A 144,179-nucleotide genomic window follows, 5' to 3' on the forward strand; every position below is an offset into this window, starting at 1 on the left:
TGTCCAAAAAAGATGGCTCTCTACGTCCTTGCATTGACTACCGCGGTCTTAATAAAATCACGGTAAAGAACCGCTACCCCCTACCCCTCATCTCTGAACTCTTTGATCGCCTCCAAGGTGCCCACATCTTTACCAAACTGGACTTAAGAGGTGCTTATAATCTCATCCGCATCAGAGAGGGGGATGAATGGAAAACAGCATTTAACACTAGAGATGGACACTTTGAGTATCTGGTCATGCCCTTTGGTCTGTGCAACGCCCCTGCCGTCTTCCAAGACTTTGTTAATGAAATTTTTTCGTGATCTCTTATACTCCTGTGTTGTTGTATATCTGGACGATATCCTGATTTTTTCTGCCAATCTAGAAGAACACCGCCAGCATGTCCGTATGGTTCTTCAAAGACTTCGTGACAATCAACTTTATGCCAAGATAGAGAAATGTCTGTTTGAATGCCAATCTCTTCCTTTCCTAGGATACTTGGTCTCTGGCCAGGGACTACAAATGGATCCAGACAAACTCTCTGCCGTCTTAGATTGGCCACGCCCCTCCGGACTCCGTGCTATCCAACGTTTTTTGGGGTTCGCCAATTATTACAGGCAATTTATTCCACATTTTTCTACCGTTGTGGCCCCTATCGTGGCTTTAACCAAAAAAAATGCCAATCCCAAGTCTTGGCCTCCTCAAGCGGAAGACGCCTTTAAACGGCTCAAGTCTGCCTTTTCTTCGGCTCCCGTGCTCTCCAGACCTGACCCATCTAAACCCTTCCTATTGGAGGTTGATGCCTCCTCTGTAGGAGCTGGAGCGGTCCTTCTACAAAAAAATTCTTCCGGGCATGCTGTTACTTGTGGTTTTTTTTCTAGGACCTTCTCTCCGGCGGAGAGGAACTACTCCATCGGGGATCGAGAGCTTCTAGCCATTAAATTAGCACTTGAGGAATGGAGGCATCTGCTGGAGGGATCAAAATTTCCAGTTATTATTTACACCGATCACAAGAACCTCTCCTATCTCCAGTCTGCCCAACGGCTGAATCCTCGCCAGGCCAGGTGGTCTCTGTTCTTTGCCCGATTTAATTTTGAAATTCACTTTCGGCCTGCCGATAAGAACATTAGGGCCGATGCTCTCTCTCGTTCCTCGGATGCCTCGGAAGTTGAACTCTCTCCGCAACACATCATTCCTCCTGACTGCCTGATTTCCACTTCTCCAGCCTCCATCAGGCAAACTCCTCCAGGAAAGACCTTCGTCTCTCCACGCCAACGCCTCGGAATCCTCAAATGGGGTCACTCCTCCCATCTCGCAGGTCATGCAGGCATCAAGAAATCTGTACAACTCATCTCTCGCTTCTATTGGTGGCCGACTCTGGAGACGGATGTCGTGGACTTTGTGCGAGCCTGCACTGTCTGTGCCCGGGATAAGACTCCTCGCCAGAAGCCCGCTGGTTTTCTTCATCCTCTGCCTGTCCCCGAACAGCCTTGGTCTCTGATTGGTATGGATTTTATTACAGACCTACCCCCATCCCGTGGCAACACTGTTGTTTGGGTGGTCGTTGATCGATTCTCCAAAATGGCACATTTCATCCCTCTTCCTGGTCTTCCTTCAGCGCCTCAGTTGGCTAAACAATTTTTTGTACACATTTTTCGTCTTCACGGGTTGCCCACACAGATAGTCTCGGATAGAGGCGTCCAATTCGTGTCAAAATTCTGGAGGGCTCTCTGTAAACAACTCAAGATTAAATTAAACTTTTCTTCTGCATATCATCCTCAATCCAATGGACAAGTAGAGAGAATTAACCAGGTCTTGGGTGATTATTTACGACATTTTGTTTCCTCCCGCCAGGATGATTGGGCAGATCTTCTACCATTGGCCGAATTCTCGTATAACTTTAAAGTCTCTGAATCTTCCTCCAAATCCCCATTTTTCGTGGTGTACGGCCGTCACCCTCTTCCCCCCCTCCCTACTCCCTTGCCCTCTGGTTTGCCCGCTGTAGATGAAGTGACTCGTGACCTTTCCACCATATGGAAAGAGACCCAAAATTCTCTTTTACAGGCTTCATCTCGCATGAAAAAGTTTGCCGATAAGAAAAGAAGAGCTCCCCCCATTTTTGCTCCCGGAGACAAGGTATGGCTCTCCGCTAAATATGTCCGCTTTCGTGTCCCCAGTTACAAACTGGGTCCACGCTATCTTGGTCCTTTCAAAGTCTTGTGCCAAATTAATCCTGTCTCTTACAAACTTCTTCTTCCTCCTTCTCTCCGTATTCCTAATGACTTTCATGTATCTCTTCTTAAACCACTCATCATCAACCGTTTCTCTCCCAAGTTAGTTTCTCCCACTCCTGTCTCCGGTTCTTCTGACGTCTTCTCTGTGAAAGAGATACTGGCCTCCAAGACGGTCAGAGGAAAAAGGTTCTTTTTGGTGGATTGGGAGGGCTGTGGACCTGAAGAGAGATCCTGGGAACCTGAGGACAACATCCTAGACAAAAGTCTGCTCCTCAGGTTCTCAGGCTCTAAGAAGAGGGGGAGACCCAAGGGGGGGGTACTGTTACGCCGAGCGCTCCGGGTCCCCGCTCCTCCCCGGAGCGCTCGCTTCTCTCTCGCTACCGCAGCGCTCCGGGCAGCTCCACTGACCCGGTGCGCTGCGATACCGTCTCCAGCCGGGATGCGATTCGCGATGCGGGTGGCGCCCGCTCGCGATGCGCATCCCGGCTCCCGTACCTGACTCGCTCTCCGTCTGTCCTGTCCCGGCGCGCGCGGCCCCGCTCCCTAGGGCGCGCGCGCGCCGGGTCTCTGCGATTTAAAGGGCCACTGCGCCGCTGATTGGCGCAGTGGTTCCAATTAGTGTATTCACCTGTGCACTCCCTATTTATACCTCACTTCCCCTTCACTCCCTTGCCGGATCTTGTTGCCATTGTGCCAGTGAAAGCGTTTCCTTGTGTGTTCCTAGCCTGTGTTCCAGACCTCCTGCCGTTGCCCCCGACTACGATCCTTGCTGCCTGCCCCGACCTTCTGCTACGTCCGACCTTGCTTCTGTCTACTCCCTTGTACCGCGCCTATCTTCAGCAGTCAGAGAGGTTGAGCCGTTGCTAGTGGATACGACCTGGTCACTACCGCCGCAGCAAGACCATCCCGCTTTGCGGCGGGCTCTGGTGAAAACCAGTAGTGACTTAGAACCGATCCACTAGCACGGTCCACGCCAATCCCTCTCTGGCACAGAGGATCCACTACCTGCCAGCCGGCATCGTGACACCCACAGTTACACTCTGCAGGTTATCCGCTCTTTTCTCCACCGCTCCGGACACCAGAAGAACGGCTGTGTGTCCTTCAGCTACTGGTAGAGAATTCTTTTTGTTGGGGCAAGTGGCACTCAGGTGCCCAATATTGTTGCATCTGCAACATCGGTGGGTGTCCCCCTGACCCAATGTGGCTCCTGTTGCTTTTGGGAATGATGGCAAGAATTTCCCGGCTGACCTGGTGGTGCTTTGTGGTTGTGTGGCTCCCCTCTAGGTACTTGCTCCAGCTTGTGCAGATCCACGCTTTGCTGCTGGCGCCCGGTTGTTGGCAAAGTCATCTCCTAGTTCTGCTGCTTCCATGGCTGTCTTGGGCTTGCGGTCCAAAATCCACTCTCTGGCTTCAAAGCTCCGTGTTTGGAGAAACTGATCCAGGATCATCAAGTCCTCCAGGGCCTCATAGGTGGTGACTTGTAGGCCCCCAGTCTATAGCCTGAATGCAGTCCTTAGCTGACCTCCATGTTGAGTGCAGCTTTCTGTGGCACTTTGTTGCAAAGTCCGAAACTTTTTCCGATAAGTCTCTGGAGTCAGATTAAAACTTTTGAGCCGGGCAGATTTTATTGCCTCATAGTCCTGGTCACTCTCAGAGGAAAGAGAAGCAAACATATCCAGAGCTTTCCCTCGCAACCATGGGGTTAGATATCATCCCCACTGTTCCTTAGGTAGATGGAACTGCCGGCAAACCTTTTCAAATCCCCTCAGGAACACATCCAGATCACCATCTTTCTCCAACATGGGGAAATGTTCCAAGCGGGGTTTGTGGTCTCCTTGATCCTGCACATCACTCCGTGTGGATGAAGCATCCCCTCTCAGCCTCAGAACCTCCAGTTCATGCCTCCGCTGGGCCTCTCTTTCTGCTGCCTCTCTCTCTGCAGCTCGTATCTGTGCCTCTCTCTCTCTGCAGTTTGGTACTGGAGAAGCAGTTGGAGTTTCCTATTGGCATCCACATTCCCAAGGTGTTGTAAGGCAGTCTGCATATAAGAGTCCAAGGCCTTATGTGGAGTACTGTCCTGATGGGGAGTAATGTTGTATTCCCCAGGAGATATCAGTCCTTGGATGGCAGTTCCAGCTGTAGGACTTTGTCTCATGTCACTCAGCTCTTCTGCACGGGCATCATACTCCACAAGATCAGCAATAAGTTGTTCCTTGTTCTTTCCTGCAGTAGGGATGTCCATTTCTTGGCCCATTAGCTCCAGTGCAGGCTTGGATTGCTTGCGATATGCCTCCATATTTCCGAGATGAGACAGAGGAGGTAAAACAGGAGATGGAGAGGACAGAACTGTCTTGCACTCTTTTTGAATGTCTTTTAAACCAGCACTGAGCTCTGTCTTTGGAATTTACACACAAGAATATTTATGCAATTTATTTTTAGTGCTAAGATTTCCCTACAGGTAAAATCCAGCAAGCACTAAAAATCTCTAAATATATCCCGCCGCTGCCACCAATTGTCACGATCACACCCTATCGGTCCAGCCAAGACATAAGAGAGATTGTGATGGTGCAAGGGTTAAAGCCACCAGACCTCTGGGTATCCACTACTAGTCCCAGCAAGTCACCAAATTAACCCTTAGATAAACATGTTTCCACCAGAGCTGCCTTCAGAAAGGTGAGCTCCTATATTTAGAGATCAAAGACCAGAACTGATTAATTAAACATTTAATCCGATAAAAGGTATCACAGTGCTATGCATATAAAAATACAGGAACAAATGACATACAGGTACAAAAATATATAAAAAAGTTTTGCAAGGCAAGTTCAGAAAACAAAAGATGAAGTTCTTACAGCATGATGATATAGCCGTCCTTGTCAGTGAGAGTCCATGAGAGTGCTGTTCTTAGGATGGTCTTGTCAGCTTGTGGCACAGCCTTGAACAACCAACTTTTAGTCTAGCATTGTTTAAATATCATATCTGTTTTCTTGGGAGGGAGACTCCATTCCCCCCTCCCCTCTGATCCCACCAGGGGGCCTTCTATCTTCCGGACCCCTTATATGTTTGATTATATGATGGGACCAGAGTGCAGACTTCAAAGGAGATCCAAACAGCCAGACCCCCAATAAAATGGAATACACAAACCCACAGTCTGAATGACCTCTAACCCCCAGGTCTTAGTTTATACACAGATACAATAAAAACACATGTATGTTTCCATAATCAGGCCTTGGACCTGACAACATGTCCCAAGCATAGCTTCCCTCTAATGCTTGGTTCCCAGAATGTTTCTTTTTTTTTATTTAAGTTTTTATTTGCAAAACAAAATAAACACATGCATTGAAAACAGGTAGAAATGGGTTGTGCTGAAACAGTAAGGCAATGGTATAAATTCAGTTTCCAAGCCAATAGTGTTAGACAAAATGTATGGGCTCATATGGAGAGCCTGGCCATACAGCTACAGTAGCGTGAAGAGGATGAGTAGGTAAGGACAATTTGGGTCAGCAACAAACAAATGTCCCAGGAAGTTCACGTAGCGGCCCAGACTTGGAACAAAGGCAGTACAGGCATGTGCCCATAGACAGCCAAATTGTGACACAGCAAGAAGAGAAGGGTGCCCATAGTGGGAATAACTGCATAGTTATCAGCTGATACTGTCATTGGGCATCTTCTGCTGACTAGTAATGGAGAACACAACAATTAAAAAGAAAAAAGAAGAAAGAACCTAGTGAGCAGGCAACTAAGGTGGAGCATTGGGAGTGGGAAGAGAGGTAAAAGAGGGAAAAAAAGGGGAAGGAAGAGTAGAGAGAGGGGAGAGATGTAGGAAGACGTTTACCAGAGAGAGTACTCACCATGGCAGGCGGCAGAGGTCAGGACTCCCAGGACACGTGGACGATGTTGGGCAGTTATCACATAGGAGGGGGGTGGGCAGTAAGGGGATTTAGAAAGTCAATGTGGGAACTGTGTACAGATTGGAGGAGATGAGTTAAGATCCGATCATGGGGAAGTGTCCATAGTTTCGTAGTCTCTTGAAGACACAAACGTGCTCTACTGGAGCCAGGTTGTGGTGTATTTCGCTAGGCGGTATGGCGAGTCCGCTGATAATTCCTCCATTCTGTGGAGACTAGTCACTTCCTGGAACCAGGAGGAGACGGAGGGTGGTGGGGAGGACTTCCACAATCTGGGATGTTTCTTTTTTTATCTTATTTCTGGTTAACAGCATGGCCCCCCTCTCATCCTTTGTCACCAACATGACTCCCTATCTCATCCTTGCTCTCCAGTATGGTTCCCTATCTTATTCCTGTGTCCTGCATGCTTTTCCATCTCATTTCTGGTCCCCAGCATAGATTTCCATCTAATTCCAGGTCTCCAGCATGTCTTCCCATCTTATTTCTAGGCCCCAGCATGGCTTCACATCTATTTTCTGGTCCCCAGCATAGCTTCCCATCTCCTTCCAATTCTCAATATAGCTCCCATCTCAGTTCTGGTCGCAAACATGGCTTCCAATCTCAATTAATTTCCCCATCATGGCATTATCTCTCATTCCTTGTCATCAGCATGGCTCCCACTATCAATCTTGGCTATCTCATTTAATTTCCAGTCCTCAGAATGGCTCCAGCACTCATTCCTGGTCTCCAACATGGCTCCTCCTCTCAACCCTGAACATCCCAGTTTCTGACAGCTTCACTGCCCCTGCATTTTATGAAATGACACTAGCTGGTGCTGGAAATGCTCTTCCTCCTGCTTTATCAGCTTTAATGATGCATCACAATTCTGGCAGCATATATCTCCTCTCTTTATGTTCCTTCCATGTCTCTTCCTCTTTCTTGTCACTGTTTAGCAATACAGCACAGTGAGGAACTGTATCCAGAATGATAAAGAGCAAATGTAAGTCCAATATGTGACCTTTACAAAATGATTAAAACTCAAAAAGTGATAAAAGTGGTCTTCGGCCAGATAATGGGGTGGTCTGCTTATAGAGGAGCAGTTTCCATAGACTATAAAAAGAGGTCTTCTCAAAAGGGTTGTGTAAAGTTTCTTTTGGCTGGTAAAGGGTGGTTTCATACTATGACTTGTATGCCAGTTTTTTGGAATAGTAAAATTGGAAATGTTTTTGCAAGCCTCATTTTGGGTTAAAATGTGAGACATTTAAGTTTTTTAGACATTTTTGCACCTCGTCCGACACGGGTATAGTCTTGGTATAAAAAGGTGTGGCTTAGTTAAAAAGAGCATGGCTTAAAGGGGTATTCTAGGATTTTTTTTTTCATTTGACTATGCTACAGGGGTTGTAAAGTTAGTGTAGTTCATAATATAGTGTCTGTACCTGTGTGTGATGGTTTTCTCACAATTCTTATGTGGTTTTCACTCCAATATTTATTTTTACCAGCATAAAAAATGACTGTTGTCTCAGATATTTCCCAGGTTGCAATGCGGCCGAGACCTGACTCACTAGTCAGCTGATGACAGGGAGCCTGTCTGCTTCAATTGGTGGAGGGATCGCTTGGTGGGAGAGAGATCAATCTGCAACTAATGCAACAGCTGTAGGCACCCTGATTGAAAACCACAGGTCTTTGAATGGATGCAGCTCATTTATGTTTCAATGGGGGGGGGGTGGCTGATGTGTGGGAGGGAGGAAAATGGAATTGTGAGATTTGTACTCAAAAAAAGAAATGTCAAACAGGAAATACTAGTTCACAAAAAGCTAGCCACGGTATTATGGTAATCTCACAACATAGCCATTTAGCCCCAAGACGAGCGCAGATCCTTCCTATGTATTTCCATTACTGCCTGCCAGGTACGTACTAAAATCACCTTATGGAGTATAACCCTTTAATACCCCCACAGGTCATTGAGGAACTTTTGTTAAAGTGGGATGTGAAAATGAAAAATTAGATTTTTATCCCCTTAAGGACACAGGGTTTTTCCGTTTTTGCATTTTCATTTTTTCCTCATCACCTTCTAAAAATTATAACGCTTTCAATTTTGCACATAAAATTCCATATGATGGCTTATTTCTTGCACCACCAATTCTACTTTGCAGTGACATTAGTCATTTCACCCAAAAATCCACGGCAAAACAGAAAAAAAATTCATTGTGCGACAAAATTGAAGAAAAAATTTCATTTTGTAACTTTTGGGGGCTTCCGTTTCTACGCAGTTTTTTCGGTAAAAATAACACCTTATCTTTATTCTGTAAGTCCATACGGTTAAAATGATATCCTACTTATATAGGTTGGATATTGTTGTACTTCGGAAAAAAATCATAACTACATGCAGGAAAATTTATAAGTAAAAAAATTCTCATCTTCTAACCCCTATAACTTTTTTATTTTTCTGCATACGGGGCGGTATGAGGGCTCATTTTTTGCACCGTGTTCTGACATTTTTATCGTTACCATTTTTGTATTGATTGGACTTTTTGATCACTTTTTATTAATTTTTTCATGATATAAAAAGGGACCAAAAATACGTTATTTTGGACTTTGGAAGGAGTTAACACTAAAATGCTGGTATTACACCAGACTTTTCATTTTTGCAAGGGGTAATAAGAGAAAATGCCCCTCAAAATGTGTAACCCCATTTCTCTCGAGTAAGGAAATACCCCATGTGTGGATGTAAAGTGTTCTGTGGGTGCACTAGAGGGCTCAGAAGGGAAGGAGCGACATTGGGCTTTTGGAGAGCGAATATTGCTGAAATGGTTTTTGGGGGCATGTCGCATTTAGGAAGCCCCCATGGTGCCTGAACAGCAAAAAAAACACATGCCATTCTGTTTGGGAAACTGCACTCCTCAAGGAACGTAACAAGGGGTATAGTGAGCCTTAACACCCCGCATGTGATTGACAAACTTTCATTAACCCCTTAAAGACCAAGGACGTACCGGTACGTCCTTGGTCCTGCTCTTCTGATATAACGCGGGGTTACACAGTAACCCCGCGTCATATCACGGCGGGCCCGGCGTCATAGTGAAGCCGGGACCCGCCTCTAATAGCGCGCAGCGCCGATCGCGGCGCCGCGCGCTATTAACCCTTTAGCCGCGCGCTCAGAGCTGAGCCGCGCGGCTAAAAGTGAAAGTGAAAGTTCCCGGCTAGCTCAGTCGGGCTGTTCGGGATAGCCGCGGCTAATTGCGGCATCCCGAACAGCTGACAGGACAGCAGGAGGGCCCCTTCCTGCCTCCTCACTGTCCGATCACCGAATGACTGCTCAGTGCCTGAGATCCAGGCATGAGCAGTCATGCGGCAGAATCGTTGATCACTGGTTTCTTATGAGAAACCAGTGATCAACATAGAAGATCAGTGTGTGCAGTGTTATAGGTCCCTATGGGACCTATAACACTGCAAAAAAAAAGTGAGAAAAAAAAGTGAATAAAGATCATTTAACTCCTCCCCTATTAAAAGTTTGAATCACCCCTCTTTTCCAATAATAAAAAAAACACAGTGTAAATAAAAATAAAAATAAACATATATGGTATCACCGCGTGCGGAAATGTCCAAATTATAAAAATATATCATTAATTAAACCGCTCGGTTAATGGCGTGCGCGCAAAAAAATTCCAAAGTCCAAAATAGTGCATTTTGGTCACTTTTTATATCATTTAAAAATGAATAAAAAGCGATCAATAAGTCATATCAATGCAAAAATGGCACCATTAAAAACTTCAGATCACGGCGCAAAAAATGAGCCCTCATACTGCCCCATACACGGAAAAATAAAAAAGTTATAGGGGTCAGAAGATGACAATTTTAAACGTATTAATTTTCCTTCATGTAGTTATGATTTTTTCCAGAAGTCCGACAAAATCAAACCTATATAAGTAGGGTATCATTTTAATCGTATGGACCTACAGAATAAATATCAGGTGTCATTTTTACAGAAAAATGTACTATGTAGAAACGGAAGCCCCCAAAATTTACAAAACAGCGGGGTTTTTTTTCAATTTTGTCGCACAATGATTTTTTTTCCCGCTTCACCGTAGATTTTTGGGCAAAATGACTGATGTCACTACAAAGTAGAATTGGTGGCGCAAAAAATAAGCCATCATATGGATTTTTAGGTGCAAATTTGAAAGAGTTATGATTTTTTAAAGGCAAGGAGCAAAAAACGAAAATGCAAAAGCGGAAAAACCCCCGGTCCTTAAGGGGTTAAAGTGGGATGTGGAAATGAAAAATTAGATTTTTTCAATAAAATGCTGGTGTTACCCCAGCATTTTTCATTTTCACAAGGGGTAATAGGAGAAAAAGCCCCCCAAAAATTGTAACCCCATTTCTTCTGAGTAAGGAAATACCCCATATGTGGATGTAAAGAGCTCTGCGAGCAGACTCAATGCTCAGAAGAGGAGGAGCGCCATTGAGCTTTTGGAGAGAGAATTTGGTTGGAATGGAAGTTGGGGGCCATGTGCGTTCACAAAATCCCCATGGTGCCAGAACAGTGGACCCCCCCCCCATGTGACCCCATTTTGGATACTACGCCCCTCACAGAATGTAATAAGGGGTGCAGTGAGTATTTACACCCCACTGGCCTTTGATAGATCTTTGGAACAGTGGGCTGTGCAAATGAAAAATAACATTTTTCATTTTTATGGACCAAAAAAATCTGTCAGAAACCTGTGGAGTGTAAATGCTCACTGTCATTGCACCCCTTATTACATTCCATGAGGGGTGTAGTTTCCGAAATGGGGTCACATGTCAGGGGGTCTACAGTTCTGGCACCATGAGGGCTTTGTAAATGCACATGGCCTTCAATTCCCGCCTAATTCTCTAATTCACTAATTTTGCTCCTTCTCTTCTGAGCATTGTAGTGCACCCGCAGAGCACTTTACATCCACATAAGGGGTATTTCTTTACTCAGATGAAAAAGCCCTCCAAAATTAGTAACCCCATTTCTTCTATTACCCCTTTTGAAAATGAAAAATTTGGGGCAACACCAACATTTCAGTGAAAAAAATCTAAATTTTCATTTTTACGCCAAAATTTAACGAAATTTCGTCAAAGACCTGTGGGGTGTTAAAGATCACTGCACCCCATGTTACATTCCTTGAGGGGTGAAGTTTCCAAAATGGGGTCACATGTGGATGTTTTTGTTTTTGCGTTCATGTCAGAACCGCTGTAACTATCAGCCACCCCTGTGCAAATCACCCATTTAGGCCTCAAATGTACATGGTGTGCTCTCACTCCTGAGCCTTGTGCACACGCAGAGCAGTTTACATCCACATATGGGGTATTTCCATATTCAGGAGAAATTGTGTTACAAATTTTGGGTGTCTTTTTCTCCTTTTACCTCTTGTGAAAATGAAAAGTATGGGGCAACACCAGCATGTTTGTGTAAAAAAATTTTTTTTTTTTACACTTACATGCTGGTGTAGCCCCTAACTTTTTCTTTTCATAAGGTGTAAAAGTAGAAAAAGCCCCCCAAAATTTGTAGCACAATTTTCTCCCGAGTACAGAAATACCCCATATGTGGCACTTAACTGTTTACTTGAAATATGACAGGGCTCCGAAGTGAGAGAGCACCATGCGCATTTGAGGCCTAAATTAGGGATTTACATAGAGGCAGACCTGGATGCAAGCATGGCATTTGCCTCCTACACCAAAAATATCCTACGGCAGTGTTTCCCAAACAGGGAGCCTCCAGCTGTTGCAAAACTCCAAGTATGCCAGGACAGTCACTGCTGGGAGTTGTTGTTTTGCAACAGCTGGAGGTTCCCTTTAGGAAACAGTGCCGTACAAGACGTTATTTATTTGGGGGGGGGGGGCGGCAGGCAGTGTAAGGGTGTAAAAGTAGTGTTTTACTCTTAATTTTGTGTTAGTGTAGTGTAGTGTTTCTAGGGTACATTCACACGCGAGGGGGTACACAGCGAACTAATTTCCCGCCCGGAGTTGAGCTGCGACAGAAAATGTGCCACTGCTCAAACTTGCAGAAGGAAACGCACTGTAAACCCCCGCCTGTGTGACTGTACCCCGTACATTCACATGGGGTGGGGAAGATGCCTCCAGCTGTTGCAAAACTACAGACCGTGCATTTTGGGAGTTTTAGTTTTGCCACAGCTATAGGCACACTGGTGAGGAAACATCGAGTTAGGTAACAGACTAACTCAGGGTTTCTCAACCTGTGTGCCTCCAGCTGTTGCAAAACTACAACTCCCAGCATGCACTGACAGCCAAAAGGCATGCTGGGAGTTTTCGTTATGCAACAACTGGAGAAGAAAAGTTTGGAGACCACTGTGTAGTGGTCTCCAAACTGTGGCCCTCCAGATGTTGCAAAACTATAACTTAAAAACTCACTGAAACACAATTCCTGTTAGTGTACAGAAGTGGGAATCATCGAAAAAAAAAAAAAAACACTAAGACTTAACCTTTAATTGTATCATTAAAAGAGGAGACAACTCCTCCAAACCATCAAAAATGAAGAAAAATGTTGTGACAACAAGGGCCCAATGGTGGTCCAGGTCATTATATATGATCATAGATAAAAAGTTATTAAATAATTACATTTCTCTACCAGTCATAGGGATGCTGTGGGAGTCAAGATAATCACAAATCTCCTCACTAAAGGTTGGGTGTAGGTAGAGAGAGAAGGGGGAGAGGTCCTACAGGGATGGTTGAGGCCCAATTGATGTAGATGGCCACTACTTAACACTCTCCCTATTAGTCCCTCTCTCTAAACCTACCCCTAGGCGGAGTTTACACCCTAATAAGGGCGGCCCCGCTCAAGAACCTAGTCTGCACTGAACCTGTATACCCTAAGATAAGAGAGATTAGGGAAAGAGGCTAACTGTCTCACTGGGGTACCCTGAATATCTAATTGGACAGGGAAGGATAACCCTGGCTCAATATATATGTTTAAGTAGGTGGGATTTGCCACTATAATCCCTTAAAGATAGGGGTACTGGCTTTGTACTTATAGGATATCACAGATCAGACTAGGTTCATGAGTATGGCCACATTGACAACGACGTACTTGTATCTCCATATAAGATAGGCATAGATGTCTACATGTATAGTATACACAGATAACCCTAAATCCCTATACGGTATGTCAACTACATATAGCACAGTTATCACATTGTTGTTGCAGACTGACTTGGATTCTGGGGCAGATAAATGCATACCTAGAGACCGCTGCTAAATAAAGTTACTTGACTGAAAAAATACACGTATCACAGATCCAATATAAGATATGGCAATAGCTATATGGAAATTGGCATCGAATGTAAAGAAGGCCTATACTTATCAATCACAGTGACTGGTTAGAGATGGTCCAACGCGTTTTATGCCCTCCCCTCCATGTGTGGATGTAAAGTGCTCTGCATGCGCACTACAATGCTCAGAAGAAAAGAAGCCACATTTGGCTATTTGAAAGCAAATTTTGCTGAAATGGTTTTTTGGGGACATGTCGCATTTATGAAGTTCCTATGGTGCCATAAGCCCATATATGAATGTAAAGTGCTCTGCAGGCGCACCACAATGCTCAGAAGAGGAGGGCCAATGGGCTTTTGGAGAAATAATTTGTTTGTAATGGAAATCAGGGGCCATGTGCATTTACAAATCCCCATGGTGCCAGAACAGTGGAACCCCCCCCCCCCCCCCCCCCCAACATGTGACCGTATTTCGGAAACATGGGGCACCCGCATAGCATTTTATGTCCACATATGGGGTATTTCCGTACTCAGGAGAAATTGCATTAACAATTTTGGGGATCTTTTTCTCCTTTTACCTCTTGTGAAAATTAAAAGTATCGGGCAACACCGGCATGTTAGTGTAAAAAATAAAAATTTTTACAATAACATGCTGGAGTAGACCCCAACTTTTCCTTTTCATAAGGGGTAAAAGGAGAAAAAGCCCTCCAAAATTTGTTAGGCATTTTTTCCCAAGTACAGAGATACCCCATATGTGGCCCTAAACTGTTGCCTTGAACTACGACAGGGCTCCGAAGTGAGAGAGCACCATGCGCATTTGAGGCCTAAATTAGACAAGGATGCAAGAATGACACTTGCCTCCGATACTAAAATTACCCTACGGCAGTGTTTCAAACCGGGTGCCTCCAGCTGTTGCAAAACTCCCAGCATGCCTGGACAGTCAATTGCTGTCCGGCAATACTGGGAGTTGTTGTTTTGCAACATCTGGCTCTGTTTTGGAAACAATGCAGTACAGATGTTTTTCATTCTTATTGGGGGGGTGAGGGGACTGTGTAGGGGTATATGTATATGAAGTGTTTTACTTTTTATTTTGTGTAGGTGTAGTGTAGTGTTTTTAGGGTACATTCACACAGGCAGGGGTTCACAGCGAATTTCCCGCTGGGAGTTTGAGCTTCAAACCACAAACCGCAAAACCACAAACCGCAAAACCACAACTCCCAGCATGCCCTTTGGCTGTCTGTGCATGCTGGGGGTTGTAGTTATGCAACAGCTGGAGGCACACTGGTTGCAAAACACTAAGAGTTTGTTACTTAACTCATTGTTTCACAACCAATGTGCCTCCAGCTGTTGCAAAACTACAACTCCCAGCATGTACGGTCTTTCAGTGCATGCTGGGAGTTGCAGTTTGCAACAGCTGGAGGCACACTGTTTGCCAAACACTGCGTTAGGTAACAAACTGTATTTCGCAACCAGTGTGCCTTCAGCTGTTGAAAAACTACAACTCTCAACATACACTTACAGCCGAAGGGCATGCTGGGACTTGTAGTTATGCAACAGCTGGAGGCCCACTACTGCAACTCCCAGCATGCCCTTTGGCTGTCAGTACATGCTGGGGGTTGTAGTTTTGCCACAGTTGGAGGCACACTTTTTCATAGAAAAAAATGTGCCTCCAGCTGTTGCATAACTACAACCCCCAGCATGCACAAACTACCAAAGGTCATGCTGGGAGTTGTTGTTGTGCCTTCTGCTGTTGCATAACAACAACTCCCAGCATGCCCTTTTGTGTATACTGAAAGTTTCTGCTAGACAACAGCAGGAGGCACGGCCTTACCTCCTGCTGCTGCTCTGCCAGATCCTGCCTGACGCTGCCGCTACCTGTACGCCCTGGGTCCTTAAGGGGTTAAGCTCTGGCTCCTCCCATTTCTCTCGATCACCTTTGAGATGTTTTTACACCTTGATTGGAGTCTCCTGTATTAAATGTAGATGATTGGACAAGATTTGGAAAGACACAGTCCTGTCTAACAGCTGACAATGTATATTTGAGCAAAAACCAAGGCATGAAGGGAGAGAACTGCCTAAAGAGCTCAGAGACAGGATTGTGTGGAGGCATAGATCTGGAGAAGGGTGCAAAACATTTCTGCCACGCTGAAAGGTCCCAAGATTACAGTGGCCTTAAATCTTAAATGGAAGAAGTTTGAAACAACCAACCTCTTCATGGAGCTGGCCACCACACCAAAATAAGTAATTGGGAAGAAGGGCCAAGAACCCAATGGTCACTCTGGCTGAGCTCCAAAGATCACGTGTGCAGATGGAAGAAACTTCCAAAAAGTCAACCATCACTGCAGCCTCCACCAATCTGGGCTTTATAATAGAGTGACCACAAAGAAGCCTCTCCTTAATAAAAGACACATGAAAGTCACCTGCAGTTTTTTTTTTTAAAGTCACCTCAAAGACATTCAGACTGTAAGAAACAAGATTCTGTGTTCTGAAGAAACCAAGATTGAACTTTCTGGCCTCAATATTAAGCATCATGTCTGGGGGAAACTGGCACTGCTTATCACCTGCCCAATACTGTCCCTACAGAGGGGGATATGGAGTATGCGGCGGAAATTCTGTTGCTGACCGCCCGCCCGCCCGCTCCCATTCAAACTGGCAGCAGAAAAAAAAAGCACTGTGAGTTCCCAATTCAATCCACTCATGTCAACGAGCCCTTAGAGTTAAAAGTGCAAGCAAAAAAAGTGGAGTGAAAAGTGCCACACATTATTTTTCAACATTTGCGGGCGGTCTGATGTTACAATTTTACAGTGAACTATTAAATGCTCTACACTGTGTTTTTCTATGTGGTATTTTAGTAGTATTTTGGGCTCAGTTGTGTTTTGTTCAAAATGCAGCATTCTCTGGGTATGATCTTTTTTCAGTCTTCGGTCTCTTTATATCGCAGGTTATGAATGTAACACAATAAAAAACACCCCACAACAATATAAAATGTTAAAAATCTTGCCTTTTAGCAAGAGAAAAAACATACAAAACAAAAAAAAAGTGTGAAGAAAACCTAAGAAAGAACATACGAGAAAAGTTGAAGTTTCCAGGGTATTTTTATGGCGAACAATATGTGGCCCCAAGATAAACCGAACACCGGCAGTGAGTCCAAACTGAGATCATTGTTTCATTCAGCTGCCAACACACTATTTTTGTACTTGGTCCCACAGACTCACATAACCACAGTGTTCCTGTGGGCTCCGCTACATGAAATAAATCGTAGCAGGGGATGTGGGATGACTGTTCTGTATTAGCCAGGTCACATCGTCTAATATAACACACCATAAACCTCCCTTGTCCTGTCGTGTGACTCTTTTATACATGCTAATGTAGCTTACAAAATGTTTTGTTTATTGCAAAAAATAAAAATAAAAAAAATCCATGCTGGATCTTTAAAGCCCTGCGAGACATATTTCATGCCGGGCAAAGGAGTGTTTTTAGTTTGCAAGAGCTTATTGTTTGTGCCACTGGTTAATGTCAGCGTGCATCTGTGCCTGTAAACAGAGGGCACATTTAGTTTTCTCCAACTCCCTAACTATTAACTTCCTATCCCAACAGCTGTGGTCAGAGTCGACTGTTTTCCCATGCCAGTTTGTGCTCTGCGGTAATGCATGCCAGATGAGGCTCATATTAAACAGTAATAATATAACCTCTGAAACCGCTCACTTATCCTGCCCGCTTGACTTTTTTTTTTCTTTTTTAAAGAAAAATAGTTTGATTTGAATATATTTTCTGTCTGCAAAGTCGAAAACCCTAATCTAAAGAACTTTAATCCCTCACTTCACATTTCCGTGCAGAATTTTAAATAAACCAGGTAGAGGTCATGTACAAGAGTTGTATTGTGCGAACGTCCATGGGGTTTCACCGAGCACCACGGCCTCAGATCCCGACTGTTTGACTCTTCCAGATTGCACTTTGTGCTTTCGGTGCTTGTGGCTTCAGGATTTTAGAATATTTACACTTTTTTTTAACCACTTGTGATCTCTTCAGAAGAAATCTCTAATGTCATTACAACCAAAGTTTGTGATGTCATATTTTTGAATTCCAACTAGAAGACAGCCGGATTACTGTAAGGCAACATAACTGAGCCATTTGGCCTACCAAAACAAAAGGGATACAAATGTGCAAAGCTATACTACTTATAGGTTTGTACTGAGCATGTGCAGTACTTATTTAATGTGTAACTCCAACTTTAAACAATGTTATTTTTTATGTCCAGTATTTTATGCTTTCAGAGTTTCAAGTCCCCTACTTGTCATACATAAGGTGGCCATACACATCAGGTAAAATCCCCATAGCAAAATTATCCTGCTCTGGCCAGACAGAAAGAAATTAAAAAAGAATGTCCTCTATGGTAAACAGCAGCTGATAATTACTGGAAGGATTAAGATTTTTATATAGAAGTCATTTAAAAATCTGTTTAACTTTCTAGCTCCAATTAATAAAAAAAAAAAAAAAAAATTCCACTGGGGTACCCCTTTAACTTCCAATTAAGACCCCATTCACATTATTAAGTTGTTCCATTAAAAGACCCGTTATGAACTTGCGTTAGAAAAGCCTTAAAAACAGATGTTAAACAGCCATTAAAAAATCCAATTAGTCTAAGGGATTTTTTTTTTTATTATCCGTTAAGACCCGTTATAGCCCTAGCCATGAATAACGGACGTTATTTGTGACGGAAGGAAAAACGGCACATGCACAATTTTTTTTCTTCCGTCAAGAATAATGGTGGAATAACGGGCATTAAAATTTTAACATTGACGTCTATAGCAAACGGATGAGCCTTTAATGTCATCGTTTGCAGCAGGTATAATATCCGTTTTTACTTCTGAGCATGCTCAGAAGAGGTGACATCAGCAGACTCCTGCAGTGCTGAGGGACTACTACTACTCCCATCAAAGACTTATTTCCATGATGGGAGTAGTAGTTCCCCAGCTGCGGGATTCTGCCGGTGGCTGTGGAGGCTACATTAGTGTACATTAGACTCTGTTCCATGATGGGGGCTGTAGTACAGGGGCTGAGGGATTTATTGCATCGGGTCTCACATCTGAGACCCTATGCGATCAGAAGTTATTAAAACAGGGGAGTGGGCGGCATTCTCCGCTCCCCTGTGATGTACTATATATTTTTACTTTCATTTTTAAATTCCCCACCAGGAGCCCTGAAGGGACAGTACGGAGGAGCCATTCAGGGCTCCCGGTGGGGTTTTTAAACACAGTGTGCCTAATTACTGTATAATCACATTCGCCCTTACTTAAGTATATTCATTTTATTCCCCCCATGTGTATATGTATGATTCCCCCCCTGCCTGCTGCCCGGTCATCTTCTAGCACTGTCACAGCGCACAGCAGGGACATGCCATTCCACTCCCTGCTGCTCATCTTCATATCTGACAGAGAGGAGCAGCGGAGAATGGAGGGACCTGTCTCCCCTGTGCGCTGTTATAGCGCTCCATACCCCCCTGCCGCCGGTACCTGACCTGTCCCCCCCTGTGCGCTGTTTCATTCCCCACCACCGCCTGACATGTCGCCACTGCTGCCCTGCTCCGAGCACAATCAGACCGCACAGCGGGGACATGTCAGTCTATTCCCCACTGCTCATCTTCGTCGGGTATGGAGATGAGCAGTGGGGAATAGACTGACATGTCCCCGCTGTGCGCTCTGACATGTCGGGAACTGGCGGCGGTGAATGAATGAGGTGAAGGAAACAGGGTGGACAGGTCCCTCCAATCCCGGCTGCTCATCTCTGTCAAGTATGGAGATGAGCAGCAGGGAATGGAATGGCATGTCCCTGCTGTGCACTGTGACAGCGCTAGAAGATGGCCGGGCAGCAAGCAGGGAGGGGGGAATCATACATATACACATGGTGGGAATAAAAATAATAAATTTAAGTCAGGGGGGATGTGATTAAACAGTTATTAGGCACACTGGGGGATATTTATCAAAGGATTTAGACTGGTTTTTCCCTGTCTATATTTGTCGCACAGAAAGTCGCAGCCTAAATATGTGCAACTTTTTTGCGACTTTTGCTTTAGAGGATTTTTAGAACATGATGCATTTTAGTCTATTTTAGACGGAAATGCATTGGTGCTGAATATATCAATAGCGACTTTTCAGCGACAAGTCGCATCGGCTGAAAGTATGCTGAAATGTCAGTCCATGTTGGAGCAGGTTTAAATATAGTCTAAAGCATAGATCCTGAAGTCTGTGCACAGAATTTATCAAGAGCTGTGCACCTTTTGATGAATTAGGCGCACAATAGAAGAGCCAAACATTAAGTAGTTTGGTCTATATTGATGCGGGACATAGACAGGTTTGATAAACATCCCCCACTGTATTTAAAAACCCAGCCGGGAGCCCTGAAAACCTCTCCTGCTCTGGACAGTTCCTAAAATGGACAGAGGTGTCAGCAGAGAGCACTGTGGAAATTCAAAAAGAAAATAACTTCCTGTGGATCATAATAGCAGCTGATAAGTACTGGAAGGATTAAGATTTTTTTTTATAGAAGTCAATTACAAATCGGTTTAACTTTCTGGCACCAGCTGATTAAAAAAATTAAATAAAAATTTCCAGTGGAGTACCCCTTTTTCTCTGGAGTTTTCTGTAATGCTGCCACTGCAGTTTTTGAGCCAAAGTCAAAAGTCTATTTAAAAGGAATGGAAATATAAAGGAAGGACTTCTACTTCTCCTTCTTACTGGATCCACTTCTGATTTCTGACTGCAGTGGCAGTTTTCCCAAAAAAATGCCAGAAAAAAAAAAATCTGTGTGGAAACCTAGCCTTATCCACTTTTCCAAGAATCCAGAATGGAAAATCTGCCTATTCGTACAGTAGTACATTTTCAACCCATTTGAAAGAGCATTGCATTATGGAATCAGGAAAAGCTGGGGGAACCTACACTATATGGAGAAAAGTCTTGGGTCCCACCTCTAAATCATTAAATTTAGGTGTGTCCCATTGCCCCAGGTGTATAAAATCCGGTGAACCAGAGAAGCCGTCTCACCTCCTTAGCTGTGGTGCTTGGATCCCCATCTGGTCCAGTGTCTCTGAAGAAATGGGTTAGAAACAACAATCGATCCAGCACTTTGTTTCCAAAAGCTGCTTTATTCCCACAAAAAGAGAATTCACAACACACTTGTATAATCCAGTGCTCAAAACGTGTTAACACAGCTTGACAAAGTGTGCAAGTGTATGAAATGCGTCCATGTACTGAGTGTGTTGGGCATTCACTTATTGTGGGAATAAAATCATCATAAGGCCATGTTCACACATCCGGAATTTTGCCGGCGATTACAGAGCAGCAGTCGCATTGTATTCAGTAGCATTCTACTGCACTGTGCACATGGCGGAATTTCCGCGCCAGATGTTTCTATCATGGAAATTCCTTTTTCAGTGTCAGCAGAAAGAATTAACCTGTTAATTCTTTCTGCAAACTCTGAGCAGAATGCATAGCTGTCTATGAGATGGCGCATTCCCGTGCAGTCTTAGCACCATAATATCATGCCAGCGCCCACAGTCTCCGGAATGTCTGCACAGATTTTCCGTGTGGACATTCCAGATGTGTGAACATAGCCTTAGGGGGAAAAAAAAGTGCTGGATCGATTGTTGCTTCTTACCCGTTGTATAAAATCCAGCCCCTGCCAATGCAGTCGCCTTTACAAACATATGTGAAAGAATGGGTCAGTCTAAAGGCATCACTAAATTCCAATGTTATTTATGTAACAACTAAGGCACAAAGTGGAGACCATGTAAAGTTACGGGGGGAGATTTATCAAAATCTGTCCAGAGGAAAAGTTGCCCAGTTGCCCATAGCAACCAATCAGATCACTTTCATTTTTAACAGTGATCTGATTGGTTGCTATGGCAACTGGGTAACTTTTCCTTTGCACAGGTTTTGATAAGTCTCCCCTACAGGGTGGGCTTGCTGAGCACCAAGACACATACTGCAAAATGCCTACGATAACTACAAAGCTCCAAACCTCATATGACGTTAAAATCAGCATAAAAACTGTGCCCTGCCAGGAGCTTTGTAGCATGGCTAAGCAGCCACGTGCCAACTTCCATTACCAAACACAATGAGTGGCGGTGGAGTGAACAGCGCCGGCCCTGGACTCTGGAGCAGAGGAAACACGTTCTGTGGAGTAGCAGATCAGCTTTCTCTATATGGCATCTGATGGATGAGTCTGGGTCAGGTAAATGCCAGGAGAATGTTACCTGCCTTACTGCATCATGCCAGCTGTGAAGTCTGGCGGAGAAGGGATAATGCTATAGGATTGTTTTTCAAGGGTCGGCCCCAGCCCTTTAGTCAAAGTGACTGCGCCACAGTGCACAAAGCAAGGTCCATAAAGATGTGGTTGGGTGAGTTTGGGGTGGAAGATTGTGGGGGAGATTTATTGAAACCTGTGTAGAGGAAGAGTGGTGCAGTTGCCCATAACAACCAATCAGATTGCTTCTTTCAATTTTTCTTGCCTTTTTAAAAATGAAAGATCTGATTGGTTGCTATTGGCAACTGCGCCACTCTTCTTTTACACAAGTTCTGATAAATCTCATTCCTTGACTGGCCGCACAACATCCTATCAACCCTATCCAACACCTTTTGGATGCAGTAGATAGGAGATTGTGAGCCAGAACATCTCATCTAACATTAACATCTGACCTCTTAAATGCTCTTCTGGGTGAATTGGGAAATATTCCCACAGACACCTCAAAAAGTCATGTAGAAAGTGTTCCAAGTAGAGTGGAAGCTGTTATAGCTGCAAAGGGGGAATGCGGGCCTCATATTAGTGCCTATGGCTTAAAGGGGTACTCCAGCGCTAAGACATCTTATCCCCTATCCAAAAGATAGGGGATAAGATGCCTGATCGCTGGGGTCCCGCCACTGGGGACCCTGTGATCTTCTACGCCGCACCCAGTTAGAATCAGTCCCCGCCCCCGTGTGACATCACGCTCCGCCCCCTCAATACAAGCCTATGGGAGGGGGCGTGTCAGCTGTCACGTCCATCCAATAGACTTGCGTTGAGGGGGCGGAGCCGTGACATCACTATGCTCTGCCCTCGTGGTCGAGATGGACTCAGCCTGAGGACCTCCAGCGGTTTTGGAAGCCGCTAAAGGTGGGTGCTGCATGGTACATCCCGGGGGTCCCCAGCGGCGGGGCCCCCGCGATCTGACATCTTATCCCCTATCCTTTGGATAGGGGATAAGATGTCTTAGCGCCGGAGTACCCCGTTAATAATGGGATGTCCTAACAGCTCCTTTAGATTTAATGTGTAGGTGTCCCAATACTTTCAGTTCTGGCATCAACAGTTAATTTAAATTAAATATACTGCTACAAATTAAAATTTTGTTGCGATGTGATTCGTATAGAGGAAAAAAGTAAATAAAAAAATAAAATGTTCGTAATATTATCATTTACCTTGTTCTACAGTTATAATAAAAAACAACGGACCAGCGAGCAGCGTTGCTATTACAGCTTTATTGCAGTGCGACATCCATTGTAATTCTTACTCAGTACCACAAGATGGCGCAGTGAAAAGTCCCGCAAGCAATATTGGATATATTGCATAGAAAAGAAAAACTAAAAACTGAGCTAATAGTGTGATGATCTAGTCCAGTGGTCTCCAACCTGCGGACCTCCAGATGTTGCAAAACTACAACTCCCAGCAAGCCCGGACAGCCAATGGCTGTCCGGGCATGCTGGGAGTTGTAGTTTTGCAACATCTGGAGGTCCGCAGGTTGGAGACCACTGGACTAGTCTTTAACTCTACTGTATGGTCCAGTTTTATTACACTTTAGTATTCTTCCTATTTTTCGAATAAAAACAGACTCCAAAGGTATATGAAAGCATAAAGCTAATCTAATAATACAAATGAGTACAGTCTTACAGAATTTATGTGAGGTTAAAATATTGTACTGCTCTTGACACAGAGGGATAACAAATCTGTACAATGACCTTAAACCAGCGGTCTTCAAACTGTGGCCCTCCAGATGTTGCAAAACTACAACTCCCAGCATGCCCGGACAGCCAACGGCTGTCCGGGCATGCTGGGAATTGTAGTTTTGCAACATCTGGAGGGCCACAGTTTGAAGACCATTGCCTTAAACTAATAATCATCAACCGGAGGCTCTCTAGCAGTTGCAAAACTACAACTCCCAGCATCTCCAGACAGCCGAGTGGTAGCTTGGCAACAGCTAGAGAGCCACAGGTTGATATAGCCAATGTAAACATATTTTCTCTTGTACTGTAAATAATAAAGGCTTAAAATGTAACCCGCTGTTTCCCAACCAGGGCGCCTCCAGTGATTTCGAAACTACAACTCCCAGCAGGCTTTCAGCTGTCCAGGCATGCTAGGTGTTGAAGTTTTACAACAGCTGGAGGCACCCTGGTTGGGAAACACTGCTGTAATCCATTACATTCCTTTTTGTACAAGCAGCTATAGCAAGACTTCAAAGCCATTAACTTGTTACAATATAATATTGTTGAAGAAAGATCCATCAATCTATAAAAACAGGATTATTTCTATATTTATACTAACCTAAAAAAATACAACTTTATCCCTTCATATGCCCAGTTCAACCTTCAATAAAAAAAATTAAAAAGAAAAGATGTGAAAAACAAAGAGCTCTCAATGCTAACAAATAACAAGCAAACTGTAAATGTCTACAATAGTCTTTGTAGTAGTTTAAAACAAAAGGTACAAAATTTTGAAACTCTGTTAAAAATGTGTATTTGGGGTTCAGAAAATAAAGGTTGTTAAAGGGGTACTCTGGTGAAAACCTTTTTCCTTTTAAATCAACTGGTGGCAGAAAGTTAAACATATTTGTAAATGACTTCTATTAAAAAATCTTAATCCTTCCAGTACTTATTAGCTGCTGAATGCTACAGAGGAAATTCCTTTCTTTTTGGAACACTGATGACATCACGAGCACAGTGCTCTCTGCTGACATCTCTGTCCATTTTAGCAACCATGCATAGCAGATGTATGCTAAGGGCAGCATGGTGGCTCAGTGGTTAGCAATGCTGCCTTGCAGTGCTGGGGATTTGGGTTCAAATCCCACTAAGGACAACAATAAATAAAGTGTTATTATAATAACATCAGCAGAGAGAACTGTGCTCGTGAGGTCATCAGAGAGCATTCCAAAAAGAAAAGAATTTCCTCTGTAGTATTCAGCAGCTAATAAGTACAGGAAGGATTAAGATTTTTTAATAGAAATAATTTACAAATATGTTTAAGGTTTTCACTGCAGTACCCCTTTAAAAGGGGTTATGCAGGATTAGAAAAAGAAGAAAAAATAGCTTTGTTTTTACTAATCCTGTATTAGAAAATGTATTTGTTAAATAAAAACTATACAACTTTTTAATGCACTTTATACATCAATGATTTATTGTTCTCAAGATCTCTGCTTGCTGTTATTAAATGGGAGTGATTATTTCAGGGAATCGGTTGTCTTGGTCATGTGATACAGGTTCTTGGCTCATTGCAGTGCAGATATTGAGGTATGTTCACACTGCGGAATTCCACGCAGTGAACGTTACCATCAGTGTGAATGGGTCTTCCGCGAGACCCGTTCACACTGTGGAATTTCAGTGGCGGACAATTCCGCTGCTGAAATTGTTCTGCGCAAAGAAAGAACATGTTCATTCTTTGCATGGAAGTCTGCGAGCACTACATAGCAGTCAATGGTGACGGCACAGTGCCGCGCAGTCCTACCGCCAAAGTATTTTCGGCAGCGGCCACCAGACGGAATCTCCGCTCGCTGAATTGAGCGAGCGGAGATTCCGCAGTGTGGTAATAAAGCGAGCACCAGTGTGTGCATCACATGACCAGGACTGACTCATTGACATAAATAAAGGTTCTAAATGAATGACAGCAAGCAGAGATCTTAAGAACTGCAAGAACCAGATAGATTAAGCATAAACTGAAATATTCACGCGCACAGAATCCGCTGCAGGTTTGAAGTTTTAAAATCCACAGTTGTGGATCCACAACTGCAGATATTAAAGGGGTACTTCTGCCCTAAGACCACTTATCCCCTATCCAAAGGATAGGGGATAAGATGTCTAATCACGAGGGTCCTGCTGCTGGGGACCCCCGCAATCTCTCATGCAGCAGCCACTTGTGTGAGCTGCAGGCCAGCGCTGGAGGCTCAGAGTCTGAAGCCTCACGACTACGGGGCCATAGTATCGTGATGTTACAACTCCGCCCCCCTGTGATGTCACGCTCCCTCAATGCAAGTCTATGGGAGGGGGCCTGCAACTCACACAGGTGGGTGCTGCATGAGAAATTGCGGGGGTCCCCAGTGGCGGGGGTACTCCACTGGAAAACATTATTTTTAAAATCAACTGGTGCCAGAAAGTTACAGATTTGTAAATTATAGAACACTATGAAGAGAAGGGAAACTGAGCACTCACAATATCTGTGTCCTTCGGGGCAGGCTCTCAGGGAAGGTCCCCTGTTGGGGTCTTCTGCAGGGAAGCAGTTTGTGGAATTGGGGGAGCTCAGACGCCCGGCCAGAGTCCATATCGCGGTAATGGGCACTGGTCGACCTGACGAAGCTCCCATTGGAGCGATATGGACCGTGGCCGGCGTCTGAGCTCCCCCAATTCCACCTACTGCTTCCCTGCAGAAGACCCCAACAGGGGACCTTCCCTGAGAGCCTGCCCTGAAGGACACAGATATTGTGAGCGCTCAGTTTCCCTTCTCTTCATAGTGTTCTATAATTTACAAATCTGTAAACTTTCTGGCACTAGTTGATTTAAAAAAATAAAATAAAAAATTCCAGTGGAGTACCCCTTTAAAGCCTCCTTGTAATACATGGACAGCCATTCATCTGCATGACCTTCAATGAACAATCTTATTTCCCCTGTAACATCCGTTGCAGGTAATGCCTGGCTGGCAGCAACTTACCCTGTTAAAAATCAGTTGTGTACCAGAGGGGTTCGGAGTAAGATTGGACAATCAGCTGACTGTCCCAGGCGCTACATTCCAGCCCCATATGCTAAAACTAATACCTATACAGGTCAAGACCTTCAGATGAGATTGATGTAATGTGTCATTTACATCATAAGTAATGAAAGGGGATACTTAAAGGGGTACTCCGCTGCTCAGTGTTTGGAACAAACTGATCCGAACGCTGGAGCCGGCGCCGGGAGCTCGTGACGTAATAGCCCCGCCCCCTCATGATGTCACGCCCTGCTCCCTCAATCCAAGTCTATGGGAAGGGGCGTGACGGCCGTCACGCCCCCTCCCATAGACTTACATTGGGGGGGCGGGTGTGTCGTCATGAGGGTGTGGGACTATGACGTCACGAGTTCCCGGCGCCGGCTCCAGCGTTCAGAACAGTTTGTTCCAAACTCTGAGCAGCGGAGTACCCCTTTACTAAAGTTGGGCCTTAGCAGAACATCTCTTTAACTGTGCAAAACAAGTATAAAAAAAACCACAAAAAAAAAACAAAACTATATTCTATTTAAACAGTGTATGAGAAGCCGGAACACCCTGTCTATAGCAAAATAAACCCTGTAAACATACATTTACAACTATATTATGTATAAAACTGTATAAGGGATCCCTCATTTCACTAAATACAATAGGGAGGTTTACTGAAGAGGTATTCTGGAGAAATATTTTTAATTGTGCTCAGGGTGTCAGGAACAAAACAAAACAAAAACTACTATTCCGTACCCACTGGTAACCCTTCCTATTCTCCATCCTGACACATAGGAAATGCCGGCTCAACCAACCAATCAATGGCCGAGGCCTGCAGGCTTTCCTATGTGTCGACAGTGGGGACCAGCACAGTTTAAAGCTAGAAATATTTCTCCGGAATAGTCCTTTAGTTCTACCTTAAATTCATGCAGTATAAAACTAGATGAAGGCAGAAGATGCGCCAATCTACTAAAGTAGCACATGCCATGTGATAGATTTGGCACATCTTGGTAGGTATGCAAGACCCTTTTTTCCTCTTCCTTAACCCACCTATTGGTTGGCTTATATAAGCGGTCTTTAAACTGTGGCCCTCCAGATGGCCAGATGGCCCGGCTGTCCGGGCATGATGGGAATTGTAGTTTTGCAACATCTGGAGGGCCACAGTTTGAAGACCACTGGCTTACATTACTCCAGTATTTTACACCAAAATAATGAAATACAACAATCATTTTGGTGCATTTAAAGTGTCATTTTAAAAAGATCTTGATATGTCCTACAGACATATTAAAAGTTTTTATTAGTCGGAGTCTGAGTGTTCAGAGTGTGCGCTTAGCACGTTCTCTCCCGTCTCTGTGCCAGAGAACTAAAATGGACTCATAATGTAAGTCTATGAGACCGTCCTGCTCATATATACACAGAGCAGGAAAAGAAGCGCACAGCAACGCATTTTTCTACCAGCTCTGTTAAAATGTTTTTACAATGACAGGTACACTTTATACCGTGTTTCTCCGAAAATAAGACCGGGTCTTATATTAATTTTAGTCCCAAAAAACACACTAGGGCTTATTTTCAGGGTAGGGATTATTTATTTATGGGGGGGCTGCAGTGTGTGGAGGATGGGGGCTGTAGCAGTGTGGAGGATGGGGGGCTCTGGGAGGATGAGGGGCTGTAGCAGCGGTCGAGTCTGCAGGCATTACTGGCAGCCGCGGTCCGGATCTGGACTGCGGTCCGGCAGTTGATTACCCCTGGCCTAGGTCTTAATTTCGGGGTAGGGCTTATATTGCAGCCCACCTTGATAATCCTGCCAGGGCTTACTTTCGGGGAAACACGGTACCTCAAAATGAGGTATAAAAAGTGTCTGCAGCAATCAATAAACTTGTCACATGGCATGTAAGGGTTCTGGTGCATCTGCCTAGTAAGTATCTGGTGTATACTGATGGGGGGAGGGGGGTTCTTCAGATGTAACATGTCAATGCCTGAAACCAAGAAAAAAACTAATCTAAATGTCTTGTGCTGTAAGACGTGAACACTTGAAGACAACATCTAAAACTTTCTTTCTTACAGTTACTGCAATAAAGGAAGTTTTCATGCCAAATCCAAACGCCTGATAAAAACTGCAGCAAAAATAATGGAGACATATCTTTGGTCCGTAAAGATTAAAAACATGGAAATGTGGAGTTCTACTCCCCACTGTCTGCAGCTTCAGTTCTGCGATGCCTCAAGGCACTCTCAGTCTCTGGTGTGCTTGGGGGTTGTGGAGAACTGTCCCGTTCTTCTTCATCTTCTAGGTCAGATTTCTCCACTGCCGAGTCCCCCTGAGAATCCTTGGCATCACTGTCAGAATTATCATCTTCGCTGTCCTCCGCTTTGTCATCTTCCTTGTCACCCTCATTGTCCTCTTCAATTACATCTTCATTGTCAAGCGTTTCCTTTAGTCCATCTGTAGAGTCCTTCTGATCGTTGTCTGAAATATCCGCATCATCCTTATTTATTTCTGCTTTAAAGAAAAATAAAGCTTATTATATAATAGCTATGAAATCTATGTCCAGTAGTATGGACACATTACAAATGAATAATTTCTATATTCTATAACCCCTTCCCCCAGAACTGATGGGAGAAAATGTAATTAATTGTTATAAATAGGACACAAGGCTTCATATCTTTCAGGCCATCTAACTATTTATTTCCATTAAATGGGCACTGTCACCAACTTTATTTTTTGATATGTTGTAGTACTTATGTACTACAACATATCTCTAATATACTTTTATTATTTATTTTTTCATTAAAAAAAAGTTTAATTTACATTTAAAAACCGGCTACTGAAAAAGGACTGATTTTGGAGTGGCAATCAGTCCTTTTTCAGTTAGGCTGCACTCGCTCCCTGCCTGTCAATCAGACAGGCGGGAGCGAGCGCATTGGCTCCCCGGCCACTGGCTGGGAGGCCACTCCTCACGCACATCGCCGCCGCTGCCGCCGCTGTCCCTGCACGCATGCTGCCGGACTCTGCAGTAACTGCAAGTGTAATGAGGGAACGGGGTATGCGGGGCGGGGTTGGGGGGGGGGAGGAGTGAACGGGCTAGTGCTGTAGCAGGGGGGGGGAAACGGGCTAGCAAAAAAAAAAAAAATAGGATGGTGGAAGCTACCCTTTAAGCTATTGTAGGTGGAATAGGACAAACCAAGTCTTAAAATGGTTATCTAGCCTCTAAAAATAACAATATGCTGCTGGGACAGGGGAAAATAGAAAAAAAAATACTTACCTAGTCCCGGTCCCCCAATCTTCCTTCTTTTTTCTGCTTTTGAGACAGGCACTTGGTGTAGACCGGCTGGCTAAGGCTGCATTCACACTTTGTTTTTACTTATGGGTGCCGGATCCAGCTGGGGGAGGGGCAAACTGGGCTCTCCCATACCCAAGTCGGACCAGCGCTGAACTCCATTTACTTTACATTTTTGACCCGTATCCAGTTTTGTGATCGGACCTAAAACCGTAGTATACTACGGTTTAAGGTCCGTACAGGAAACCGCATACGGGTCAAAAATGAGCCGACCGGAGTCGGCTCATTAAAGTAAATGGAGTCACGGGCTGATCCAGCTGGGGTACGGGAGAGCCCGGTATGCCCCTCCCCCAGCCGGATCCGGCACCCGTAATGTAAAAACGAAGTGTGAATGCAGCCTAAGCCAATCACTGGCCACAGCAGTGTCCTATCTTTGCAGGTCCTTCAATCAGCACTCATCTCAGAAGCAGGAAGAATATAGGAGGACTGGAGCTTCCTAATAGACTTCCTAATATGTAATGCCTTTGGGCTTAGGTGGGGCCATGACCAAGTAACCAGCAATTTTATCCCTTAGAACATACAGGCTGTCAATCAAATGCAGAAGGAGGAGACAAGCAGTTCTAGTGGATGGAAGTGATGGGCTCTTGTATGGGCATTTACTGCTCATCTGCATATATAAAAAAACTACAATTGCACAGCTCCCACATCTAAAGATATGCATATAAACATGCTTTTAACCTGTAACTGCTGCTGTGTTGGGTTACACTATGTAAAACAAATTAACAAATTCCCTTTAAAAGGGTACTCCACCGGCCAACGTTCGTAAGTAAAGGTTCACGCCCCTCCCATTGACTTGCATTGAGGGGGAGTGACCATGATGTCACAAGGGGCGTGGTCGACCCTCACAGCGCGAAAACAGCTTTCGGAAAATTTACTTCCGAACGCTGACCAGTGGAGTACCCCTTTAAAGGGGTTGTCAGGGACTCTCAAGAGTACCAAAGTTGGGAGCGCAATAACAAGGTTCCCCAACAATTAGCAAAACTAGGTTGAACTGCAGTGCACATCCTAGTATACAATCCCATGCCTTCATAGTCAATACATGGGCCAGTGGTACTCCAGCTAGCTCTGTGGGCCATTCGATCAGTTGTGGGCCATGCTGCTTAGTAAGGGTTCTAGGGGTTCGTCCTCCTAAAATCAATGGCCTATACAGTGATCCCTCAACCTACAATGGCCTCAACATACAATAGTTTCAACATATAATGGTCTTTTCTGGACCATTGTAAGTTGAATCCAGACTCAACATACAATGCTACGGACCATCCAGATCTGTGCAACGTGTCAATGGTCGGTTCTTCCGGCCAAATCAGAATGGACAATTTACTGGTAAAACATCTGTATTACTGAAGCGTATGCACTGACTGGTAGCGCCCCCTTCAGTAAAGGGAGTTATTACATGTTCTGTACACTTTACCTGTACCAGGGTTCTTACCTGCTCCTTTGGACACCAGGTAAGGGCGACTCCATGTTACTTTTTTAGGACACTGTGTGTACTGTACAGGACCCTGAAGAAGCTCCTGTCCTCTACATAGACCAGTGTTTCCCAACCAGGGTGCCCCCAGCTGTTGCAAAATTACAACTCCCAGCATGCCCGGACAGCCTTTGGCTTTTTATATGTAAGTATTTGCTTTATCTATATTAGTCATATACTTATTTTTCTTTAATCCTCACTTTTTCCTATTTTCTGGATGACATTTTGGTAGCTTCAGAACCAATTACCAGGTTTCCATAGAGTTCTGGTCTCAACATACAATGGTTTCAACATACAATGGTCATCCCAGAACCAATTAATAGTGTAACTTGAGGGACTGCTGTACTAAATATATACCCTACAACTTAAAACCACTTTAAATCAGCATATAAGGGCATCAAGTCCATAAGAATTGTCCTGTAGGCACAGTGACCCAGTTTAGGCATCAGATAGTGGTACAGTATATATGCAGAGCAGGCTCTAGCTCTACAGTCTGACTGAAGCTGCTCCACATATGGGATGTCCCCCACAAACGCAATCATCTTCACAGTAATGTACATATGAAACCCCTGACAGTCTGAAGAAGCGTTTGATGTTTATATCTACATATGGGATCTGTAGAGAGGTCAAAGAAACAGATCATTATTCTACCTCAAATAGAATAGTTATGAAGAGCATACAATCTAAGCTGAATTGTCATTCATTATCTACAGAACATACGGATAAGGATCAATGTTCTCCTCCAGATGATGAACAGCACTTGGCTGTAAAAGATACAACTTTTTTTGTAAGGACTCTAAAAGGAGATCTTCTATACAAAGAAGATGATGATAATCATCAGATGGGCATTATGGAAGCTTCACCAAACAAATGTGGCGTCACGGTTTACAGAAAGAAACCAATTTAACCAGGACAACAGACTATTACTACAAACAGCTTCAAGAGAGAAAATGTACAAAGAAAGTGAAGAACGTTAAAAATGGAAAAAAAAAAAACTAACTAAAGAGGTTTAAATAAATCCCAAGCTTTTAAGGTATCATGTTTTTGGCAGGCAGGAGAATACACATACCCTATTTGGAACAAACTGTTCTAAATGCTGGAGCCTGGAGCTCGTAACGTCATAGCCCCGCCCCTCATGGCGTCACTCCATCCCCCTTAATGCAAGTCTATGGGAGGGGGCTGTTCCAAACACTGAGCAGCGGAGTAACCCTTTAACTGACTGGTGGGGGTCCAACTGATCACGAGAAAGGAGCTCAATTGTCCTCTGTCCTCTGAATAGAGCAGCAGCACGCATGCTCGGCTACTATCCATTTACAGTCTATGAGACTTCCAAATTCAGTACTTGGCAGTATTTTGGAGTCCCATAGAAAGTGAATGGAGCAGTGGACCAGAATACAAGGGCAGCTCCGTTTGCTCGTTAGACAACTGATCTCACCAATGGTCGGATTCCAACTAATTGGCTAGGTCTTCACTATACTGTGGATATGCAAAAAGAAAATTACAAATTTACTTCTTGTTTGTGGCACATTAGTATATGTGAGGGGGGAACTTTTCTAGATGGGTGGCGACCATGGCAGCCATTTTGAAGTTGGCCATTTTGAATCCAACTTTTGTTTTTTCAATAGGAAGACACATTTTCATGTGACACATCAAACTCATTGGGAATTTCACAAGAAAAACAATGATGTGCTTGGTTTTAATGTAACTTTATTCCTTCATGAGTTATTTACAAGTTTCTCTTTGTTTACAGCCATTGACATGTCTTCGAGGTTAACACGTGAGGAGTGGATAGAAATTGTGTTGATGTCTGGTGAACGCAGTAACCGGGTCATTGCAGCAGATTTCAATGCAAGACACCCTACGAGACCACCCCTCTCCCATGCTACAGTTAGCAAACTGCTTGCTAAGTTTCGTGAAACTGGTTCAGTGTTGGATTTGCCAAAATGTGGATGCATGAAATATGTCACTAATGAAGAAACATCAGTGGCTGTCCTAGCTTCATTCAGCAAGAGCCCACAGCGTAGCACAGAGTGGCATTAGTCGTACATCCCTTCGGCGGATATTAGCCACTCACAAATGGCACCCTTACAAACTCCAACTACTGCAGCATCTCAACAAGGATGACCCAGATCGGCGCACTGAATTTGCAGAATGGGCAAAACAAAAATTGGAACAGGACCCTCAGTTTACGCATAAGATTTTGTTCAGTGATGAGGCAAACTTTTATGTGAATGGTGAAGTTAACAAACAAAACCACCGCTATTGGTCTGACACTAACCCACATTGGATAGATCCCTCCAAGACTGTTGGAACACAAAAATTGATGGTATGGTGTGGTATATGGGGTACAAAGATAGTGGGGCCTCAACCTCAAGGCCACTGGATATGCGGAATTGCTACATGATGATGTGTTTCCCTCTTTATGCACTGAAGCTGGCACGTTCCATGAGTTTTTCCAGCAAGATGTGCACCACAACATTATGGGTGTCAGGTCCGAGCATTCCTAGATGAACAGTTTCCTGGAAAGTGGATTGATCGTCGTGGGCCAGTTGAATGGACCCCAAGGTCTCCCGATCTGACCCCCTTAGACTTTTATCTTTGGGGTCATCTGAAGGCAATTGTCTATGCTGTGAAAATACGAGATGTGCAGTACCTGAAACTACGGATACTGGAAGCCTGTGCTAGCATTTCTCCTGCGGTGTTGCTATCAGTGTGTGAAGAGTGGGGGAAGAGGGTTGCATTGACAATCCAACACAATGGGCAGCACATTGAACACATGTTATAAGTGGTCAGAAACTTGTGAATAACTCATGAAAGAATGAAGTTACGTTAAAACCAAGCACATCATGGTTTTTCTTGTGAAATTCCCAAGAAGATTGATGTGTCACATGACCCTCTTCCTATTGAAAAAACAAAAGTTGGATTCAAAATGGCTGACTTCCAAATGGCCGCCATGGTCACCACCCATCTTGAAAAGTTTCCCCCCTCACATATACTAATGTGCCACAAACAGAAAGTTAATATCACCAACCATTCCCATTTTATTAACGTATATCCATATAAATGGCCCACCCTGTAGAAAGGAGTCCTTTACTCAGGATCCTCATCTCTTGGTCAAAGTGTGGCTACAAAGAGCGTCTATCCCTCTGGAGCACGTGTCTGGTATTAAACAAACAGCTCATTCATGTAAACAGGCACTGTATAATGCTTAATTCCCCCTTTCATAGCACTACAGGAAAAGCAAAAACTATGGGCCCATGCAAACTACGGAAATACCTTATTTAGAGCTGAATTCTGCTTGCAGCAGCCTCCCATTGTTTTCAATGGGATTTTGTTGCTCTGTGTACACTGTGAAACTTCAGCGGCTGACTTCTCTTCAAAAAAATTCTGGACCAAAAACATATCTACCCAAGTGTCCGCTCTGCTCAAGATGCAGAGTGCAGTGTATTAAGGTTAGTGCAGGTGATGATACTGTCAGATTCCCTTTAATGTCCACATGGACATAATAACTGATTCCACCGGCGCCTGCTGCACATGGAAGCTCTGCCAGGTTTCTCCACAGATCACTTGGGTTCCTAGTAAGCACTGTCCAAATCAGAGAACTCCTTTAAATAAATGCTAAAGAAAAGTCCCCTGCAGACATTAGAGGGGTTATCCAGGAATAGAAAAACAGAGCTAATTTCTTTCAAAAACCGCCCCCTGCCTGTCTCCATGTTGGGTGTGGTATTACAACTTTGCTCCATTCACTTCAATGGAATGGAGCTGCAGAACCACACAACGAACCCGGAGACAAACAGGGAATGGTCTTCGAAAGAAATTAGCTCTGCATTTCTATTTCTTGATAACCCCTTTATTATTTTATATAACAACCCTAATTTCTCTGGGTTTATCATTTCATGGAGACTTTCACCTGCATAGAGGGATTGTGTGAAGACTGTCGAAAAATCCAGTAACAACAATGCACTAAATGGTCTTATCAACCCATTTATTTGTCCCATTATGGCAAACGGAAGTCGGTACTGTGACGTCCAGCAATGCACTTGCAGGAGATGGGAGAGTATGCCTGGACAACTCTTTAACCATTTCTTAGCTAGATCTGTTTTGGGGAAAGTTTGATATATCTGGTGTGACTCACATTTCAAGTGATCACCAGCTTTTAAGACAAAGCAGACAGTCTGCCTACTTCATTTATGAAGTCTTTTCACTTTACGCTTTACATACTTACCAGATCTTACCACCTGACGCTTGGGTTTAGCTGGACAGAAGCAATCTGCTAGAAGCACCAGTATCTGCATAGGAAACACATCAGGGAACACATGTCAGTTGTTCTACAACATAAGAAAGCTGCAGCATGATAAGTCAGCTCAAACAAATCAGGAGGGAATGTCCAGCGTGGTATAAGGAATAAAATCTGGAGCTCTTTATTTTCGGATCACATGGATACACACAGGATCAAATACCAACGCGTTTTGGATCAAACTGGATCCTTAATCATGGCATGATTGGTGTTTGTTCCTGTGTGTATGTATCCATGTGATCCGAAAATAAAGAGCTCCTGATTTTATTCCTTATACCGCGCTGGACATTCCTTCCTTTTGTACCTATACTATTTGGCTTGGGAGCGCTGCCGGCCAGGCCGAGCGCAGGTGATTGGATTTAGCAGTGGTGAGCTGTCAGCCACCTTTCCTCCAGCTCAAACACATCAGCCAGCTGTCACCACCCGCAATCCCTCCTCCATAAAGGAGTACATGAACATCAATGAACATCAATAAAATGAAAATGTCAGGCTAAGCTGGCGAGAAGTCCTCAGCCTTATGTTTAAAAGCAGACTTGTATTATAACACGGAAATATTATTTGTGTGGACAAATGAAAAAGAAGACCACAATTTAGCAGATTTTGGAGGGTTTTGTTTTCGTGCTGTACACTTGATAAAAATGACAAGTTTTCTTTATTCTGTGGGTCAATATGATTAAAATGATACTTTTCTATTATTGTACTACTTAAAAAGAAAAAAAAAAATTTTTTTTTGTAAATACAAAATAAGTATGTTTAACCCCTTAAGGACCCGGGGTTTTTCCGTTTTTTTGCATTTTCGTTTTTTTCCTCCTTACCTTTAAAAAAATCATAACTCTTTCAATCTTTCACCTAAAAATCCATATGATGGCTTATTGTTTGCGCCACCAATTCTACTTTGTAATGACTAGAGATGAGCGAACTTACAGTAAATTTGATTAGTCACGAACTTCTCGGCTCGGCAGTTGATGACTTATCCTGCATATATTAGTTCAGCTTTCAGGTGCTCCGGTGGGCTGGAAAAGGTGGATACAGTCCAAGGAGACTCTTTCCTAGGAATGTATCCACCTTTTCCAGCCCACCGGAGCACCTGAAGGCTGAACTAATTTACGCAGGATAAGTAATCAACTGCCGAGCCGAGAAGTTTGTGACGAATCGAATTTACTCTAAGTTTGCTCATCTCTAGTAATGACGTCAGTCATTTTACCCAAAAATCTACGGCGAAACGGAAAAGAAAAATCAATGTGAGATAAAATTGAAAAAAAAAAACGCCATTTTGTAAATTTTGGGGGCTTCCGTTTCTGCACAGTACATTTTTCGGTAAAAATGACACCTTCTTTTTATTCTGTAGGTCCATACGATTAAAATGATACCCTACTTATATAGGTTTAATTTTGTCGGACTTCTGGAAAAAATCAAAACTACATGCAGGAAAATTTATACGTTTAAAATTGTCATCTTCTGACCCCTATAACTTTTTTATTTTTCCGCGTATGGGGCGGTATGAGGGCTCATTTTTTGCGCCGTGATCTGAAGATTTTAGCAGTACCATTTTTGCATTTGCACTATTTTGGACTTTGGAATTTTTTTGCGCGCACGCCATTGACCGTTCGGTTTAATTAATTATATAATTTTATAATATGTCCGCACGCGGCGATACCACATATGTTTATTTACACAGTTTTTTGGGGGGTTTTTTATGGGAAAAGGGGGGCGATTCAAACTTTTAATAGGGGAGGGGTTAAATGATCTTTATTCACTTTTTTTGCAGTGTTATAGCTCCCATAGGGACCTATAACACTGCACACACTGATCTTTCAAATTGATCACTGGTTTCTCATAGGAAACCAGTGATCGATGATTCTGCCGCTTGACTGCTCATGCCTGGATCTCAGGCACTGAGCAGTCATTCGGCGATCGGACAGCAAGGATGCAGGTAGGAGCCCTCCCGCTGTCCTGTAAGCTGTTCGGGATGCCGCGATTTCACCACGGCGATCCCGAACAGCTCCCTGAGCTAACCGGCATGGTTTCACTTTCATTTTAGACGCGGCGTTCAATGCCGTGGCCCCACGTTATAGATCGGGAGCAGACTCAGGGCGTACAGGTACGCCCTGGGTCCTTAACAGGTTAAAATTGCCATATTCTGACTATTCTGCCATATTCAGACTTTTTCATATAAAGTGATGTATGAGGGCTAATTTTTTGCGCTGTGATCTGTAGTTTTTATCAGTAACACTTTTGCATATATGTGACTTTTTAACCTCTTAAGGACTCAACCAATTTTATTTTAGCATTTTCATTATTTCCTCCTCGCCTTCTAAAAATCATAACTCTTTTATATTTTTATCCACAGATTAGTATGAGGGCTTGTTTTTTGTGCGACCAGTTGTCCTTTGAAATGACATCACTCATTTTACCATAAAAACAGCAATTTTGGAAGGTTTCGTTTAAACACTGTACAATTTACAATAAAAATGACATGTTTTCTTTATTCTGTGGGTCAATACGATTAAAATGATACCCATGATTACATTCTTTTCCATTATTGTACTGCTTTAAAAAAATCTCAAACTTTTTAACCAAATAAGTACATTTAAAATCCCTCTATTTTGACAACCTATACATTTTTCCATATAAGCAGCAGTATGAGGGCTCTTTTTTTGCATCATATGTTGTTTTTATTCATACCACATTTGCGTATATAAAAATAAATTTTTTATAACTTTTTTTGGAATATGATTTTTTTTTATGTTTACGCCGTTCACCGTATGGGATCATTAACATTATATTTTGATAGTTCGGACATTTACACATGCGGCGATACCAAACCCATAGGGGAATATCTATAGCATTCATTTGATTGCTAATACTGTTCAGTGCTATGCATAGGACATAGCACTGATCAGTATTATGGTGATCTTCTGCTCTGCTCGATCTCAAACCAGAGCAGAAGACCCCAGGAGACAGACGGAGGCAGGCAAGGGGTCCTCCATCCGCCATTATGGAAGATCGGATCCCTGATGCAGTGATCTGTATTGATCAAGGCATCTGAGGGGTTAATGGCAGACATAAGCGCAATCACTCATGTCCGCCATTACTGGCGGGTCCCTGGCTGCTGATATCATCAGGGACCTGCCGTGCATGACGCGAGCACCATCCCGATGCTCACGGTCATGTACAGGACGTAAAATGTACATCCTGGTGCGTTAAGTACCACCTCACCAGGACGTCCTGTGTCATTAAGGGGTTAATCAATTTTTACAAATTTTTTGGGAATGTGATATGACATAAAAGTAGCAATTTATTTTTATTTTTTTTTATGTTTACCCCGTTCACCGTACAGGAACGTTTACACACACGTGCCTATACCAAATAGGTTTGTTCATAATTTTCTTTTGCTTTTTGGAGTTAAATGGAAAAAAAGCCATTTATTTACATTTTTATTTATGTTTTTCTTCTAAGCTCAAGAGTTTTAGGGGGACATTTATCATTGGCTTTACACCACTTCAATGTTCTAAATGTCCCTGCAAATTTTGCGCAACTGCATTTTTAGCTGATTTTTTTTAGCAATTTTCGGCAAAATATCTTTCAAAGTTGTCTACGGTTTGGTGCACCGTTCCCCACTTTATGCAGTGGAGATGTATTTATTATTTGTGCAAATTAAATTTAGAAGTGTTTGGGGTTTTTTTGCGCAAATTTACACCATCTAATAAGACACCAATCTCTGCAGCTCACTGGTTTCTATAATTGAACAAAATTTATCAAATCTTGTGAGTCTTTTTTAGTAAATTTTGAGCAACTGTGCATACAATACACCAAGCAATAAGGGGTAAAACCTTACGCCATGGTTCTACCTTACACCAAGATTGATAAATTTCCCCTTTAGAGGCTGTGCTGAGCTGCAGAATGCATGCCTCCTCCCTCCCTGGAGGACATAAAGTATAGAACCCATTTGAGATACAGTATTTCCCTAAAAAAAAAAAAAAAAAATGTAATTTTGAGAGCGGAATCTAGAGTACACATTAAGTACACAGTTTTATATCTGAAGAGGTTTGTAACTCAACTTTAATAAATGGTGGTGACAACAAAAGAGCATACTTACCAAACCTAGTATGAGTCCGATCACCAAGGTGGCCACAATAAAGATGATGTATGAACCCCAAGCTGGAATTCCCAGAGGTCCTGTAAAGTAGTTGTGGGTTTGCTAAAATAGAAATGTAGAAGTTTAAAGTGATACAGTCACAACCAGATAAATATCCAAAAAACAATGTACATGTTGCCCAGACCCAAAAGTGGTAAAGTTATTGACTATGAACAGGATCTGTGGTATAGTGTCCACCCCACAGTAAGTGAGATACTAGATTCAGCCATCGGCTGTCCGGGCATGCTGGGAGTTGTAGTTTTGAAACATCTGGAGGTCCGCAGGTTGAAGACCACTGTTCAGACATTAACAGGTGGTGATGATGAAGGGGGTGGGGGGGTGGGATGATGACAGGCGGTGATGATGAAGGGCTGGGTGTGTGGGATGATGACAGGCAGTGATGAAGGGGGGGGATGATGACAGGCGGTGATGATGAAGGGGGGGATGCTGACAGGCGGTGATGCTGAAGGGGGGGGTGAGGGATGATGACAGGCAGTGATGATGAAGGGGGGGATGATGAAGGGGGGATGATGACAGGGTAATGATGAAGACGGGATGATGACAGGCAGTGATGAAGGGGGGATGATGACAGGGTGATGATGATGAGGGTGTTAATGACGGGGGTCTGGATGATTACAGGGGGGGATGATGTATTTCCCACCCTAGGCTTATAGTCGAGTCAATAACTTTTCCTGGGTTTTTGGGGTGAAATTAGGAGCCTCGGCTTATATTCTGGTCGGCTTATACTCAAGTATATACGGTACATCACTGATTTTGGTATAAACAGCCAGATCTGATGTTAATGGAGTTGTCCTGACCCTTCCCTGACAGTAGATGCTGCAGGGGGGGGGGGGTGTGGTTGAATAACCATCAGATATGTCCGATTTCACCATGCTGATTCATCATTTTAAAAGGCAGATAACCTGCTACAGGTGTCTGGCAGCAGCTCTGTCCCACTGAACCTGACAGAAGAACAATTTTTCTCAAAGCCTCTCAGCTGAGCAGCTTTAAGCTCTGGAAAAGACCATTATCCATCTTTTGACCTATCTGCACCACAATGATCACTGCAGACTAGGTAAGAGCATTGCTAAAAACATATCATTAGACAGGAAATGCACGTTTTTCCATCAACAGACCATTCAGTATGATGCAGCCAGTAAAAACTGTTTTCTGTACCCCTGCCAATGTAATAAATACATTTTAATAACTCTATAGACAAGCTTTCATAGTCTGGTTTGTTGAAGGACAGCCTGATGATGGAGGTTACGTATCATACAAAAAAAAGTTAACTTGTAAGTTTCTTTAATAAGTGCCCTGAGTCACTGCACCCACCCATGTGTTAAGAGCAAATCAATATATAACCGAAAGTTGTCTGACAACTAAAAGAAACAACAATCCGTGTCCTCCAGCAATTCAGTCTACTGGATGCACGGAGGTCAGCCTATGTTCACAGTCATTAGGGTGACAATCTGACACATACTTGTTTCCCAGCACTGAGAAGCAACATGTTACATGCGGCAAAGTCATCGGCCTGACAAGGTCACTATTAGGCAGAACACACAGCAGCCATGTGGCACTTGTAATCAAATGTCTCTAGTTACAGTCAACAGGATGGGATCTGCAGTATTCTCAATGTAAATGCCCAAGAAAAACATATAGTTGGCTTTTAACACAAACTATGCTGGCCATTTAGGATCTGTAAGTGTCTCATCTTCTCCACTGCAGGGAGGAGCAGTGTAAAACTACAAAATTCCACGTACAAAGTTTTATAAGGCACTATTGGGTCTATAAAAGAAACCAATTTCAACAAGCAGTACCATCTCACCCATTGATCAGTTTTGAGGGTCAGACTTACAGATGCTGCTTTTTCACAGGTGTAATATAAAGCGCACTTCAGTATCCATATTCCCACTGCATCGCGTAGACCCCCAAGCAGTTGACTGACCACCAGCCATAGGTAAATCTTAGGCGATCAATTCCCAATGGATATAGACATTGCAGTAGATGCTCCAAAGCACATGATAAGCGTTGTCTATATTATACTATTGTCATAAAATTTGAGGGTTTTTTCCCCCCAGTTTACTCTTCTTTTTTCTATTTCTTTTTTAACTGACTTTTTCTATAAAAAAAACTAAAATAATATCCAGGGGAAAAAAAAATATATATATATTTTTATTTTTATTTTTTTATTTTATTTATTTATTTATTTTTTTTTTTTTTGCACATGTTTCTCCTGTAAGTGGAGTTGCAAAGAGCAATGACAATGTAATAGTTGTCCAAATCAGGATTAGTGAGAACTAGCTCTGTCTAATGGCATTGATCATGTGATTGTCCAAACAAAAAGAACCAACTCAGCAATCAGCTGCAATTCTTGTTCCAAACTGCTGACAATGTTGAATAGCTTGGGGCAAGAAGACACATGATACCTTTCATATATCTGGATATATATCTATCCGTAACGTGGAATAAAGCTTTTATTCTACAATGTCAAGTGTCAAAAAGGCGTTCCGAAGTTCCCCCTTCCATCCCGGTCCCAGCTTGATCGACAGTCAGCTGAAAGCAAAGATCTGACTGTGTGATACACTCGACACTGTTGCACAAGAAAACCCCACAAGGTTAGTAGTAAAGTCGTGACCTAGCCTAGCATCACTGACCAGGCCTTATTCCATCTAGCTTACATCACTTGATCTACACTGAAAGTGATCTACAGAAAATGTCATAATTGAGTTTATACTGCAGTCTGTGGCCACAGGTCTAACGTCCATCCATACGACCCCTTGTGGCTTGGGGAATTGCCTGCTGCCAGGGTCATGCTGCTATGAGGTATGATCTTTGTAAGAATGTGTAGATAAGCTCTGCTGTCCAATATAACCACAGGTTCAGTGATGCAATTTTTGTCCTCTTTTACCCACCAGAATCTTGACTTTCTGTTTCCTCTAGACACAACGGCACTGGAACTAGTCATCAGCTGTTATAGCCCATCCGTGCTAAGTTGTATATTCGGACATGATAGTTGGAGCTACAGTGTTTTATTTGGCTGCAGTTTCTTGATCGTCTGAGCCCTTGAATTGTAAAGTCGTTTCCATCCACAGGATTCATTTTCAAAAGTTTGTCCTTGATTATACCATTCATTCATTACTATAATAATAATAATAATCCCTTATAGACCCAGGAAAATAAAAATGTTAGCATTTTCATGTTATTCCCTCTCCTAAGGCCCCATTCACACAAGTGGAATCTGGTGGAAAAATTCCGCTTGGAAATTTAGTTGCAGTAGACTGCCATTGTTTTCAATGGCATCCGCTCAGAAATGCATTGTCGTCTATGAAGGTGGTGAACTTCCGAGTGGATTGGCGCCTGCATAACTTTGTCCATGATGGTTTGTTTTTGTGGAACCAATAGTACTTTGTAATGACACTCTTTATTTCAATATATAATATATTGTGTATCAGAAAAAAAATGTTTATTTGTTTATGAGGTAATATTGACAATGATGTCTATTTGTCAGGTCGGTAAAATTACAACGATTCCTCATTTGTTTAGTTTTTTTGTAGGGCTGTACAATTTGGGGAAAACATGCAATTGCGACTATGGAGGTAAATATTTCTATTGCAATATAATAAACAAATGGTGAATTTCCCCCACTCTTCCCCTACACAGTTTTTGATAAATTTACCCCTTAGTGTATGTATATATATACATATATATACACATATATATATATACACATAATATATACACATATACACATGCTGGATCCATATACAATTTAAAACAGCACCTGTGAGAAAGGGGGAGGGGTGCACAGCTAAAGAGGGTGCCATTCCCCCTGTGTAGTAAATACAAGGAAAAAACCAATAGCCAGCAGAACAACCTACACCCGTGTATTAGGTTGTTGTGCTGGCTATTTTTCTTTTTGCTTGTATTTACTACACAGGGGGAATGGCACCCTCTTTAGCTGTGCACCCCTCCCCCTTTCTCACAGGTGGTGTTTTAAATTGTATATGGATCCAGCATGTCACCCAGTCAGAGGCTATATGCCCAGCAGAGGTGAGTTGGTATCTGAGCGTTAGGCTCAGAATTTGTGCTAGGGTCCCATCCTAAATGAGGCCACCTCCCCGTGATGGATGGGGGGGGACACGTTTTGATCAAAAAGTGCGCTAAGAGCCTCAATTTTTTGACCAATGTGTGCTGCTGCAATCCGTTTTTTTGTAAACTCCATATTATATATACACACATACACACACACATACACTTTAATAACTTGCCTATGATTGGCCCTTATTTTAGACCTGTACGTGAAATGAAATGGAAATGGCTTTGTACGAGAACAGTCTACTTATTATTTTCCTGAAAGTGTAGCCCAGGCTTTCTGGTAAGAGTCTCCATTTGCGGTGAACAAGATTTCAAGTCATCGTCTGCATCAGAACCAATAAAAGAAAGACAAAGGGAAAATCTAGTGTGATGTCTATCGGCCTGCACTCAAGAAACACTCTGTGAAAGGGCAATTTGGAAAACACTGAGGAAAGCCGAGCAATTTTCGAGAGCTTTGGTGACCGTATCATTGCTGTAATACAGAGAATATGCATTGTCTGCGAAGGTCACGCTCACACAGATAAAATATTGATTCTTTAGATACCCCGAGGACGATAGGCTGCAATGGCAATTTTGTTTTTTGTTATCTTTCCTTGTTTGTGAGATAGGCTGAAGCAAGCAAATAGTGTAGCTCCTGGGCTTAGCTCATACAATTAGGAAATCAATAGGATTGTATCCACAAAGTCTTTGCTATCAGGAGCCTGGTGGAAATTGACTGATGTGACAGCGCAGACTTCCCTCCTGCTATTATAGCTGTTGATTCTTTTTATACAGGTTTATTGCTCCTTTCTGAAGATTATTCTATTTTCTAGCTCATGTTCAAATACTCTGGCCTTTTGACTGCTAACATCATGATCTCCACCATTAAGAGCTATTCCATTAGGCCCTCAAAGACTGCAGCTTTTACCACCAAATTTCTATTTATTTCTATCTTTTTTAGTATTTTTATGCAATAGCAGAACTCTCTTTAATAAAAGCTAAGGTCTTTACTTATGCTTACTTTAATTACCCAGAAAATTAAAAGATTTGCATATTCATTTTCACTCCTGTTCTTGAAAGTCCCCATTCACACAATGAAATTTTCCAGCGGAATCCACCTGAAAAATTTCGCTTGGAAATTCCATTGTTTTCAATTAGATTCTGCTGCCCCCTGAAACGGTGGAAGGCTGAAACATCTGCCATGGAAATTCCAATTTCAGACTTTGCAGAAAGAACAGATTGTCATTGCCGACAATAAAGACGGCAAATTCCGAGTGGTCCGGCACCTATGGAATGTCATTCTGCCGTGGGGCCTAAGAGACAGAATTCTTATTTTTCCATTATTGTTTGTTTTCTGTAACACTGTTTTTCTGTAGTACTTTGTAATGACACTGTTAACTTTACCATAAAATATACTGTAAAACAGAAAAAAATTGTTTGTGAGGGAAAATTTACTAAACGGCAAAGTAGTCAATGATGTTTTTAGGCTAAGTTTCTACTTGGATTTTTTTGGGGAAAAACGCCAAGAAAAACGCCAATTCTGCCGCATGGCGTTTTTTCGGCCAAAAAATGCTGCGGCCAGAGGTTAGCTGTAAATCAATGAGAAATCACAAAATTATTTTTCCCACTTGGCATTTTTTTAATCCTTTTGGCATTTTTTCACTCTTTTTTGGCGTTTTTCAGCTGCCTTGCGGTTATGCAAAATTACAGCATGTTGAGCCACTGGCGCTTTTTTCCCTGAAATTGTGGCGTTTTTGGAAGTAAAAAAACGCCAAGAAAAACGCCATGTGGGTCTTAACTTTGGCATTTTTTCAGGCGTTTTTTATTCTCTTTTGGACTTTGGCGATTCAAAAAAAGTGATGGAGATACCTTTTTATTACAATTTCGTAGGGTACCATTAAAAAAAAAAAAAGAGACAGTAGTGATGGAAAAAATTGTATTTAACGAAATTTATCTTTTTTATAACAAAATTTTTATTAAACAGGCATCAATTTATGTGGGCGGGTGGGGACCTAAAAATGTAGCCGACAATAATAAAAATGTAGTGTGTGTGTTTTTCACTTTTTATTCTTTATTTTTTAGGTGGTACTACTACTCCCAGCATGGAACACACACTGCTCCATGATGGGAGTAGTAGTATCTGTACTAATTGACAGATCGCCCCGGGTCTGTTGTGATCCTCCTGTATAATGTATAGATGCGGCTGGCCGCTCTTCTATGGTCCCCTGCACTATATATTATATTATATTATATTATATATATATATATATAAATATATATATACACATACACACACACACACACACACACACATACACACACCTATTCATATTTCCCGCAGAGAGCTGTGATTGGCCAGATGGTTCCAGCCAATCACAACTCTCTCTGGGAAATACGAATAGGTGTATATATAAGTCAGTGCAGGGGACCATAGAAGAGCAGCCGCATCTATACATTATACAGGACGATCACAGCGGGTGTCCGGGTGTCAGAGGTGACATAAACTGTGATCTTTCCAGAGTGTGCTCCATGATGGGAGTAGTAGTACCTCCAGTCAAGGAAAGATCACAGCGAGTGTCACTCCTGACATCCGCTGTGATCGTCCTTTATTGCAGAGATGCGGAGCGGCTCTATACAGCGCTCACATCTCTGCACTATACTCCGGCCAGTGATATGAATAGAACATCACTTATTCATATTTCCCTCTAAGAGCTGTGATTGGCTGCAACCATCCGGCCAATCCCCACTTTGGACGGAAAATATGAATGAGTGATATTCTATTCACATCACTGGCTGGAGTACAGAGCAGAGATGTGAGCGCTGTATAGAGCCGCTCCACATCTCTGCTATATTATGGACTATTGCAGTGGGCGATATGTCTATTAGTACAGGTACTACTACTCCCATCATGGAACAGTGTGTTCCATGCTGGGAGTAGTAGTACTACCTAAAACATTTAAAAAAAGTGAAACACACTTTAAAAATTACAATTTTGTTATAAAAAAATATACATTTCGTTAAATACATTATTTTCTATCACTACTGATACAAAAAAACAAAAAAAAAAAAAACGCCAAAAGAGGCCAAAAATGCAACTTCCACACTAATTAAAAAACGCCAGATGCAGGAAATTGCACTGGCGTTTTTTCTGGCATTTAAAATCAAAAAAACGCAGGACAAAAAAAGAAGTAGAAACTTAGCCTTATTCATCAAGTCAGTATGATTACGATGATTCCCAATTTGTATCTTTTTTTCTTTTTTTTTCTTTTCTTTTTCTTTTGTATCTTTTTTTTTTATATATAATGGATACTAGTTTTGTATAAATTTTGTAGAATTTACGAAAACTAAAAATAGAGTATGCTTAAAATTGCCCTGTTCTAACACCTATAGCTTTTTTATTTTTCTGCATACCGTATATAGGGCTAATTTTTGCACTGTAATCTGAAATTTTACCAGTATCAAATTTGTCATAAATCCGACTTTCTAAATGCTTATTATTCCATTTTTTTCTGGGGTGTGATGTGACCGGAAAAAAAAAATTAAAAAAATAAAACACATTTCTGGTGTATGGTATCTTTTTTTTTTGTTTGTTTGTTTGTTTATGCCATTTACAGTGTGGGAACAATAATGTTATATATATATATTTTTTTACACTATTAGTCCCCTAGAGGACAAGCAATCGTCCAAGGGAGGCAATACAAACCACTACACAGACGCACATAAAGACTGCTTAAATGCCACTGTCTGTTTTAACAGTGGAATCTAAATGGTTAATAGTCAGTAGTAGAGATTATTAATGGAGCCAGGGACACAAGCACTTTCTATACACCCTTAACAGGCCCCTCACTTTTTGCCCCTCATCAGTACAGAGGGCATTGGTTGCTTGTTTCTAGGCTTTTTATCCTTTTTGAGCAGAGACTGGTTTGGCTAGTATAAAGTGGTTCTCTTCCTTATGGAGGAGAGTGATTTGGATACCATTTTCCTATGAAGCATTGCATGAGGATAAGTCTCCATAGTACCCCCTTGAGAGATGTCTAAGGTGCTTCTCTATACTGATGTGAGGTAGGAGTCCTGAAGCAATAGTCTACAGATGGGTGACTCTACCTTTAACCCCTTAAGGACCCAAGCATTTTTTGTACATTTGACCACTGTCACTTTAAGCATTAATAACTCTGGGATGCTTTTACTTATGAATTTGATTCAGAGAATGTTTTTTCGTGACATATTCTACTTTAACACAGTGGTACATTTTCACCAATACTTCAACATTTCTTGGTGAAAAATGTGAAAATTTCATGAAAAATCTGAAAATGTTGCATTAACTTTGAAGCTCTCTGCTTGTAAGGAAAATAGACATTCCAAATAAATTATGTATTGACTCATATATACAATATGATACAATGTTGGCATCATAAAGTTGGCATGTTTTTACCTTTCCACCGGAAGTGACTTATCGGCAGTTTCCCGGCCAAATACTCACACTCCCAGCACGCTGCCTCAGACCGGTGGCAGCACAGACGCACACAGGACCTCAACACAAGCTCTACAGTACCAAACCAAGTATTCCTTGGGCACTGTAAGTGGACCTGAGGAAGGCATGAGTCCATGCCAAAACGCGTTGTCCTCTTTGTACCAATAAAAATATTTTATTGTCCTGTGCTGCTCGAATCCTTGCTTCATGCTTTAAGTTGTGCAGCGCCTCCGCCAAACCGTTTTTTTTCTGCCTCATTCGCACTCCATTATTATCGGCCTCCAACATTGGGGTCCGATACCGGTAGGAGCGCAGAAGCCAACCATTGTTATTGAACCATCCCGTGCCAACCGTTGCACCAACCAACGGTTTTACAAGGTGGGTATCTCACTCAGGTGTGGTGAAGGGCACACACCAGCAGATACCCCTCATCAGGGAGCGCCCCCTGTGTTTTTTTTATCCTTCTCCAAATATGTTTTTACTTTTGGAAGACAGAGGGCTTCAAAGCTAAGCAGCAATTTTCACATTTTTCACAAAATTTTCAAAAATCTGAATTTTTCAGGGCCCAGTTCAGTTTTTAAGCAGATATGAAGGGCCTTCATATTAGAAATACCCCATAAATGACCCCATGATAAAACCTGCACCCCTCAAAGTATTCATTCAAAATGTAATTTCAGTAAGTTTGTTAACCCTTTAGGTGTTTCACAGGAATAGCAGCAAAATGAAGGAGAAAATTCAAAATCTTCATTTTTTTACACTCGCATGTTCTTGAAGACCCAGTTTTTGATTTTTTACAAGGGGTAAAAGGAGAGAAATCCCCCCAAAATTTGTAACCCAATTTCTCTTGCATAAGGAAATACCTCATATGTGAATGTAAAGTGCTCTGTGGGTGCACTAGAGGGCTCAGAAGGGAAGGAGCGACAATGGGATTTTGGAGAGTGAGTTTTTCTGAAATGGTTTTTGGGGGGCATGTCGCATTTATGAAGCCCCTATGTTGCGAGAACTACAATGCTCCGAAAAGAAGGAGTGCCATTGAGCTTTTGGAGAGAGAATTTGTTTGGAATGGACGATCAGAAGTTATTAAGCAGGCGAGTGGGCGGCATGGTCCGCAACGCTGCGATGTATTGTGTGTAACTCTAATTTTTAAATCCCCGTGGGGAGCCCTGAATGGCCGGTGCTGAGAAGCCATTCAGGGCTCTCCACAGGGTTTTTAAAATGAACATTGTGAGTGGCAGCGGGGACCATATGTATATTAAAAGTGCTGTGGGGGGCAATATATATAGCTCTGCAAGGGGGGGGGGGGAATATCTATTTTAAAAGCGCTGTGGAGGGCAAGATATATAGCTCTGCAAGGGGGGGGGGGATATCTTTTTAAAAGCGCTGTGGAGGGCAAGATATATAGCTCTGCAGGGGGGGGGGATATCTTTTTAAAAGCGCTGTGGAGGGCAAGATATATAGCTCTGCAGGGGGGCAGACATATAGCCTATATACCTAGCCCCCCAGCGCATGTATAATATGCACCCCGCAGTGCATTAATACAGATATGATCCCCGCCAGCACATTTATATATACACACCCCCCTCCGCTGGCGCATTAATAAAGATATGACCACCCGCCAGCGCATTTATAGATATAACGCCCCACCAGCGCATTTATATACACCCCCCGCAGCGCATTAATAAACATATGACCTCCGCCGGTGCATATATTATAGAAATAGATATCCCCCGCAGCGGATTTATAATGTAACCCCCCCAGAGCATTTGTCATAATATGCCACGCATTTATAATATGACCCCCGCCGGTGCATTAATAAAGATACCCCTGCCAGCGCATTTATATATTCCCCCCGCAGCACATTAATAAACATATGACCCCCGCCAGCGCATATGTAATTTAAAAAATTTTTTTTTAAATATATTATATACCCCCGCAGCGCATTTGTCATAATATGCCACTGCAGCACTATGAATGAAAAGTATATCTACCAGCAGCACATAGTGCCAGCAGCCGGCTGCTGGCCCTGTTCGCTGCTAATATATATACTTTTCATTCATAGCGCTGCAGGGGTATATGTATATAGATGCGCTTCTATATACATATGTCGCCGCAGCGCTATGTATGAAAAGTATTTCTATCAGCATCATCGGCTGGCCGGCTGCTGGCACTATGTGCTGCTGGTAGATATACTTTTCATTCATAGCGCTGCAGTGGCATATTATGACAAATGCGCTGCGGGGGTATATAATATATTTAAAAAAAAATAATTTTAAATTACATATGCGCTGGCGGGGGTCATATGTTTATTAATGTGCTGCGGGGGGAATATATAAATGCGCTGGCAGGGGTCATATCTTTATTAATGCACCGGCGGGGGTCATATTATAAATGCGCTGGGGGCTAGATATATAGGCTATATGTCTGCCCCCCCCCCCTGCAGAGCTATATAACTTGCCCCCCACAGCGCTTTTAATATACATATGGCCCCCGCTGCCACTCACAATGTTCATTTTAAAAACCCCACGGAGAGCCCTGAATGGCTCCTCAGTACCGGCCATTCAGGGCTCCCCACGGGGGATTTGAAAATGAAAGTTAAAGGGGTACTCCGCCCCTAGACATCTTATCCTTTATCCAAAGGATAGGGTATAAGATGTCAGATCACCAGGGTCCTGCTGCTGGGGGGTCCCGCTGCGGCACCCCGCTATCATTACTGGAAAGAGCAAACTCGCTCTGTGCATAATGAGGGGCGATACAGGGGCCGGAACATTGTTAAGTCACGGATCCGCCCCTCGTGACATCATGGCCCGCCCCCTTAATGCAAGTCTATGGGAGGGGGCGTGATGGCCGCCACTCCCCCTCCCATAGACTTGTATTGAGGGGGCTGGCGGTGATGTCACGAGGGGGTGAAGCCATGACATAACGATGCTCCGGCCCCTGTATTGCCCGTCATTACGCACAGAGCGAGTTTGCTCTGTGCAGTAATGATAGCGGGGTGCCGCAGCGGAGATCTGACATCTTATCCCCTATCCTTTGGATAGGGGATAAGATGCTAGGGGCGGATTACCCCATTAACTGTGTAGGGGTATATGTAGTGTTTTACCCTTTATTTTGTATAGATGTAGTGTAGTGTTTCTAGGGTACACTCACATGGGCGGGGGTTCTGCTGCAGCGAAAAATTTGCTGAATCTCAAAATGTACCCTGTACATTCACATGGGGGGGGGGGGGGGGGGGGGGTTGCAAATCTCCAGCTGTTGCAAAACTACAACTCCCAGCATGCCCTTTGGCTGTCTGTGCATGCTAGGGGATGTAGTTATGCTACAGCTGGAGGCACACTGGTTGCAAAACAGAGTTTGTTACTGAACTCCGTGTTTCGCAACCAGTGTGCCTCCAGCTGTTACAAAACTACAACTCCCAACATGTGTGGGCTATCAGTGCATGCTGGGAGTTGTGGTTTGCAACAGCTGGAGGCACACTGGTTGCGAAACAGTGAGTTAGGTAACAAACTCAGTATTTTGCAATCAGTGTGCCTCCAGCTGTTGCAAAAACTACAACTCTCAGCATGCAGTGACAGCCGAAGTGCATGCTGGGACTTGTAGTTATGCAACAGCTGGAGGCATACTACTACAACTTCCAGCATGCATTTTGGCTGTACGTGCATGCTGGGGGTTGTAGTTATGCAACAGCTGGAGGCACACTGGTTGCAAAACACTCCGAATTTGTTACTTAACTCATTGTTTCCCAACCCGTGTGCCTCTAGCTATTGCAAAACTACAACTCCCAGCATGCATGGTCTGTCAGTGCATGCTGGGAGTTCTAGTTTTGCAACAGCTGGAGGCACACAGGTTGGGAAACAATGAGTTAGGAAACAGACAATGTTTCACAACCAGTGTGCCCCCAGCTGTTGCAAAACTAAAACTCCCAGCATGCCCAGATAGCTTAAGGGCATGTTGGGAGTTGTAGTTGTGCAGCAACTGGAGGAGAACAGTTTGGAGACTGTAGTGTGGTGTCCAAACTGTAGTCCTCCAGATGTTGCAAAACGTTAACTCCAAGCAGGCCCAGACATGCTGGGAGTTGTAGTTTTGCAACATCTGGAGGTCCGTAGGTTGTAGACCACTGTCCTATACTTTACATTGCACGGATCCCTCAACATGTGATGGTTTCAACAAACGATGGTCCATTTGGAACGGATTACCATCGTATGTTGAGGGACCACTGTATGACCAAATGTGTGTATCACGGTATTTTTAAGACTTTTGGCGGTTCCACGGTATATAACGGTATTTCCTAGCGCCCCCCCCCCCCCCACCCCCCATATTAATTATCAGCCCACATCCCCATCGGGGTAAATACTCACATGTCACCCGCATGTGCTGCCCTCCTCATCCAGCTTGTTGCGGCCGCCGGCGCTGACACTCTATACTGTGCGGTATCCCTATGCCCGGGCTGCAAAAGGTAAACAAAATAAACTTTAACGCACCTACGCCGGCCTTACCAGGGGACGGGAACGTTGGAGAGCTGTCAGCCTATCACCGGCTGCAGCGATGTTCCGCCTCGGCCGGTGATAGGCTGAGCCCACTGTCATGTAAGAAGCCGGCTCCTTACATGACAGTGGGCTCAGCCTATCACCGGCCGAGGCGGAACATCGCTGTGACCGGTGATAAGCTGACGTCTGTCCGACTTTCCCGTCCCCAGGAAACATGTGAGGCCGGTACCGGACCAACGGGAGGTGAGTTAAAGTTTATTTTGTCTGTTTTTTGCAGCCCGGGCATAGGGATACCGCATAGTATAGAGCAGTGATCTCCAACCTGCGGACCTCCAGATGTCGCAAAACTACAACTCCCAGCATGCCCGGACAGCCAATGGCTGTCCGGGCATGCTGGGAGTTGTAGTTTTGCAACATCTGGAGGTCCGCAAGTTGGAGACCACTGGTATAGAGTGTCAGTGTCGGTGGCCGCAACAAACAGGACGAGGAGGGCAGCGCATGCGGGTGACATGTGAGTAGTACCCTGATGGGGACAGTGCTGGACTGGGTTAATAATTGGGGGGAGCAGAAGAGCGCTCGAAGGTCACATAGGATTACTTCCCCAATGTGGGGACAGCGCAGCGCTGGGCTGATTCATTCATTCCCGAGGGGGAGGGGCCAAACCGGTATTGCGGTGTGGGTTAAAATTCATATCGTGCAGCACAAAAATTTCGGTATTTGGTATGAACCGGTATACCACCCAGCCCTAATCAGTGGTATCACATGATGCCTCGCTCATTGTTTCAGTAAAGCAAGCTATTTTCACCAATATCATCACTTATTGAGCACTGTGGATATGTTCATTTGTCCCCTGAGGACTCCATTTAGAAGAAATGCGTTGGAATGGCTGAGCATTTTGAAGTTATCTATTTGGTTTGCAATGTTTGATTGTTATTGTGCTCAAATTCATCATCCCTGTTGGCTTTATATTACAAAGGGGTCATTGCTCTGGTCAATTATCACAAGGTGATTTATTTTATTATACTTTATTTGGAGTTACTGAGCATTACTTGTGATTTATTCTATTTGTATTGTTTGGTTGCCATTGTATCTGCAGGTATGGCCACATTGCTGCAGTTATCACTAAGAATATTATCCAATTTTAGATAATAGCAGGCTTTATGGAGGTACCATTTTGTTAGTGTCAGGAGCTGCTTTTACTGAACATGTGAGCCAGGCATTGTGTGATACCACTGATCAGGAGGTATATGGAGTAGAGCCCAACATTTTTGTGATTTGGTTTTTTGGTCAATATCTGGCATTCAGGTTTCTGGGACTTTCTATCCGGAGTCCTCCCCCGTATTGGAATAATCCTGGCATTAAAATTGATAAATTTTCTCTCCAGTGGTATTCAATTATACATTTAAAAGGAAAACTCCGCAGGGAGGGGTTTTTCCTAATTATGCACCGGAGTCCCCAGTGTCCTGCTCAAGTTCCCCGCAGCGACAGTCTTCCTTAAGCTGCAGACTGTCGACTACAGAAGGACACCGGGCTTATTTTTTTATACCCTACACAATGGGCATAATTAGAAAATAAAGTATCTTGTTTAGTCCTCTCCTTTAACCTCTTGTTAGTCTGATGGACAACACTAGATATGGCGTACCCCAGAATTAAGCTTCGTCTCTGAGTTTGCAGTTGTTTGTTGAACGTCTAATAAGAGTCTGGTTCTGTGCTTCATAGTTTGGGCACACACTGACATTATAGAGAACTTCAACATCAAAGCCATGTTCCTGTTTTTTTGAATAAAGATCATCACATAGATGCTATTCCTCACTTCAAAATCCAGCTGAATAGAATCCAATATTAATGACTATGGTTTAAAGTGAAATTGTCACCAGAATATGCTGGTGAAGCTGCACACACCATGCACTAGGGCTTCACAATCATATTCTAGGCATCCCTTTAGTGGCACCTTAGGCTAGTTTATACTTACACAATCAAGCTTTATAATCCTCTTCAGGAGTTGAGCTGACAGTCGAGGAGGCGGAGCCTGGGGTCCACTTTGCTCCGGGCCGCACCTCCTCTTTCAAACCTATGCCGTGCAGTTGATTGACAGGTAGCGATCCCTGCCTTTCAATTAGGCTGAATGAGGTGGTGTGACCCAGAGCAGAGCGGACCCCAGGCTCCACCTCACCGACTGTCAATCTGACTCCTGAGGGGATTATAAAGCTTGATTGTGTAAGTACACTGCTCAAAAAAATAAAAGGAACACTGAAACAACACTGAATGTAACTCCAAGTCAATCACACTGTGAAATCACACTGTCCACTCAGGAAGCACACTGACTGACTATCAATTTCACATGCTGTTGTGCAAATGGAACAGACAACAGGTGGAAATTATAGGCAATTAGCAAGACACCCCCAATAAAAGGAGTGGTTCTGCAGGTGGTGACCACAGACCACTTCTCAGTTCCTAGGCTTCCTGGCTGATGTTATGGTCCCTTTTGAATGCTGGCAGTGCTGTCACTCTAGTGGTAGCATGAGACAGGAGTCTACAACCCACACAAGTGGCTCAGGTAGTGCAGCTCATCCAGGATGACACATCAATGCGAGCTGTGGCAAGAAGGTTTGCTGTGTCGGTCAGTGTAGAGTCCAGAGCATGGAGGCGCTACCAGGAGACAGGCCAGTACATCAGGAGACATGGAGAAGGCCGTAGGAGGGCAACAACCCAGCAGCAGGACCGCTACCTTTGCCTTTGTGCAAGGAGGAGCAGGAGGAGAACTGTCAGAGCCCTGCAAAATGACCTCCAGCAGGCCACAAATATGCATTTCTCCACTCAAACGGTCAGAAACAGACTCCATGAGGGTGGTATGAGGGCCTGACACCCACAGGTGAGGGTTGTGCTTACAGCCCAACACTGTGCAGGATGTTTGGCAAATTCACCACTGGCGCCCTGTGCTCTTCACAGATGAAAGCAGGTTCACACTAAGCGCATGTGACAGAGTCCGGAGACGCCGTGGAGAATGTTCTGCTGCCTGCAACATCCTCCAGCATGACCAGCTTTGCGGTGGGTCAGTAATGGTGTGGGGTGGCATTTCTTTGGGAGGCTGCACAGCCCTCCATGTGCTTGCCAGAGGTAGCCTGACTGCCATTAGGTACCGAGATGAGATCCTCAGACCCCTTGTGAGACCATATGCTGGTGTGGTTGGCCCTGGGTTCCTCCTAATGCAAGACAATGCTTCCTCACATGGCTGGAGTGTGTCCGCAGTTCCTGCAAGAGGAAAACATTGATTCTATGGACTGGCCCACCCGTTCCGCAGACCTGAATCCGATTGAGCACATCTGGGACATCATGTCTCACTCCATGCACTAACGCCACATTGCACCACAGACTGTCCAGGAGCCACCTCATCAGGATCATGCCCAGGCATTGTAGGGAGGTCATACGGGCAAGTGGAGGCCACACACACACTACCGAGCCTCATTTTGACTTGTTTTAAGGACATTACATCAAAGTTGGATCAGCCTGTAGTGTGGTTTTCCACTTTGATTTTGAGTGTGACTCCATATCCAGAGCTCCGTGGGTTGATAAATTTTATTTCCATTGATAATTTTTGTGTGATTTTGTTGTCAGCACATTCAACTATGTAAAGACGAAAGTATTTCATACGATTAGTTCATTCATTCAGATCTAGGATGTGTTGTTATCTTAGTGTTCCTTTTATTTTATTTTTTGAGCAGTGTATAAACTAGCTTAAGGTGCCACTAAAAGGATGCCTAGAATATGCTTGTGAAGCCCTAGTGCATGGTGTGTGCAGCTTCATAAGCATATTCTTGGTGACAGTTTTGCATTAAGATGAGATATGAACTAACACCTATTGTTTCTTAAATGCAAATATCAGACATCATAACAGAAATGTAATATCTTACCCGGATCCATCCTGATAAGTGAAACAGACCGGCCATCCCAGACATCCTAAAGAGAACAGAGTCCAGCATTAAAGCAATTATACAAACAATCAATAGTCACAATTTAGAATAAGCATCGTTTGTCTGAATCTGGCTACAGGCAGCAGCTAATGTGACTGGGGGAGATAAAGAAAGACCCATCCTGTGACTGGTAGAAAAGAATCATATAAACACAACTGCACTCACTATTGAAACATATGGGCTTCTCAGATTATTAGACAGGAAGGGATCTTCTGATATAGGTCATAGATACAAATCACCATGGAGCGCCATGGATATCCTTTTTAGATCTAATCAGAGATTCCTCTTACTGGGAATCTGACACCAGTCCTTTGAGCAGAGTCACAGGTCTGAACTTCCTATAACAAGATTCCATACAAACAATGTGCAGGTCCCCCAGTGCCGTCTGACTGATTCAGCAACAGGACATAGAAATTATTTTATTTTTTTTAATTTAATTTTTTATTTTTCTTTCAACAATTGACATCAGTTATATCAAGACAGAAACATACAATAAAAAGAGACATTTACAATACCAATATCACACTCCCGTCTATCCCCCCCCCACCCTCCTACTCCCCCCCCCCCCATCCCCCCCGATAAGCCCTCTGTTCCAAACGCACTGGCTACCTCTCCCATTCTCTCCATTCTACCTCAATCGTCTTTCCTTTCTTTGTTCCTTTACTACTTATCAATTCAAAAGATTTAATTTTTTCCACTACGTTGTTCCATTCCTTTATTGTAGTACTATTGGGGGAAAACCATTTTCTAAGGATACATATTTTTGTTATACCTAGCAACTTATTAATTAATTGTTTATGCTTACATTGACTAAAGCACAGTCCCAATATTGCAGTTCTGGCATTATATTCTAATTTAACCCCCAGCCTTTGCTCTATTTTATTATAAATCTCTGTCCAAACCATCTGTATTCTCGGGCAGTCCCAGACCATATGAATTAACCCCTTAAGGACACAGGGCGTATCCATACGCCCCCGTTTCCAAGCCCTTAAGGACACAGGGCGTATGGATACGCCCTGCGCATTTCCGGCCCCAGCCGCTAGCTGGAGCGGAGCCGGTGCCGGATGCTGGATGAAATCGTTCAGCAGGCATCCCAGCATATCGCCCAGGGGGGGTCCAGCGATCTGCGGCGGATTCCGGGTCAATCGGGTCTCCAGTGACCCGATGACCCGGAATTACTGGCTGATCGGGGCCTTCAGAGACGGCCCCGAACAGCCATTGCCAGCAGGGGTGAGGTGGCACTGGTGCCACCTCACGATCGCCCTGATTCGTCGGCCGGCCGACCAATCAGGGCGTCTGCTGCGGGTGTCACTCCCGCAACCCGCTCCGCCCCTCTTCCGGAGGACGTTAGCGGGTGCGGGCAGAAGACCCCGGGTGCTGGGGACCCCGATCCCCGGCGTCCCTGTTGGGATCGGGGCCCCAGGAGCGACGGCGGCGGCGGGACTGACATGTGCGGCGGCATCGTGGAGCAGCAGCAGGAGGTGAGTGACAGCCTCCTGCTGTAGCTTAGCAATAGATCCATACATGCTGGGGGTTGTAGCTTTTGCAACAGCTGAAGGCACACTGGTTGCAAAACACTGAGTTTGTTACCAAACTCGGTGTTTCACAACCTGTGTGCCTCCAGCTGTTGCAAAACTACAACTCCCAGCATGCACTGATAGACCGTACATGCTGGGAGTTGTAGTTTTGCAACAGCTGGATGTTCCCCTCCCCAATGTGAACGTACAGGGTACACTCACATGGGCGAAGGTTTACAGTAAGTATCCGGCTGCAAGTTTGAGCTGCATCAAATTTTCTGCCGCAGCTCAAGCTGCCAGCAAGAAACTACTGTGAACCCCCGCCCATGTGACTGTACCCTAAAAACACTACACTAACACAAAATAAAAAGTAAAAAACACTACATATACACATACCCCTACACAGCCCCCCTCCCCTCCCCAATAAAAATGAAAAACGTCTGGTACGCCACTGTTTCCAGAACGGAGCCTCCAGTTGTTGCAAAACAACTACTCCCAGTATTGCCAGATAGCCGTTAACTGTCCAGGCATGCTGGGAGTTTTACAACAGCTGGAGGCACCCTGTTTGGGAATCACTGGCGTAGAATACCCCTATGTCCACCCCTATGCAAGTCCCTAATTTAGGCCTCAAATGCGCATGGCGCTCTCACTTTGGAGACCTGTCGTATTTCAAGGCAACAGTTTAGGGTCACATATGGGGTATCGCCGTACTCGGGAGAAATTGTGTTACAAATTTTTGGGGGTATTTTCTGCTATTACCCTTTTTAAAAATTTAAATTTTTGGGGAAAACAAGCATTATACCCCTGTGGGGTATAAAGGTTCACTTAACCCCTTGTTACGTTCCCCGAGGGGTCTAGTTTCCAAAACGGTATGCCATGTTTTTTTTTTTTTTTTTTGCTGTCCTGGCACCATAAGGGGCTTCCTAAATGCGGCATGCCCCCAGAGCAAAATGTGCTTTCAAAAAGCCAAATGTGACTCCTTCTCTTCTGAGACCTGTAGTGCGCCAGCAGAGCACCTTTCACCCCCATATGGGGTGTTTTCTGAATCGGGAGAAATTACACTTCAAATTGTGGGGGGTATTTTCTGCTATTACCCTTTTTAAAAATGTAAAAATTTTGGGAAACCAAGCATATTAGGTAAAAATTTTTTATATTTTTTTGTACATATGCAAAAGTCATGAAACACCTGTGGGGTATAAAGGTTCACTTAACCCCTTGTTACGTTCCCCGAGGGGTCTAGTTTCCAAAACGGTATGCCATGTGTTTTTTTTTTTTTTTTTGCTGTCCTGGCACCATAGGGGCTTCCTAAATGCGGCATGCCCCCAGAGCAAAATGTGCTTTCAAAAAGCCAAATGTGACTCCTTCTCTTCTGAGACCTGTAGTGCGCCAGCAGAGCACCTTTCACCCCCATATGGGGTGTTTTCTGAATCGGGAGAAATTACACTTCAAATTGTGGGGGGTATTTTCTGCTCTTACCCTTTTTAAAAATGTAAAAATTTTGGGAAACCAAGCATATTAGGTAAAAAATTTTTATATTTTTTTGTACATATGCAAAAGTCATGAAACACCTGTGGGGTATAAAGGTTCACTTAACCCCTTGTTACGTTCCCCGAGGGGTCTAGTTTCCAAAACGGTATGCCATGTGTTTTTTTTTTTTTTTTTGCTGTCCTGGCACCATAGGGGCTTCCTAAATGCGGCATGCCCCCAGAGCAAAATGTGCTTTCAAAAAGCCAAATGTGACTCCTTCTCTTCTGAGACCTGTAGTGCGCCAGCAGAGCACCTTTCACCCCCATATGGGGTGTTTTCTGAATCGGGAGAAATTACACTTCAAATTGTGGGGGGTATTTTCTGCTCTTACCCTTTTTAAAAATGTAAAATTTTTGGGAAACCAAGCATTTTAGGTAAAAAAAAAAAAATTTTTTTCTTACATATGCAAAAGTCGTGAATCACCTGTGGGGTATTAAGGTTTACTTTACCCCTTGTTATGTTCCCCGAGGGGTCTAGTTTCCAAAATGGTATGCCATGTGTTTTTTTTTTTGCTGTCCTGGCACCATAGGGGCTTCCTAAAGGTGACATGCCCCCTAAAAACCATTTGTCGCTCCTTCCCTTCTGAGCCCCCTACTGCACCCACCGAACACTTTACATAGACATATGAGGTATGTGCTTACTTGAGAGAAATTGGGTTTCAAATACAAGTAAAAATTTTCTCCTTTTTACCCCTTGCAAAAATTTAAAAATTGGGTCTACAAGAACATGCGAGTGTAAAAAATGAAGATTTTGAATTCTCTCCTTCACTTTGCTGCTATTCCTGTGAAACACCTAAAGGGTTAATACACTTACTGAATGTTTTTTTGAATACTTTAGGGGGTGTAGTTTTATAATGGGGTCTTTTATGGGGTATTTCTAATATGAAGACCCTTCAAATCCACTTCAAAACTGAACTGGTCCCTGAAAAATAGTGAGTTTGAAAATTTTGTGAAAAATTTCAAAATTGCTGCTGAACTTTGAAGCCCTCTGGTGTCTTCCAAAAGTAAAAACTCATAAATTTTATGATGCAAACATAAAGAAGACATATTGTATATGTGAACCCAAAAAAATGTATTTTGAATATCCATTTTCCTTACAAGCAGAGAGCTTCAAAGTTAGAAAAATGCTAAATTTTCATTTTTTTCATCAAATTTGGGGATTTTTCACCAAGAAAGGATGCAAGTTACCATAAAATTTTACCCCTAAGTTAAAGTAGAATATGTCACGAAAAAACAATCTCGGAATCAGAATGATAACTAAAAGCATTCCAGAGTTATTAATGTTTAAAGTGACAGTGGTCAGATGTTCAAAAAATGCTCTGGTCCTTAAGGTGAAAAAGGGCTCGGTCCTTAAGGGGTTAAGTCAGCTTCTCCGCCTTTGCATTTTGGGCAGTCTGCCTCCGTCCTTTTGCCTATACTATTTAGAAATTTTGGGGTGTACGGGAGTCTCTGTATTAGTTTAATCAGTGAAATTTTATGATTCCGATTTATTGAGCTAACGTTAATGTTATAAAAAACCTCTTCCCAGTCCTTTTTACTAATAGGACCAATCTCCAAAGCTCATTTATCTTTTCTCTTTGTTCCACCGCAATTTAATACCGATTTTACCAATCCTCTGTACGGTATATCTTCCCCAGAATTTTTTTTGAGTCCCTTTGAAAATTAAAAATGAAGTCCATCAATACATGTGATTCTGTTTCCCACCTAGGATTGTTCCTATCTTTTTCCCACGCCTTACATACCTGAATATATTTAAAAAAAATATTTTTCTTAATCTTATAATTCTCCACCAGCGTTTCCCACTCAATTAGTGAATTATTTATAACTAAATACCTCGGTGTACTAATCCCATATCTTTCCCAATTCACATAACCCCGTAACTTGCATAATTCTGGGAAATTCACATTTCCCCATATCTTGGTGTAAATTAAACTTCCCCTTATCCTCAATATTTTCCTCATACTTTCCCAAGTTTTATTAAATAATCTCAAAATGTGTTTTCTACTGTGATCTACACCTTTTAAACTACCATTTTCAACTAATTCAAATATACTCACCCATAAACTATTTGTGCAGCTATCGAATACCATTTTAACATAGGGATACCCATTCCTCCTTCCTTTATAGATGGACTTAACATTTCTGATTTCATACGGGTGTGTTTTCGCCCCCATACTAGGTCGTTAATTTTTTTTTGTAGTTTCTTGAAAATGTTATCGTTAATCCAAATTGGGGCAGCCCTAATTATATGTAGACATATTAAGGGAGATTTATGAAAACCTGTGCAGAGGAAAAGTTGCCCAGTTGCCCATAGCAACCAATCAGATCGCTTCTTTCATTTTGCAGAGGCCTTGTTAAAAATTAGAGAAGCGAGCTGATTGGTTGCTATGGGCAACTGGGCAACTTTTCCTCTGCACAGGTTTTGATAAATCTCCCCCATCGGGAGCAGTATCATTTTTGTGAGTAATATCCTATCTGCCATATTAACGGGAATAGAAATGATTTTAAACATTTCTGAAGTCACAATTTTTGTACCTTGCACTTTGGCAGGAATGCTATATTTTTTAATGCATTTACATAAGAAAATGTTCCTAGATTGTATTTTAGAATAAAAGTAATGGAGTTAAGAGTTATCCAGGAATAGCAAAATAGAGCTAATTTCTTATAAAAATTAAATAATCAGCAACATCATACCTGTCCTCAGGTTGTGTGTGGTGTTAAAACTTGGCTCTATTTACTTCAAGGGACCTGAGCTAGTTAGCTAGTTAGTTTTTAAAAAATAAATCAGCTATGTTTTTTTAATACTGGATAACCCCCTTATTTTATCACTATAGACAATTATCCCCTTCCACTGTATCGTTCTTGATATTGCAGAGGCCCCCCAGTGATCAGACTCCCCAGTGAACTTTGCCTGGAAGTCCCAATGCAGGGGCCCTATGTGAAACCCTGAATGGGACTCCGAATATAGTGGCAGGTCGTAGACTGCCATTCACGGTTTATAGCAGGGGTTGCAACAGTTTTGGAACAGTTGGTTGGGAAACACTGGTCTATGAGAATGCCGAACATAGCCAAGCACAGCACTCCTCTATCTCTAGCACTACTATAGACAATAATGGACAGACAAAATGAGAGCTTTATGATAAAGACAAAATTAGAGCTTAAAGGTTTATTCCAGCCTTAGACATCTTCTCCCCTATTTGAAGCCTAGGGTATAAGATTTATGATTGTGGGGGGTCTCAGTAGGGGGACCCCGCAATCAGAAATCTTATCCCCTGTCCTTCAGATAGGGGAGAAGAGGTCTATGGCTGGAATACCCCTTAAAATGAAAATATTCCTTCCGCTAGTGATTCTGACCTCCAATATCAGTTCTTCTTTATGACATGAATCCCACAGACTGTTTTAGTACTGTGACATACAGTTGTGTCCTCCCTTACCTTAGTCTCTGTACATCATGAGATGACTAGCTTAGACATATAGTAAGTAAGAGTATTATTTTTAATACTGTTGTCATGAGACTACCCATTTCAAGAGGATATCCCACTTCCGAGCAATTGCATACCATAGTAAGGTGTTTTAATTTAAAGAAGGAAACTCCCCAGCTTTACTGACATGTCTGCAAAGAAATACTTGAAAGTTTCATGAAATAAGAATTCGGGTGATTTTTTTCTGGTGTGTTCAGTGCCTCTTTTTTTCCACCTTTATATAATTACACCTTACAATGGTATGCGATTGCTTTGAAGAAGGGAATAATCTTAAAATGGGCAGTCTCATGACGACAACCATATGCCCCATTACGGTATTTGGAGAGCATAGAGGGGACCCGACTTTAATAGTGACTCTCATTCTGCTGGACTCAAGCTGTCCTTGTATTACATAAACAGCTATTCATGTGAATGGCAGATATTTGATACTACATGACTTGGATGGCTGCAGCTTCTCCCAGCAAAATCAGCTGAAAGGGGTAATTTTGGATAAAACAACTCCTGTAATGCCTTTCTACTCTGGTATGTACGGTCACAGAAAGAATAAAAAAATTTAAAAAAAAAGGAAGAGTATTTTGTAAGCAGCTGTAAAAAAAAAAAAAAAAAAAAAAATTGGTTATAGAGATTTGTAAAGTATTTCTATATAAAAATCTTAATCCTTCCAGTACTTATCAGCTGCTGTAAACTACAGAAGAAGTTGTATGTCAAAGACCGACCAGGGGGCAGGGAGAGTGAGCCCTAAACTGACCCTAAAACATCTCTCCCTGCCTACTTGCCCATCCACCCTAAACGGTGGATCGACAACTGGGGGCCGGTCCCTCCCTGAGCTCAAGTGCAGTGGCCTTAAAAACACATACAAATAAATAGTCGGTCACAAGCCAGAAACAAACAGGAACATAGAACTCTATAGTATTAAGTTCAGAGGATACAGATCAGTGAGTAGCACAGGGGACACTATAGACCAATGGTAAAGCACAGAGGAAAATACTAGCTAAGTGATCGTGTACTCTATGATCAGTGCATGTACAAAAACTCCAAAGATCTGAATAAAGAACTAATAAACATATAGAGTTCAAAACACCAGACAGGAAAATGGATGAGTCTAAGCAGACTCCAGGAACAGACAGGAATATAGCATAATCCCCCAGAACCTCCAGTAGACACAAAGTCCCCATGGACCGGTAACCGGGATCCACCGCTAAACAGGAATAATCGCAATTCCTCAGAAAACCTCCAGTAAACACTGAGTCCCCATGGATAGGTAACAGGGATGCCTAGTTACAACTCAGAAAACACATACAACAGGATATAAATTATAGACACTGTTCACACTGAACACAAGAAAGGAATAAGCACAATCCCTCAGAACACCTCCAGTAGACACAGGAATAACAATACCCCCTGAGTCCCCATGGACCGGTAACAGGGATAACTAGTTACAGAAACGGATACAAGAGAAAACACTGTGTGAACAGATACATAGAAGAACGTATATACAAATCCTAAAACAGACTATACAAACACAGATTAAAATCTACTATGAGCATGCTATCTAACCATGGGTAAAATCCCAGAACATATCAAAGATAAATGCAAGGTGCATGCTAAAACAGAAATAGGAGATTAAAAGCTCAGACAAAAAGTGTTTCACCAAAAGCTTCATAGCAGTATGTCCAGCATGTTAGTAGCAAGCAGGATGTCCAGATGTAATCACCAGCCCAGAGGCTGGGCTGAGCACACCTTATGTAGACACACTCTAAGAGATATTGGATAGAAAGCCAAAGGCTTTAACTATTCCTTAACCAGGAAACATAAAACTGTTCAAACACAGCCAAATCCAATAGCTGTGTGTGAACACAGACCCAGACAGACCTCACATTGTATAGTTCTTTTCTGTCTTACCACAGTGTTCTCTGCTGACACCTCTGTCCGAGTTAGGAACTGTCCAGAACAGGACAGGTTTGCTACGGTGGAGGTGTCAGCAGAGAGCACTGTCGTCAGATCGGAAAGAACTACACAACTTCCTCCTGAGCATACAGCAGTTGATAAGTACTGGAACGGTTGGGATTTTTATAACTTTCTGGCACCAGTTGATTTGAAAACATTTTTTTCAACAACTGCTTCCATATACCTATATGTGTAAATTATATAACACCGGTCACATATTTAAAGCATTCAGTAAACATAACCTAAAGTGACTTCATGCATCCTCCGAGTATTTGGACAGGATGCAGTTGGCACGGACCGCTCTTGGAGGCATTTCCTACAATTATAATCTGCAGGACTTTTATTTTATTTGAAAAATTGATTGTAATCTTCAGACAAAAGACAAACACTGCAGAGAATGAAAATGTCAGCTATATTTAGGAACTAGACAGAAAGCTGGGCTGAAGACAAGCCTTTCATGATGTAAGTGAACCACACCTCCAATGATCCTCTGCTAGCGGCAAAACCGAAGAAGAACAAGGTAAAAAGTTTAATTTAAAAAAAAAATTAAGATTGGTCATATCAAATTTGCATTATTGCACAGGATGGGAAAATTGTCATATTCTTATTTGGAACCAAATCTTAAAGTGAATTTTTTATTTTTTTATTTAACTGATTAGAGCCAAAAACAAAAAACATGTTTTAATAATCTGTTTCCATTTTCTGACTGTAATCTTATAATTCATTTTTTGTGCATTATTCTGGGGGCAGATATCTTGCCTGAGCTGTTATTAACATTCAGCTATATGCTTTATGGTAAGTCCCATTGACATAGACACAATAAACAACTCCAGGCCCTATTCTTTGTATGGGGCATGTTGGTAAGCATGCTCTGTGACCTGTGCAGAGGTCATTCTAAGGGAGGCTGAGTCCCTGTTGTATTCTCTATATACTGGGGTTCCTTTTCACTGTAATGCTGTACTGATCACTTTCCAGGAACCTTCTCCTTATCACAGACAAAACAATAAGTCTACAGATATTTTAAACTAAGTTTCGAGAATAGAAATAGAAAAATGTAAGGGTTGTTTTATAACAGACCTGGTGAAAAAAAATATCACATGGATGCTAGTGGACAGCAAACTAGCAAAATGCAAATAAGGCTACAATTTTGAATATTGTTATTTATCAGCAGTGTCATTAGATTTCCCTGTGTTTAATGTAGCCTAGCTAAAGGAGGAGAAAACAGCTGCTTGTAAAGGGTTAAACTCTGCATACACACAGCCAGCATCAGCCACACCACACAGGAGAAAGCCGTAACAGGGTTCACCTCTGTTGCTGCTGCTTCTAGCTTCCATAGCCTCCATTATCCCCAAGAATCTATCTTACATAGCTGCTAATATATTAACATCCAGCATTAAAGGGGTATTCCAGGGAAAACTTTTTTATTTTTTATTTTTTTTTTTTATAAATCAACTGGCTCCAGAAAGTTAAACAGATTTGTAAATTGCTTCTATAAAAAAATCCTTCCAATAATTATTAGCTGCTGAAGTTGAGTTATTCTTTTCTATCTGGCAACAGTGCCCTCTGCTGACATCTCTGTCTTGGGAACTGCACAGTAGAAGAGGTTTACTATGGGGATTTGCTTCTACTCTGGACAGTTCCCAAGACAAGTGTCATTAGAAAGCACTTTGACAGCAAAGAACAACTCAACTTCAGCATCTCATAAGTACTGAAAGGATTAATATTTTTAAAGTAATTTACAAATCTGTTTAACTTTGTAGAGCCAGTTGATATATAAAGAAAAAGTTTTTTCCTGGATAACCCCTTTAAGTAAGGGCAGCACAGCCATCCATTGTGTTTACATGCTGCACAGTGCACACCTATCTTCCCCCTCACAATGGTCTCAAAGCAGCAAGTCTTACAGAGCTTTCAAAATAGTAAGACCGCTCTGACCGACTCCAACTAACTCAAGTCTCACTTGTAAAGAGCCAGAGCTTTATTACTTCATAAGAAATTAGATTATTTTATTTTCTCTAATTGAGTATTTGAGAAGCTTTTATAGTTTAGTCTTTTTACATCACAAGGTTTCCCAGAAAGTGAAAGGTCCTCTTAAAGTGTCAATAGTAAAGTAAATATGCCGATTATATCATTGTTAAAATATTGTTATATTATGTATGGCGCCGTGTCTGCAGTGGGGGTGTGTGCGGCCCATAGACTGGTTTGAGTAGCATTGGGGCCGCTCTGCCAGTGGGTCGTTCCCCCCCGTGGGCACTGGTGTCGCGGCGGTGGTGGTCACCGCCCAGTGCTGCGCCACTTTATGCTAGGGACGTTAGGGACCCACTCTGAATAGGTGGCCTTGACGTGGCGAGTGGGCTTGTACTTTTTGATCAAAAATGTATACTAACAACCTGTTAGTTTTTGATATTATGCTGAGAAGCAATCAGATCATTATACAAGATTGTAGATGTGCATCATGTCTGTTTTCTACCAGAATTCATATTATGTATAGTCTGTAACTATATATTTTTTCGAAATGTTCATTCTTTTATTTCATTATTACAAAAAACTTAAAGAGATCCTGAAACAGAAATTAGATACTTTATAAATAGCTTGACTACTTGCAGAGGCTGCCATGAGAGCTCTCACACATGATTCACGTTGTGCTGAATAATATCAGTCCCAATATTATGAAATGTAATGTATGGCAGCAGCTGTACCTGGTATCCCTGCTTGGTCAAGATGCAATTTCAGATACAGCAGCTACCAAATGTATGGAGCTATGCCAGGTAGAAAATAAAAAGCTTGCATAAGCATTGCAGCCATTCTGTCCTTAGGAGAGGCCATCAATATAAGCATGTCCCTGGAAACCCTTTAACTCCAACTCCACTCATAGGATTTGGAGGTCTGTATCAGAAAAAGAGAGATCTGTCTGCTAAAGAAATAATTCAAGGAGTTGGAGACAGAATTCTGGGCCTAAAAAAATACCGTATAAGACGACTTGGCGTATAAGATGACCCCCAACTTTTACAGTTAAAATATAGAGTTTGTGATATACTCGCCATATAAGACTACCCCTCCTACCGTGATGTACGGTACCTTGTAGTTCCCCCCCACATTAGGTAGGCAGTATAGTTCCCCTCACATTAAGTTGGCAGTTCCGCCACATTAAGTTGCCAGTTCCCCCACATTAGGTCGGCAGCTCCCCCACATTAGGTCGGGAGTTACCCCACATTAGTAGGCAGCTCCCCCACATTTGTAGGCAGCTCCCCCCCACATTTGTAGGCAGCTCCCCCCCACATTTGTAGGCAGCTCCCCCCCACATTTGTAGGCAGCTCCCCCCCACATTAGGTCAGCAGTTCCCCCACAATAGTAGGCAGCTCCCCCCACATTAGATTGGCAGCTCCCCCCAACAGACATACAGCTTCCAGCCATATACAGTGTATGGCTGATGGCTGTATGTCTGTACTGCCCCCACAGTGTTCCGATCACCGCTCCTCCGGCCCGGGTCACCATCTACTGCTATGGCCTATGGACCATAGCAGTAGGTGCCGGGACCGGGGAGCGGTGACCGGATCACTTAAGATAGCACAGCCGGTCACTCACCAGGCCCCGGTCGGCGCGCGTAAGGAGGATCGCAGGAGGACGCGTGCCTGCCGGGGAATGGCAAGTGACCGGCGGACACAGGGATGTCCAGCATAGGAATACCTATGATTATCTGCCCGGGCCGGCTCCCGTGTGTGGCTGCAGGCGGGGGCCGGCCAGAGCAGGTAAAAACTAATACTGTATACTAAAAACCAGGGGGCCTCCAGCTGTTGTAAAACTATAACTCCCAGCATGCTCGGACAGCCTTTGCCGTGCTGGGAGTTGTAGTTTCACAACAGCAGGAGGCACCCTGGTTTTTAGTATACCGTATTAGTTTTTACTTGCTCTGGCCGGCCCCCGCCTGCAGCAACACACGGGAGCCGGCCTGGGCAGATAATCAGAAGTTTTCCTATCCCGGACCTCAATACCCGGTGTATAAGACGACCCCCGACTTTTCAGAAGAAAATTCGGGGTTAAAAAGTAGTCTTATACGCCGGGATATACGGTATGTTAGAAAGGTAAAATCATAACTTTAAGGCAAGCCTTAATATAGTTTCATCTTACAAGATAGAAGAAGGCGCTTTCCATCCTGCCACCGGCTCTATAACTTCCCATTTCTTCTCTGCAATGAATGTGTGAAGGTCTTCTGCCATCCTTGATCCATGATAACGTCGGAACACTCCATCTTTGACACTAGGGCACAAAAATAAAAAAGGTCAGCTTCCCAGCAACTGAAGGTAAGACCATCTCCAGCAGTTCCCATAGGCAATGAATGAAGCATTCTAACAGCAGAATCTTCTCCTCATTCTTCAGATCAAAGGAGGGGGGGGGGGGTCCCAGCATTCAGATCTCCTGCAATATGACACGTATCCCCTATTCTGTTGACTGGAGCTATGTGCTATAGACTGGAATTCCTTTTAAAGGGGGACTCCCCTGTTCAGTGTTTGGAACAGGAGCTCGTGGCATCATAGCCCTGCCCTCTCATGACAAGCCCTGCCCCCTCAATGCAAGTCTATGGGAGGGGGTGTGACAGCCGTCACACCCCCTCCCATAGACTTGCATTGAGGGGGTGGGGCATGATGTCATGAGGGGGCTTTGCAATGATGTCACGAGCTCCCGGCTTCGGAACAGTTTGTTTCAAACGCTGAGCAGCGGAGTACCCCTTTAAAGTTTAGTTATAGGATAATGCAAACACACCTAACCATATACCCTATTATGGCCCATATACCCTATTATGGCCCATATCCCTAATAGGGTGAACACCATGACTATTAGCTAGTGCGAATTTCACAAATATATATCAGCTTTTCCTCTGACAAACTCAAGCAGTTTGTCTATTACGTGGTCAGTCCTTTAAATTGCAATATCACATCTCCCCGTAGTGGCCGCTGCTGGCGATATGAATGGCCAGACACATTGTTAGCAAAGACAATGGAACGGTGGGGTTTGAAGGAGAAAGAATCACAATGGTCAACTGATGTGTGGTCTATTCTATTTAAAAGCACATAGGTCTTAAAGAGACAATCCCTTAAAGGGGTACTCTGGCCCTAAACATCTTACACTCTAGCATAGGGGATAAGATGTCTGATCGCAGGGACCACTGCGATATCTGGGCCTGAGCCCTGGCGTTCTGAACATTTATGTACATGAGAGGTGGTGTGATGAACGATCACAGCCAGGTGCCAGCCTGGAGATCACGGGGGGTCCCTGCGGCCAGACCCCCAGTGATCAGACATCTTGTCCCCTATCCTTTAGATAGGGGATAAGATGTCTAGGGGTGGAGTACCCCTTTAATCCCTGCAATATATAGCTGTTCAACTGATCAATGGCTGCACAAGGTGATCTCTTTCAGCAAGAGACTGGCTAAGCAGGCAGTAACTGTGGGGTCGAGACCTCAAACGAACCAGGAATCGGTAGCTGTGGGGGATTGGGGCAGGTGAGTATGGTTTCATTTTTACATCAACCATAAAAAAAATTGTGGGGCTGAAATAAACCTTTAGGGTAGGGTCACACATGCCATATTGTGCTGCTGCATATTTTCCTATCAACTGAAGTCAATGGGTAGAAAAATCAGCTAAATATTTTCCTACCTATTGACTTTACTGGGTAGGAAAATTCACAGCAGCAAAAACGCAGCAAAATACGACACGTGTGTGACCCTACCCTTAGAGTTAAAAAAGTTTAAGGGGTTATCCAGGAAAAAACTTTATTTTATATATCAACTGGCTCCAGAAAGATAAACAATTTGTAAATTACTTCTATTAAAAAATCTTAATCCTTTCAGTACTTATCAGCTGCTGAAGTTGTGTTGTTCTTTTCTGTCTAAGTGCTCTCTGATGACACCTGTCTCGGGAACTGCCCAGGGTAGAAGCAAATCCCCACAGCAAACCTCTTCTACTCTGTGCAGTTCCCGAGACAAGCAGAGATGTCAGCAGAGAGCACTGTTGCCAGAGAGAAAAGAACAACTAAACTTATTGGAAGGTTTAAAGGGTACCTCTCATCAAATAAACTTTTGATATATTTTAGATTAATGAATGTTGAATAACTTTCCAATAGCATGTTAATGAAAAATATGCTTCTTTCTATTGTATTTTTCCCGATCAGTCCTGTCAGCAAGCATTTCTAACTCATTCTGGAGTCCTAAACACTCAGAGCTGCCAGCTTGCTTTGTTCACAGCCAAACAGACTGTGAACAAAGCAGGCTGGCAGCTCTGAGTGTTCTCCTTTGTGAACAAAGCAGACTGGCAGCTCGTAGTGTTTAGGACTCCAGCATGAGTCTGAAATGCTTGCTGCCAGGACTGGTAGGGAGACCCCTAGTGGTCATTCCTTCAAAGTGGAAAATTAAATAGAAAGAAGCATATTTTTTAATAACATGCAATTGTGAAGTTATTCTGCATACATTAATCTATAATATATCAAAAGTTTTTTTGATGAGAGGTACCCTTTAAGATTTTTTTTTTAATAGAAGTAATTTACAAATCTGTTTAACTTTCTGGAGCAAGTCAAATTATGGACCCCTCATGAAAGAGAGTTATCATGCCGCCATCTGAAGCTATAGCGGGATACTGCTTACTGTCGGTGCAGGATCGAGATCCAAAGCTGTGTGCCCACAGTGGATGAAGAATGAAGCACTGAAAATGAGACAGCAGAAAATCCGCAGCCAAAACAGATAAGTGTGACCACAACACTGCAATAATAACATGTGGCTTATATGTGTAGGCACACTAACACACAATAGTATGCATACTACATCATAAATTTCGTTGCTGGAATTACTGTAACATTGCTGATGAACACTAACACTGTTTCTATCGTTGTATTCTGAAGAGGATTTAATATTGAATGCTATCATACATATTCTACAGTTGAATCAATATTGTTGGAATAAGTGTTCTATTGGCAGTGCTAATGTGGAGCTTAAGAGCAGACTGGACTGTAGATGAGTTTCAATACATCTGATGCTTACCGCATAATGTGGACAGTGGTCTAAGTTGGTATCTTATACCATAAGAGAGCTGAAACAATGGTCATTATCTGCGTACGCTCAATGCATGAGATAACACATGTTGCGCTCTGATTTAGCCTTGCACCCTTCATGTAAATTTGGAGTATAACATTCTGGTACACCGTACACTTGAAAATTCCCTGAGTGGTTATGATGAAGTAATCCAAATGGAAACTATGTATGTCTGTGGAAATACACTGATTTACGACTATTTTGTATGAACTGCAACTTATGAAGAAAGTTCTATGCATTCTATGTGAACTGTTACATATTCTTGAATTGTCCAGTTAGAGTTCTGCATATATGATCTGTGCCGCTGTGGCTACTCTATATTTTTGGATTCTCTGGACTATAGGATGGCCCGTAACTATATAGATATCAGATTTTTCTAGTTCAATTTAATTCTATTTCACTATTTTCACCATTGTGATTTTTAACATTGACATAATTAAAAGGTATTTTTTAGAGGTTCCCTTTTTGGTCTATCAGTTTGTGTAACTATTGGGAGACCTAACATTTATAGATATATATCTATCAGTGCAGATATAGATATAGAGATATATATATATATATATATATATATATATATATATATATATATATAAAAATATAAAAGTTTATTCCTGAAATACCCCTTTAATTTAAAGCTCCCCCTCTATGCTGACGTCCTGGAGACTCCATTTCACACAATGGAAACAGCAAATACAGGTATAAAGCTTTTTTTTTCATAAGACAGTTTGTATGGAATAAAGATATGGCTACCTCCCACTTTTCTCATTTTGCTGAATAAAAAAAAGTACTGAGTGTGTTACATTTATCTAGTGAGGTCATACATCCACTTACTGGTATATTGTTGGAAGAGTTGTGACAAAGAAACGACCGCTGAGTCCTAAGAAAAAGAGAAAAGAGTTTATTGAAGCAACAATGAGAAAATGACGGTATATATTCTATGTTATGATGTGATCAACACCAATCTATAAAAAGAGTTTTTCATGAAAATACATTATTCACTTTTCCATAAGATTGGGGAAACAACATTTGATAGCTAGAAGCTCCCTTCATCGCAGAGTCCCTAATGGATAGACAAAGTACATTGTTTTTCACAAATGTCTCATTAGACCAGTGTTTCCCAACCAGGGTGCCTCCAGCTGTTGCAAAACTACAATTCCCAGCATGCCCGGACAGCCAACGGCTGTCCGGGCTTGCTGGGAGTTGTAATTTTGCAACAGCTGGAGGCAACCTGGTTGGGAAACACTGCATTAGACTTTAAAGGGGTACTCCCGTGGAAAACTTTTTTTTATTTTTTTTTAAATCAACTGGCGCCAGAAAGTTAAACAAATTTGTAAATCACTTCTATAAAAAAATCTTAATCCTTCCTGTACTTTTTAGGGGCTGTATACTAAAGAGAAATCCAAAAAAAGAAATGCATTTCCTCTGATGTCCTGACCACAGTGCTCTCTGCTGACCTCTGCTGTCCATTTTAGAAACTGTCCAGAGCAGCATATGTTTGCTATGGGGATTTTCTCCTGCTCTGGACAGTTCCTAAAATGGACAGCAGAGAGCACTGTGCTCATGACATCAGAGGAAATGAATTTCTTTTTGGGATTTCTCTTATACAGCCCCTAATAAGTACTGGAAGGATTAAGATTTTTTAATAGAAGTGGTTTACAAATATGTTTAAACTTTCTGGCACCAGTTGATTTAAAAAAAAAAAAAAAAAAAAAAAAAAAAGTTTTCAACGGGAGTACCCCTTTAATGGAATTAACACACTTTCTCTCCCCCCCCCCCCCCCCAAAAAAAAAAAAATAAATTGGCTGGCTGATATACATATTTTAAATGAAAATGTGAAAAGAGCCTTTAGATTTCATGGTAACTGTCCTAAATAAAACTCTGCTCTGGCATCCCTACACTGGGCATGCTGCACTATGCCTCTGTCAAAACGAGATACCATGATAAAACCCAGATGACCCCATTATAGGTCAATGGGGTTTACCAGGCACAGTCTGGCACTGCCATCATGGTTTCCATTTCAACTGAACAAAGTCTAAGAGTCATGATGAGCGTTCCTGCACTCTGCAGTGTGAGTAGTACCTGTAAAGCAGTGCGCCGCAGCCGGAGGCTCTCCTGTAGGCTCACAAAATGCTATCATTTCATTCCTATTATTGGTTGACCATACCAGAAGGAATGGGGATCACTTGTAATGTGAGAGACTTAGCATAATATCTCTAGAATAAGGGTATGTTCACACGTAATTCCGTGAGCAGAATTCCGCGAATGGAATTAAGCGCTGAGAACATAAACATCAGTGTGAATGGGTTTCCGCGAGACCCGTTCATACTGCGGAATTTCAGCGGCGGACAATTCCGCAGCTGAAATTGTTCCGCGCAATGAAAGAACATGTTAATTCTTTACGCGGAAGTCCACAAAACACTGCATAGCCGCCAATGGTGACAGCACAGTGTCGCGCGGACCTACCGCCGAAGTATTTCGTCGGCAGCCGCCAGAATGGAATCTCCGCTCGAGGAATTCTGCAAGCAGAGATTCCGTTCACAATCCGTAGTGTGAACATACCCTAAGAGTGGTGCAGTTGCCCATAGCAACCAGATTGCTTCTTCATAACAGGCCTCTTTAATAATGAAAGAAGCAATCTGATTGGTTGCTATGAGCAACTGCACCACTCTTCCTCTACATTTGTTTTCATAAATCTCCCCCAATAACTTTATGGCTAAGTGAAGAGCGTGAATAGAGAACTGAAGTTCTCCCCCCAAAACCCCCCCCCCGTGATCACCACAAAATTTGGGATCCATGTAGATTGCAATATAATAAGCAGGTTTAATTGAATAACACGGCAGCTGGATTAGAATATACAGACCCACCTGGACAATTGATACTTTGTACAGCAGTACATTTCAGAGAATCCTTGAGCAAGTTCAGCCATGAACAAGCAGAATCCTCACTGACTGCCTTGGTGAAGCATCTGCCCGTCCTTGGACCCCCCCACACTTCCCTCCATGTACAGCTAGCAAGATGTCATAGGAGACCAGAATACAAATTATGTTTTTAACCCCTTAAGGACCAAGCCCATTTTCACCTTAAGGAACAGGCCAATTTTATTTTAGCATTTTCGTTTTTTTCCTCCTCTCCTCCTAAAATCCATAACTCCTTTATATTTCCATCTTCAGACCCATATAAGGGCTTTTTTTTTTTTTTTGCGTGACCAATTGTACTTTGTAATGAAACCTAATTTTACCAAAAAATTTACATCGAACCAAAAGAATAATTTTTTAGGGAGGAAATTTAAATTAAACCCACAATTTTGCACATTTTGGAGGATTTCGTTTTCACACTGTACATTTTACAGGAAAAATAACATGTGTTCTTTATTCTGTGGGTCAACGCGATTAAAATGATACCCATGTCTAGATACTTTTCTAATTTTGTACCCCTTAAAAAAATCTCAAACTTTTTGTACAAAATCAGCAATATAAAATCGCCCTATTTTGACCACCTATAACTTTAAAATTTTTCAGTATATGGGGTGGTGTGAGGGTTCCTTTTTTGCGCCGTCATCTATACGTTTTATTGATACCACATTTGCATATATAAAACTTTTGGATCACTTTTTATTAATTATTTTGGGGAATAAAATGTGACAAAAGTAGCAGCATTTTTGGACTTTTATTTTTATGTTTACAGCGTTCACCATACGGGCTCATTAACATAATATTTTGACAGTTTGGACATTTACGCACGCAGCGATACCAAATATGTTTATAAAAAAAAAAATTACGCTTTTAGGGAGTAAAATGGGAAAAAGGGACAATTTTCATTTTTATTGGGTGAGGGGATTTTTCACTTTTTTTTACTTTTTATTTTTACATTTTTCAACTTTATTTTTACATTTTTTATGTCCCCATAGGTGACTATCAATAGCAATCAGTTGATTGCCAATATTGTTCAGTGCTATGCATAGCTCGATCTCAGACCAGAGCAGAAGACCTGAGGAGACGGCTGGAGGCAGGTGAGGGGACCTCCGGCCGCCATTACAGATTATCCGATCCCCATGCCATTGGCCACCACATGCCAATGTAGTATTGTCTGCCTGTGGCTTCCTCAAGATGTGGCTCTACCCCTTTGTGGAGTTTCCATGCTGTGGCTCATACAGGGGGAACCAGAAAGATCTCAGGAAGTCCATAAGCTCATAAAAGGGTTTTACATGGGACAACCTATTTAAAGGGAAACCATAATTGAGAAAAAGTTGCACGTCAGAGAATGGTAAAGAATGCACTCACCTGGGAAAAAAGACTTGCTTGAAGAAATTTATTCTAAAAAGCAGTACATGTACAGCGGGTAGGATCAGGGAGCACCTCGCGGCCGCGAGGTGCTCCCTGATCCTACCCGCTGTACATGTACTGCTTTTTAGAATAAATTTCTTCAAGCAAGTCTTTTCCCGGGTGAGTGCATTCTTTACCATTCTCTTTGACGTGCAACTGTTGTATACTACATCTACTAGAGTAGCACCCCCGGTTGGAGTCCACTCTTTTAGCCTCAGTTTCTCTAGCCTACAGGACGCAATACACACTGTGCAGTGCCGGACTTTTCCTCTCTGTGTTGACTGATAGAAAAAAAAAACTTTTTTTTAACCAACAGGAACACATAATATCTCTTAAAATACTGTGCCCGACCATTTCAGGAAAGGCTCAACCCGTTCCTGCAAAGTTTAGAGAATTAACTTTTAAACTGTCCGGCACTGTGTGATAATGCTTGTCACACTCTCACAGCTGTAATCATGCCTACTGATATGTGACTGACAAGCCAGTGGGTGTCTAACAGAGTCACAGAGGGACTGCAGAACGAGCTCCCAGCTGCGGCTGTGTAGCTCTGTGTGACCGCTTGTTTCCCGTTGTAGAAATCCGCCGCTACAAGAGGACCCACAGAGATACCCGGCCACAGCAGGGAGTTCGCTCTGCATTCCCTCTGTGACTGAAGAGTTGAGAATACAGTGGGGTGCAGTATTATAAGAGGAATTATGTGCTCCTGCTGGTTTTATAATGTTTTTTCCAATGCCAGGTTCCTTTTAACCACGCTTGATAATTTCTTATAAAGCACCTAATGAGGGAGGGAGAATCAATTTCTAAATGTTAAGCTAGTCCGTATGTTATTGAAATGTGCCATCATGTAAATAGTTTTTCGGATAAAATCACTAATCACTGTATCCTTTATATTGCTGCCATGGAAACTGCAAGTCCTAGGTTATGGCACATAAACACAGAAAAATATGCAATGGCTCAGGGAATGTCGACCATATAATTTTTTTTTTATGCATCCTGTTTTATCCAATTTTCAGATTGCACAATTTCTGACCCAACATTTACTTACATATTAGCTGAAAAAGATATAGATTCTCTCTGAGGGCGTTAGGTTACATGCCATACACCACTAAAGCCAGTGACTGGCGACAGTTCCTGCATGGATAAAGAGCAGCAGTCTCAAACTCCCAGCATGCCACATGTCACACCAAACTCCAAAAATGGGCTGGACAAAATTATTGGCACCCTTTCAAAATTGTGGAAAAATAAGATGATTTAAAGCATGTGAAGCTCCTTTAAACTCACTTGGGGCAAGTAGCAGGTGTGGGCAATATAAAAATGACACCTGAAAGCAGATAAAAAGGAGAGAAGTCCACTTAGTATTTGCATTGTGTGTCTGTGTGTGCCACACTAAGCTTGGACAACAGAAAAGAGAAGAGAACTGTCTTAGGACTTGAGAACCAAAATTGTGGAAAAATATCTAGAGATGAGCGAACATACAGTAAATTCGATTCGTCACGAACTTCTCGGCTCGGCAGTTGATGACTTTTCCTGCATAAATTAGTTCAGCTTTCAGGTGCTCCGGTGTGCTGGAAAAGGTGGATACAGTCCTAGGAGACTCTTTCCTAGGAATGTATCCACCTTTTCCAGCCCACCGGACCACCTGAAGGCTGAACTAATTTAAGCAGGATAAGTCATCAACTGCCGAGCCGAGAAGTTCGTGACGAATCGAATTTACTGTAAGTTCGCTCATCTCTAAAAATATCAACAATCTCCAGAGATCTAGATTTGCCTTTGTCTACAGTGCGCAACATTATCAAGAAGTTTACAACCCATGGCTGACACAGAGACATAAAAAAGCAAGATGAACTTGAGTAATCCAAAATCCTTCTGGGAAAACATCTTGTGGACAGATGAGACCAAGATAGAGCTTTTTGGTAAAGCACATCATTCTACTGTTTACCGAAAATGGAATGAGGCCTACAAAGAAAAGAACACAGTACCTACAGTGAAATATGGTGGAGGTTCAATGATGTTTTGGGGTTGTTTTGCTGCCTCTGACACTGGGTGCCTTGAATGTGTGCAAAGCATCATGAAATCTGAGGATTATCAATGGATTTGGGGTCGCACTGTACAGCCCAGTGTCAGAAAGCTGGGTTTGTGTCCAAGATCTTGGGTCTTCCAGCAGGACAATGATCCCAAACATGTGTTAAAAAGCACCAAGAAATGGATGGCAACAAAGCGCTGGAGAGTTCTGAAGTGGCAGCAATGAGTCCAGATCTAAATCCCATTGAACACCTGTGGAGAGATCTTAAAATTGCTGTTGGGAAAAGGCGCCTTCCAATAAGAGAGACCTGGAGCAGTTTGCAAAGGAAGAGTGGTCCAACATTCCGGCTGAGAGGTGTAAGAAGCTTATTGATGGTTATAGGAAGAGATTGATTTCAGTTATTTTTTCCAAAGGGTGTGCAACCAAATATTAAGTTAAGGGTGCCAATAATTTTGTCCAGCCCATTTTTGGAGTTTGGTGTGACATTATGTCCAATTTGCCTTTTTTCTCCCTTTTTTGGTTTAGTTCCAATACACACAAAGGGAATAAACGTGTGTATAGCAAAACACGTGTTACTGCAATCCTTTTCTGTGAGAAATACTTCATTTTCTTGAAAAATTTCAGGGGTGCCAACATTTACGGCCATGTCTGTAGTATGGGGACAACATCACTGGGCTTCAATCTATCACTGAAATATCTATCACCCCTGCCTTGGCATAACAGCCCCTGGCCTGCTGCTACATAACTATGTGTCGGTGTAAAGGTAAATAGTGTGCATGCAAAAATAGGACAAGCAAAAACACTTACCAACATAGACAACAAGTACAGATAAAGATTTCATTGTGCACAGTACCTGGTTCTTCAGTCACGTCCACCTTGGCTACATTGACATCAAGGCGAGGACTTCGTTTTGCAAAATTCTCCCACTCGGGCTTTATCTGCTGGCAAGCCGGGCACCATGGAGCAAAGCTGAAATGAGAAAGACTCATGAATGAACATACAATATTATCATTTTTATTTATTTATTTATAGCAGGTTGCCTATCATCTATCAGCATGTTCTACACAGATTGTTATCGGTGTTCCCTACTTCATGCACTTTATGGGAACTGCCCAATGAATATGTGCTATCTGTAGGCCATACATTTTTATGCCATCTGTTAACCCCTCAATTCATTTTTCATTTTGGCCTCTTTGTGTTTGAGTTATTTTGCATTTTTTTGTTGATTCTTTACAGCATTTACTCTTCACATTAAATATGGTACCCTATTTAACTAATTTTTGAGTGTATTAGAGGCACGCTGATACCCAATGTGTATTTTTTTTTTTAATTGCTTAATTTTTCTTAGACTTCAACTTCTTACAGACTGTATGCTATTACATTATGTGCAATTTCACCGGGACACTGGGCTCTGCTAGAGCTACGTTTACTGTGCTCTAGGAGCATGCTCTCTGATCAGACAGCCCTGTGGTCCTTTCTAGGGTAGGTTACCTGATTGATGCAGGGAATCCCCTCTGATAATAGATATTCCCCTTTAATGGCTTTGTTCATAGACCACAGACATCAAAGAGTTAGGCTGGGTTCACATCACGATTTGACCTTCCTATTCACAGATACGATTTTGGAAGCTCAAATCGCCTGAAATCGTATCGGTCCATGGATAGGTATGGACAGATATGAAGCCATTAACTACTCTTGGGCTGCGGACGCGATCTGGTCATTTTCTCAGGGGATCTGATTTTTGACTCGGACGGAAAATCATGGTCATGCTAAGAAAATGACCAGATTGTAGTCACTAGCTGACTACGATCGGGTCCGCGGCCCCGGAATAGTTAATGGCTCCGTATCTGGACCCCCTACCAATACTGTTTTTCATTCCATAAAATCTGAACATAGGACTTACCAAAAGTCCCTAGCAGTTATGGTCTGCTAGAGACTTAACCATTACTTAACTTTCCTTGGATGAGATATCACAGGTACCTTGGGGAAATATAGCGACTCCCCCCCACACACACACACACCCCCCACACGTACACCACCTGTCTCACTAATATTTATCTATCTACCTATCTATATATAGCTGTATTAAATGCCCCTTTTAAACGGGTACTCTCATAAAAAAAAAAATATATATATATATATTAAATAAATTATGTAAAAAGAAAAAATGTTTGTAATATATTTTATTTAAAAAAAAATCATGTTATACATGTTTTTTTTACATTTGAAAACCTGGCCACTAGGTGTCACCCTATATGGCTCAGGATTACTTCCCCCCCCCCCCCCATACGTTGATCACGTTCGGACCAACGCTGGCCGTAGTCCGGAATGCGCGTTCACGTGAATGAGGAGAGGGAGATGCAGGGGGGGCGGGGATATTTGAATTTTGCGCGCCGCGCACACGAGCGCTGTGCTCGCTCTCTGCCCGTTTCCTATACAGGCAGAGAGCGAGCACAGCGCTCATGCACACGCGGTGCGCAAAATTTAAATATCCCCGCCCCCCCCCTGCATCTCCCTCTCCTCATTCATTGCAGGGCGTGAGCTGCAGGAGAGAGAGGTGACTGGCAGAAGCGAGCCCCGGTCAGGCTTCAGATTACGTCGCGCCTGCCGGGACCGCCCACTTCCTGCCCTCCCCAGAGAGCTCAACTCTGAGCTACCGAAGCTAATCTAAAAAAGGAATTTTATGGGGTTTTCGATAAAAATAAATACGTGGATAGATGTAGTTAGTGTCAGGGACAGATGGGGAGGGGGATCAGGGAAATTAAAGTTAGTGATAGCTACTAGAGATTAGCGAACTTACAGTAAAATCGATTCGTCACGAACTTCTCGGCTCGGCAGTTGATGACTCATCCTGCATAAATTAGTTCAGCTTTCAGGTGCTCCGGTGGGCTGGAAAAGGTGGATACATTCCTAGGAAAGAGTCTCCTAGGACTGTATCCACCTTTTCCAGCCCACGGGAGCACCTGAAAGCTGAACTATTTTATGCAGGATAAGTCATCAACTGCCAAGCCGAGAAGTTCGTGACAAATCGAATTTACTGTAAGTTTGCTCATCTCTAATAGCTACTCATTAAAGTAAACGAACAAACTAGTATAGGAAAGGGTTAAGAATAACTTTTTTAATACATTTACGATATCTCAAAAAGCTGTGGATGCCCTTTGTAAACAATAACATTTAAAGGGGTACTCTGCTGCTCAGCGTTTGGAACAAACTGCTCCGAATACTGGAGCTGGCGTCGGGAGCTTGTGATGTTTGTTCCAAACGCTGAGCAGCGGAGTACCCCTTTAAGCTCTACTTTTCCATAGTGCATATGAATAATAAGAATGGAAATCTGAAACAATACATACTTAATTTGCAAAAAAAAAAAAAAAAAAAAAAAAAGGAATGGAAATCTGTTGGTTGCAATAGGGTACGTACCCCCATTCCTATCCCTATCAGACATCACCACTATTAACACTGACATGATGTCTATGGGATCCAGAGCTGCAGATATAACAAATTATATTTTATATAGTGTGTCCAAAAGTCAAACCAAGGTAAAAACTGTTCAGAGCATTTAGAGATATTTATGGAGATTTAACAAAACCTTTGTGGAGAAAGAGTGGTACAGTTGTCCATAGTAAACAATCAGATCGCTTAGAAAAAAGCAATCTTGTTGGTTGCTATGGGTAACTGCACCACTCTTCCTCTTCACAGATATTATAAATCTACCTCATTATTTCTAAATAAAATGTAAATAGGAAACAATAGACTTAAGGGGGTCTCAATGACGTCTATGAGGGAGTTTTCTAGTCAAGCTCTGTGACCTGTTTAGAGGGCATTGTGCCCATAATGTACTGTGATTGACCCAATCCTATCTTATTTATATACTGATGTCATCTTTCCCCGTAATCCAGCCTGTGATAAGGAGAAGAGTGATGAAAAGTTCTCTACAGAACAGAAAGTGTCATTTTATTATTAGGTTTAGTAGCCAGAAAAAAATATACAACATTTCAGGATGCATAATGTAGATAGTAAAAAAAAAAATAAATTCTTAAACAAAAAAGGTTTCAAAATGACAACCTGAGTTACACAATAGATCAAATTCTGAAGACACATTTCCTTTAAAAAAACAAACAGAAATTTGTGTAAAATTTTAGCTTTCCTGTCAATGTCACCAAAATACATACTAATCTACCTGAAAAGCCACATTATAAATATCATCCTGAAAGATTTGTACATTAATCCGGGTAGTGTTATGTTTAAGAGAGAGAACACTGAACACTGGAACCAGCCTAGCAGCTTTACTGCCAGAAAGCTATATAGTGTTCATTCATCTGAAAAATGAATGCAATCACAATAAGGCGATACATGACAATGGAAACCACTTTGTTTCAATTTTATTTTTGCTATTGGCCAATTAATGCTAATTTTAGTCCTTTAAAATTAGATGAACTAGAGTAACCTAAGGCATGCCATCTGTAGGACGTTGTGCCAAGCCAAGCCTAAGTTAATACTCTTTATGTAACACTGACAAGCATGCCCAATGCACCCAAAGGGAAGCTCTGGATTCTAGGTATAAATAAAACACTACTTTGGTAATAAGATGTTTTTGCAGAAAATAAATCACGTTTGTTAACTGAAATATGTCAGCTCTGGTTGCCAATGTTTTATTTATTTCTCGGCCAAGGAGGTGGGGCCAAGTTGCTTAAGTGCCACAGCCTTGCATGCCTCCTAGCTTACTCCTGCTCCCAGCCTCTCCTAGAGCCCTGTACGGCAGTTAAGGAGGGAGGATCTGGAAAGAATGGGGGAGTGAAGAGATTTGCTAGTCTGTGGCACTTGAACAGCACAGCCCCGTCTCCTTGACACTTGGATGAGAAGTGGATAGTTGTGTTTTTAGGTTTGGCAGCCACCTTTGGCAATACCCTAACAGCTATCTAACAATGTCTGCAGGTCTTGGCAGCAAACACAGCTGACAGATTATCTTTAATATTTGTATGCAAAGAGTTCTCCTCCTATGCTGAATGGACAAGGCCCACTTAGAGGAGCACTATTATGCAGAAGAATGTATTTCCTATCCAAATGATAGGGCAGTAAGTTTTAGATCGTGGGGATCCAACTGCTAGGAACCCCTGTGATCTCCTGGACTGGACCCCTGCTCTCAGCGGGAATGGGGCGTGTGGACCCCCAACACAAAGTGGCGATGACACCCCCCCTCCATGTATCTCTTTGGGAGAGCCGAGGATAGCCGAATGAGGTCTCCCATGGTTATGCATGGAGGGGTTGTTTCAGCCGCTGCTTTATGCGAGGGTCAACACGCCCTGTTCCCGAGGAGAGCCAGGTTCCCATCCAGGAGACCTTGCAGGGTCCCAGTGGTTGCCCCCTCCCCCCCCCCCCCCCCCCCGCTCGATCAGCACATCCTGATTACACGGAACGATGTTGCCGACAAATGATGATATTTAGGGCCACAGAATGCTAGTAATCAGCTGACAAATACGATGAGAGCTCAGCCTTTTACACAGGCCATAAATGGCCAATTCAGTCGATAATTGCTTTGTGTAAAAGGTACTTTAGATATACTATATAAAGATTAGACTGCTGTAAAAGGAAGAGAATAAAGACAACTAGGATAAGGTCACTGTAGCCAAGAGTATATCACTGACTATGCTGTTAAGAATGGCTTTCTGTGCATGCCGTCCTATAAGTATATGTAATGAGCCTATTAAAAGAATAAGAAAAAGTCATGAAAGGTTTCATAAGGGGTTATTATGGCCCATTTCAAAACTTCAGGATTAAGCCAGCAGCACACTGTCATATATGGCATTAGCGACAGACAAAAAAGGGATTTAAGTACTATAACTCCCATTACTCTGGACTATGAAGTCTCCACAGAACGTATGCACTTTTGTACTACATTCAGCGTGACACATATAAAAGAGATAGGAAGATACACATGCATTAGGCAATTCAGAACATTTTGTCAGCCAGGGGTCTTCAGTACTTTACAGAGATGATACGGTCAGACAGAGGAACATTAACAGCAAATGTGGAACACTGTTCCTGTGTCACTGCAGAGAATGTCATTGTCAGACACTGCATATAGAACATAAATTTTGCAAGATCTGAGCATTTCACAGATTATTAAGGAAAAGATCGCTATGTTGACCAACAAAGTATGGACATTTGTTGCCAAATGGTACAATGTTATTTATAAATCTTTTTTTCAGCATGAATGTCCACCATTTCATAGGATATAATTTTTAGGTCTAAAAATTCTCTCTGCTAGTTAAAACCCCCTGGTTTCCCTTCACATAGCCATAGAATTAAATAAGACTGACTGTCTGCAGCTGCTACTGGGGGGGGATTTAGTTTAGTTCAATGTCTAAATCTACTGCGAATGCAGAAAGCTCAAGAGCTCCACCTACTGTCGGCTGCAGTCAGCGAGAATGTTATTTAAAACAGTTTTTTTTAATGGCGTTTTCCTTTAATGTTTGAACGGTCCACAAAATTTCCATATAGAGTGCTACAGACTCTTTAAAAAAGAGAGCTCCATCAATATTGTACCTCTTGTGCCTGGTACTACGATAGGACTGCAATAGTGTATAAATCCAAATTAACCATAGGGTATTCCCCCGGTTATTAAACATATTTCTCAACTTCCCATTCAGGCCGACGCCCTCCTGGGACTAATTTCCCAAACTTGGGAACCCTATTAATTAAAATATAACTTTTATTCCGTTATTTTAAAATTGTGTCCAAAATTAGTGAGATAACTAAACGATAATGTGAATTTAAATCACAGTCATTTGGTCAGTCTGGGGTTATTTATTTTCATTCCCCTTATATTCATATAATTGCCCGAAATGAGTTCCCAACCGGGTATCTACAGTATTTGATATTTTGGAATTGACCATTCACATCCAGCATTATTTGATAATTGTACTGCTCCAAATGCTGCTTTTTAAAAATTACACTAAGACACCCCCCGACGTTTTGCCGGCCCTAACCGGCTTTATCAAGGGTCAAGGTGCGTCCCTGTCTGTGATCCTGATTTTTATATCCTCTGTTTGTGGGTGGGCATAACCTTTTCAAATTAGTGCCGCCTATCACATCACTTTAGAAAAACATTTACATCACTTCCGATCCAGGATAAGCACCTGAATGGTTACAAGAGACTGTCAGTTATGTTGGCAACCAGTAGTATTCCTACCTGTGTTATTACGTTTGTAAGGCTGCATGTAATATCCTGTCAATCTCCCAGGTTCTTCGCATCCGCGCGATCAAATGACGTGCTGGCTTGCGCATCCGCCCGTAACTTCTTTGTGTATTTTATCATGTGATCAGTCCCGGGGTCCATGACGTGTGTTGTTTACCTAAGTCACGTGATCCCACCATCACGTGACCATCTCACGTCCATATCCTCACTAGGCCATATTGGTCACATGACCCGGATCTCCTATTCACCAGTAAGTTATTACATTAGATCTATTATTAAATTATATGTATTCATCATTTCAAAGGATGTTATTCCTATTCGCCCAGACTTATAGGAGTCAAGTTATTAATAGGAAAAATTATTTTAAATAATTGGTTTATATCTAAGGCCTAGATCTATACCCCAGAATGGTCCTATATTATATTGTAAATTGCTATAAATATGCGTTCATATTTATATCTTCCACTGATCCCAGTGTGAAATTTCTTCTTATCTGGTAAATATTTGAATGATTATATTTTGTTTTTATGCGCTTTTCATTTTTCCATCATTTCATCATTAGTACTCATATAGGACCAATTCAGTTGTTAATCTCATCGTCATCCATATTTCTTTTTATTCCCCTCTTTTTCCTTTATTTCTATTTTTGTTGGGCCACTAATAAAATTAGGTGTGAAAAAGGTATATACAATCCAAAGGTTTAAAAACAGTATTCAAAATGATCTTTGTATATAAATTATTTTTTCAGTTCCATTAATTTATTGTAATAAATAGAGGATTATTATTATAGTGGGATGATCTATCCCTTCACTCTCAGACAGGTGTAACATTATATTAGATTAATCTCTCACCTATTTCCATACTTTCTATTTTTTCTATTGTCAACCAATCATTAAATAAATGCAATAGAGAGCACACAATGACCAAATATACAGAATTGTGCTTGGTATTGCAGCCCAGGCTCATGCACTTGAATGGTGCGGAGTTGCATGGCCAGCTTAAAAAAAAAAAAATATATAAAAAAATAAAAAAAAAATAAAAAAAAAAAAAAGGTATGGTGCTAGGAGCTGGAAACCCATTGATCATGTACGAGTCCCCTATCTTAACCCCTTAAGGACCAGTGGTTTTTCAGTGTTTGCATTTTCATTTTTTCCTCCTTACCCTTAAAAAATCATAACTCTTATTTTTGCACCTAAAAATCATTATGATGGCTTATTTTTTGCGCCACCAATTCTACTTTGCATGGATATCAGTCATTTTACCCAAAAATCTACGACGATACGGGGAAAAAAAAATCATTGTGCGACAAAACTGAAGAAAAAACACAATTTTGTAACTTTTGAAGGCTTCAATTTCTATGCAGTACATTTTTCGGTAAAAATTACACCTTATCTTTATTCGGTAGGCCCATACAATTAAAATGATACCCTACTTATATAGGTTTGATTTTTTCATACTTCTGGAAAAAATCCTAACTACATGCAGGAAAATGTATACGTTTAAAATTGTCATCTATTTCTTCGCATATGAGGGCTAATTTTTTGCACTGTGATCTGAAGTTTTTAGCGCTACCATTTTTGTATTGATCGGACTTTATTGCTTTTTATTAATTTTTCCATGATATAAAAAGTGACCAAAAATACTCTATTTTGGACTTTGGAATTTTTTTGCACATACGCCATTAAACGTGCAGTTTAATTAACGATATATTTTTATAGTTCCGACATTTCCGCACGTGGCGATACCAAATATGTTTATTTTTATTTGCACATTTTTTTTTTTTTAAATGGGAAAAGGGGGGTGATTCAAATTTTTATTAGGGGAGGTGTTAAATGATCTTTATTCACTTTTTTTTTGCAATGTTATAGCTCCCATAGGGACCTATAATACTGCACACACTGATCTTTTACATTGATCAATGGTTTCTCATAGGTAAGGGGACTCTCCTCGTGTCCTACAGATGTTCGGGACGCCGCGATTTCACCGCGGCGGTCCCGAACAACCCCCTGAGCTAACCGGCATTAGTTTACTTTCACTTTAGACGTGGCGATCAACTTTGAACGCCGCGTCTAAAGTGTTAATAGTGCGCGGCACCGCAATCAGTGCCACTCGCTATTAGCCACGGGTCCCGGCCTCTAAGGCCGGGCCCGACCAGCTATCCAGGACATACAGGTACGCCCTTGGTCCTTAACAGGTTAAGACCACCAATATTTAAAGGGGTTCTCCGGTGCTCACACATCTTTTCCCCTATCCAAAGGATAGGGGATAAGATACCTGATCGCGGGAGTCCCGCCGCTGGGGACCCCCGGGATCATGCACGCGGCACCCCATTTGTAATCAGTCCCCGGAGCGTGTTCGCTCCAGGACTGATTACAGGCGACCACTGGGCCGGCGGCATGTGACGTCACGCTCCGCCCCTCAATGCACGTCTACGGGAGGGGGTGTGATAAAACAGATTTGTAAATTACTTCTATTAAAAAAATCTTAATCCTTCCAGTAGTTATTCTTTTCTGTCTGTCCACAGTGCTCTCTGCTGACACCACTGTCCATGTCAGGAACTGTCCAGAGCAGGAGAAAATCCCCATAACAAACATATGCTGCTCAGGACAGTTCAGGTGGCAGCAGAGAGCACTGTGGACAGACAGAAAAGAAATCCAAAAGAAAATAATTTCCTCTGTAGTATACAGCAGCTAATCAGTACTGGGAGTATTAATATTTTTTAATAGAAGTAATTTACTAATCTGTTTAACTTTTTGGCACCAGTTGATTTAAATAAAATAAAAAATTCCACCGGAGTACCCCTTTAAGTACGAGGTCTCCTCTTGGCCTGTTATGGCTGAAGAAATGTATAGGACATTTGTTTGTTTGTTTTTGCAAAAACTGCTGGTTTCACATTGCAAAATAGCATTTTCTGTAGCACAAAATTGACCTTAAAAACCATTTTCAGCTGAAATTGTGTGCCATTTTTACTAGGGATCGACAGATTATCGGTTTGGCCGATATTATCGACCGATAATCACGATTTTGGGCATTATAGGTATCGCCAATTACCTTGCCGATAATGCCCCGAACCCCGCACCGCTCCCTACCGCCCCCCACTGCCCCGCACAGCCGCCACCCCATTGCCTCCCCCATACCCGGTTTTATTATTACCTGTTCCCGGGGCACGCGGTCCGCGCTACTTCTGCGTTACGCTGTGTGCTGCTCTCTGCAATGACGAGTGACGTCCTCAACGCGACGTCACCGTCAATGCGCACAGTGACAGCTCTGGACGGGAGCCAGAAGAAGCGCGGACCCCGGCAACAGGTAATTATAAAACCGGGAATGGGGTAGCGGCAGTGGTTAAACTCAGGACGGGCAGGGGGAGAGAAGCAGCGGCGGTCTCTGGGCAGGGGGGGGGGCAGCGGCGGTGGTAGCGCAGACCCGGGGAACAGGTAATTATAAAACCGGGGATGGGGGAGACAATGGGGCAGCGGCAGTGGTTAAACTCAGGACCGGCAGGCGGAGAGAAGCGGGCGGCAGTATCTGGCCCCGAAAAAGCCGCTGCAGTTCATTGATTTAAAGTGCCCACTTTAAATCATTAATCTGCAGCAGCTTCTGTAGGGCTGGGGGGGGGGGGGGGAAGAGTCGTGAAATAGCCGATAACTTATACTGGAATATCGGTATAAGTTATCGGCCGGAAAGTCCGCAGCTTATTGGTATCGCCATCGGCCCTAAAAAATCAATATCAATTCAATATCAAAAATCAATATCAATTCAATAATTTTTTCTGTATATATGTATGAAAAAAAATTTAATTAAATTGTTATGAATTTACATCTTCATGAATTCGATAATTTACAACAATCAAAGTGCAATAAAACTATGTCTTGTGTTCAGAACTTCTAAATGGATTTTGCCTATGCAAAAATAAATAAAAATCTCCTTGTAATAGGTCAGGGATGACTGACGGCACTAACTTTCATCCTCCCATCTCTGACTATGGATTGTTGAATCACATAAATCAAATCTGTTTGCAGAAAACAATCCACAAGCCTTGGAAGTGAGATTTCTTCTGTTGTGACGCTTTAAGGGCCCGTGAGCAGAAAATAATTACATGTCTCCTAAGGCTGCAACATCTCTTCTATCTGCCCTTTGGATTATGAATGAACATCTCCCAGATAAAACAATTTGTGCTACTTTGGGAGGGGGGAGAAAAGGCAGAGAAAAGAAAACAATGTACTTCAATTTCCACAGCTCGGCTGAATCTTAATCATACTCCAAAGTAGCTCCGAGCAAGACATTTATTACAAGAACAATGCATTACAATCAGCCATGGAAGGTTATTGTTCTCGAAAGTCAGATTTGGGGCTTCTATGTGCTTAACTCCTTCTGTTCAAAATGTGTCTGGATTATATTGTAATTCTATATATAGAAAATTGTCCTCTAAATGTAGGGAAAAAACAAACAAGGATTAACATCAGGCCGGCATTCAATTACACCTGCTACATGATAGATACAATAGATAAAGCGATATTCAGCTTGTTTAATGTAGCTGCCGATCTATAGAATCTGCAGATAACACGTCCTATAATCACAACACATTGCGCCAAATAACCAACTCATGATTGCTGTACTGCGCTGGGAGTCACCTACAGAAGGCTGAACTCCACCTATTGTTTTAGAGCATAGTTTACCAACCAGAGGCTCTTCAGTTGTTACAAAATTACAGCTCCCATCATGTCCTGACAGCCAAGGCTGTCTTAGGTGCTTAAATGGGAACTGTCAGATACAAAAACTTGATATGTTGTAAAGCATGCAAAACCATACTGAAAAAGTAGCCAAACAACTGCCCCCCCTGCCTGCTTGGACACATACTAGTCCTGCTGTGTCCATGCGTCATCACCTATGTCATGGACACACTTCCTTGACTGACAGCTGTGAGCACAGGGCTTACACCTGGAGGAAAAATCCTCCCACTGTCAGCTTGTGTCCCGTTACTGTCAGTGAGGACGAACTGGGAACTGTAGTTTTGCTAATGCTAGTGGAGATGTGAGCAGACTGCATACTGAGGGAGGGGGTGGAGACCTGCAGTGAGGCCACACCCCCTCCCTTTGAGAGGAATTCAGACTAGTGAGCTAAATTAAAAGTGCAAAAAAAATACAATAAATTAAGGTGCTAGGACACATAAGAATTAGATGTACATGTTCAGGATTAGGTACTGAGTGATATATATAAAAAAAAAATAAAGTGTTGGATCTGACGGGTACGCTTTAAAGGGGTATCAAAAGGATAGGGGATAAGATGTTAGATCACTGGGGACCCCCGCAATCTCTCCAGCAGCACCCCCATTTTTCAGCTGCACAGAGCAAGGATCGCTCTGTGGCTGATGCCGGGCGGTGCAGGGGACGGAGTATCGTGACGTCAAGGCTTCGCCCCCTCGTGACATCACACCCGCCCCCTCAATGCAAGCCTATGGGAGGGAGCATGACGGCCCTCACACGAGGGCAGAGTCGTGACCTCACAATACTCGGTCCCCTGCACCGCCCGTCATCAGCCACAGAGCAATCCTCACTCTGTGCCGCTGACAAACAGGGGTGCTACAGGAGTGATCGCGGGGATCTTGCATTTGATAGGGGATAAGATGTTTAGTGCCGGAGTACCCCTTTAAAAGGATTATCCAACAAAGGTGACTTTAGTAATTTAGTTTCATGCAGTAATGGACATGCTTACTAATGATCTGTGCTTGTGTTGGTGGGAAATGGCAGTGTCCTGTATCCCCATGACATGCTGGCTTGTTTTTGGGAACTGGCTACATCCGGTTTCTGTGGCCTCCTTCAGACTACAATACCCAGAATCCTTTGTTTCAAAGTGACTCTTTTCCTTCCTATACATCAGTCGCCCCACGTATAGCAGCACAGCCACGTTCCCTTTGATCACGTGACTTGCCTGACACACAAGCTGTGGATCTGTGTATGAATGCATGCTGGTAACATCAGCATGAGGCTGGCTTCACACACACAGACAAGGCAGCCAAGTCCCCTTTCAGCACCTGACTTGTGATTTATTGTCTCAGGCTGCACAACAAGCTGGGAAAGGTCTAAAACAACACTAATTTTTTAGGCTACAGAAAAAGAACTACCGGGGAAAAAACAGACAAAGAAATTTCAGCAGCTGATAATTATTGGAGGGATTAAGATTTTTTAATAGAAGTAGTTTACAAATCTGTTTAAATTTCTGTAGCCAGTTGATATAAAAAAAAATAAAGTTTTTTTCCTGGAATACCCCTTTAAAGGGGGCATGGATGACCTGGCCTCTGTAGGTGACCGTATTATCGAATTACTTCCAGCGCACAATGCCTAGATGGCACATAAACACCTCATGTGGATTTCAGGTTCCAGCAGTCGTCTGACCTTTCATTACAGAATTCTGTTGTAAGATTACATTACTGCTCTAGAGTTAGGATTAAAGGACTAAGTCAATTCTTCAATATTAATCCTCAGAAAGCCCAGGATGAAATCAATTTCATAATGTTTAGTCTTCCCATCTGATCATATAATAAGCCCAGATTTAAATTACGTTCAGAAAAAAATAATAAAAATAAAAAGATAATTTTATCATATGAAACTGTCCAGCAGAATGGTGCACGGGTATAAAAACTTTTAGACAAAAGGAAAGCAGTGTGCAGGACCTCGAGATGGCAAAGTGGGTGGAGGGGAACCAGCAGCCGCTTACCAAAGCAGGTTGTGTCAACTTACACACACACACACACACAACAATGGAGAGCGCATGGAAACAATACGTCGTCCGCAGCCTTCCTGGAGTAGATATGACCAGGAGAGTGACTGTAAATGTACAGGGATAACTTCGGTGCTGGACAAAATGGAGTTATCAGGACCACAAAAATAAAACCAGGTCTGTTTATTGTACAAAGATGCAACGCGTTTCGCTGTGCATGCGCAGCGAAAACGCGTTGCATCTTTGCACAATAAACAGACCTGGTTTTATTCTCGTGGTCCTGATAACTCCATTTTGTCCAGCACCGAAGTTATCCCTGTACATTTACAGTCACTCTCCTGATCAGAACTTTTAGACAGGAAGCCCTACTATCTTCCCTATAACTAGGCCATCCAGAGTGCCCCCATATGTTTTGACTTTCCATCAAAATGTATGGCATTACATACAGTCATTGACCGCCTGAAGTTCTATCTCATCCAGAAGAAGCAGTCAGACAAGTGAAGACAGTGCTGTGGTGCCAAGAGTAGAAGAGGTTTGCTATGGGGATTTGCTCCTACTCCGGACAGTTATAGACTTGCATTAAGGGGACGGGCCGTGATGTCATGAGGGGCGGAGCCATGACGTCACGCGCTCTGGCCCCTGTATCGCCCGTCATTACGCACAGAGCGAACTTGCTCTGTGCAGTAATGATGGCGGGGTGCCGCAGTGGCGATCCACGGGGTCCCCAGCAGCGGGACCGCGGCGATCTAACATCTTATCCCCTATCCTTTGGATAGGGGATAAGATGCCAGGGGCGGAGTACCCCTTTAATGAGAACTGTGTAGAGGTGTGGGGTTGTGCTCTGGTTTAAAAGATTCAGCAAATAATTCAAACTTCTTAATCCAAGGATAATGAAGAAAAACCGGCACTCACCCGTCTTCTCTCTAGAATTCTTTATTTATTGCAAAATACTCACAATTAAAATCGTGGATGGGGGGAGAGGGATCGACAAGGGGGGGGGGGGGGGGGGTACACAAACAGGCGACAGATTCTGTTTCACTCGGCTGGCGAGCTTCCTCTGGCCATGCAAGTCTGGAGACTGAACTGGCTCTTATACAGGTGAGAGGTGGACCTGAAATTGATCCGGACCGCCCACCTGCGCTGACGTCATTGGTGTGAACACAATGGTTCACACCATTGGCTTTATATCGCCATTTTGGTATACACATCAGAAGAGCACAGAACGAACATATAAATACAACTTATAAACTAGGTATTTAAAAACATGGTGCATAATCCACTTTCTCATTTAGTCCCAACGGGCCCGCTGCGGCAGTATGTATGATCCAGTAAGTTTCACGTTGCAATAAATACTTATCTATATTTCTACCGGGCTTAGGTCTAACTCTCTCTATACCTGAAAATTTTAAGTGATCTGTCTGACCCCTGTGGGATTCCACTACATGGGAGATCAGGCGCAGGGCTCCTTTTAAAGTGCGAAACGAGTACATGTGTTCTCTTATTCGCGCACTCGACTTTTGTCACCGAAGCACTCGAATTTGTGCTGAAAAATAGCACATTCAAGTTTGGAGAACAGTGGTATAGGCAGGACACCGGGACCCCAATGGGGACCCCAGTGTCCTGTACCTATGCTAATCTGTTCTTAGCAGAGGTCGAGAGCCAATACATATACTCATCTAACAATCCCTTCATTAGTCAGCTTAAGTTCTATGCAAGATACGTTGACGATGTTCTAATAGCTTGGGCAGGCACTGAAAATCAATTTAGTGACTGTCACTTATCTGAACAATGTAAATAAAATGAATTTGTCATTTACCTCCCAATTCGGCGGATCCTCAATTGAGTTCTTAGATGTGAGACTTAACGTAGAGCAGAATAGAATTATTAGCGAAGGTTATAGAAAAGAGATGGCCAGGAACACCCTTCTTCACTATGGGAGTTCCCACCCCCATTCTGTGAAGAAGGGTATCCCTTTTGGCCAGTTTATCCGCCTTAGAAGAAATAATGTATCAGATACCACATTTGAAAGACAGGCAGATGAACATCAAAAGAGGCTGGCAGGAAGAAAGTATCCGATACAATTGATTACAGAAGGAAGAGAAAAAGCGAGTAGAACAGAGAGAGATACATTACTAACAAACAAAAAGAAAAAAGGCTTGTCAGGAGAAAATGAACGTTTCACTTTCACATTTCAGAATTCCCCTAATAACCCAATGATAGAGAGAGCTATCAGAAAAAATTGTTTTTTACTAGAAAGTGACCCCGAATTAAAAGAAGACGCTATGAGCAAACCCCTCATTTCCTATAGAAAAAACAGGACGCTAGGAGACACTTAAAAAGAAAGATGGAGACCCCATTAAAATGACCTGGCTTGAAAAATCCACCCCGAAAGGGAATTATTCATGTAAGTCCTGTAATTTCTGTAGGTTCAACGCTGAATTAAAAAAGATGCGGCTGGGTGCGGTTACGCATACTGTCACAGATATCATTACGTGCGGGACGAAGTATGTTGTATACGTGATCTTCTGCCCCTGTGGGTTCTTCTACATAGGGAAAACGATCAGGCAATTGAGTGTGCGAATAAGAGAACACATGTACTCGTTCCGCACTTTAAAAAGGAGCCCCGCGCCTGATCTCCCATGTAGTGGAATCCCACAGGGGTCAGACAGATCACTTAAAATTTTCAGGTATAGAGAGAGTTAGACCTAAGCCCGGTAGAAATATAGATAAGTATTTATTGCAACGTGAAACTTACTGGATCATACATACTGCCGCAGCGGGCCCGTTGGGACAAAATGAGAAAGTGGATTATGCACCATGTTTTTTAAATACCTAGTTTATACGTTGTATTTATATGTTTGTTCTGTGCTCTTCTGATGTGTATACCAAAATGACGATATATAGCCAATGGTGTGAACCATTGTGTTCACACCAATCACGTCAGCGCAGGTGGGCGGTCCGGATCAATTTCAGGTCCACCTCTCACCTGTATAAGAGCCAGTTCAGTCTCCAGACTTGCATGGCCAGAGGAAGCTCGCCAGCCGAGTGAAACAGAATCTGTCGCCTGTTTGTGTACCCCCAATTGTCGATCCCTCTCCCCCATCCATGATTTTAATTGTGAGTATTTTGCAATAAAGAAAGAATTCTAGAGAGAAGACGGGTGAGTGCCGTTTTTTCTTCATTATCCTTGGATTAAGAAGTTTAAATTACAAATCTGTTTAACTTTCTGGAGCCAGTTGATGTGAAAAAAAAATGTTTTTCACTGGAATTCCCCTTTAAGGTGATGTACCACTGATAAGATTCCTTTCCTCCTCCCCACTCCTGCACTGTTCACACAGGGTTTTTGTATTTCGCACCAAAATCAATTTTTGGCAGTCAGTACATAATGGGAGTTGTAGTTTTGCAACAGCTGTACACTGCTTTAATGTGTAATAACAATTGTTGTTTTTTTTACCTCTTATGTTGATCTAAAACTTCAAAGGCTTCATGAAGTGAAACTAAACTCGCAGACATAAGTGATGTGAGCTTCAGGAAACAGCTGCCATAACCGTAATGAGGAGGAGAACACACCGCCATGGTCCCTGCGGCGGGTTTATTCCTTCACAAACAACACAAAACACTGACTGCAGATGATCTAGGATGACAGGACAGATTGCTCTGTTTTACACCTTGGATAAAATGAGCTAAATATTTCCACAAGGTGTTCATAACACATACATAGGATTCTGGACCTCTGACAAGAGATGTAGCTTCAATGTACTAGCTGCAGGAAATGTTCACCATATTTAGGGTATGCTCACACGTAATTTATGTGCACGGGATTAGGCTGCATTCACACCACGTTTTTGCAAAACAGTTCCCCTATACGTTTTCTATGTGAAAACCGTACGGAACCGTATTGAAAACCGTATGCATTGACTCTCCATTGAAAACCGTATGCCAAAAGATGCATCAGGTTGGGTCAGTTTAGCATCCTGTACGGTTTTGTCAGTTTTTATCCCGTACCCAAAACCGTAGCCTACCGTAGTGAAACTTTATCCATAATGGAGTGAAAAGTTAAAAATGTATACGTTTTTTTCTTAAAAAACAGATGCAACCAGACATCTGTTTTTTAAACCGTATACGGGTTAAAATTTGTACACACGTCTTGATACAGTTTAGGCTGGGTTCACACCACGTTTTCTTAAATACGGTTCCCGTATACGGTTTGGAGGAGGGGGGCGGGGCTTAATCGCGGCGCCCGCACTCAGCCATATTCGGGAACCTTATTTAATGCAAGTCTATGAGCCGACCGGAGTGAACCGCAGCCTCCGGTCGGCTTCGTTTTCGGCCGTATGCGGTTTCCCGACCGCAGGCAAAAACGAGGTCGACCACGTTTTTGCCTGCGGTCGGGAAACCGCATACGGCCGAAAACGAAGCCGACCGGAGGCTGCGGTTCACTCTGGTCGGCTAATAGACTTGCATTAAATACGGTTCTCGAATACGGCTGAGTGCGGGTGCCGCGATTAAGCCCCGCCCCCTCCTCCAAACCGTATACGGGAACCGTATTTAACAAAACGTGGTGTGAACCCAGCCTAAGTCAGGTTTTGAGGAATCAGTTTTTCATCAAAAACCTGATATGGGGACTGTATTGCAAAAATGTGGTGAGAATGCACCCTTAGCCAGACCCGCGGTATATTTTGTGCCCCCCTGCAACAGACTGAATAAAGCCTGCACCCCCAACTATTTTATAGGGTCCCACAGGATCCCAAACGTGTTGCAGACCATCTATTGAGCAGCTCAAAATAATCACAAGAGTAACTGAGGCAAAATATGCATAAATATCCAATATGAAAAAAATAAATGAATAATAATAATAATTCAATATCCGTAATACATAATCTCAAAAATCAGCCCTGAAAGCACTCTGAAGAAAGCAAAAAAACATATGTAGCGTAAAAAAAAACAAAAAAAAAAAAACAAATGTAGCTTAAAAAAAAAAAAAAAAAAAAAAAACATATGTAGCTTAAATCAAATATTATCAGTATTATCTTTTATCCACTATTCTGACAAGCCACTGAAAAAGGGAACAACTGTACCCCACAAAACGCATCAGGAAAACTTGATAAATGCAATGATTGTGAGGACCAGTCTTTCCCAGTGCCTGCTTGACATCCACAGTGCTTCTGCTAGCAGTGGCCACTCTCATCGAGGAGAAGAAAGAGAAGGGGCCCCTGAGGTCTACGAGAAGAAAGGTGCATAGCACCAATACTAATACATGGAGAAAATTACTTCTTATTACTACCATACACTATTTATTTTCTGGTATCCGGTGTGGAACCCATTGGTCCACCTGCCCTGTCAGGTGGATGTCCCGTGTCTGCTCGGCCCACTGCTCAGGTTTACAGGTCATGTGTGTCATAATATATTTTTATGTAATGTCATATTTAATGCCTTTATATTTTGTATTGCAATGTAAGAGTTAATTTTGTCTGTGCAGAAGAATGCACAGAGAACTTCATGAGTGCCTCCTCACCTGCTCCCCCAGGTCTGTCAAGAAGAGAGGAGTTAGTTGTAAGTAGTTGTGTGGAGGAGAGGTGAGTGTAGGGCGGGAAACTCGCTGAGAACCCCCGCCTGTGTAATAGAGTTTGGATAACTGTCCTTCTTGACCACAAGGGCCCTGTGGTGTTGCTTCAAGAGCACTTTATTCAGTAAGAGCTTGATAGAACAAACGTCTGAAAGTTCCCTTTGATTGATATAATACAAGATAATACTGGTTTCATTTTAAGCTACATTTTGCTTTTTAGTTTTCGTAGAGGATGGACTCAGACAAGACTCATGTGCAGCATTATTGGAATATCTGCAAAATATGACTGGAATTTGAGACCAACCTGCAGATGTCAATGTGAGCAATAAGTGGATGGATCACACTGGCACAACTACCGTCTGAAAGGTCCTTTGAAATAAAATAAAATTTAATTTAAAAAAAATGAAAAAAAAAAATGGGAAAAAAAGTTATTTTCCCAAAGTTGTTTTTGTTATATATTTTTTTTCAGAACAATCAAAATAAAAATGAAGTATGGAACAAATATGTTCCTTTATAAACAATAAATAACTTCTTTACAGCAAAGTATATAATATTTAGGGTGAGATTTAATCTTTCAGAAGTCTTTTTAAAAACCAAAGAAGTGATCTGATTGGTTGCCATCAGCAACTGATCAACTTTTCCTCTGCACAGGTTTTGCCAAGTCTCCCTCTAGACCAATATGGCAGACTGAGAATCTTTGCACGTTCCCCAGTCTTACCTGAAGACAAGACAATCCTGAATTACAAGGGACATTTATCTATCTGATCCCCAATATCCCCTATGGGTACATTCACACGTGTATTTTTTGCTGCAGATTTGCTGATGCAGATTTTGCTACCATTGGTAGAAAAATCTGCTGCAGCAGAACATCCCAACGGTACGTTCACACAGGCGGATTACCTGTGGAATTTCCGCAGCAGATTTGCTGCGAAAAACCTGCAGGGGATTTTGCTACCATTGACTTCAATGGGTCTGCAGAAAATCTGCAATAAAGGTAGATTTGCAGATTTTCCTTCGGACTCATTGAAGTCAATGGAAGCAAAATCCATTCGGATTTTCCGCAGCAAATATGCTGTGGAAAATCCACTGGTAATCCGCCCGTGTGAACGTACCATAAGGGTCAGTTCACACATGCATATTTTTTGCTGCAGATCTGCTTCAGAAGATTTTGCTGCCCACTGAAGTCAATGGGCAGCAAAATCTGCAGCAACAAATCCGCAGAAGATCTGAAGCAAAAATACGCACATGTGAACTGACCCTAAGGGCTCATTCACACAGATCTGCTGCAAATTTGCTTCAGCAGATTTTGCTACCCATTGACTTCAATAGGCAGAAAAATCTGCTAAGGCAAATCTGCAGCAAATCTGTAGCAGAAAATCCGCTCGTGTGAATGAGCACACTTGCAAATTTTCTGCTGCAGAATTTGCTGCCCATTGACTTCAATGGGCAGCAAAATCTGCAGCATATCTGCTGCAAAAATATGCACGCTACCAGCAGGCACATATAAAGCCAGCATACAGCGGGGCCTTCACCAGCGGATCCGCAGCTAAATACGCTGCGAAAATCCACGCGTGTGAACGTACCCTGAGGGTACATTCAGACGAGTGGATCCACAGCATATTTTACGCTTTGGATCCGCTGCTGAAGGACCGCTACATGGTGCCTTTACACGGGCTCGGAGCAGCAATATGTCGCTACGAGCAGGCACACTGCGGTGTGCGAGTCATCGCGCACATGCGCAGTAATACCTGCACATCGCGGCTGCTCTCGGCCTAGCTCAGGGAGCGGTTGTGATGTGTGCAAAGACACCGCACATGCGCGGCGACTCGCACATTGAAGCAGTGTGTCTGCTCGTAGCGGCGTATTGCCGCTAAGAGCAGGCACATTTGAGGCACACTGTGGGGGTTCTTTGGCAGCGGATCCGCAGTGTAAAATACGCTGTGGATCCGCTCATCTGAACATACCCTTAGGGAGTATTCAAACTTACACGATCCTCCGTATATTTGAATCGCAGGGTTTGAAGCTTCTGTACCTGGGAAGAGACCCTAAAGGGGTAACTGACAGCGGGCTCACCCACACATAACCCAATACACCGGGTTATAGTGTGGATGAACTGGATTACAGTAAGGTATCACACATTGTACTAAAACACAGTCTTAAAGGGGTACTCCACTTTTTTTTTTTTTTTTTTTTTTTATCAACTGGTGCCAGAAAGTTGAACAAATTTGTAAATCACTTCTATTTAAAAATATAAATCCTTCCATTACTTATAAGCTGCTATATGCTCCACAGGAAGTTTGCTTCTTTTTGATTTTCCTTTCTGTCTGACCACAGGGCTCTCTGCTGACACCTCTGTCCATGTCAGGAACTGTACAGAGCAGGAGAGGTTTGCTATGGGGATTTGCTTCTACTCAGGACATTTCCTAAAATAGGCAGACGTGTCAGCAGAGAGCACTGTGGTCAGACAGAAAAGTAAATTCAAGAAGAAAAGAACTTCCTGTGGAGCATAAAACAGCTGATAAGTACTGGAAGGATTAAGATTTTTTTAAGAGAAGTAATTTCCAAATCTGTTTAACTTTCTCACACCAGTTGATTTAAAAAAATATTATATATATATATATATATATATATATATATATATTTAAATAAATAAAATGTTTTCCAGCGGAGTACCCCTTTAATGTAGCAATCTTAAGGCCAACTGGAAACTACAGTCTGACATTACTACTAGAATCAATTGCTGGATCCCAGAACACAGTACATAGATCCCAGATTAGACTGGCACTCCTGATCTAGAAGCAGGCGTCATGCTGCACTCAATGTCAGTCTGCATGAGTCAGCTGCTAGAAAAAGATTGTCCAAACTAAGTCCTCGGTGACATCAGAGGAAGAAGCCTTTTCTCTGGCAAAGAGAAATATAAAACTAAACTTGCAGCTAAAGATAAGGCGATTTTGGCGCCAAGTAGAAAGCAATGCGCGCCCTGCTCAGGAAATAACCAACGCCCCCCTGTGCTGTGGTCTGTGGCTTCTCTTGCCTACAAGCACCAAGAGTGCCAGGTACTATTTTATTAGCGTAAAGGCGGGCATGGCAGTCTCATTTATAGTCCACACTGCTTCCGTTTTGTGATGACTGGTATGGTGTCTAGTGTCACTAACAATGCTCTACTCAAGTGTTTTCCAAACAGTGTGTCTCCAGCTGTTGCAAAACTACAACTCCCAGCATGCCCGGACAGCCGTTGGCTGTCCGGGCATGCTGGGAGTTGTAGTTTTGCAACAGCTGGAGACACACTGTTTGGAAAACACTGATTTACTCTCTCATTTCAACAATATATAATCTAGAACTGTACCCTAGGGGGGTGCACGTCTGGCTTATGACTTATTTTTTTTCTCCTGCTAGTTTTGTAGATATTTACTACACTGCAATTCGGGTGGATTCATTCCAAACTCGATCATCACTGCAAAACATAAAAACTTGTGACTAACAATAAGGAATGAGAACAAATGCCTGACAGATTGGCACAGTGCAATGCCATGACTCATCCGAAAAAATAAAAAGCATTAAAAATAAATAAATCAACGGTTCAACAAGTTTAAAGAATAATGTGATTCTACATGGTTTTTAGCAGCTTTTCAAAACAAATGATGGGAAAAGGAGAATTTGTCTCCAATATTATAAATTATATAGTTTCTTATATTTGCATTTGCTTATCAGTAATGTATAAAGCAGCACTCTAGGCACAAATATTTCTTTTTTTTTGTTGTTTTTTTTACTCCCCAGCAGTAAGAAGCTATAGTTAAAGGAGTACTGCAGTGAAGGGCAATTTATCTTAGAGGATAAGTATCTGATCCCTTGGGGGGTAGCCAACCACCGGGACCCTCACAATCTCCTTCCCGGCGATGTACTCATGTATTCCTGGCTCCCTATAGAGATGAATGGAGGGCGCATTCGTGAGGAGAGCTGGAGCGCTGGGCAGGAGATCGCGGGGGTCCCGGCGGTCGGACCTCTCGCAACCAGACACTTACACCCTATCCTTTGGAGAGGGGTTAAAAGGAAAGGAGTAGTCCAGTCCTGAATAAACTAAGGATAGGGGATAAGTTTCAGATCGCAGGGGGTGAGACCGCTGGGGCCCCCAGCAGCCTGCGTGTTGACCACTGCACTAAGCGGCGGCCGACACCCCCCCTCAATACAGCGCTATGGCAGAGCCAGAGATTTCCGAAGGCAGCGCACCGACTCTGCCATAGAGTTGTATTGAGGGGGTATGTCAGCGGTCACTTCGTACAGTGGTCAACACACCCCCTTCCCGCTGCCGGGACCCCGTACAGGAGATTGCAGGGGGCCCCAGCGGTCAGTTGCGGGTTTCCCGCTGCGTATTTGAAAGAGAGCGGGCTCTTATCGGCTGTCCGCAGCAGATTTTCCGTGGCGGAATTTCCACTGCGGAAAATCCGCCGCAGACCTTACTGACTTCAATGGGGCTTGCGGCGGATTTTCCGCAGCGTAAATTCCACCGCTAGAAAACCCCAGAAATTTGAAAACATGCTTTGTTTTTGTGTATTTTTTTCTTGCTGTATACAAAGTTGGTTTAGTGCTCGCTATAGAGTTAGGCTTTAGGCTGGGCACTTTACAGATAAGTTTGAGGGAGAAGTTATATATTTTGGAAAGGTCACACTCTATAGTAGCAGGTTATCTGAAAGGCCACAGCTCTTTATCAGACTGAACTTCTGGCAAGTATAGTTACTTCTACAGGGCGCCTAGACTTCTACAAAGAGATAAGGGCAGTATGGTGGGGCAGAATCAGGTCATGAAATAGAAGTTTCAGACAGGTACATACAATGCATTCGGAGAGTCTTTAGACCCTTTCACTTATTTTTACATTTTATTATGTTGCATTCTTGTGTTAAAATAAAATATCTAGTTCCCCCCCCCCCCCATGATTCTATACTTAATATATACCGTATTTTTCGCCGTATAAGACGCACTTTTTCTTCCCCAGAACTGGGAGGAGAAAAGTTGGTGCGTCATATACGGCGAATACACACCTATCGCGGTGGTCCCTGCGTCCATCAACGGCCGGGACCCACGGCTAATACAGGACATCACCGATCGTGGTGATGCCCTGTATTAACCCTTCAGACGCGGCGATCAAAGCTGACCGCCGCGTCTGAAGCCAAAGTGACACTAACCCGGCTGCTCAGTGGGGCTGTTCGGGACCGCCGCGGTGAAATCGTGGCGTCCTGAACAGCTTACATGACATCGGGAGGGACCTTACCTGCCTCATCGGTGTCTGCTCCGTGCCGGGATCCCCTGCATTGCCGGCGCTCTCCTTCAACGTCATCAAGTCGTCGCGCACGCCATCCCGTCATCCAATAGGAGCGGCGTGGGTAGCGAAGTGATGACGGCGACGGAGAGCATGGATCCCGGGTAAGACGACGTCCGGAGCGTCGGGGACACCACGGGGACGCGGCGACAGCGATGGAGCGACATCCAGGGCAGCAGTGACGGGTCCGGAGTGGCGGGGACACGCGAGTATTACCTCCTATACCAGTGGTCTTCAACCTGGGGACCTCCAGATGTTGCAAAACTACAACTCCCAGCATGCCCGGACAGCCGTTGGCTGTCCAGGCATGCTGGGAGTTGTAGTTTTGCAACATCTGGAGGTCCGCAGGTTGAAGACCACTGGTGGGTTGGTTCAGAAACTTTTTTTTCTAGATTTTGCACCTTTAAAATATGCCGGTGTGTCCTATAGGGCAAACAATATGGTAAATGAGAATGTGAAAACAAATTTTTTTTTTTTTTTTTTGCAAATTTATAAACCTCTAAGGACACAGCAACATTCCTTTTTAGCATTTTAGTTTTTTTCCCTTCTAATCTTTTAAGAGGCACAAAGCAAGGCATCCACAAAGCAAGATGAGGAATTGTTTTTTTTTACGGAGTTCACTTCACAGTAAAACTGACATGTCGTCTATATCCTGGGTGTCAATGCAATTAAAACAATACTTTTTGTTACATGCTTTTCTATTACTCTAGTGCTTTATGTGTGGGATCATAAACATCCTATTTTAATAGTTTGGACATTTCCACACTTGACAATAACAAATATGCGGGAAGTTTTATTTTTATTAATTTTATTTGAAAAATGGAAAAAAGGAAGAGATTTTAATTTTTATTAGAGCGGGGGTTAACATTTTTAATTTGTAATTTTTTTTTTTACTTTCAATTTTTACGTACCCATAGGGGACTTTTAGATGCAATCTTTACATTGCATATACTAAGAGCAATGCTATGGTGTTGCAGATCAGAGCAGGTGAGGGGGACCCCTGGTGGGTGAAAAATACGATCGTAACCCTGCATAAGTGTTGTGGGGTTGCCGATCAGTTAGGGGGACAACGATTACAAGGGTTAATGACTGAGCAGCTGTCCAGAACAGTCTTTAGAGCGAGCACAGCTCCTATGCTTGCTTCATAGTCTGTAGGCCACTCAGGATGTAAATGTATGTCCTGGTGGGTTAAGTACCAGGGCACCGGGATGTACATTTACATCCATTGTGTGTGTTATTTGCTGCTATTCACATATGGACTTTTATAAACAGACAAAATACAAATTTCCACTTTTTTTAGATGGAATCCAATACATCGCTTTGATATGTTGATATATGTCAGGATACAATGTGTTGCCATGTCACAAATATACACTGACAAATGATAGGACACAAATTGTCATAAATATGATGACAGTATACAATAGTTTGAACTATTTATGAACGCTCATAGATGGCAGAATATAATATGCTGCTGTCTTTATGTTAAAGTCTGTGGCTTAAAGGGGTACTCCGCCCCTGGCTGCTTATCCCCTATCCAAAAGGATAGGGGATAAGATGTCAGATCCCCGCGGTCCCGCTGCTGGAGACCCCAGGGATCGCCACTGCGGCACCCCGCCATCATTACTGCGCAGAGCGAGTTTGCTCTGTGCGTAATGACGGGCGATACAGGGGCCGGAGCATCATGACCCTCATGACATCACGGCCCGTCCCCTTAATGCAAGTCTATGGCAGGGGGCGTGACGACCACCACGCCCCCTCCCATAGACGGGCCATGATGTCATGAGGGGCGGAGCCATGACGTCACGATGCTCCGGCCCCTGTATTGCCCGTCATTACGTGCAGAGCGATCTCGCTCTGCGCAGTAATGATACGGGGTGCTGCAGCAGTGATCCCCAGGGTCCTCAGCAGCGGGACCCGGGCGATCTGACATCTTATCCCCTAGGGGATAAGATGTCTAGGGGCAGAGTACCCCTTTAACCGTGGTGGCGTATTCCTTTTAGTAGGTAACGTTACACGTATTGCTATATTCCTCCAAATAGAACAATTATGCATATACAGTGTGCATTTCTAATTCTATTATATAGTGATTTTATATGGACCTAAGGAAGGCGCACGTGTGCACCAAAACGCGTTGTCCTCTTATGTTGACGCTACCAAAAAAAAAAACTCTCAATTGTATCGTCTCTGTGGTAACTGCACATAAGACAAACAACAGCAGCGCATTACTTGTTTCTTCCAACCACAGACTTACACCTTGATGGGAGCCGCCTGTGGTAAATTCAGCAGAATGGACGTGATTTGGAAAAATACAGTCCTGTTTATATAAGGTATCACAGCTGCCAATGCATATCAGAGCAAAAAACTAAGCCATGAGGTGGAAAGAAATGCTTGTTGAGCTGAAAGACAGGTTTGTGTGGATAAACAGACCTAGAGAAGGGTACACAAATCTTACTGCTGCACTGAAAGTTCCTAAGAATACAGTGGCCTCCAAAATTCATAATTGGAAAAAGTTTGCAACAACCAGGACTCTTCCTAGAGCTGACTGCCCCACCTAACTACCGTATTTTTCGCCGTATAAGACGCACTTTCTCTTCCCCAAAACTGGGTGCGTCTTATATGCCGGTGCGTCCTATAGGGCGAAAAATACGGTAAGTATTCTTGGGAGAAGGGCCTTGGTAAGAGAGGTGACCAAGAACCCAATGGCCAGTCTGGCTAAGCATTGAAGATCCTGTGTGTAGCCACAGGAACGGCTTAGGGACAATCCTGTGAATGTCCTTGAGTGGTCCAGCTATTTTCAGACCGACTGCCAACATCCAACCTGACAGCTGGAAAAGATCTGCAGAGAAGAATGTCAGAAGATCCCCAAATCCAGGTGTAAACCTTGTGGCCTCCTATCCAAGAAGACTGGAGGCTGGAATCTCTTCCACAGGGGCTTCAACTAAGAACGGTGTAAAGGGTCTGAATACTTATGTCACTGCAAGATTTTAGTTTTTCCTTTAAAAAAAAAAAAAATTTGCTAAAATTTCCAACATTCTATTTTCACATTCATGGAGTATTAAATGCAGAATAATGGAGGAAAATATGATTTTATTTTTCATTGTTGGACAAAGCCGCAACATGACAAAAAGTGAAAAGGTGAAAGGATCCGAAGGCTTTCTGAATGCATTGTATATACAGTTATTGTTTAGTAGTTAGACATTTGTACAAGATGGCAAAGTAACATTTTCAGTAAGTATAAAGAACTGGAGGCAAAGATGAAGCCTGTCACCCATACAGACGATTGCATTGCACTTAAAGGGGTACTCCGCCCTTAGACATCTTATCCCCTATCTAAAGGATAGGGAATAAGATGTCTGATCATGGGGGTCCTGCCGCTGGGGACCCCCGCGATCTCCCTGCTGCACCCGGCGTTCGTTTAAAGCATCAGATGAGGTAATGGCCACGCCCCTTCAATGCAAGTCTATGGGAGGGGGGGTTCCGCCGCCTCCCATAGACTTGCATTGAGGGGGCATGGCCGTGACCTCATGAGCAGGGCGTGACGATGACCTCACGAGCCTCTACCTCGCATCGCCAGTCATCCATCACAGAGCGAAGTTCGCTCCGTGCACCGGATGTCTGGGGTGCCGAGCAGAGATCGCGGGGGTCCCCAGCAGCGGAACAACTTTCCGGGTTGGAACAACTTACTTCTTTATAGGGTTGCCACCTGGACAGTATTTTGCCTACCCTGCCGGCATTTTAATTTTAAAGGGTTACTCTGCTCCCCAGCATCCGGAACATTGAGTTCCAAACGTGTGTGCGGGCTTAACGCCTCCTTCCCATAGGCTTGCATTGAGGGGGCGGCACGTGATGTCACATGACGGGGCGTAACGTTACGAGGGGGCAGGCGTGAACACGGAAGCCTGCACACAGCGGTCACAACTCGATGTTCCGGTTGCTGGGTAGCGGAGTAACCCTTTAAAAATACCGGCCATTCAATGGTCGGTATTTATCCAACCAATCCTCCAACTCCCGGAATGTTGCACCTATATCTGTGTTTCCCAACCAGAGAGCCTCTAGCTGTGGCAAAACTACAACTCCCAGCATGCCCGGACAGCCGATGGCTGGGAGTTGTAGCTTTGCAACAGTTGGAGGCACCCCTGGTTGAAAAACACTGACCTATACTATATTGTACAACCTGATGGGAGTTGTAGTTTTCATTTGGGGGCAGCTGCTGAGCCACAGGCTGTATCAGGGCATGCTGGGAGTCATAGTTAGCAACTAACTGCAAATCCCCAATTTAATAAAAAAAAAAAAAAAGCGATCAAAAAGTCACTTCAAAACAAACATGGAACTTTTAAAGGGGTTCTCCAGTGCTTAGACATCTTATTCCGTATCCCCGGGATCTTGCAGTGGGACCCCGTTTGTAATCAGTCCCCGGAGAGTGTTCGCTCCGGGTCTGACTACCGGCGACCGCAGGGCCGGCGGCGTGTGACGTCACGCCTCCGCCCCCGTGTGATGTCATGCTCCGCCCCTCAATGCAAGCCTACGGGAGGGGGCGTGATAGCTATCTTTAAAAGCTACAGATCAGGGCGCAAAAAAATTATCCCTCATCCAGGCCATATAAGGAGAAAGAAAAAAGTTATAGGGGTCAGAATAAGAAAAAATTTCCCCTGCATACGTGTATATCTTGTGATGTTATGCATCTATAATTAATTATGCAAATTTGCATGGCCGGTATTTTTTTGCAAGAAAGGTGGCAACCCTAGTGGGGACATGCAGGCCACACTGGGCTTACAGTTGCCAAGACAACCATACCACGCATAAGTACTTTTCTGATAAATTGGTCTCATGCAATGTCGTTGAGCGTGGCACACTTGCCCAGGGCGGCCTGGGTCTCCCCACAACTTGGGATTTAGGCCTTAAATATTAGGATTAACCCCTTTTAAACATTACAACTGTTCCATCTCATCCAATCAGAAATGCTGAGACCATCACATGATCCTACTGGACTTGTTGTCAAGTCCAAGGGGCGGGGCTAAGTCCTAATGTAAACATTCCTCGCCTCTGATTGGCCCAGATCTTCCTGACAGGTGTCACTGACATATAGGTGATAACCCTCCTGCCCCCCAATAAGTGAATGCGGGGAGTAACAGCCTGGGGAGGGCAGATGTTACCTCACAACTGAGGGGGGTGCAGCCTCTATACACAGTGCACACAGTGAGGCGGTACCGCGGCGGACAGTGACGTGTATACGGCGCACGTATATGACAGCGGTAGACAATGGCTCCGGTATGACAGCAGGGTGTACTCACAATGTCACCATCCACTGCCCCTCTAGCACCGCCGTCCAGTTTCTGGAGGTGACCGTCCTGACTGCGCCTTCCTCCGCACCGCACAGCACCGAGCACAGAACGAGCAGCGTCAGCCTCCCGGGGCCCGCCATTATGTGTGAGGAGGTGATGAGGAAGTGAGCGCCGCTTAACCCCTGCACCGCCGCCTGCTCTCCTCCTCCTCCTGGTGACACTGGGTGGGCACAAGACTGGGGCAAGGAGGGCGCTCCGGAGATATGTGTCCTTACAATACACGGGGCATGATCTGTCATCTATTATTATAGCCTGATATCAGGGCACGGTGCACACTCCTCCCCGTGCAGCACATGACGTGGCGGCTTCTGTGTATGGGCTGATGAGCACAGGCGAGGGATGGACATAGGAAGGGGTTATTCTTCTTTTAAAGCAGTGTTTCCTAAGGGTGCTGTCCGGGCATGCTGGAATTTGTAGTTCAGCTACGGCTGGAGGCACCCTGGTTTGGAATTACTGTAGTCTTCCAACTAATGGCCCCCTCGACTGTTGCAAAACTACAACTCCCAGCATGTCCGGACAGCCAACGGCTGTCCGGACATGCTGGGAGTTGTAGTTTTGCAACAGCTGGAGGCACACTGGTACAACACTTCTTTAGGGTAAGTTCACATGTACGGGATCTGCTGCATATTTTCTGCAGCTGATTCTGCTACCAATAAAAGTTAAAGGTTATGGCTGTAGAAAATTTAAGGGGTACTCCGGTGGAAAACTTGCTGCTGAATACTACAGAAAGAAATTATTTTCTTTTTAAAGCACAGAGCTCTCTGCTGACATCATGACCACAGTGCTCTCTGCTGACATCTCTGTCCATTTTAGGAACTGACCGGAGCAGCATATGTTTGCTATGGGGATTTTCTCCTACTCTGGACAGTTCTTAAAATGGACAGAGATGTCAGCAGAGAGCACTGTACATCGTGATGTCAGCAGAGAGCTCTGTGTTCCAAAAAGAAAAGATTTTCCTCTGTAGTATTCAGCAGCTAACAAGTGCTGGAAGGATTAAGATTTTTTTTAATAGAGGTAATTTACAAATCTGTTTAACTTTCTGGCACCAGTTGATAAAAATTGACAATCCAACACAATGGGCAGCACATTGAACACATTTTATAAGTGGTCAGAAACTTGTAAATAACTCGTGAAAGAATAAAGCATTGTTTTTCTTGTGAAATTCCCAATAAGTCTGATGTGTCACATGACCCTCTTCCTATTGAAAAAACAAAAGTTGGATTCTAAATGGCCGACTTCAAAATGGCCGCCATGGTCACCACCCATCTTGAAATGTTTCCCCCCTCACATATACTAATGTGCCACAAACAGGAAGTTAATATCACCAACCATTCCCATTTTATTAAGGTGTATCCATATAAATGGCCCACCCTGTATAGAAGATTTCTCCGTTCCTAGCCAGAAATCGAGAGGTGAAGTCCAATGGTGAAGATCTTGGTGGCAGTGCTGCTACTCAGTGAGGACTATCCCAAGTGAGTTTAGGCACCTCACGATCAGCACTCCCCAAGGCACAAAAGTACCTCGGCTCTGCACCCCCAGCCCAATGACCAGGCCTGGAAGAAACAGGTCTCATCAGGGAAACTGCCGAGCTGATTCCTCATAACCAGCCCTGGAACGCCATGGTACACCTTATGTTCAGGAACCTAAGTGCATGAAAAAGTTCAAAGCGTATTCACACAAAAAAACATGCACCAGGATGTGGTCTTTATGGGGGACATTTATCATTATGTGTCTATTGTAGACACAGTTCTACCCATTTACACTCTTGCTCAGAATTTACTAAGGCTGTGCACTCCTTTGCTAAATCTTGTGCAAATATAGAAACGCCCCCCCTCGCTCTACCGTACACTTCTTCTCTACCTTACAGGAAAAGTGGACACAGGGATTTTGTTCTATTGCTTTGAGGCCAGGATTCCATTGAGGTTTTTTGTCCATCAGCAAAAATGCCAGAAAAACTGTCCCAGCTTTTTCCTGCGTTTTGTCAGTTTTTCTTGTGTTTTTTTTTTTTTCTTGCGTTTTTGCTGGTGTGTGGAAACCCAAAAAATTACCAAACTTTTTTTTTTTCTTTGAAATTTAGATACGTGAATGCGGAGGACTATGTCAGATTTGGTGGATTGCGACGATGAACAGCATTCTTTTTAAATATCAATAAAAGGGTTAATGAGGGATTTAAAAAATATATATATATTTTTTCCAATGTATTGTGTTTTTTATAATTGAATTTTCAGGCTTAGTAGTGGAAGGCGTCTTGTAGACAGAATCCATTACTAAGCCGGGGCTTAGCGTTAGCCCTCAAAACCGCTAGCGCTAACCTCCAATTATTACCCCGGTACCCACCGCCACAGGGGTTCCGGGAAGAGCCTTTACCAACAGGCCCGGAGCGTCAAAAATGGCGCTCCTGGGCCTAGGCAGTAACAGGCTGGCGTTATTTAGGCTGGGGAGGGCCAGTAACAATGGTTCTTGCCCACCTGGTAGCGTCAGGCTGTTGCTGCTTGGTTGGTATCTGGCTGTTACTGAAAAAATTAGGGCACCACACACTTTTTTTTAAAATGTATTTATAATAAAAAAATGCATAGGGTTCCCCCTATTTTCAGTATCAGCCAGATACCAACCAAGCAGCAACAGCCTGACGTTACCAGGGTGGGCGAGGACCATTGTTACTGGCCCTCCCCAGTCTAAATGACACCAGCCTGTTACCGCATAGGCCCAGGAGTGCCATTTTTGAAGCTCTGGGCCTGTTGGCTCTGTACCGGGGTAATAATTGGAGGTCAGCGCTAGCTGATTTTGGGGCTAACGCTAAGCCCCGGCTTAGTAATGGATTCCATCTATAAGACAGCTTCCACTACTAAACCTGAAAATTAAATTCTAAAAAACACGACACATTCAAAAAAAATTATTAAAAAAACACTCCCCCACAACCCTCGTTAACCATTTTATTGAAATAAAAAAAGACGCTGTTCATTGTCGCAGTCCACCGAATCTGACGTAGTCCTCCACATTCACGTACCTGAAATGAGAAGAAAAGAAAAACAAGAAATATGGGTTAGTACATTTTTTGCGCTCTCCCCTGGGAAGAGCTCACATAATGCAGTGTATTCCTAAACAGGGAGCCTCCAATTGTTGCTAAACTACAGCTCCCATCATGGGGGGCTGTAGTTAAGCAAAAGCTGGTGTCTCCCTGTTTGGGAACACACTGCTCTGTTCCCATTATGCAAAATGCATAATGTGAACAGAGATCTGTCCCTCTGGCCTTGGACTACTACTCCTATCATGGGACAGAGTCAGTCCCATGATGGGAGTAGTTGTACTGCAGCGCTGCTGAGGTATGGCACTTGCACATCCCCCGGCTGTGGGACTTTTAGGACTACCACTCTCATCATGGACAAACTCTGTCCATAATGGGAGTTGTAGTCCAGGGGCTGAGGTGCAGATCGCACCAGTTCTGCAGAGACCCACTGCGATCCACATTTAAGTTACCAAGCCGGCGGTACATGCGGCTACATCGCGCTGCCGCCGGCTCCTGTATACACTGTCATAATTCATATTCCCTGCCGCCAGGAGACGGGAGCTCTGGTTGGTCAATAGCAATTCGCCAATCAGAGCTCCTGTGTTTCGGCGGCATGGATTATGAATTATGACAGTGTATATAGAAGCGCAGTGCGATGTAGCCACATGTACTGCCGGCTTGTTAACTTAAATGCGGATCGCAGCAGATCATTCTCTGGATATCCGCTGCGATCCGCATTAATTAACTATACAAACTGGCGGTACATGCATCTACTGTATACACTGTCATAATTCATAATACCTGCCGCTGGAACACAGGAGCTCTGATTGGTGAATAGCTATTGACTAGTATGTGTCAAAGCAGGCAGGGGGGCAGTTGTTTGGCTGGCTTTTTCAGCATGAAATACTGAAAATTTTCTAATGAAAACTATTGGTTTTGCATGCTTTACAACATATCAAAAGTTTTTGTATCTGACAGTGCCCATTTAAGTGTTTTTTACTTCTCTGATACAGGATAGTACAGTGAAAGGTGAGACCTGTAGAGAAATTACACTGGCTCCACCTCCATTCACAGCAGAGATCAATACCCCCTGATCCAGTATGACCTCTGAAAAGTTCATAGAGAAAACTTAGTGCCATCTGCAATTCATCTGAATGGGACAGGTCCTGTCTATTGCTGTCTACAGGCCATGGGTACTGCCATACAGGGCCAGCATTAGGATGGGGCAAACCGGGCAATTGTCCAGGGCCCCCATCCCCCATGGGGCCCCCCTGCAGGCTGCTCAGTGGCAGATCCAGGGTGGGGGGACAGGTGGCGTTAACTTTAAAAATGCAGGGGCCGCAAGGAGGTAGCACACGCAGGGATGTCACTGACGTCCCGTGCGTGCGCCCATAGGAACAGAGGAACGGATCATTAAGGAGGAGGAGGACACGCACTGGCCGACATGGTAAGTTACCAGCTGCACGTCAGCATCGGTGCTCCGACCACCGCTCCTCTGGTCCCTAAAGCGTTGGACGGAGCACTGAAGTGGGGCAGTACACAGACATACAGCCTACAGCCATACACTGCATATGGCTGAAGGCTGTATGTCTGTAGGGGGCCACTGTCTACCTAATGTGGGGGAACTACAACCCAATGTGGGGGAACTATACTGCCAACCTAATATGGGGGAACTATACTGCCAACCTAATGTGGGGGAACTATACTGCAAACCTAATGTGGGGAATCTACTTCTGGAAAGAGGGATAAAGGTGGAAAATTAGTACTCTTAGGTAGCCGATAATTGGGATACCTGCCTGCAGGTGAAATTTCTTGTTCATCTAGTAAAGATTGCAAATCCAGTATAGCAGCTTGCTCACTTGCCAAAAATAGCCCCATGTCATCATTTAAATCATCAAGTCTGGTGTGTAACTTGTGAAGAATCAACTTCCATGCAAACAGAGGATCTCTTACTGCTGCAAAAAGATCAAAGTTAGGTTCCGAACCAAAAGATAATCCCAAGCCCTTAACCTGTTTCTGTTCGGGTGTCAAAGCATTACTAGATAAATTAATTACCTTCAATGGTTGTTTGGAGCGAGTCTGGTTCTGTTGTTGTCTGATTTTACATCTGTCTCCTTGGCTATAATCAATACAGCGACGATTGCCGGAAAATCTACACCGGCCTGATGTCACTGAGGAGGCCACTGATGTCGCACCTGCTGATGAAATTGATGACATGGAGGTCGTACTGGGTAGAGTACCTTGTTTCTGTCTCCATCTATATATACATTCAGTTCTGTTGGAGATCCTGCGAGTCTCTTAGAAATTTCTTAATTTTAGTAGATCCAATCTTCACCTCCCAATCCTTGAACCAAGTATCCAATTCTTGGTTCCATGGGTTAAATTCCTCATTGTTAAGATCGGTCCATATTTTCCGAGATAATTCATCGATTTGGTATGTGAATTGTGTCCAACCAATAATTCCAAAAAGACTCTCGAGCATGTGGTACAAGCTGCTTCCCACTCCTGTTTGAAAGTCTCACTCTCAATCGGGAAAGACGGAAATACTTGGACATGTAGCACCCGGGAATCATCCCATGCGAATACTTTTCTAAGGTGATTTTATTCCACCATATTCTCAACCTTTTCTGTAAAAGATTTCTGAGTGAACGCTTGATTTCTGACTTATGATTACCTTCTACACCGGCAGAAAAATGTCTAGAGAAAGCAGTATCAGCCCGTGCTGTCCACTATAGTTGGCGGCTTCTATAATCCATTTTGGGTGCACAACCTGTAAAATACAGGAAAAGGGATTTATACATACAAAATATGCCAATTAACAAATGATTCTACGCCAGATACACAATTAGAAAAAAAGGGGGAAAAAAAGCGTATATAGATCAGGATCCAAAAATCATTTTATTAAACATAACTGCATCATAGACAAAACATTTTCAAACACTTAAAATTAAAAGTGAAATGTTCGCTCCAGTCAGCTCATTTTTAAAATCATGGTCGACTATACAGTGGTCTCCAAACTGTAGCCCTCCAGATGTTGCAACACTACAATTCCCAGCATGCCCAGGCAGTCAGCGCATGCTGAAATTGTAGTTTTGCAACATCTGGAGGACCACAGTTTGGTGACCACTACTTAGTTGTAGTTCTGCAACAGCAATAGGCACACTGGTTGGGAAACACTGAACTAGAGTCTGTTTCCTAACTCAGTGGTTCCCCACCAGTGTGCCTACAGCTGTTGCAAAACTACAACTCCCAGCATGTATGGTCTGTCAGTGCATTCATGTGAATGTACAGGGTACAGGGTTTACAGTGGGTTTCCTTCTACCAGTGTGAGCTGCCGCAGCTCAAACACCCAGCGGAAAACTCACTGTGAACCCGCTCTGTGTGAATGTACCCTAAAATCACTACACTACACTAAAACAAAATAAAAAGTAAATCACTACATATACACCCCCTTACACGCCCCCCCCCCCCCCCCCCCCCCATTAAAAATGAAAAACATCTCATACGGCAGTGTTTCCTAAACGGAGCTTCCAGCTGTTGCTAAACAACAACTCCGGACGGCTGGGAGTTTTGCAACAGCTGGAGGCACTCTGTTTGGGAAACAGTGCAATAGAGTTTTGGTGGAGACAAGCGCCATCCTTGTATCGGGGTCTGCCCCTTATGGTAAAATCCAAATTTAGGCCTCAAATGCACATGGCTCTCTCTCACTTCAGAGCCCTGTTGTATTTCAAGGCAACAGTTTAGGGCCACATATGGGGCATTTCCGTACTCAAGAAAAATTGCGTTACAGGTTTTAGGGGGATTTTTCTGCTTTTACCCCTTATGAAAAGGAAAAGTTGGGGTCTACACAAGCATGTTAGTGTAAATTTTTTTTTTTTTACACTAACATGCTGGTGTTGCCCCATACTTTTCATTTTCACAAGGGGTCATAGGAGAAAAAGACTCCCAAAATTTGTAACCCCATTTTTTTCTGAGTATGGAAATACCCCATATGTGGATGTAAAGTGCTCTGCTGGCGAACTACAGGGCTCAGGAGAGGAGCGCTATTGATCTTTTGAAGAGAGAATTTGTTAGGAATGGAAGTCGGGGGCCTTGTGCGTTTACAAAGCCCCCCGTGGTGCCAGAACAGTGGACCCCCCCACATGTGACCCCATATTGGAAACTACACCCCTCACATAATGTAATAAGGGGTGCAGTGAGCATTTACACCCCACAGGCGTTTGACAGATCTTTGGAACAGTGGGCTGTGCAAATGAAAAATTACATTTTTCATTTTTACGGACCACTGTTCCGAAAATCTGTCAGACACCTGTGGGGCTTAAATGCTCACTGCACCCCTTATTAAATTATGTGAGAGGTGTAGTTTCCAAAATGGGGTCACATGTGGGGGGGTCCATTGTTCTGGCACCAAGGGGGGCTTTGTAAAGACACGTGGCCTTCAGTTCCAGACACATGCTCTCTCCAAAATCCCAATGGTGCTCCTTCTCTTCTGAGCATTGTAGTTCGCCCGCAGAGCACTTTACATCCACATATGGGGTTACAAATTTGGGGTAACACCAGCATTTTTGTGAAAAAAAATGTTGTTCTCATTTTCCCATCCAACTTTAATGAAAATTCATCAAACACCTGTGGGGTGTTAAGGAGCACTATACCCCGTGTTACGTTCCGTGAGGGGTGTAGTTTCCAAAATGGGGTCACATATGGGTATTTATTGTGGTAGCCCTTGGGGGGTGTATAGTAGTGGGGATGTTGTATCGGTATATGAGAGGTTAATGTTAACCCTATAGTTCATGACGCCAGGCTGAGGGCTAGTATGCTGAGGTAATTCTCCGGCCTATCGCCGCCCTTCCCAGTAACGATAGGTGCATGAAATGACTGAAGGTCCACAAGGAGATTTATCTTGAACTTGAACAACTTTACTTAAGTGCTTACGGTACATCCAAGGCACAGTAACAGTCTAATATAACAGTCCTTATATTGCTCAGTGACTGACAGTTGTTGCGGACCTTGAGGTATTCAGAAAGTCTCTGAATTTAGGGTAGATATTGCAGATCCGTCCGGATTTAGGGGTTAGATTAGGTCTGGTGATGCTGCAGAGTGTCTGGGTATTGATACACTCTCGATTTAGCATTGATCACCCGTTGCCGCAACGCTCAGGCCAACCTCACTGCGAGAATAGCTGCGCAGGTCCTTCTCGGTTGACAGCCCAGGAACAAGAGGGATGCTTACTGCTTGGCCGCGCAGGAACAAGAGAGAGAATAATGGCCACCGCTCCCTTATATGGGCAGGGGGCGGGGTGAATCTGATTGCTCCGAATACCTGTCATTCACTCGTACACAGAATGATGGGATTGCATACGTCATAGGGACCTCCACAGGTCCTCAAGCAGAAATACCATAGAGTTCACCTAGTCACGTGAACCGCAGGTCCTGGTATGCTACGCGCAGGTAATTAACTATTCATTTACATTTATATTACTATATTTACATAAACCTTGCATAAGTCACTGGTTTACTAGATGGAATAGAGGTGACAAGGGGTAGACTATACAACATGGACCCCTACGTCCTAGGGACTCTGGCTATGGGGACCCATACACATAAAGGAACCGCAAAGGATGCGGTACCGGGACACCACATTATTTTTTATCATTTATGTCAGAACCACTGTAAAATCAGCCACCCCTGTGCAAATCACCAATTTAGGCCTCAAATATACATAGTGCGCTCTCATTCCTGAGCCTTGATGTGCGCCCGCAGAGCATTTTACGCCCACAGATGGGGTATTTCCGTACTCAGGAGAAATTGCGTAAAAAATTTTGGGGGTCTTTTTTCCTTTTACTGCTTGTGAAAATAAAAAGTATGGGGCAACACCAGCATGTTAGTGTAAAAATGTGTATTTTTTTACACTTACAGGCTGGTGTAGACTCCAACTTTTCCTTTTCATAAGGGGTAAAAGGAGAAAAAGCCCCCCAAAATTTGTAACGCAATTTCTCCCGAGTACAGAAATATCCCATATGTGGCCCTAAACTGTTTCCTTGAAATACGGCAGGTCTCCGAAGTGAGAGAGCACCATGCGCATTTGAGGACTAAATTAGGGATTGCATAGGGGTGGACATAGGGGTATTCTACGCCAATGATTCAAAAACCGGGTGCATCCAGCTGTTGCTAAACTCCCAGCATGCCTGGACAGTCAGTGGCTGACCGGAAATGCTGGGAGTCGATGTTTTGCAACAGCTGCAGGCTCCGTTTTGGAAACACTGCCGTATGATATGTTTTTCATTTTTATTGGGGTGGGGGGGGGGGACAGTGTAAGGGGGTGTATATGTAGTGTTTTACCCTTTATTATGTTTAGTATGGTGTTTTTAGAGTATATTCGCACAGGCGGCTTTGCGGTGTGTTTTCCGCTAGGAGTTTGCGCTGTGGAGTAAAATTTGCCGCAGCTAAAACTTGAAACAGGAAACAAACTGTAAAACCGCCCGTGTGAATGTACCCTGTACATTCACATGGGGGGAGAACCTCCAGCTTTTGCAAAACTACAACTCCCAGCATGCATTGACAGACCATGCATGCTGGGAGTTGTAGTTTTGCAACAGCTGGAGGCACACTGGTTGGAAAACCTTCAGTTAGGTTCTGTTACCTAACTCAGTATTTTCCAACCAGTCTTCCTCCAGCTGTTGCAAAACTACAATTCCCAGCATGTACTGGCAGATGTAGTTATGCAACAGCTGGAGGTGCACAAATACAACTCCCAGCATGCCGAGCTGTTTGGGCATGCTGGGATTTGCATTTTTGCAACAGCTGGAGGACTACAGTTTGGAGACCACGGCACAGTGGTCTCCAAACTGTGGCCCTCCAGATCTTTCAAAACTACAACTCCCAGCATGCCCAGACAGCTGTTTGCTGTCTGGACATGCTGGGAGTTGTAGTTTTGCAAATTTTTCTCATGCGCGAATATATGTTTAGACTAAAAAGAAAATATATTTGCGCATATATGAATTTTGCATACGCAAATTTTGTAAATATATGACGAATATTTGCGCATATATTCGCAAAATATCGTGAATTCTAATATGGCCTATGCTGCTCATCACTAGTGGCACGTTCGTTGCGCTAGTACCTCCCGACGGCCACTGCAGTTTTTTTTTTTTTTAAAGTGGCAGCGGCCTCCGAGGTTTGTGCAGCAGTGTCTGGAGAGTGACTGACTGACTGGCTGTACAGAGTACGGTCAGTCAGTCAGTGGAAAATGACAGCCCCCCCCAGCAGTCAGTGAGTGACAGTCACTCACTGTATGACAAGAATAAAAAATAAAAAATGTTGGGCCCGGCTGGGATCCCGAACAGCCCGCTGAGCTAACCGGCAGCAGTTTAGTTTCCCTTTAGACGTGGCAATCAACTTTGAAGGCCACGTCTAAAGGGTTAATAGCACGCGGCACCGCGATCAGTGCCGGACACCATTCACCATGGATCCCGGCCTTTGTTAGAGCCCGGGCCCGACCCACTATGACTTATGCCATGGTCCCGCATTATAGAAAAGGGAGCGGACTCAGGGTGTACAGGTACTCCCTAGGTCCTTAAGTGGTTAAACGTATACATTTTTGTGCATGTAGTTATGATATTCTTCAGAAGTGAAACAAAATCAAACCTATATAAGTAGGGTATCGTTTTAATCGTATGGACCTTCAGAATAAAGATAAGGTGTAATTTTTACCGAAAAATGTACTGCATAGAAACGAAAGCCCCCAAAAATTACAAAATGGCGTTTTTTCTTCAATTTTGTCGCTCAATAATTTTTTTTTTATTTTTTTTTTGTTTCATCGTAGATTTTTGGGTAAAATGACAGATATCATTACAAGGTAGAATTGGTGATGCAAAAAATAAGCCATCATTTGGATTTTTAGGTGGAAATTGAAAGGGTTATGATTTTTAAAAGGTAAGGAGGAAAAAACGAAAATGCAAATAACTGAAAAACGCTTGGTCCTTAAGGCTAGGTTTCCACTTGATTTTTTTTCTGGCAGTTTTTGAGTCAAAGCCAGAAATGTATTCAAAAGGAATAGGACTTATAAAGGAAGGACTTACACTTCTCCTCCCTTATGGATCCACTTCTGACTTCTGACTAAGTGGAAACTTAGCCTAAGGGTTTAGGGGCAGAGTAACCCTTTAAACTATTGATGGTCTATCCACAGGTTAGGAAAGTGTTTCCCAACCAGGGTGCCTCCAGGTGTTGCTACAACTCCCAGAATGCTTGGGCAGCCAAAGGCTGCCAAAGGTTGTCCAGGCATGCTGGGAGTTGTAGTATTGCAACATCTGGAGGCACCCTGGTTGAGAAACACTGGGTTAGGCCATCAATAGTGAATTGGTCGTTTACTTATACCCTATGCACACTTATATATCTTATTAGTGGACTACCCCTTTAAGTACGCAGCACAGTTCCCCCCTACATCAGGTTGGCAGTACAGCCCCCCCCCCCACATTAGGTTGTAGTTCCCCCACATTAGGGTTGGCAGTATAGATCCCCCACATTAGGTTGTAGTTCCCCCACATTAGGTTGGCAGTATAGTTCCCCCCACATTAGGTTGTAGTTCCCCCACATTAGGTTGGCAGTATAGTTCCTCCCACATTAGGCTGGCAGTATGTTGCCCCACATTAGGTTGTAGTACCCCCACATTAGGGTTGGCAGTATAGATCCCCCACATTAGGTTGTAGTTCCCCCACATTAGGTTGGCAGTATAGTTCCCCCACATTAGGTTGGCAGTATAGTTCCCCCACATTAGGCTGGCAGTATAGTTCCCCCACATTAGGCTGGCAGTATATATCCCCCACATTAGGTTGTAGTTCCCCCACATTAGGGTTGGCAGTATAGTTACCCCACATTAGGTTGTAGTTCCCCCACATTAGGTTGGCAGTATAGTTCCCCCACGTTAGGCTGGCAGTATAGTTCCCCCACATTAGGCTGGCAGCATAGTTCCCCCACATTAGGTTGTAGTTCCCCCACATTAGGTTGGCAGTATAGTTCCCCCCACATTAGGTTGTAGTTACCCCACATTAGGTTGGCAGTATAGTTCTCCCACATTTAGTTGGCAGTATAGTTCCCCCCACATTAGGCTGGTAGTATGTTGTATGCCTGTGTACTGCCCCACTTCAGTGCTCCGACGTCAATGGTCAGAGCACCGAAGCTGGCGTGCCACTGTTAACACTTACCAAGCTGGCCACCGCACTTCCTGCTCGCTGCTCCGCTCCCACGCGCTCCGTTGCTATGGGTGCACGCACGGGGCGTGCGCTACCTCCCGGTGGTCCTTGTGTTTTTAAAGTAAACGCGGGGCCACGGAGAGTTAACAGGGGCATCCTTGTGTCCCGAAAACATCTTTTGGGACACAGGGATGTCCTTAGGCAGCGGCGGCAAACACACCCGGTGGGCTGGATAAATGTCCTCGGTGGGCCGCAAGTGGCCCCAGGCCTTAGTTTGAGGACCACTGCCCTATAGTAAATCTATGAAGCCCATCACCTGTGGTGAACCAAGAAGTGCAGGCAGCTAGGGAGAGAAGCACTGAGCTGTACGCTTCTCCCAGCATATTATTGGTTGGGTCCAAACACCCGCACCCCAACTTATCATAATTTTTGATGTGTCGCCGTAACATGCCAAACATTTTTCAAGTGACAGGGACAATATAGTCTGCCAGAGTGCGAATCACTATCAAACAACAAATCTGTTCTCTCTAAAAGGGGCGAGTGGGTAACCTTTCTCTGTAAAGTCCATATACCCTAATTGGTTATGATAAAACACCATTGTGTTTTTAGCACATAGTACCCACTGAATAGCCTTCTAAATTATGACTCTGAAGCTCCTGCGGTATCACTGATAAGACTCCCCCCGGAAGCTGTGAACAACACCCCGATCTATGGCTCTGAACCTGCTTTACTATCTCTTTATAAGCTGATAGAGTATTGATTACTATGCTTTGTTTCTATATACTTTTGAAGAGCTTTATGTTTCAACTAATGGTTGAACTTGCTTATTGTGTTGTATAACCTATCGAATACAGTGGTCCCTCAACATACGATGGTAATCCGTTCCAAGTGGACCATCGTTTGTTGAAACCATCGTATGTTGAGGGATCCGTGCAATGTAAAGTTTAGGACAGTGGTCTACAACCTGCAGACCTCCAGATGCCAACGGCTGTCTGGGCATGCTGGGAGTTGTACTTTTGCAACATCTGGAGGTCCGCAGGTTAAAGACCACTGGTATTGGAGGTTATACTCACATGTCCCCGCCGCTCCGGACTGTCACTGCTTGTCACCACTGCCCTGGATGTCGCCTTCCATCGCTGTCACCGCGTCCCCGGGGTGTCCCCGACGCTCCGGCAAGACCTCTGCTTCCTGCATCGTCGCTCTTCGTCGCCGCCATCATGTTGCTACGCATGCCGCTCCTATTGGATGACGGGACGGGATGACGATGATGGGAAAACGCCGACGATGCAGGGGATCCCGAAGAGGACACGCCGGAGCCCCGAGGACAGGTAAGTGATCGTCAGCGGACCACACGGGGCACCGTAAACGGCTATCCGGTGGCAGCTGAAGCAGTCAGCACTGCCGGATAGCCGTTTATGCAATGGCCGACATACAAAAGCATCGTATGTTGATGCTGCCTTTAACATGAGATGGCCTCTGAGAGACCATCGTATGTTGAAATGATCGTATGTCGGGGCCATCGTAGGTCGGGGGGGGGGTCACTGTATATAGATATATATTAGCTTTTAGTATGTCTTTAAAGTTTACTGTCAGAAGTGTGAAAACAGTGAAAAAGTCTGTGTCTAGAAAGAAGGAGACAGCATTGTAACAGTGTTCTTTGACAAGATATATGTATCTGATGCAACAGACAGATAAGGAAACTAACTTGTTTAGCTTGAGATTCCACAGCAGCAGTGTTCCCGCACCAGATGTTTCTTGCATGGATATTTCAATTTGAGTGTCCACAGAATGAATGAACTTGTCCATTCCTTCTGCTGACTCCGCACAGAATGCATTGCCAGTACCAGCAGTCTTCAGAATGTCTGCACAGAGATTTTCTATGCGGATATTCTGATGTGTGAACATAGCCCATGGAGGGAATTTTTGTAGAGTAATAGACTGGGCTACTTTAACAAGGCATATTATAGATGTTCCTATTTATTGCACCACTTTACTAGTATAATGGTGATAAGTTGATGTTTCTTACCTTAAACTTAGGGACATACGTATCTTTTTTTAAGGTAATGACTATGATGTCATAAGTTGGGCTCAAATAGTTCAGATGTTTTCATTTCTAGCTTCCTAGCTATGCTTTCCTAAGCCATTTTTTTGAAGCACTGGAGTACTGTGTGACATTCTTGTAACCCATGTTCCGTCAAGCCTTTATACTGTTTCTTAACAGAATTCCACACAATATATTGGAGATACCAGTTCTTCTCTGTTCCAGACATTATCTAAACATTACTTATCCCTTCTTCAGCCCTAATTTCCTGCCACTTATCTGCACTACAATATCTTCACTTTTCTTTAACATGTTATATCCAAGAACCACAGACATCCTTTCACTAAGAGCTAAACCACCATCACCCTATGTATATAATCTGTGTAATAAATGATACTTCTTTACGTGCCAGAAGAGTAGACATTTCACTGTGATGTGCAGTATATATTGGATGTCACAGATAATGGCAGAGAGTACGTTGTACAGGGTACCCTGCAGATATATTTTGCACACATCTACAAGAATATTAACATGTATAATTTTAAAGGGGTTGCTTAGTCTAAGATAGTGTTTCCCAATCTTTTCTACCTTGGGGCACTTTTACCAAATAATTTTCTTAAAAAGACAAAAAACTTTTTTTAGACAAAAAGACTAAAAAGGAGCAATGCACATTACCTATAAATCTCTGTGGGCTATGTAGATTATTACAGTGCTGTTATATCCAGTGTCTCACGGGGGACATCGAGTTTTTCTCTTTGCCTTTTCTTCTTTATGTGTCTCAGCCCCCATGACAATTCCTTCCAATTACAACTTATCTCTGCATAACATGCCAAACAAACATCTTAAGCTCAGCAGCGTTTCCATCATTCTCCCTTCTTTTTCCCCATCTATAGTGTTCCAAACAGCAGTAGTAGTTCTGCTGTTTAGTGTCACACATAGTAAAGTGGGTACATTGACTAGAGATTAGTAGGTAGGCAGCATTCCCCCTGCGGGGTAGGAAAGAGGACCTGTGGCCAAATCATAAATAGCCATTTTTTTAGTATGTACACATAGGTTAGAGGCAAAGGGGATGATCACATACCCATTTACAGTATGCTGATTCCCTCCCCCCCCCCTTTTCCCACATTCCCTAGATATGGGAGGGTCTGTGAATCCATCAGAAGGGTGGGCTTCATTACAATAGGGGCTGTGTGTCACAGTGCGGGCATGCATATATAATTGTGGGGCATGTTCAGCGCTGCCTGTACTGAGACCATATACTGTACACGTCAGTTGCTGCTATCCTCTCTGTGCTTCACTCATTAATCTCTACTGACTGCATTAAACCCACCTGGCTGCTATCCATCATACCATATGTACATGATCAGGATTAGGTACTGAGTAACATATCACTTTTTTTTTTTTTGCACAGGTATGCTAAGTATATTGAAGAAAAACGTATCCCCTAACCACTGCGGTGTCCCGATCAGCTGAGGACATGCAAGGAGGGTCCCTACCTTACCCTACCCTACTCCTCGGCATCCGATCATTGCTCGATTGCTCCATGCCTGAGATCCAGTCTGGAGCAATGGACTGCCGATAACACAGATCAATGCTATGCTTTGGCATAACATTGATCAGTGTCTGCAATCAGAAGATTGCATCTAATAGTCCCCTATGGGGGCTATAAATGTGTAAATGTAAAAAGTGAAAAAAAAGTTAATAAATGTGATTTTACCCCCTTGCCTTATAAAAGTTTGGATCACCCCCCCCCCTTTTCCCATTAAAAATAAAATAGCATTTGATTGTTTTTTCAATTTTGTCCCACAAATATTTTTCCTTTTGATTTCATCGTAGATTTTTTGGTAAAATTACTGATTTCATTACAAAGTACAATTGGTGGCGCAAAAAACAAGCCATTATATGGGTCTGTAGGTGCAAAATTGAAAGAGTTATGATTTTTAAAAGGTGAGGAGGAAAAAATTAAATTGCAAAAAGGGGAAAACCCTGAGTCCTTAAAGGGTTAAACATTGGTCTCCGGCTTCTGTACAAACATTACACAAATAGTGTACACAATATACAGCAGTCTACTGTTCCTTACATATTAATATAGTTAAATGGGGGGAGATTTATCAAAACCTGAGCAGAGGAAAAGTGGAGCAGTTGCCCATAGCAACCAATCTGATTGCTTCTTTAATTTTTAGAAACTTTTAAAAAATTTAAGAAGCAATCTGATTGGTTGCTATGGGCAGCTGCTCCACTTACCCTTTGGACAGGTTTTCGTAAGGTAGAAAAAGACCAGAGTCTATCAAGTTCAGCCTATATCGCTATATAGTTCCTACTGTGTTGATCCAGAAGAAGGCAAAGAACCCTTATTAGGCTGATGCCAATTGCCCCATAGAAAGTGAATGAAATTTCTTCCCCACTCCAATATGGCAATCAAAATAAATCCATGGATCAAAGTTCTGTCCCTATACATCTTGCATGCATAACCTGTACTATTATTACTCTCCTGTACATACATTACGCAAATAGCATAGGTAATGTACGTACAGCAGTCTCCTGCTATCATTCGTACATAGGCCAATAGTGTATGTAATGTACGTACAGCGACGTAGCTATCACGCCCCCTCCCGTAGGCTTGCATTGAGGGGCGGAGGCGTGACGTCACACGCCGCCGGCCCTGCGGTCGAGCGTAATCAGACCCGGAGCGAACACGCTCCGGGGACTGATTACAAACGGGGTGCCGCGTGCATGATCACGGGCGTCCCCAGCTGCGGGACTCCTGCCATCAGGCATCTTATCCCCTATCCTTTGGATAGGGGATAAGATGTAAGCACCGGAGAACCCCTTTAAGGGGACCAGTCTGACTTATCATTCCTATAAATATTTTCAAAGGCATTTTTTATGTTGATTGAGAGACACCTTTGGAGCCTTGGATTTATTTGGGTTAGTTTTTACATTTTTGTCGATATCACATAGTGGTGGTTTGCTTGGGGACGGCCCTGTATCCTCTGGTGTGTAGTTACCTTATTTCGTCATTATAGATGAATGTGATGAAAGCAGTATTATAAGGAGTGCCCAAGATGAGTAGAGAAAGTTACATAGATGCAATCACAATAATAGGTAGCAGGGCTTAATAGGAGGAGTGAGCATAACAGAACAGGAAAATACGACTTCTACATTATTGGTGGGATCGAACAGCTAATTGTCATTTGTTTGTGGTGGGAAGAAGCCAGTTGAGTGGAAGGCTCCCCCAGGAGATTGGTATGGTCAAGGGAATGCACCACTAGGTGTCGCAATTGTATCAGGATTGCGGTTAAATAATGATATAATGAGACCGATGGGGCTTCTTCCCTTGTGGGTTCTCTGATGAAAGAGAGACAGAACCCGAATTTGTGCAGGGATATGAATCTCCTGTACTGGAGCAGCTCACAATAAAGCAGGGATGAAAGATCTGTGAGCCTCATTGTTAAGGTGCCACTTAATTAAGAGGGGATGTGTGCCCCAGGGTGAGACTGGTCATGTGCTGGGTGGTAGCGCTATTGTAGCATAGAAACATAGAATGTGTTGGCAGATAAGAACCATTTGGCCCATCTAGTCTGCCCAATAGCCTATCTTATATGGAGGATAGCCTTGGGCCTATCCCATGCATGGGATTTGCGTCTCCAGTATAATTCGACAGAGTGGAGGCAGAGATTTTTAGCCGATACCTGCAGGTCTCTCAGGAGGAAACCGTTGGGGACACATGGAAGAGGTGCCAGCAGCAGGTCTGCAGCGCCTCTTAATGAAGCTGTAATTGGTTGACTTAGGAACACTGTTGTGTTGCCTCTGCGCACGTGAGGCACAGCAACGGCGCTCTACTTCTGACCGGGGCTTCACCCTGCCAAGCAGACCACAGCTTCTGGAGGTAAAACAGGCAAGTGAAACATCCCAAACTCACTACACCTCATCTCTCGGTCCTCTGGACTTCTGGTAAGTGCTGTCGGATGCTAAAATTTTCAGTTGTAGCAGCTTATATAAAGTGGCTATGAAGGAGCTACAGGTCCAGGTGTCTCCTTCTGTTCAGGGCTAGGCCAGCCCCGCTAAACATATCCTTCTAACATCCTAAAAAAGTAAAAGGGCAATGATCTAATAGGAAGCAACAGAGGCGGCACAGGCGGCTATGACATAGAATAACACTTCAAAGTCCGGTGGATCCACAGTCCTGCACACTGTGTGCTTGCTGGTGTCAGTTCACTACGCTCAAGGTGCTCAATCCTCAGAGTACAAAATACATACAATTGTTTCACACCCAGAGAGGGCATGAAACAATTGTCACATTCACCTGTGTGCACCACTATGGTGTCCCGCTGCTGTATCGTTTTAGTGCACCGAGAATAAAAGAAGTCTGGTACCGCAAAACGTGAGTGCCCCCTTTACTTGCTCTTGCTGTTCCCTGTTTTACAAATAAAGTAGAGATATTGTAAATGGGAAATCATTTCTAATTTATGTGGCACATCTTTCTGAAAAGAAGAGAATTTCAAATTTAGAAGAATTGCAATTTTATGCTGAATGTATTGACCAAAATATTTTATTTGCATAAAGTAAAATGTTTATCTGGAAAAAAAAACTCTCAGAATCAGCTGGATAAGTTTTAGCATCCTAAAGATATTACAACATAATGTGTGACAGTCAGATTTGAAAAATGGTCCTTGGCCCCTAAGGCCATAATTAGCCTGGTCCTGAAGAGGTTAAGATCCTAGAACATGACTAGAGATTTGATAGCTAACAATCTCTCCCAAAATGTATTGTAACCCAGCTGAAGACAGCTATTTTGGTGTTCTCAGTATAGAGCAGGGTGCTGTATGGTTAGCAGAGAGGTCTTTCTTGTGGGACTGAGGGGGGTAACTTTTATCCTTGAAAAAAGCGTCAACTGGAGTATGGAGTAGAGGATTGTGTTGGGATAAGGATTACGTGGGACCCATTGAAAACTTGCAGGCTGTATTAAGCATGTTGCCTGAGCACCTAGCTTTTTTCACACACTATACCTGGGGTCCAGCAAATTACACTGATTACTGCACTGTAGAGCAGCTTATAATGTCCTACACCTGGCTACACTACCACTGACTTCTCCCCCAATGTTACTGTACATAATGTTGATGGTGCACCGGGTGAAGTGATAGTGTGAACAGTGGGTGACAGTGCTGCGCCCGTGCACCGCTCAGGCCCACCCTAAAGGTTAGGAGGACTTTTGACTTCAGTCAACTCAAGGACCAGGTACACTACACAGTCATCTTAGGGGTGAACCATACGCTGCTTGACTGTACTCCATATAGTGCCCAACATGCTCTGGGCAAAGATAATGACATGCCATGTGTGCTGTATGTACTCCTGTATAATACTCCTGTCTGACTTAAGTCCATAGTGCCCAATAAGTGTCCCGTGCACATATAATGGCATGCACTGTTGGGAATAACTTATCTATAATACCTAAGAGTGCAAATATGCCATTCAGGAGCATATAAAAGCTAGGCAAGAACGTCTCACCTAGCCTTTCCAGGCTCCTGAATGGCATATCTGCTTATAGCTGTGTGCAACAGTCAATCCCTGTTATCATTCCTGGGTCATGGGTCATTACAGGGTCTTACTGTCACACACAGCTTTCCTAGGTTCCTGAATGGCATATCTGCTTAGTAGAGAAACCACATGGCCACCATAACTAGCCCAGAATGTTTGCGGATGCGGGCAGAATTGGAGACACATGGTGCGGAATCGTACTGGAGTGGAACACACGTCGCTGGAGTGGGCGGTAATGGTCAGAAATTTATCAGGAGGAGGGAGATTAAATTACTTTTCTATGCATCCAATAAAAATCAAATTTGGTATGACAATGCTATTTGTCGAAATGTGAATGGTTATTTAGTCAAAATTGGTATAATTATTAAAGGGGTATTCAGGGGTAAACTAACTTTTAACTATCCCGGCCATTATAAAAAGTTATGTTCCTAATACATTTACATACTGTACGGCTCTGCCACGGATTGTCCACTTTTCATCTTTATATGGTCCCCAGGTTCTGTGTTCAGTTCAGGTATTAATGACGTGTGACAGCAGCTGGTGTCAAGGGACTTTGCTTCTTCTTGTCTTTCCTGACAAGCCAGCCCCTTGATGATTTTTGCGGTCCATATGTACATTCGGATTCTGCAGATTGCCGAAATCACGGGAAAACAAGAAAAAATTCCAGTCACTGACAGTAGCTGAATTTACTTTGATGGCCCATAAATAGTCAGAAAATTATCATATTAAGGCCACTTCCCACATGTATGTGTTTATAAAGCTGAACTCAATGGTGCAGCAGACAATCCTATTGCGTGTTCCCAAATAACTGTACACATATTGGAAATGGGCCAAATGCAGCTAATTGATGACTAGATTTGGGCCAGTTAAGCGAATGGACTCACTACAATACACCACGGTACATGTCGGCATTCTTTTTTGACCTTATGCGTTACATTAATACTGTATGAGCACAGCCTTTGGCCTCAGCTACTAACAAAAAACAAAGGACCACAACATGAAGAAACAAGTATGAAGAAAACAGACATATTTGGGATCCACCATAAAACATTTGAAGCATTCTGCCATGCAGCCCAGTCTGTAGAAATTGTTACATACAATATATATAGAGTCTCACACTGTTATTACAAGTGTACTTTAAGTGTTTTTTCACATTCTATATCCCTGTTGCTATGGGGCAGGAGGACTTTCTGCTATAGTCACTGAGTATCTACTTATTTCTAGAAGGCTTAATTGGAGCTAACACATTAGGAACTAATGGACGAGAAGAAATGCACTGCTGTATGTAAGAAATAAGAGTAGCTGGAGTTAATACACAATAAGTGATGTTTCTGATCTTAAGGACTTATAGGATCATTAAATACTTAACACTGGAAGGAAGTTGTTTTATTGTAAAAATGGCAAAATGAATGGCTTTGGGGAATACATGGTGTTAAAGTGGACATAAATGCATTTTAAACCCCAAATAAGTCAATGTGTAATTTTGTCTAGTGCTACAAACTAATGCTAAAAACAAGCTATATCTTCCTTCTTCATCATTAAGGATATATCATCTATTGCTGATTTATAGTACAGTAGGTCGGTGACGCTACAGGCAGCCACAGGGAAAATGCGACATTACATTGTGCCATAATCAATTATCAATGTTTTTCCTTGAGGTGAGTTTCCTAAAGATGTATGTGACTAAAATAGAAGATCTAGGAGGTGCAATAGACATTGCTTATCTGAAGGAGGCGCAATAGACATTGCTTATCTGAAGGAGGTGCAATAGACATTGCTTATCTGAAAAATGATTTAGTAATGTATTACTTTGCCCAGAAATACATAATATACAAAATGCCCAAGCCTGAACTGAGGATAATTTACTAGACTACGACATTGCTTATCAAGATTTTAGTAAAGCTTTTGACACTGTTCCACACAGAAGACTTATCAATAAACTTCAATCTTTGATTTTGCATTCCAATATTGTTTGGGTTAGGCAGTGGCTGAGTGACAGACAACAGAGGGTTGTATTTAATTGAGTATATTCAGAGTAAGGTCTTGTTACTAGTGGGGACCTCATGGATCTGTGCTCAAGATTTGCAACAGGATTAATGTTCCTGGATATGCTAAATGGCAAATGATTAAAGGGGTATTCCGGGCAAAAACATTTTATCCCCTACCCAAAGGATAGGGGATAAGATGTCTGATTGCTGGGGGCCAGCTGCTGAGACCCCCCGCGATCTCCCTGCAGCACCCGCATTCTATGCTGAATCTCCAGTTTCGGAAACCTCCGGGTTTCCGGGACTGGGGACGTGACATCACACCATGCCCCCTCCATTCATGTCTATGGGAGGGGGGCGTGATGGCCACCATGCCCCTCCCATAGACTAGCATTAAGGGGGCAGGGTGTGATGTCATGAGGGGGCAGAGCCATGATGTCACGATACTCCGTCCCCTGTATCGCCCATCATCAGCCATGAAGCAATCCTCGCTCCATGCAGCTGAGGATCAGGGGTGCTACAGGAGAGATTTCAGGGGTCCCCAGTGGCGGGACCCTCGCGATCAGAATCCTGCGGTCAGGATGAAGCAGATCAAGGCCATCTTCTGCTAACTGCGGGCAATCACAGCACTCCTTATCATGGCTCCATGATCTTAAATAAGATGCCATTGAGGTACAACTCTAATTGAGAATACTGATAGGATCCCATCCTATTTATTGTTACCCTAAATGGAGCCATATATGCTACCTACCTATGCTACTATCAGCTGAACCTTAAAGCAGATACTAAGAGGACCATATCACATACCAATAATTGCCTACCTATCATTGGGGAAAAAAATCCTATCGGACAACCACCTGTACAAACACCTACCTGGATCTCCTTATCCGAGTGTACCAGATCTTTATCAGTACCTCCTTGTGTCATACCATGACAATCTTGTGTTCAGGGAGATGAGTGACAAGAGTCTATGATAATCACTCCTGCCTCCTCTGCACTAGTCCCTGAAGAGTTGTGCCGCTTGGAAATGCACCACAAAGAAACACATTGGATTTTGCATAATTGTGACTAGCATTGTATGTAATCACTGTTCTGAGTGTTTACTAATTCTATACTCACCGAATATTTTGTGGAGGTCTATGCAAACCAGCTAATAGACCACTTACGGTCCATTACTATCTATACTGCACTTGGCACCTTCCCTTCCCTCCATCACTAGGGAGATATAGGAGATTCCGGATGCAAGTTGGCACTCTATAGGACGGCCTCCCTGTAGTAACAGGTAGGGGCTCCAACGGACTAGTAGGGCCAGTGTATTGGGGCCGTTAGTAACTGATCCAGCATCTGGGATCAGCTGTGTTTTGCCACACATTTGCACATCCTTTCATTTATTTATTATATGTGTTCTATTTTAATGTAAACCAATAAAGTATAATTTTTATGACCCAAGTGTTTTCCTATTTTGCTACAAGCATAGGTCCCTACATACCAGACACTCTCCCCTATTAGGTTATATCAATGGAAGCCAATATACCTCCTTTCTTCCACTCTTGATCACTGAGTACAGACAAAAACTCATTTGTGTCCTTATCTAAAGTAGGGACATCTTTTAACATAGGTCTTAGTAGAAAATCTACATATATGGAGATACACTTAGTTATGGAGCCCACCCCAGATACAATGGGGCATCCCGTGGGGGGGCTTCCAAACATTTATGTATATTTGTATATCCAAAATTGATATTTCGGAAATGCTGGAATTAATTTGGAAGCCATCTCTTTAGACAAAATCCCCTTCTCAACTGCGCCTCTAAGAAGGGTTTGTAATTTAGATTAGATCTTACATGTAGGGTTAATTCACGCCCCATTATATCCAGGGTGGGCTCGATAACCAAGTGCATCTCCAAATATGTATATTTTCTACTAAGACCTATGTTAAAAGATGTCCCTACTTTAGTTTAGGATGCAAACGAGTTTTTTGCTGTACTCAGTGATCAAGAGTGGGAGAAAGGAGGTATATTGGCTTCCATTGATATAGAGTCACTTTATACAAGTATTCCTCAATTCCTGAAAAATCCGATAAGAGTCAATCGGTGGTGGATTTTGTCTGCGAGGCATTGTCTCTGATCCTTGCGAACAATGCGTTTGTGTTTGGTATAGGCAGACCTCCGGAGTGGCCATGGGCACTCTGGTGGCCTGCACTTTTGCCAATTTATTTGTGGCATGTTTTGAGAGGGATTTTATCTTCTCAGCATCGAATCCTTTTTTGAGGTTCGTCAAGGGATACGCTCAGTTTGTGGACAATATTTTTATCGTCTGGACGGGCTCAGAGGCAGACTTCACACACTTTTTCCACCACATAACACAAAACAACATGAATTTAAGCTTTACTTTAAATACCAGTACTACACAGTTTGAATTTCTTGATGTTTTAGTGTCTGTAGGCGATGATGGGTTGATAACTACTGGATACAGAAGGCCTACGTCAGGGAATTCCCTTCTGCATTACAGTAGTTATCACCCGAGCATGTTAAATCAGCCATACCATACCGGCAAATGTTGAGGCTTAAAAGAATCAACAGCACAGTTTCTGGTTTTAAAAGACAAGCTGTGGAATTGGCCAAAAGACTAGAAGACAGGGGTTATCTCCATAATGTATTGGAAAAAGCATATGGTCGGATAGGAATCAGCTTCTATAAACAAAAAGAAACAACAGGAGAGACATACATAAATCCAGCAGATTAACGTTAACCTTTAAATATGGTCCAATGACCAGTACTATTAAATCAGTGATTCAGAAGCACTGGTTCTAATACAGAATGAGCCCGTTCTAGCAGATCTAGCGCAACATAACCCTATGATAGCGTTTAGAAGAGTGAACATTTTGGTGATACACTTTGCTGTAATACATTTTCCCCGACCTATGAAAAAGAAAAAAAGAATTGGCTAAGTCTGAGAGGCAATCACAAGTGTGGTGCCTGTAAGTGGTGCCCTCATTTGTTATGTGGCAAGTCAATTATGGTAGGCGGATCATGTATTCAATGTAAAGATTTTTTCTGTTGCAAAACTAACTATGTTGTGTATGGTCTGATATGTGAGTGTGTCCGATTTTATATCAGAAGCACCATACGCTCCATGCACATTAGATTCCGCAAGCATATCTATTCATTACATACTAAAAAGGGCTCACCTAGAGGTATTGAACAATGTGGGAAACACACAATGGGGACCCATCGGCTTTGCGCTTTTTCGGCATCGAAAGGGTGTTTAGCTGGGATGGAATTGATAGACCCAAGGCCCTTTTACAAACAGAGGATCGCTGGATCATGCGCACTGAAGCACAAGGAAAGTTGGGCTTGAATGAGAAGATGGATTTAAGTATCTTCATTTGAAATGTATGCATTGCCAGTGTTCATTCTCAGCAGAAGATTTGTGTTTTTAATACACATGTTTTTGGTATTGCACCTTTGTAGTCCCTGCCCCTTGATGACGTCACGCAGGTATATCACCGCTGGCTACGCCTGGGGCATGTATGGTCTGAAAAAGTGCAATACAGCTGTTACCTCCACGCTGAGGTCCTCGGCGTTCCTGCCATGAAACCTGCCTGACACCGCATTCCTGTTTGCACATTAAAGAATTTTGAAGCAACGATCTTGATGAGTGCCGTCCACAATTCTTTCTACATATAATTTCTGAACTGTCTTTGTTGTTCTTCAGACTGAGCACCTATACAGCTAAGTTGGCTTCATTCAACACACCTGTGCCTGTGTATGTTCCGTGATCACAGCAGTGCCAGACTCTGTGTCTATTCTACATTCTTAAATTTTTTCCTCCTCACCTACCATAACGCTTTCAGTATTTTTCCACAGATCCATATAAGGGCTTGTTTTTTATGCCACCAATTATACTTTGTAAGGACATAACTCATTTTACCACCATATCTACGGTGAAATAAAAGCCTTTTTTCAAATTTTGGGGGAATCTCTTATTATGCAGTGCACTTTTCGTTAAAAATTACACATTGGCCCTCATTTACTAACAGGATTCCTACTCTTTTTGTCGGGTTTTTACACCTAAATTCTGTCGCACGGACCATGCGACAGAATGTGCGACAGAAAAAAAATGACAGAATCAGAATCACTCAGAGTGAAAAAAAAAACCCTACAAAATGGGCCTGGTTTTCGGGAAAAGAGGCGTGTTCCATACATTTCATCCAAAATCACTCATCTTTTTCAAAAACCACTTTGAAAATCATGTGAATTTTCAGGGAAGAAAACCCTACACTTTAAAGCATGTATAAAGTTTCCGAAAGCGGAGTAAATTTGTACATTCCATAGAAAAAAAAGGTCAGAACAGCCAAAAACACAACAAAACCTACTTTTAGTAAATCAGGGCCATTATCTTTATTATGTAGGTTGATTTAATTACTTCAATAACCAACTTACATATATTGTGTTTTATTTCACTACTGCTAAAAATGTATAACTTTTTGTATGAAAATTTGTATGCTTAAAATTGTCTTTTCTGACCCCTATAACACTTTTATTTTGACGTATACCTGTATGAGGGCTCACTTTTTGGTCCGCAATGTGTAGTTTTTTCTGTACCATTTTTTTTTTTTTTTTTATGGTAAAACTGAAATATAATGTTTATTCTGTGGGTATATAAGATTAAAAGGATACCTAAGTTTTCATAGTTTTCTATTATTGTACTACTTTGAAAAACAGTCAAACTGTTTGGACAAAATAAATATATTTAACCACTTAAGGACCCTTAACCTGAACGTCCTGAGTCCCGTTACCGGGGTTTAAAGTGTTCTCACGGGCAGAGAATGCTTTAAACCCGGTGGGTCCCGACTGCTGTCAGCAGCCATGACCCAGGGTTAAAGAGTATCTGAATAGTATTGAAATTAGCTTTTTTTCCCACAAATGCATCATATTTTTTGTACATTGTGTCTGAAAAGGAGGAAATGCACCCCATATTACGCTGTTCGTCCCTTGTTCAGCAATACACCCTCTTAGGCCGTATTTGGTTGCATGGCCACATGGTGGGACCCAAAACGAGAGGAGCACCATTTGGCTTTCAGGATATCATTATACAAATTTTAAGCCACACTTCATCTTGCAAAGCATTCTAGCTGTCAATACAGCACCCTCAGAAGTGACCCTGTTCTCCAAAACAACACCCCCTAAAGAATTCACCTAGGGCAAAAGTGATTATATTGAGCCCTTATTGTGTGGCTAGAAATATTTCAAAGAAAGTGGAAAATAATAGAAATTGACATTTTTTTCACAAATTCTTTATTTGTGTGACATCATTTTGGTCCATAACTTCTAAAATGGAGGAAATGCGCCCATATTTTATCATGCTGTTTGTTCCAGGCTGGGCAGTACCCCCACTTAGGCCATATTTGGTTGCCTGACCGCCTGGTAGGACCTAGAAGGAGAGGAGCCCCCTATGGTTTTCAGGGCATCATTATATGAATTTTAGACCCTTCTCCATGCCTGCAAAGGGTTGGAGCTGGCAGACCAATACCACACCCCCACAAGTGACCCCATGTGGACCGCAAGATATTTTTCTCAGATAGAAAAATGTATTAGCCGGACTAGGGACCACTCTAATTGGGCCTTGGTTGGCTACAAGTGCCGCGCAGCTGTCTGTGACAGTTGAAGTTGCTGATGGCTATATCCGTCATGTTGTAGGAATATGCACCTGCTCATGACGAATATATCCATCACTGGGCATAAAAAATAAAATCTTGATTAAACTGGTTTACTTTGTTGGGGGGGGGGGGGGCTTGATAGTCCCCATTCATACTGCATTTCTGCAGTATGTTAGAAGTGTTAGTTGTAGTAAAAAAAAAGGGATGCCTCTATATACTCTAGCAGTCTCAGAAATGAATGGAGCTGCTACAGTATACGTCGCCATCATTTTTTTTGATGTGATGCTGATGGATACCTCTAACATACTGCTGAAACGCAGTATGAATGGAATTTGTGTAAAAACATATTTTATAAAGGGTAGTATCACATAGAGCGCATCCACAGCGTATTTCACACTGCAGATGTCCCGCAGGCAGTCACAATAGTGAGCTAACTGTAGTGGCTGGGTAGCTCAGTGTGTCGGCTCATGACTGCCGGCGGGAAATCCACCGCAATGAGTGGACACACAAAGCTACCCAGCCACAGCAGCAAGCAAACTATTGTGTAAGGGTTAAACTGCCGGGACTGAAGTTTACTGCAGTGCGGCAGGGTCCTGGCTGTGTGCTACAGCTTAGTCCCTACCGTGATCTCGTGGATACACTGGGTAGTACCCACGAGAACCATGGACGTGTATATGCATCCAGGTGCGGGAACATGTATCCCGCCTGGACGTATATACACATCTATGGTCATTAACGTGTTAATATATTGTTCCTTATTTAATTATAAGACACTTAGGCACTATTTACTTGCTGTTAAAATTCTCAACCTTTATATGTTTTTAATGTGATTGAAAAAACGGCCACTAGGTGTCTCTGTTCTGTTCCCTGCACAAGTCAAACCGTTAGTTTGGTCTCCTCCTTGGCTGGCAGGAGACCAAACTCAGGAGGTGCGTGTGGGGGATGGGGAGGCACAGCTCTCACAGGCTTCAGTGATGTCGCGCCTGCTTGGGAATGCCCACTTTCTCCTTCCGGGAGCTCACACAATGTGAGCAAGGAGAAAGGTATGATACAGAGCTTTTTATAGCTCAGAATTTAGTTTTAGGGGCAGGATGGGTGTTAGGAGTAGTTAGGAAATATAATTTGAGTTAGTTTAGAAAATAGGGTTTGATGACTGGTTCTCTTTCATGCCAGGCATCACCGATCGGGCCGATGCCCGGCATTAACCCTTTAATCGTGATATCCTGATCAGCGGAGAGGACGGCGAGAGGGCACTTACCTGGCTCCTTGCCGTCCGATCGGTGTTCTATTGCTCCAAGCCTGCCATGCATAGCATTGATCAGTATATGCAATCAGAAGAAGTAAAAAAAAATTAATACATAAATTGATATATATATATATATATCAATCAATGTGTATAGTGGTATTATCTACATTATTTAAAAAGTTTTTGTTGATGTGACTTTTTGTTCGTTTTTTTATACATTTTTGTTAGGGTATACAAAATGACCAAAAATACACAATTTTGGACATTGGTATTTTTATATATATAAAACTCAGTGTGTGTGTATGTGTGTACGTGTATGTGTGTGTGTATGTTCCAGAATCACTTCCAAACGGCTAAAGATATTAACATAAAACTTGGCACACATTTTACTTACATGTCAACAACAAACATAGGATTGGTAATTTAACCCTTACTCATCACCATTTGCGAGGGTCAGGGTTTTTGTTTAAAGTCCAATGCAAATCTATGGGAAATGTATGTTCCAGCATAACTTATGTACGGCTGGAGATAGTTCGATAATACTTGCTCACATGTTACTTATATGTCAAATAAAAATACATAATAGTTAAATTCACCCCTAACCTACCCCCATATGTGAAGGATGGGGTTTTTGTTTCAAGTCTCCTGCAATTATCCTAAGTGCACAGAGCCCCACTTGTCCACTCTCACTTCGTGTTTTTGGAAGTGAGAGTGGACATAGAGACACACAGGCAATAGCTGTGGGGACAGAAATATACATATTTTTAACCAATGTATATTACAAATATACATATAATGGTATTATCTACATTATATAAAAAGTTTTTGTTGATGGGACTTTTTGTTTGTTTTTTATATTTTTGTTAGGGTATACAAAATGACCAAAAATACACAATTTTGGAATTTGGTATTTTTTTACGTATACGCCATTGCCCGTGCGGTTTAATGAGCATCATATTTTTATAGTTCGGACACTTACACACACAGTGATACCACATATGTTTATCTTTATTATGTTTATATATTTTTTATATGGAATATGGGAAACAGGGGGGCAATTTAAACTTATAATAAGCAAGGGGTTAATGCGTTTTTTTAAAACTTTTATTAAACTTTTTTTTTAGTCCCCTTAGGGGACTTTTAGGAGGAATCATTAGATTCCTTATACAGATCAATATAGTTACAAAGAACCACATTGATCTGTGTGCTCTGAACTCGATTGTTAAAGCCTGGTCTAGCAAGACTTTATCAATTACAGAGCACAGCAGCCACAGAGAGGAGAGGTAAGCCCTCAAGCTACCTCAGCAGTGGATCGCTCCCCCACAATCGCGCTGGGGGGGGGTTGTTATGCGATCCGCACCACTGGACCACAAGAGACTGTTTAAATGTGCCTTTAGACACAGCTGTCAGCTTTCACAGCGGCAATTTAAAGGGTTAATAGCTGGCCGCGGTGATCGCTGCATGTCGGCTATTGAAGCCGGCCCTCAGCTACAAGAATCAGCTTGGGGCCGGCCGGTATGGCGCGTGCTTGAGTCGGGAGCCGGCGCCATACACTGTTAAAAGCACAAGGACGTGTTTACACGTCCTTGGTCGTTAACCAGTTAAATATCCTTTGGCACTCTCCTTAAGAAGAAATGTTCCAGGTGAGTAGGGTATTTATCTTCCAAGTGCAGCATTGCATAGCCTTACCTGGCAGGGGAAATACAATGATCACTCATGCGAACTGCATTCTAAGTTCATCAGATTACAGTGCTACCTGTTCTTTTTAGAACTACTTGATTTCTTAAAGCAACCATTGGTTGGATTGCTTGGATTTCGACCTCGAAGATCATCAAGGAAGACTTCAGGACTGGAAAACGCTGGCAAAGACCTTCTATGTAGTGAAGCAGTGGCCCAGAATCTCCCCAAGAAAAACTCTGCCCATTTGAATAAGACTTGTACAATCCTGCCTACCCAGAGAAGATTTGCATAGTTCCTTACAGATATTAAAGTAAGTAAATGCAGAGTCAGCTCACCCTTCCATGGCTTTCATAATGGCACAGGAAATCATCTGTTGGAAGCACGGTTGATTGCTGGGCCGGATCCCAGGTAGGAGCACAGAGAAGAAAAGGTAGAATTTCCAGCTTCCATAAAAACGAACAATTTTATTTCATTCCATAAAAAAATGCAAGGTACAAAAATGAAGTGCATGTTAAAAGCCAAATGAAACTCTGACACGTTTCGGTTTATCAATAAACCTTAATCATAGTGAGTGATATATTTACAGAGGAACAAACTCCTCTATATATACCTGTAAGTGAAGTAGTGAGCAAGGTATAGGGTGCGCCCATGTAGGGGGTGGAAACAAATGGTCAAAAATTATCATGGTGTGATATTCACACCCATGTTTCAAAACGGGGACATATAGGGAGGCAAAAAAGAGAAAAATAGCATCACGACAGATTATACCAGATAATGAATATATATATATATATATATATATATATAGGGGAATATGCAAAGCAGCTCATTACATCACCTTTTCAGATAATGTTCCCTGGTATCAGCTTAGCTCCTGTTAAGGAATATAAAAAGGAATATTCCTTAACAGGAGCTAAGCTGATACCAGGGAACTGTCAGGGTCCGGACTGGCGGCTGGTGAGGACACTGGAGGTGGATCCTCTGTGCCAGAGAGGCGATGACGTGGGTCGTACTGGGGAATCGGTTCTAAGCAGTTACTGGAGTTCACCAGAGCCCGCCGCAAAGCGGGATGGACTTGCTGCAGCGGTAACTACCAGGTCGTGTTCCCCAGTAGCGACTTGACCCCTCTGGCAGCTGAGACGGGCGCAGTACACAAGGACTAAACAGAGGCGAGGTCAGACGTAGCAGAAGGTCAGGGCAGGCAGCGAGGTTCGTAGTCAGGGGCAGCAGCAGGAGGTCTAGGTACACAGGCTTGGGAACACACTATAACGCTTTCACAGGGCACAAGGCAACAAGATCCGTCAAGGAAGGGAAGAGGAAGTGAGTATTTATGTGTAGGGAGGTGATTACACTGATTGCACCAGGCACCAATTAGCAGTGGGCTGGCCCTTTAAATCTTAGAACATCGGCGCGCGCGTGCCCTAGGGAGCGGGGCCGCGCGCGCCTGGACGAAACAGCCACAGGAGAAGGAGGAGGGTGAGTAGAACGGGGCGCTATCCGCGTGCGGGTCTGACCCGCCACGGGGATCGCGTCCCCGCCAGCATGAACAGAGCAGCGCTCGCGGTCAGAGACAGAGACCGGAGCGCTGCTGTTAGCAGAACGCCGCAAGCGCTCCGGGGAAGCCGCGGGACCCAGAGCGCTCGGCGTTACAGGAACATTACCTGAAAAGGTGATGTAATGAGCTGCTTTGCATATTCCCCTACCCAGAATGCCTGCGGAGTGCTTAATGGCCTTCTGAAGCTCTGTTACACCAGGAGTGGTGGCCTCACCCTGAGGTAAATACTCAACCCCTTTATATATATGTATAAAGTACACACACATATATATATATATATATATATATATATATATATATATATATATATGTGAGGTCATTCTTGTAATTCAGTCCTCGTGGAAATCTGGTATCCAGATGGAGGATCCATAATGCCTCTTGTCTGAATACCAGTTTCCCCCAGTCTCCACCTCTGCTAGGAGGTTTAACCTTTTCAATGTCTTGTATGCTCAGGCTGGATAAGTCCTCCGAATGCTTCTCATGAAAGTATTTTATCAGTCCAGACATGAAACGTTGTGTCCTGGTCAGATCATGTGGCATATGTAAGTGTTCCGCGATTCTAGTTTTTAATTTGCGGGATGTACATCCTATATATTGGAGATTGCATGCACGGCAAATTGCAGAGTATATGATGTGGGAAGTCTGACAATTTATGAATGATTTTTTTCTTGTAGGATGTATTGGTGGATAGTGATTGAAAGCAGGGAGAAACATTCATGTATTTGCAGATATTACATCAAGTATGATTGCATCTATAGTTTAGTTTGCTCCAATTTTTCATTTTCTTATTGTTTATGGAGGAAAAGTCACTGGAGTATAGTTGGTTGTATAGAGATCTGCCTTACGGGGGGACAATTTTGATGCCTTCCCTTATTACTTTGGATAATTGTTCATCATGGTGTAAGACAGGCAGGTGGTGTAGAATAATTTCCTTGATTTCATTCAATTGTACACTGTATGGGGTACTGAAAGTTGGCAAGTCCAGTTTAGACAATTGTTCAGCTTGCATAGTTTTATTTTCAAGAAGTGTCCTTCTGGTTTGGAATTAACAATATTCTGTGCTCTGATAATGTCCCAATCTTTGTACCCCCTGTTCTTTAGGCGTGATGTAATGTCTGCACATTTGGCAATGTAATTTTTTTTTGTTTAGAGGATGCCCTCTTGGCTCTCACAAACTCTCCTATAGGGAGACTTCTTGCTACGTTGCGTGGGTGGCAGCTACTGGCATGTAGCAAACTGTTGCCTGCGCTTTCTTTGCGGTAAAGTTTTGTATGTATTTTTTATTCGTTGTTTTGTCACCCATCAAGGTAACGTCTAAGAAGTCGGTATTCTCAGCATCCCATTTAGTAGTAAATTGGAGGTTATATTCATTTTTATTTAGAAACCGACCAAACTACTTATGCCTCCAGCTTCTCCTGTCGAACCTAGACACACCAGGAGGAGGTTGTCCAAATATCTGCCGTACCAACCAATGAGATGGCAAAACGGGTTGGCATGAGCAAAGAGGACAGCCTCCTCCCAGTGGGCCATGTATAAATTGGCCAAAGATGGGGAAAATTTCACCCCATTGGGCACCTGTTGTCTGGAAATAATATTTTTTATTGAAACAAAAGAAGTTAGGGGTTAACAGGAAGGTTAAAACATACAGAATGGTGTGTTTAAGATCCATGCTGTAGTTGCTATACCTGTCCAGATGGTAAGAGACATCATTGATGGCTTTTGCATGTGGGATGCAGGTATATAAAGCGACTATGTCGCATGAGAGCCATTTAGCGTTGGTTGGCCAGTCCATAGTTTGTATGGCTTGAAGTAAGGTTTTCGTATCTTGCATGTAACCTGGGGTCCGGGTAGTAAGGGGTTGGAGAAGTTGGTCCAGCCATGCTCCTAGTCCTTCCTGGAAGGAGTTAATTTCTGCCACTATATGCTTGAGTGGAGGAGGGAACTTGTCCTTATGTGTTCTTGGAAATGTGTGGAACACAGGGCATGTAGGCTGAGCTGGTGAAAGATATTCTTTATGTTTAGGTGTAATGATGTTCTAATTTCCACCATCTTCTAATAGTTTATCCAGTTTTTTCTTTACAATATTGGTTGGATCCATCTTAACCTATCGATAAGTATGAGAATCTTGTAACATTTCCATGACATGTTTTTCGTACAAGGGGCGGTCCATAATTACAACCGAACCACCTTTATCAGATGGTCGGATAATGATATTGTCATATTTTTATTTTTTTATATAACCTCCACACACCTGAAAAGGACATGACAACATTCTTGAGGCGTTTCTGCACAGTGGCAAAAGAACCCACCCACATACTGAATAGTCTGGGCTTCTGGACCAGCAAGTCAGTTGTTTTCAGAATATGGACCCTACTTCACAAGACAGCCCCAGTCACCAACTTTCTCTGGACTTCTACCTGGATATGCCTCATACCTGCAGGTAATGCAGTAAGAATGGACAGGAGATAAAGGACTGCAAGGAAGATACCTGCAGGTTTTGTGAAGTGACAGGCCATGAAAACATAGACCTGAAAGTGAAAACCTGTATCCTATGTGGACAAACAGCCCACGGCTTACCAAAACTTTCCCCAGAGAGAGAGAGAATATGGTCATCTGTGGCAGCGAAAGCTCTGTCCAGAGTAAAAAACAGCCCCAGACCAATATCCAGTGGCACTGAAAGCCAAGAGGAAACCACCCAAATAAAAGAAAGAGGGTATGAAGGTGAAAGCTTCCAGCCCACCACCTTATCAAGAAGACAACCTTCCATCTTTCGCCATGTCCATGTCCAGGACTGTCGCAGGCTGATCCACAGTCTGCTTAAAGACTATTCCATCATGGACTGTCCAGATGTTGACGAATAAGAGGATTAATCCCCTCTCCTTCCCCATTCTCCCTTTGTGCGTTTTTGTCTTGCAATAAAGCTTTGGACCTGTGATCTCCTCTCCCTATCCCCTGTTTTTCCAACACCTTCCCCTATTGCAGTCCCCTATGCCTTGTTTGACTTTGTTGTTTATTTGATAACATTTTATGATGTATGCAGGAGTGTTAGTGTAGCATGGGGTATGATGTATAGTGTAGGGATCCTATGCTGTATATTGGGCTGACGTGCTATGTATGGTGAATATATTATTTATTGTATAAGTGATTGATGTTTGACTGCTAATAAAGTTATTTTCAATTTAAAAAAATGCATAGCCTATTAGATTTTCAATATATTTTGCCACTCTTCTCAAGAAGAGTAGCTACCCTATGTATAAGTAGTGGAAGGGTCAGGGTTAGGGTTATTGCTTTCTCAGTGCAGCATTGCATAGCGTATTAGACTTTCAGTATCCTTTGATTCTCTCCTTAAGAAGAATTGTTACAGAGGGGCATCTACCCTTAGTATAAAAAGTGGAAGGGTTAGAGTTAGGATATTTATTTTCCCATTGCAGGATTGCATAGCTTATTCGATTTTCAATATCTTTTGGCATTCTCCTCAAGAAGAACTGTTACAGAAGGTAAGTTACCGTACATATAAGAAGAATTAGGGTTTACAGATATTTATTTTCCCAGTATAGGGATTATTACACTGTCATTATACTGTCAATGTTTTTTGGTGCTCTCCTCAAGAACGTTTAAAAAGCTATGAAATGCTGCACTGAGAAAACCCTAACCCCTGGGGAGCTACCCATCAGGAATGTTTTTCCTTGAGGAGAGCACAAAAACTTT

General features: G+C 43.1%; 1 protein-coding gene and 1 long non-coding RNA gene across 3 annotated transcripts; both read right to left on the reverse strand.

Annotated features, from left to right (window-relative positions):
* Positions 1-22,830: 22,830 nt before the first annotated feature.
* On the reverse strand, positions 22,831-23,451 carry LOC130362796 (uncharacterized). The gene is made up of 2 exons (XR_008891567.1): positions 23,127-23,451; positions 22,831-23,008 (listed from the first exon to the last, which is right to left on the reverse strand). It is a non-coding gene; the product is annotated as an uncharacterized LOC130362796 (long non-coding RNA).
* A 3,291-nt stretch (positions 23,452-26,742) lies between these two features.
* On the reverse strand, positions 26,743-109,054 carry TMX4 (thioredoxin related transmembrane protein 4). Of its 2 annotated transcripts, none has more exons than XM_056567838.1 (8): positions 108,521-109,054; positions 79,288-79,403; positions 72,921-72,966; positions 69,137-69,265; positions 56,480-56,525; positions 39,501-39,602; positions 35,330-35,393; positions 26,743-28,795 (listed from the first exon to the last, which is right to left on the reverse strand). In XM_056567838.1, exons 1-8 carry the CDS (start codon positions 108,808-108,810, stop codon positions 28,482-28,484), a joined length of 1,107 nt encoding a protein of 368 aa, XP_056423813.1. In that variant the 5' UTR covers positions 108,811-109,054; the 3' UTR covers positions 26,743-28,481. The 2 variants fall into 2 exon arrangements, with proteins under 2 accessions (XP_056423813.1, XP_056423812.1); XM_056567837.1 differs by having other exon boundaries at positions 26,743-28,798; positions 108,521-109,053.
* Between the last annotated feature and the right edge of the window lie 35,125 nt (positions 109,055-144,179).

Source organism: Hyla sarda, chromosome 3, assembly GCF_029499605.1.
Source record: "Hyla sarda isolate aHylSar1 chromosome 3, aHylSar1.hap1, whole genome shotgun sequence".
In the NCBI taxonomy this organism is placed as follows: Eukaryota; Metazoa; Chordata; class Amphibia; order Anura; family Hylidae; genus Hyla; species Hyla sarda.

What these genes read in the sequence shown, in the direction of transcription:
- TMX4 (XM_056567837.1), bottom strand. Translation starts at nt 108,810, where the DNA reads ATGACAGATCATGCCCCGTGTATTGTAAGGACACATATCTCCGGAGCG. An exon ending in GGACGTGACTGAAGAACCAG is followed by an intron (nt 72,967 to 79,287) that starts GTACTGTGCACA and finishes TCTTTTTCTTAG; the next exon opens with GACTCAGCGGTCGTTTCTTT. An exon ending in ACTCTTCCAACAATATACCA is followed by an intron (nt 69,266 to 72,920) that starts GTAAGTGGATGT and finishes TTTGTGCCCTAG; the next exon opens with TGTCAAAGATGGAGTGTTCC.